The 144,179-nt window shown below is 37.8% G+C and overlaps 1 protein-coding gene across 1 annotated transcript; it reads left to right on the top strand.

The window, feature by feature from the left end:
- The first annotated feature begins 28,360 nt into the window (after positions 1 to 28,360).
- LOC125241680 (inhibitory POU protein) lies at positions 28,361 to 136,356 on the top strand. Its single transcript, XM_048150257.1, is given in 5 exon segments — positions 28,361 to 28,465; positions 99,176 to 99,232; positions 117,350 to 117,492; positions 117,494 to 117,527; positions 135,652 to 136,356. Coding segments are annotated over 5 exon segments (1,044 nt in total).
- The last annotated feature ends 7,823 nt before the right edge of the window (positions 136,357 to 144,179 follow it).

The following is a 144,179-nucleotide window of genomic DNA, read 5'->3' as shown; positions in this document are numbered from 1 at the left end:
TATGGGAAAAACATTATACTTTATATACCCACTTGGCCGGAAATCCTCATTTTCCCGGCCTCTGATGTAATGTAATATTTTGCAGTTTTCAAGTCATAATAAAATATAGTAATATTTTTTCTGGTAATTGGACAGTGAGTAATAATATAAGATAAACTTTAAAAAAGGGTCAAGCAGCCTATTGAAAGAAGTCATCACTAGCTCGCTACCTCCTTTGCCTTGTGCCACCAGGTAATCTAGCAAAATGCACTTAGGTGTACTTTTATAAGTGCAGGGAAGGAATCCTGACGCCGGAAACGGATATATTTCTATTTCACCCACTTTTACAAGCAGTCATGCAGTAGCTTCTGTACCGCGAGTTTGACTGACAACTCGCGGTAGCGTCACTTATTTTCTATTCGCTACACGATTGTACAGTCAACCCGTTAGAACCCTGGGCACTCTGGAACCTTGTCGTATTGGGGCACTTTCAAAAATTGGGACCCAATATGAGTAAAAGCTGTTAACAAAAATTAACCCTTAAATGCATGGTGATGTATATATGCATCACATATTTGATGGCCTGTGGCTCAATATGTAGCTATCCAAAATCACATTTATAGCTTAATTATTATTCAGTATTTATTATTATTTAATAAATAATTAAATAATATTATGATTTACTATTAATTATTTAAGGATAAAATTGAAATGGCGGAAAAGTGTGAAAAAACAGGTCGATGGCGATTTTTAGTATGTGATTTAGGCAGATTTTTTCGGAGTTAGTAATTAGTTTATGTTTAAACATTTTATCATAGGAGTTTCACAAATAGTGTATCTTTCTAATAGTAGTCAAACTTTACAAATAAAACTTACCAATAAATATACAGAGTGGGGCCTGTAACAAAGGCGAATAATTGAACTGTAGGCTATTCTCCTTATACTGATCAACATTTGTTCAGTGACTTTTAAAAATTATGAAGTCTTTAAATTTTTAATTTTTCATACAAAATAAATATTAGCTTCAATGTACGCCATTATGGTTGTCATTGACGTTGTCTGTCACACTTTAGACTTAACAGAATTCGCAATACATTACCTCTTAGAAAAAACTTTCAAGGGTGATAAAAATCAAAATACAAGTTATTTTTAAAAGTCGCCGAACAAATGTTGATCAGTATAAGGAGAATACCCTAGAGTTCAATTCTTCGCCTTTGTTACAGGCCCCACTCTGTATATTTATATAAATAAGTTTTGGCCTATTTAACTTCTAACACTGATTTAGTATTAAAGTCGGTATTAAATATTTTTTTTATTATTTTTCCCGGAGTCAGAAAACCATTGTCTATCACATATATTAATATCACGTTAAAAGAAAAATTCATGCATTTAAGGGTTAAACTCGATGTCAGTTTTGTGACGACAATTAAGCATGAAATTTCAATAAAAATATTGCTTTTGTATTAATTACGTAAATTATAAGAAATAATCTACATTTAGAACAGGAAAAAAGTTGGTTTTTAGACAAATTTTATTCTTAATTGTCGTCACAAATCTAAGTCCGTTTTCACATTATCCGATCCCATATCGGAAGTTGGTACACACACACACTTTATTTATCATATTATAATTAGGTACCTAGTTATAAAATGACGAAAAAATATCGGATAAGTGTCAAGTGTCATAAATAATAAATGGCACATAACAGGTGATTTCTCCCGATCCCTTTCTATCCGACTACTGCAAACAAAAATTAATTACTTCTGCAGATCAAAATATGACCCCAAGCCACTTAACTCAACTCGGGCGGCAACATATACTCGGTAGTCCCAGTAATCGACGCACGCCCTACAGTTTTGCAGCATCTGACAGCCCTTTTGACATCTCCTTACAACCTTGTAAAACACAACCTTATGGAGCTACAACTAAGTTTTAATATAGATTGTTGCGAGTATTGACTTAGACAAAGTTGTAAACACGCTGGTGAAAAATTCCCGCGCTCTTAAAGCGAATGTTCTATGAGTTAGTTTAGTATATTTTTGAGTTTTATAGTTCCTTTGTGTTCGGTTTGCTGGCTCATTTGTCGGGGTGCTTCGGCAATGTTTGTTTAATTTCATTGTGCTTGTGCGAGGGGTCGCTAATCATTATTTTGCCGGTCATTGTTACTTGATTATATCGCTTTTAATGCTTATTGTATTCCTCTTTTATTGTATTGTGTTTGCTTTGGAAGTTTTATTCGATTTTTTCCGGTTTTTGATAGCTGTAATGTTACAGATGATTTTTTATTGTTGCGTAGAAATCACCATCGACTATGAATGATTGTGAATTTTAAAGAAAGTGCATAATAGACTTTCACAGTAGGTAGCTAGTATTAGTTATTTAATTATGTGAGTAGTGCATAATGATGGATGTAAGTAGATAGTCTTTTTGAAATGCGACCATCACTTTTAAAAAACACTGTCCTTGATCATCAGATTCTAAAAGCACGTTAATTAATACGGTCACGTTCATGTAATGTAAGGTCAATAATTGGATCCTATCTAACATATTCAATTAAAAATATGGGTCATAACGTAATGACGCCTCAGTATTCGCACGACGGTAGTAAATGTAGGTACCTAACCTACTGACTTGATGTGTGACCACAACTTTATTTTGAGTTTAAATGCGTTTTCATTTCATATTATCCGTTCCGATATAGGATGTAGGAAGGATTTTCAAGGCGAAAATCAAAGATAGCTGCTTAAATAAAGGCATTGGTCCTACATTCGATATCGGATCGAATAATGTCAAAACGCACTAAGCGCTTTAAACATGTATTGGTGTTTCGACGGCTGACATGTTGGCCACACTGCAGTCTCAAGGTTCCAAAGCACTTAACGAGCTTTCCACCCAGTTTAGGCTTAAAACAGACGCACATACACGCATTAAGGCCCCCACCTGACAAAACAGACAGATCAAAGTCCATAAATCCTGCTAAGTACAGTATTATACCCGTGAAATGTCTACATCTGTTGGTTTTTTGCTATTTAGACGCAAATATGTATTGATGGGCACCCCTGGCGAGCACAGACGAACAACTACCATAGTAACTTTTAAATAAAATCCATTCTGCTTCGCTGCTATTCCAAATCTATCTCCAATCGAAATTAGACTTTACGCTTCATAATATTAAAGTTTAATTCTGATTGGGTGGACGTGTAAAGTTAGGGCTACCACCGGGTCAAATCTACCCTAATTCAATTTAGTCTTGTACGCGATCTGGTTAGGGTTGCCAGCGAGATCTTGTTACGCGCAAAGTGAGCAGGTTTTTAAGGGATAATGCTCTTTGGATTGAGTGCTGGTTATCATATGAATGGGCTTTATTGTACTTATTTTATTACGATTAGAGGTGACGATTAGATAATATCTGTGATTTTAGTTGATATTTAGTGCGTTTTCATCCGATATCGGATGTAGGACGAATTTCAAGGAAAAATCAAAGATGGCGGCGTAAATATAATGGGATATCGGTCCGACATCCGATATCGGTTCGGATAATGTGAAAACGCACTTAGGCTGTTTATTATTTTTTAACGAAATTGAACCTAATGACATGAATTAATATGATCAAAGTTTCGTTACTTATTACTCGTAACCGAAGTTCTTGAAAAAGGTCGTAACTAAGTATGCATTTTGAAACGTAATAAATACAAAAGTCTTGGCAAAGAATATCTTTTTGTACCCTTTGGCGTAGAAACTCTAGGTCCATGGGGTCCCAGCGCGAACAAGTTGTTCACAGAAATCGCGAAGCGTCTGGTTCCTCGCACAACGTATCAGCGTTGCGATACAGCGAGGAAATGTTGCCAGTATCCTTGGTACAATGCCTCAAGGGCCTATTTTAGACATTAGCTAGCTTTTAAGTTTAGTCTTAGTTTCTTATATAATTATGTAAATATGTTCATGTACAATTGTAAATAAAGAAATGTTTAAGTATGCATATATGTAATGTTAAGGCTATATGCATCGTTAAACCTACACTACCATTTGATATGATATTTATTGATGATGTGTACTAGCCCTTTCGAATTAGCCCTGTTTTAACGAGATTTGTTGTCAGTAACATCAGAGTCAAAGCGAAGTCGCGGGCAAAACCTAGTTCCTCAATAAAAACAGGATCTTAATTTCGTCTTTGCCATAAAAGTCGAAAAACTGGCCAAACAGCGCAATCAAGTAACAGCAACACCCTTAACTAACCATCGGTGGACTGTATGCCCCTGTAATAAGATTTACAAATGCACAGTTAACAGTGTTGCCGATGGTACGGAATACCAACCCGGGCCTTAAGGCGCGGTCCCCCGGCAACACGTCTAATCGGCATCCTATGGTCTTTAAAAATCACATTAGGGCCGCCCGCGCGCCCCGAGCGGGCGTGACAAGGATGTAGAACGCTGGATGAGACGCGACAACTACGCTCATAGGGTCGGAGGAAATATAGACTGGAGTAGCCTGCCTAATAATTCTGTCAAGATTCGCGGGAGGTGAGATTTCAAATCGTTTGCATTCGATCACATAAATCGATATTCGATGACGTATGACAAAAATATTATCATTTAGAATTTTAGATAATAAAAACAGTAATACAACAATATTAAAATTACTTACAAATGGAATATTATGCCATCTTTTTGCAAACTTGAGGTATTTGAGCGCTTATTACAAGTGTTCACAGCACACGCGGGCATTTTTAATTACCAGTGATATGTGTCGTGGCGATTCTGTGAATGAGCATGAATCGATTGTGAAATTGTATTTACGTGACTTTATGAACATTTGTTCAAGTTTTTTGGCAGAGGGGTAAGTAACTGAAAGGCTACTCCAGTCTATATTTCCTCCGAGCTCATAGGCTACCATGCATCAAGAACGATTTAATACTGAACTGACAAAGCCCGTACAAAAAAGCGTACCCCTGAATTGTATGGGTCTTTTAGGCTTAAAACTAGATGGCGCTGTTTCGCAGTTTGGAAGTGCCCAAAATCACATTTTCCCCAAATATTTTTGCGTGTTTTTATTTTTTATAAAAACAAATCACATATTTCTTTATTTTAAAATTATGATATCACGTCAATACATCATCATCCTCCTTGCGTTATCCCGGCATTTGCCACGGCTCATGGGCGCCTAGGGTGCGCTTTGACAACTAATCCCAAGATTTGGCGTAGGCACTAGTATTTACGAAAGCGATTGCCGTCTGACCTTCTAACCCGAAGGGTAACTAGGCCTTATTGGAATTAGTCCGGTTTCCTCACGATTTTTTCCTTCATCGAAAAGCGACTGGCAAATATCAAATGACATTTCGCACATAATTTCAGAAAATCTCATTGGTACAGTCAGCCAAGAAAGTGGTTTACCACTTTTCGACCTTATGTGTTTGAAATAAAGTCGAAAAGCGGTAAACCACTTTCTTGGCTGACTGTACGAGCCGGGTTCGAACCCACAACCTCCGGATCGAAAGTCGCACGCTCTTACCCCTAGGCCACCAGCGCTCCTTCATCATCAGTGAAGCAATTGCTGGTATACATCCCTGCCGAGTGGCCACATCCAGTAAGCCTACATCGCACTTGTTAGATTAAAAATGTAATTAATTTTTTATTGCTTCTCCACGGCCTGAGCAAATGTTGTTTTTATTTTTGGCTCAAACACACCCAGGGCGTTTTGCTGGATTACAAGGTTTGCTCTGGCAACACCGGCAGATTGCCACCGAGTTGCCAGGAGATACGCAGTAGCTTTTTTTAATTAAAGTTTTTTTACACACTTTTTTTATGCCCCGCGGTTAAGAATTTCACCACCCTGTTTCCTCCCGTGGGTGTCGTAGAAGTGGAGTGTGGGATATTGGTTCAATTGCGCGACTGTGGGTTCTTCTCGAAGCTAGATGGTAGTCAATGGGCCTCAAAACTGAAAGTTACAAGTTACAAGCGGAAGTCTCCAAATTGTCATATTAGACATTGACAACCACTTGGAAATTGTAACTTGTAGAGACTTCCGCTTGTAATTTGTAATTTTCAGTTTTGAGAAATGGGCCCCTGTACTCCAATGTCATAATTGGGCCATTTTTTTCAAAGTTATTCAGTGTTCACTTTTTTTTGTAACATGGGTTTTTTTTTACGCGATTCATACTCAGAATCGCGAGGTCTTTCGATCTTGATAGGAGAAAAAAAAATGTCCCAAGATTTCCATACATTTTTTACCGTCATACAAAATGTATGAAAAAATGGTAACGGAATGGTGAAAAAAGCTTGGGATACTTTTTTTCTCTTATTAGGATTGAAAGAACATAAAAATTTCCCAATAAAAAAAAAGTAGGGTGGACCACTTTTTGAACTCAAACAACCCAGGCTTAGGCTGCAAGCCAAGTATGGATTGGATAAAATTTGCCCAAAACATAAATCAGCAACATACAAAAATAGTGTCACGGCAATGGGTGTCAAAGTTTTTAATCATCTTCCTTATGATTTAAAGAAGTTACCACTGGAGGCTTTCAAGAAGAAAATGTGTGCTTGGCTAACAGATATGTGTTTCTATAGTCTTAACGAATATTTCACAAGTATTCATAATTAATTTAAGTTTGTATTTTGTCCTGCATGATAAGATGTGTACCTAACTATTGTATACCTTACACTGGTAGAAAATGGAGATACCTAACTATGTAATACGACCATCTGTATAACCTGTTTTCATACAATAAATAAATACATTTTACTTTACTTTACTTTACTTTAAAACCCCTTCAACCCCTTGACTGCTAAGAGTGGCAGAGCACCTGAAACTTGAGCAGTTTCACGTGCTCTGCTTTTTCCTTTTTGGAATACTTGCTTGAGTTTATGTATTATGTTTGTACGTCGATGGCGAACAATGTCTCGTCCGATCATCATCCTCCTTGCGTTATCGCGACATTTACCACGGCTCATGGGAGCCTGGGGTCCGCTTTGACAACTAATCCTAAGATTTGGCGTAGGCACTAGCTTTACGAACGCGACTGCCATCTGACCTTCCAACCCGAAGGGTAACTAGGCCTTATTAGAATTAGTCCGGTTTCCTCACGACGTTTTCCTTCACCGAAAAGCGACAGGCATATATCAAATGACATTTCGCACATGTTCCGAAAAACTCATTGGTACGTAGCCGGGGTTCGAACCCGCGACCTCCGGATCGAAAGTCGCACGCTCTTACCACTAGGCTACCAGCGCTTATGACAATATCTCATCCGATGATAGCCCGTGTATATTAAAATATGGTTTGACGTCTTCGAACCCCATTAAAAGCAAGTAGGATCCAATATCCTGAGTGTCTGGTGTCCGTGTGATTATCGTCGGAATCTGCCCTTGTTTAATCCGTGTGAAACTTCAACAATAATACTACAATTTCACTTTAGCACCCTCTTAAACAATTATACATTTTCCGCTTCACGCCCAATTGCCATTAAAAAGTACCAAAAACACTTATCTCACCCCCCAAAATTACACTACATATCTCAATAGAAATACTAGATAATCACCCTGAGCGTGATCGACCAAAACCACTTGGTACTTGCAAGAAATTAGCACCAACTTAACTTTTTCGTTCGAAAAATGTATTCGCTTTAACGCTTTTGCTGGAAATGTGAAACATAACAGCAAGTATAAGTTTGTAAACGCGTTCATATCTTATTCGAGTTATAACTTTCGAACGCTCTTATCTCAGCTGTATTCTTTATTTAAAAATGAACCTACGTGGAAAAGTAATGGGGTTGGAATTTCATTGATAAGTGTAGTCGATTTTTGAGGTTATGTGAGAATTGTAAAATATACAGGGTGGTTGTATGCAACGTGGATGTGACCGAAAGGTCGCGTGGCGCGCACGCTCCGCGCCCCACCAGCCAAAGTTTACATCACATTAATGTCAACCTTCTAATTGTTGACGACGGTACAATTTGGGGATCGAATTTTGGGTATTTGGTAATTGTGACGGTTTTTGGATTGACGTGACGTCACGACAAAGGTTTCAATGGGCTCCGTTGGAAAAATATTTTTGAATTTTGGAATTTGGAAAATATTACGGTGTCCATTATAAATATTTATAAATGTCAAGTCAAATCAATGGTCCTTATGACAGTTATGACAGACATAGATATATTATAAGATAAAAGTTTTAGATTAGGCATCGAATGATCGGGTGCAAGAGAAAGACATATATAGACGTCAAAATTTTAGAACCCACATACCTACTTATGAAAAAAAATGCTCGGTCGTTGAAATTAAATGTCAAAACATGGAGTATTTTATATTTCCTCGTATAGGAATTGCAATAAGGCTATCTAGTTTCAAAGTGTTTTTTACGACGATCTTGGAACTACGGGACCGATTGGAAGTTTTATTAGGTAGAAAGTTAGAAACTTAGTAATTTTAGAACAAAACGGGACTTAATCGCGTAAACACTTACATTTATATTAGGCCCGACGTTTCGAACATCACATTATGTTCGTGGTCACGGGTAGACTGGCGAGGAATTGCATCAACATCTTCTAGCCGCGCGAGTTTCTCGAACTACCCGCACTTGTTCTTGATTATTCACTTTTGCGCTAGGGTTGTCACTTTGCCTACACACAACACTCACGACATCAGCCGGTGTGTCCCTCGGTGTTTTTTCACGCTTACATTTGCTAATCACTGGATTCCACGAAGAAGAAATTCCCTGTCCCTCATTTTGGTTGAAATTTCGATGCTTCCTAATTTCAATCGCTTCACGTACTTTTCTGCTGTAGAACAGACGTTCCGTTGATAGAATTTTGGGACTATGGAGCTCGATCCAGTGGTTAGAAACTTAGTGTTGACAAAAAAAAAGTGACAATTTTACTAATATCATTTCATGTAAAGCATATTGGACTCAGAAATTCGTAGTTATAATCTTTCTGTGGGCTATTTCAGTGACATTTTACACATGACACTGATAATTTTGTGCCTATTTCTGGGTAAATAAGTAACATAGTTATTCAGCGTCAATATTTCCTTGTTAAACAAGCAATGAACGGTTAAGTGTCACTGTCAGGTGACAATTGTGTTGTGAAACAGGCCACTCGTTCCTCTTGATCTCTACACCCTGTTTTTATTGAATTCCGTTTACTTTAAGGGAAGGTTCTTTAGATCAAATACAATTAATTGCTCTAAGAAACTAGCGTCTAAACTCGTACGGTTATCGAGTTATTAAAAAAATAAAGATAATTACAGAACACGAGTGTGACAGCCTTTACCAATTCCTAATGTTATTTGTTTTGACATGTGCCGTCAATCACTTGACACTAACTTGAATGTTATTCTTAAGGGTCTCTCACACTAATAAATTCATTTAATATGTATGAAAATGTTGAAAAATTTTATTTGCGAATTTAACTAAAAACGATATGCAGGGTGGTTCCTGATAATGAAACTAGCTACGTGTCGAATTTAACGGAAAACAAAAAAAACACGGTGTATAGTCTTCTTAAGTTACTAATCACTATTAGACTACAAGGTTTAATTGAAAAACCCGGTCAAAGACTAACCCCCTTTTCATAAACGAGCTCTTCAAGTTATCAAGCCGCTAAAGTTCGTTTGTCCCTTTCCGACGTATTGGTGTGATAGAAAGAGACAAACGAACTTTATCGGCTTGATAATTTTAGAGTACGTTTATGCATAAGGGGGTATTACTTGTTAGTATCCAATAGCGATGTCACGAGTGTCACGGCTCGTGTTGAGCCCCACGGGACTAGGCGCGTGCTTTTACCGTCGCGAATAGATTAGTTCCTGGCAAATGCAGGGGATGCACTCAAAGTTTTGGGAATGGTATAACGTTAAGACTATACGAGAGGGGTCAATTCTCCATACAAACGCTCTCGACTATTTCCTCCCTGGTTTTTGAAGATAGAGCAATGATTTTTTCAACACAGATTGTTATTATTTTTATCTGTGTCAGACCGTTTTGTTTTTTTTTGATATTCTGCTTTTTAAAGACTCTAGAGCCAATCAAAAATTTCCAAAAACGGCCTTTTTCATTGAGGCGCAAAAAAAGGTGTGATACTCAAGATTGGTAACAATTAACCAAAAAAGCTAAACGGTCCGACATAGATTATTTCATTGTTATTCAGGTCCTCAAATTTCATTCCGATTGATAAAGTCTTGAAGGAGGAAAGAGTCGAGAGCGGAACCTCGATAATAAAGATTTTATTGAAATATCTTTTGACTCAGTTGTTCTTAATGGACAATTTTTTTTCGATAAATCTAGTTAATAACACTAGTATATTTAACTAAAATTCCCAAGTTGAAAGGGGGGTTCCTTTCCATTTTAGCATTTTCGCTACCGTATCCTCTTAAGTGAGAGGTTAGTCGAAAAAGGAGTCATCCTCCTTGCGTTATTCCGGCATTCGCCACGGCTCATGGGAGCCCGGCGGACTAGTTTTACGAAAACGATTGCCTCTGACCTTCCAACCCGAAGGGTAACTAGGCCGTATTGGAATTAGTCCGGTTTTCTCACGGTGTTTTCCTTCACTGAAAAGCGACTGGCAAATATCAAATGACATTTCGCACATAAGCTCCGAAAAAATCATTGGCACGAGCCGTGGTTCGAGTTCGAACCCGCAACCTCCAGATCGAAAGTCGCACGCTTTTACCGCTAGACCAGCGCTTTAGTCGAAAACGGAGTAAGTATGGAAAGTACTAAACTGATGATGTGTTAGGCCGTTTTCACATTATCCTATCCGATATCGGATGTCGGAAGGATTTCAATGAAAAAATCAAAGATGGCGCCTGTAATGTATGGGATATCGGCTCTACATCCGATATCCGTAAAAATTTTTTTGGATATAACTTTTGTCTTAATTACTTTAAAATTAAAATTTCTCTTGTATTTTTAGAAAAGTCAAAAGTAAATCCAAACTGCAGGGTGTCACATGAAATCGCCATGTTTGGATTTACTTTTGACTTTTCTAAAAATACAAGAGAAATTTTAATTTTAAAGTAATTAAGACAAAAGTTATATCCAAAAAAGTTTTTTACCCTAAAATTGTTCAACTTTGATGCCAAATATCACAGAAACAATGAGCTGTGAAGGAATTATGAGATACTATTTTGTTTAAAGACGATGCTCTTATGATAGGTTTTAGAAACTATCACAACATCAATGGATCCAAATCCAAGGACGTTGGCGCAGGGAACGCCCTTAACGGATTCACTGCCAACGTTTTCGTAGCGCTACGCCCGCAGCTCAGTTTTTCCGCTTTGCAGAGCTATAGCTACAGAATTCGGGGTCTGTTACTGTTCCGCTACCTCGTACCACACCTCGGACACTGGCGATTAAATATATGAAAGAGGCGCGTTCCTAAATAGCACACAGTCTAAGCTCGTGTAGGTGAACGCGTGGGCTTGTGTGAGTGAAATATGACAGGTCGACTGGTCACTTTTCTGACAGGCGGTAACTGTCAGGTAACCGAGACGGGGTGGGCGGGGATTTATTATACTGTGCTACCACAGAGTTCGGGGATACTGTTACCACAGTAACAGTGTGACGTACATTTGAGTGTGGCCACTCCCGCTTAGTATTAGCTTCACGGTTAGTATTCCAAAAATACGCACTAAGCGTTTCTCTTCAACATTTCTTTTGCGAACCGCCAAGGAGTGGAATGCCCTGAGTCTGTTTTTCCGCATGAGTACAATCCAGGTCTCTTTAAATAGGTATCTTATAGTTAAGCGTGCTCCGCCTTAGACCGCACCATCACTTACCATCAGGTGTGATCGTGGTCAAACTTCTACCGATTCTCTAAAAAAAATCGCATACAAGCATGGTACGCGTTCCCTTCACGAGCTTACTCGTAAACTGTGTGTGTCTCTTTCATATACAGAGTGGGGCCTGTAACAAAGGCGAAGAATTGAACTCTAGGCATCACTGATCAACATTTGTTGTGTATCGATTTTTATCACCCTTGAAAGTCAAACGAATTCTGTTAAGTCTAAAGTGTGACGACAACGTTGACAACAATAATCATTGAAGCTAATATTTATTTTGTATGAAAAATTAAAAAAAAATCATAATTTTTAAAAGTCATATCAAAGCAGCCTACAGTTCAATTCTTCGCGTTAGGCCCCCTCTGTATAAGTAGTATTTGATCGCCAATGTCCGAGTTACTTACTCGTCATTTTCCAAACTATCGAGTGTGTGTCAAATCTTTCATACATACACACTGTAGATTTTGTTAGTGGGCCTACCGTGGTAACATAAAGGCACAAAGAAATAATTAAGAAGGAATTGAACATTTTGTCCCCTCAAGGCTATTCTCCTTAGCTTACTCGTACTGATCAACATTTGTTCTGATCAACATTTGTTCGGCGATTTTTAAAAATAACTTGTATTCTGATTTTTATCACCCTTGAAAGTTTTTTCTAAGAGGTAATGTATTGCGAATTCTGTTAAGTCTAAAGTGTGACAGACAACGTCAATGACAACAATAATGGCGTACATTGAAGCTAATATTTATTATTTACAAATGTTGATCAGTATAAGGAGAATAGCCTACAGTTCAATTCTTCGCCTTTGTTACAGGCCCCACTCTGTATAAGTAGTATTTGATCGCCATTGTCCGACGTGCGTTGTTACATTACCCCATACAATGAATGTCATTTTCCATGACTTCTACGCTATCGAGTAGTTAATGTACTCTAAAACGTCAAATACTCTCAGTAAGAGTACAGTTCCAAAAACACACAGTAGATTTTGTTACTGTTCCCTGTTTGCACACGTACCGTGGTCGCAGAGACACAATACCTCATATTTAATTCCTGTACAAAGCACAAAGAAATAATTAAGCCCTAAGGTACTAATTTGAGAACCGCATTTTGTCCCCAGGGGAGACAAATTTCAAGGAAAGCTTCGCTGACGCTGAATGAAGAGCGAACAGTATTTAATACAGACGCGGACTAAGTGCCAGAAATACTTTTCCACGACCTTAAATTGTGGGCAATAAAGTCGTGTATACATATTTTTGGCACTCTGTCCGGATCTATACACGATGTAACATGAGGAAACCGAATAATTTTATAGAAGAAGAGTACAGATAAAATTCATCGGTATTTAGTAGTCCACAGTATTTAGTCCATCACTTTCACCCAATAGCAATAAATAATAATAAATAAATAAATATTATAGGACATTCTTACACAGATTGACTGAGGCCCACGGTATAAGCTCAAGAAGGCTTGTGTTGTGGGTACTCAGAAAACGATATACATAATATATAAATACTTATATACATAGAAAACATCCATCACTCAGGAACAAATATCTGTGCTCATCACACAAATAAATGCCCTTACCGGGATTCGAACCCGGGACCGCGGCGTAGCAGGCAGGGTCACTACCGACTGCGCCAGACCGGTCGTCAAAGCAATAGCCAAGTTCATTTTAGATTCCATCAACTCTCAAATAGTCCTTGCACCCTGGCGGGTGCTGCCTCCGCGTGCGTCCCATGATACGGGCAAGTCCTTGCACCCTGGCGGGTGCTGCCTCCGCGTGCGTCCCATGATACGGGCAAGTCCTTGCACCCTGGCGGGTGCTGCCTCCGCGTGCGTCCCATGATACGGGCAAGGGCAGCATCCGCTTATATTTCAGTAGGTAAAGCAAAAGGTGTGCTACGTGCTTTGTTCGGTTTCGTGCCTACCAAAGGTCCGGAATACCCAATAGTTTCTGTAATGGAAATGACATTAAGGTAAATGTCCCAATGAATGACACTGACCCAATGTATGACTATTTCACAGTTTATTTAAAAAAATAAGAAAACTGCTACAGTAGCTAATAATTACGGAATTCCCGTATCACACTGTCATACATTAGGACAGCCTGTTTTTTTTTTCGTAGTCATATATTGGGACATACGAGTTTTCGCGTGTTATCCATTGGTACAATTTCAGGTCTCAAGGGAAACTGAAATTATAAAGAAATGTTATTACTATTGTACATTGTAATGTTCCACTGACATAAAGGAAGGATTGGTTCATAAATCTGCATACATCAGTAGTCTGTACGGGTGACATATAAGTAGTTTTCAGAGAAAATGTCTTAAATCCCTCCTAATAGTGTCATTCATTGGGACGTTTACCTTAAGTGACTAAACTCGTCATCAATTCTGTTTTCAAACTGTAAATTTATTCACCAACTAATTCAACTTCCACCCTATTTACAAACAGGTATACATAAAACCTGTGTACAAAATCATAACCAGGTCGCCATAAAGGGGCGCCGGCCGTAAATGAGATTAGCGCTTTTCATTATAATTACGATTTTAATTGAGGCCGGGAAATATACGTTTTCGCGCTCGGTACGGTGTGCAAACAATATTGGATTTAGTTTCTATTTTAAGTTTCAGCACGTTTAAATAGTGAAAAGTTTGGGTGAGATAAGGCCTAAAAGGGACATACCACTCAAACTCGTAAGAACTACAATTATTTTATCTTTACATCTACAATTATATACTTATATCACAAGATATTATGAAGTCTATAACTATGTTCCCTGTAAGTTCGAAATAGAAAATATACACACTTTGCTTTAGCCGTAATGTTAATGGCCAGTGTAGACAGGTATAGTTCCTTGCCCCGTCTTCTAACTGTAAGTATTAATTAAACTTTTACTATGCTCGTATTAACACTGTATCTTTGAGTAACATTAAGTATCATATTGTTAGTGTATCTTAGTTTAGTGCCTATTAAGCTCTATCATTGTATATTAGATACTACCACTCAGATACTATTGGCTATAAATCTTAGTGGGAATTGTCTCAGGATGTAGGTTGTACCTATTATTGTGTATTTCAATATCTTCTTATCTGTAGTTATGACCTTCCTATGTCTGTTTTTTCCCCAATAAAGAAAATAAGAAAAATAAGATATCTACATAATTTATAAGGTGCTTAGGAGCGAGAAGCTAATTGATTGTATTAAGAAATCTGTATTTTAAGTTTTGTGTGGGCAACCGATCGATAGGTACTTTAATTACATTTAAAATTAGAACATCAAACACATCCACGTAGGGCATCTCTGGTGGAAAGGCACCCTTAAACTGTCTGCCAACGCTACTTGCGAGTCGGGTCGGGTCGGGTCGGGTTCTGTCGCTTCCGGCGGAAGTATACGTCTCACTCTGTGCCGAAAAAGCCAGAAATAAATATATATAACTAGAACATAATACATGTAAGATAAATACCTAAAGTTTAGGACCTTCAAGCCTTCCTATAAGATAAATAGTCTATGAAAAGCGGCAATTAGCTCTCCCCGGCTTATTGAACAAGAAAATGATGTTCAAGTTCCAATAATATGCCTATGGCTTTCGCGATCAACGGGCAACCTGTAACTTTCAGTTTTAATTAGTAACCATGTACCTAGAAAATACTTGTAGGTATAAATTCCATTATTTTTACCATGTTGCACCGTTATTACTAGAAAAGTAAAGATGTCTGTTTATTAAATTATAGACCATAGGACGAACAAACCATGGGGCCCATTTCTCGGAGCTACAAGTTACAATTTACAAGTGGTTGTCACTGTCTAATATGACAAGTTGGAAAGAGACTTCCGTTTGTAACTTGTAACTTTCAGTTTTCAGAAATGGGCATGCTTTGTATTACAAGTGCGCGAACTGTCAAATCGTATGGGTGGTCATGGAAACACACTTGTAATACAAGGCTTTCGAGAAACGGGCCACTGATCTCACGATTGTAAAATTAAAAGTACCTGCTTACTAAGACCACACCTCGGACACTGGCGATCAAATATATGAAAGAGGCGCGTTCCTTGCACACAGTCTAAGCTCGTGTAGGTGAACGCGTACTATGCTTGTATGAGTGAGATATGACAGGTCGACTGGTCGCGTGGTACAGGCGGTAACTGTGAGGTGAGCGAGAGGGCGTGGGCGGCACTTTCAGCGGGGAGCGGGAGTGGCCATACTACTGTACGATAGTACTCTTTGTAATACTGTGCTAAGACAATGCCATAACGCATACGCTTCGTGCCTCGTAGCTAGCTATCACTGTCGCTCTCCTGCTGTGTAACGACGGTCGTGAAAGAGATGGACTGCGATTTGATCGCCACATAATAGCGTCACGGATTGTCACTTCCAGCAGCTCTTAGACACTGTCGCTTTTGAATTCTACCTTACACTTAATATACCTGTGCAATTCCCGAAAAGTTTGTACATTTGGATCACGTCTCCGATTTTGATAAAAATTGGTAGGCTGATAGAGTCCATGATGCTGAGCAAGATTCACTAGGTTTCCCAAAATGTCCTATGTAGTTTGTAATATGAAACCTTCCTTTTTTGTTACCAGATTTCTATACATTTTCGGTAACAAAAAAGGAAAGTTTCATACAATTAACCTAGGACATTTAGGAAACCTAGTGGATCTTGCTCAGCATCATGGACTCTATCAGCCTACCAATTTTTATCCAAATCGGAGACGTGATCCAAATGTACGAACTTTTCGGGAATTGCACACCTAGTCAGTGGCCGTCTGGTGAATTGATCACGAGTCTCTTTAGTTTTAATAAAAATACAGCGAGAGTTCTGAATGATTCACGGTTATATTCATTAGACTTATATTGACCGGGATATAGATAGACCGTGATTACCTTTTTTTTTCGAGTGTGAATGCGACCAGTGGTACGCTGAATGTGGACGCAGCTGACGCGCGCGAAGGAGGGTAGATCGCACGCTGTCTACGCAACTTTGACATCCATCCGCCCTCGTCAGTTTTCCGTGATCATGATGCATGCAACTGCTTCGAAATATCGGGAGCTCGACAAAAATCAAAAAGGTTATCACGGTCTATATCCCGGTCAATATAAGTCTAATGAGAAATACAGTGAGACTAAACTAAGTTGGCAACGAATTACTTTGATAGACTTTGCACACGGGTTAAATAAACGTCTCATTATATCGAAGTTTGACATTTTAAATCTATATTATATTATACTAATATTATAAATGAGAGAGTGTGTGTCTGTTTGTTTGTCCGTCCTTCACGGCAAAACGAAGCGACGAGATGTCATGATTTTTCAAGTTGAGATAGTTATAACCTAACCACAAAATTAAAATTTTGAAAAAACCCGCGACCGCGACCTTGTGTACTGATTTTCATGAAACATGGCTAAGAACACTCCCGACTAACACAGCTTTCCATTAAAAAAAACTAAATCGAAATCGGTTACGATGCCACAGACAGACACTCACACAGACAGACAAACAGACAGACAGACAGACAGACAGACAGATAGACAGACGGACAGACGGACAGACAGACAGACACGTCAAACTTATAACACCCCGTCGTTTTTGCGTCGGGGGTTAAAAAGGATAGAGAGTGACATAGGCTACTTTTTGTCTCTTTCTAACGCGAGTGAAGCCGCGGGCAAAAGCTAGTAACATTATAAACCTACAAGACTGTCCAAACTAGTCAAAATCGCTGTCAAACTTAAATTGTTACGACTCTTAGTGACCCCTTTGAAAAAATCTTCAGTTCCCCGTCGTAATTATTTTGAAACGTTATGGAAATCAAAAATAAACGGAACCAAACGTGACCACAATTTGTTTCCGGTGGTTTTGTGAATCGGTATGCGAATTTATGGTAGCACAAATATAACCGAGCCAGTATTTTGACTACAGAAAGCCTGACCAGAAATATACCTATGACTAATGTCAAGAGGGCGCTGTTATTCTGATATTGTGCGGTGACAGTTACTATAGTATGAAGAAAATTGTTCTAATGAAATTCCGCAAATTGGCGCTTGGTTATTATTATATTTCTTGTGTCGTATATTCCGTACACCTTGTGACCTCGTATAGAATTCGTCATTTGTAAATATTTTTTTTACTGTTATTTAATACATACATATTAAATAACAATAAATAAGCGGTAAATAAGTGCAGTAGGCTCAGAGACCGGAGTTTTTGAAAAGTGGTTGCATTTTTACAATCAATGGAGCCTTTGTCCAGTAATTTCAGTGAGTCGAAAAATGGATATCTGACTTTTGTTTAATAGAAAGATAACCATGAAATTAAATAGACAATGCTTTCTAGACATAGATAGACTAGAAAGAACGTTCAAAATGTAATAAATCGTGCTTAAAAGATGAAACACAAAGAAAACTTTAAAAAACACACAATTTTTAGGGTTCCGTAGTCAACTAGGAACCCTTATAGTTTCGCCATGTCTGTCTGTCCGTCCGTCCGTCCGTTCGTCCGTCCGTCCGTCCGTCCGCGGATAATCTCAGTAACCATAAGCACTAGAAAGCTGAAATTTGGTACCAATATGTATATCAATCACGCCAACAAAGTGCCAAAATAAAAAATGGGAAAAAATGTTTTATTAGGGTACCTACATGCAAAGTGGTGGCTGATATTTTTTTCATTCCAACAACGTGTGATATATTGTTAGATAGGTATTTAAAAATGAATAAGGGTTTAACTTAAATAATTTTTTGATAATATTAATAGTTTCGAAATAATCGCTCTTAAAAAAAAAGTCGTCAATTCTCAACTTTTGAACCATATGTTTAAAAAATATGAAAAAAATCACCAAAGTAGAACTTTGTAAAGACTTTCTAGGAAAATTGTTTTGAACTTGATAGATTCAGTAGTTTTTGAGAAAAATACGAAAAACTACGTAACCCTACACTGAGCGTGGCCCGACACGCTCTTGGCCGGTTTTTTGTTCTTAAGGGAATTCCGCATTACTTTCTTTATTTTAAACACACAAGCAGTTGTATCAAAGTTTTGAAGGTCCTACCTTTAGCGTTTTGTATACATATTTAATGTGTTCTGGGAAACGTTGGAAAGATCGACCAAGTGTCTTTATTAGACTTATATGACCGGGATTTAACCGTGATTACCTTTTTATTTTTGTCGGGATATTTCGAAGTTGGCATCAAGATCGAAAACCAAGTAACCGTCTTCAAAACTGTCTTTATTATTAGTCCTACCTCAAGTTTAAACGCATAACATTTACGGTCCCGAGGACGCCAACTACCACTTGCTTTATACAGTATGTAAACTAACGAAAACCATTTACTGTAACCCGTAAATGTCCAGGTGATACTGAGAAACTTTTACTATGGGACCAACACCCAAAACGCGAAATAAAAATTTACTCTCCCATAGGAAATACTTACTATAAAATAAAACTACCTATGAAACTGTCAGAAGATATTTTCGTGATTTCGGGGTTGATCCCATAGTAAAAGTTTCTCAGTATCACCTGGACATTTACGGGTTACAGTAAATGGTTTTCGTTAGTTTACATACTGTATACCAAAACTTGCAATATACTGCTCTCAACTTTAACTGTGCCACTACCACAGTTTTCCTTATCAAATTAACAAAACAATTTGTAGAGTACATTCTGATGGCCCTATTCCACAAACCGGTTTAGCGGCACGTGCCGCCTCGTGGCGTTATGGAGTGGTGCCCTTTACCGTTGGATTGTATGAGTATAATAGGTTTAGGGAAAGTTCGTTTTTAATGTGAAACGTCATGTTAAGCTGAAGTGACAGAAATTAATCGAGTTTTTAGGACTTTTTTTATTTAAGAAAGAAACACAGGGCCTTTTACAAAAATATTAGTACATATACTCTGTCAAACAAGTCTGTCAGTAAATAAGAATAAAGAAAACTATATGAATGCTTTTCTTTATGGTGCTAGAGAAACAGATACCTATAGTTTTCTTTGTTCTTGTTTACTGACAGACTTAATTGTTTGACAGAGTATATATAGTATTTCTAAATTCAAACCCTGGAGTTTCATTTATGTTTTAAATATAATACAGTGCAAAACAGTGAGTAGTAAATCTATTACACTAAGATAATAATAACTATAGTGATGCTTATCAAATTCATTTACATAAAATAAATGAGCTTGAAGGAAAATCAGTGGATCATATCATATTAGTACTTAAATTACTCTAAATAACATCGTCTTTCCATCAGGCGGACCGTATGGTTGTTTGCCACCGACGAAATATAAAAAAAAGAAAAAAAATCCTTCTACATCTTCGCCCACATTACCTTTTTTGACGACCGGTCTGGCTCAGTCGGTAGTGACCCTGCCTGCTAAGCCGCGGTCCTGGGTTCGGATCCCAGTAAGGGCATTTATTTGTGTGATGAGCACAGATATTTGTTCCAGAGTCATGGATGTTTTCTATGAATATAAGTAGGTATGTATTTATCTATATAAGTATGTATATCGTCGCCTAGCACCCATAGTACAAGCTTTTCTTAGTTTGGGGCTTGGTTGATCTGTGTAAGGTGTCCCCAATATTTATATTTATATTTTATATTTAACTATGTGGAAGTGTATATTGCAGTATTTAGGTATATCCAGCTTACTTTACTACATACCTTTAGTGCACTCTAGCGACTGAACATTGCATTAACTCTCCATATTCATACACGCATATTATACGTATGTATACCATCAAGGGGATGCTGCCAGCTACGCACCCGTATAATTAGCGAGCGGGATTCGCCGCGAGACAATGTGAATTAACATCCGTTAAAGTATTATGAGGGGGGCTGTTATAGTTATGATTTGGCTGGTAACAGGGGATGTTATGGGTTCGATGCTCGGGTAGACAATTGGGTCATGTGAGCTGTTACAGTAAATAATCTAACCACAAAATTAACATTTTGAAAAAACTTCCTACCGCGACACAGTCCGAATAATTCAACTTTCAAACAAAAAAAAACTAAATCTAAATCGGGTCATCGGTTCGGGAGCTACGATGCCACAGACAGACACACACACTTACAGACAGACAGGCAGACAGACACGTCAAATTTATAACACCCCGTCGTTTTTGCGTCGGGGGTTAAAAAATAAACGAAATTGTTTTAAATATGAGGGTGCAAAGTTGTATTATAACGCCGAGTGTGGAATTGAAAAACGAGCAAGTGAACGGAATCTATAGCTGAACCACGAGCGAAGCGAGCGGTTCGAGAATAGAATCCTGGACTTGGCGAGTTTTTCAATACACGAGAAGTATAACCTAACCACAAAATTAAAATTTTGAAAAAACCCCCGACCGCGACATAGTAGACCGATTTTGATGAAACATGGCTAAGAACACTCCCGACTAACTCAGCTTTCAGACAAAAAAATCTAAATCGAAATCGGTTCATCCGTTCGGGAGCTACGATGCCACAGACAGATACAAACACAGACAGACAGACAAACAAACAGACAGACAGACAGACACCCCGTCTCGTTTTTGCGTCGGGGGTTAAAAATCAAGTCAGTCATTTGTTTCGTTTCAAATATCGAACGTTCTGAAAGTGAACTGACTAACAAACACTACCTAGTTGATCTACCTCTTACCTGAATCACAGAATACATATTAGTACAACCTGAATTTGAACTATATCTGTATTACATTGCAGAAAACTTACCTATTATATGGATGTACATAAAGTTCTGCTTGCAACTGTACATAATTAGGCACTAAAAACCGGCCAAGAGCGTGTCGGGCCACGCTCAGTGTAGGGTTCCGTAGTTTTCCTTATTTTTCTCAAAAACTACTAAACCTATCAAGTTCAAAACAATTTTCCTAGAAAGTCTTTATAGAGTTCTACTTTTGTGATTTTTTTTATAATTTTTAAATATATGGTTCAAAAGTTAGAGGGGGGGGACGCACTTTTTTTTCCTTTAGGAGCGATTATTTCCGAAACTATTAATATTATCAAAAAACGATTTTAGTAAACCCTTATTCATTTTTCAATACCTATCCAACAATATGTCACACGTTGGGGTTGGAATGAAAAAAAATATCAGCCCCCACTTTACATGTTGGGGGGGTACCCTAATAAAACATTTTTTTCCATTTTTTATTTTTGCACTTTGTTGGCGTGATTAATATACATATTGGTACCAAATTTCAGCTTTATAGTGCTAACGGTTACTGAGATTATCCGCGGACGGACGGACGGACGGACGGACGGACGGACGGACGGACGGACGGACGGACGGACGGACGGACGGACAGACAGACATGGCGAAACTATAAGGGTTCCTAGTTGACTACGGAACCCTAAAAACACTCGTCTTATAATATAGGCTTATGTAAGCGACTGCCATTTGACCTTCCAACCCGAAGGGCAAATTGGCCTTATTGGTGTTAGTCTGGTTTCCTTCACCGAAAAGCGACTGGCAAATATCAAAGCATTTCTTTTTTTTTACCATTTTTTTTTATTTTGAATTTTTTAGGGAATTTTAGGTCAATTGTACTCAGTATCACGAGTACTTTCATTCTCACTGGGAGACAAAAAGTGTCCCAGATTTCCATAAATTTTTGTTACTTTCCTCTTTTGTTACCCCACACAATATGTACGGAAAATGGTAACAAAATAAGAAAAATCGCATAGGACAATTTTTTTAACTACTAGGACTGAAAAAGCTAGTGATTCTGAGTAGAAATAGCATAATTTTTTTCAAAAATATCACATTTCATAAAAGTGGCCAAAAAAAAGAAACGCTCATCAAACGACATTTCGCACACAAGTTCCGAAAACCTCATTGGTACGAGCCGAGGTTCAAACCCGCGACCTCCGGATTGAAAGTCGTACGCTCTTACCGCTAGGCCACCAGCGCTTATTTACTACCTCCCTGTAATGTATAAAGCGGCCGGTTGCCCCTTTAGCACCCCTTTACGCCGTTTGGGCGCCGTCCGGCAGATGGCGCTGTTTTTAATTTTTCGATTTCGGCCGTCGTCCATTATGTATGAGGCTTTTATCGCTCGCGCGGCTCCTTCGGGAATGTGTGCGGGCGCCCTAAGGACAGGCGGCAGCGATTTATAGGAATACGAAGTATTGAGCGCAAATTTTCGTTCTGAAGAAATGAAACGCGAAATCTTCGGGAAATGAACATATATGTTGCATCATCATCATCCTCCTCGCGTTATCCCGGCATTTGCCACGGCTCATGGGAGCCTGGGGCCCGCTGTGACAACTAATCCCAAGATTGGCGTAGGCACTAGTTTTACGAAAGCGCCTGCCATCTGGCCTTCCAATCCAAAGGGTAACTATTAGGCCTTATAGGAATTAGTCCAATTGAAACGTTGCATCAAAGTATTTCTAGTTGTATGTTGACTATTGAATAATAAAAATTCCAATTTTAAGACATTCTTTATACATTTCAACGTATCATATCAGAAAATGACACTGTGGGATAAACGGACAGCGCCCTCAAAACTGTTACGATATGTACTAGCCAAAATTTAACATACATTTTGAAGCTACACTATTCGAAAAAGCCAAGAACTCATGTATTCTAGTAGTAAACCGAATAACTTTAGTAATAACCTAACCACAAAATTAAAATAAAAAAAAAACCCCCGACCGCGACATAGTAGACCGATTTTCATGAAACATGGCTAAGAACACTCCCGACTTACTCAGCTTTCAGAAAAAAAAAACTAAATCCAAATCGATCCATCCGTTCAGGAGCTACAATGCCACATACAGACACACACAGACAAACAGACAGACAGACAAACAGACAGAGACACACAGACAGACACGTCAAACTTATAACACCCCGTCGTTTTTGCGTCAGGGGTTAAAAACAATCTTGAATCGGTGAGCTCCATCTTAGACTCTGTCTTCACTTCCCATCAGGCCCCGTAGCCGAATGGCATTTCTCCGACGCCAAACGAAAGCGATACGCCGCTGGCTCTGTCGCGCCAATACGCAAGCGCGATAGAGATAGATATCTACTAGCGCTTCGTTTCGTGAGCGTTTCGTGAGCGATTGTGCCATTCGGCTAGCCACCCAGGTGTGACTAGGGTCAATCGCCGATCAGTCCATAAAAAAAAAATGCCCGCTCCGCTTATGGTACCGCTGACGACTCCGCTGCATCTCGTGCCGTGCACGCTTGCACGCTGCCCCTTTTAGCCCGTGCACGCCGTGCAGCCGCGTCAGTGACGCCGTGACGTCACGGCTACGTAACTCAGTTACCGCATTAGTAACTCTGACGTGAGATTTCGATGATTTAGAATATGTTTCTCGGTAGCGGAAATGTTATGGAAAATGATTTTAATTACTGTACATTGTTTATTCATTTTTAACCCCCGACGCAAATCGACTGGTCGGTCTGTCTAACTATCTGTCTGTGTGTGTATCTGTCTGTGGCATCGTAGCTCCCGAGCGGATGAACCGATTAAGATTTAGTTTTTTCTTGTTTAAAAGCTGTTATTCGGGAGAGTTCTTACGCCGTGGCTTTCGTGGGCGACGGTCGCTCACGCAAGCCACGGCGTTAGCCATGTTTCATGAAAATCGGTCCACTATGTCGCGGTCGGAGTTTTTTTCTCAAAAATGTTATATTATGGTTAGGTTATTTCCGACGGAGTTGTAGGCAAACAGGCTCAAGATTTGAAATATGAAAGTTATTTTATTTTATTTAACAATTTTTTATTTAGTTTAATCAAAAACGATTTAACCAACAAAGCCCAAACAAAAAAAGGTACCCCTGAAATGTATGGGCTTTTTAGGATTAAAACTAGATGGCGCTGTTTCGCAGCAAAGTGGCCATGATTTTCCCCAAATACTTTTGCGCGTTTTTATTTTATATAAGTACAAATGACAAATTTCTTTATTTTGTAATCATGACATCACGTCAATATAAAAAAGTTGATAGCGTTAGTAGTTCTCGAGATATTTAGGAATGTGACAGACGGACAGACAGACGGACAGAGTCGCACCATAAGGGTTCCAGGGTGGCTAGCCGAATGGCACAATCGCTCACGAAACGCTCACGTGCCCCGTAGCCGAATGGCATTTCTCCGACGCCAAACGAAAGCGATACGCCGCTGGCTCTGTCGCGCCAATACGCAAGCGCGATAGAGATAGATATCTACTAGCGCTTCGTTTCGTGAGCGTTTCGTGAGCGATTGTGCCATTCGGCTAGCCACCCAGTTGTACCGTTTTGGTTCGGAACCCTAAAAATGAATTTATTATGGTATTATTTAATTAGTTATATGGTAGTATTTAATAAAGTGGCGCTAAAAACGCAAGGTACCTACGATTCTTACGAAGTCTTGTTACGAAGTATGTAAATCCTATATAAATAATCCTTGGCTTAATTAAACATCAAACGAGAAGTGAAGAAAGGAAGGAGAGGCCTTTGCCCCACAGTGGGACACAATTTAGGCTAATAAAAAAAAACATCTGAAATAAGTAGAAACTGAAAAAATATAACTGGAACCATCCAAGTCTGTGCCATTTAGGTCATGTAGTTAGGTCCATTATAGGAAACAGAATAGCAAGGTTAGTTTTTTTGAATTCGTAACTTTTTTTCTGAAAAACATTATAAACATACACATGTGATAGATGTTACATAAATTGCTCTTCAGAAACGGGTTTTGCGTGTTCGATATGTAATTGACATGTAATAGGTTTGACACTTAGTGTGAGTTAATTGTAAAGTCAGTTTCTCAATCAGCAATCAAAGTAACATCTATAGCAGGTGTATGGTTTTTATTGAAAAAACAAAACTAATTTAAGAAAAGTAACTATGTCATTCTGTTTCCTATAATGGACCTAACTACATGCCATAGTTAACGGAATTGAATAAAAACACGGTGTATACGGTTGCGCAGCAATTTCGTAATGAAGTAAAATTATTATGAATCTACGAGAAATGGCAACACTTTCCCAGTTCTGAAATATCAGGTTTTGGTCTAGTCTGGTCATTATCAATTCTCTTTAGGGCTAGTATTGGACAAATTCGAGCTTCTAGTAAACACAGTATTAATTCAGACAGTAGGAACATTTGGTGGCAAGATACGTATTGGCAAAATAAGTATTATTTAGTTTAGAACTTATGATCCGTACCGCAGTATAGTAAAGAGTACTATCGTACAGTATGGCTCGCTCTCCGTTACCTCACAGCGAAGAGGATCGAGTATTATAGAGAGTTACTGTCAAAGTAAAATGTGTAATCACAGCGCATAGACTACCATCTCTCGACGCAGGCTTAAAACTTTTGAACCTCAGTTTTGACATTTTGGCCCATATTTTTAGTTTAATATGTGTTAAAATGTCAAATATTAATATTAGCGCCATCTAGCTGAGCGTACCCCAAAGGTGTAATGCCATCTAGCCCACCGTACCTTTTTCTGTATGGTACTGAGGTACGTTTTTTTCTTAGACTTTATCTGTCTATACGGAGTTATATATGTCTTTGCCTCACAGTTACTGCGTGTCAAAAACGCAAACAGTCGACCAGTAGGCCTAGCACATGATGGCCGCGGGAGTATGTCGCCGCGAGATAGATGCCACGTCTTCTTCTAACTGTATTAATGACATAAGGACGGGTAGTCTATCTCGCGGTGACATAGTCCCGCGGCCATCATGTGCTAGGCCTACTGTTGTTTCACTGATAACTACGCTAACAATAAGAGTTTTGAATGATTCATGGATATAGACCGTGATTACCTTTTTGATTTTTGTCGAGCTCCCGATATTTCGACGCAGTTGCATGCATCATGATCACGGAAAACTGACGAAGGCGGGTGGATGTTAAAGTTGTATAGACAGCGCGCGATCTACCCTCCTTCGCGCGCGTCGGCTGCGATCACTTTCAGCGTTACCACTGGTCGCGTTCACACTCGATGGTCTGTCCAAACACACTACACTCACAGTGTCACTACGTTTGTTCAATTCTGACTTCACCGGTTTTTTACACAAACAAATCACTGGATTCCATACATTAGATAGTTTCAAAATTTCAATCGTGAGGATGGCTTCAAACTATCTCGCGGCTATCATGTGCTAGGTCTACTGCAAGTTCACAGTAGCGCCGTGGCTTGCGTGGGCGACGGTCGCGCGATGGTCGCGCGACGGCGATGCGACGCATACGAAATCAAACCTTATCGATATGGAAGTATGAGACGCGACTGTCGCCCACGCAAGACACGGCGTAACACTAGTCGCACTCAGCAATCGGTATTGTCGGTTACTATTTTAATCATTTGACCATATTCGGCGGCCCTGAGCCCCTTAAGCCTATTTCGATATTTTTACGTCAGAAGCTCGTAGTCGAATGGCATTTCTACATTTTCTACGACGCGAATGGGCGGAACCACGATGTTTTGAATCCCTCTGATTTGCCAATTTCACGTTGGAATCAGGTTCAACACGATAACCTAACCACGAAATTAAAATTTTGAAAAAACCCCCGACCGCGACATACCTAGTAGACCGATTTTCATGAAACATGGCTCCCGACTTACTTACTAAATCCAAATCGGTTCATCCGTTCGGGAGCTACGATGCCACAGAAAGACACACACACAGACAGAAAGACAGACACACACACAGACAGACAAGTCAAACTTATAACACCCCGTCGTTTTTGCGTCGGGGGTTAGAAACGAAACGCCGCGAAAGGTACTCCGGGTATGTTGCGCCAATATGCAAGAGCGATAGAGATAGATATCTACGAGCGTTTCGTTTCGTCAGCGTTTGTGCATTCGGCTACGCACGCTGGGTACCTACTTAAGGGCCGGCAACATATTACGTCAAACAACATAAACGTCAAACAATCAAAGACGGCGCGGAAACTGGAAGTCCATCTAAATCTTTAAATTTCATTGTAATTTCAGTATGTAATTTTTTGTCAATATAGGCGTCAAATTTTATTTACATTTTACAACTCTGAATCAAATCTTGACTGCTAGTTAGGTTTGGCTCATTAAATATTCCTTGCAAATTGTAGCAATAGCATCATTAGCTTTTACACTTTATGTGTTCAAAATAACTTAGGAACTCTATATTTACGTTTATACTTAAAACGATAAACGATATTGAAACTAAAAGTTTACGCCACAAAAGTCAGATGGCACTATTATTGTTAAAACATAGGCAATTAGGCAGGTAATTAGATTTGTTTATTTCATGAGCAATTATCATGTCTAAATTGTGAGATTCATAGCAATTTTTGTAGTCCTTGTCAATTTATTTTATTTACTAAGATTAAATATTACATCGTGTCAATCATACGTGTTTATAATTCGTAAAACTAAGACAACGCATTAACATGAACGTATCGACCGTACGCGCGAAAGCATTCACGTGAGTGAATGAACGAATTAAATAATTCAGTCATTTCACTCATTTGTGGGGCCGCCGTAAACAAGCGCGGGGCGTGGCAGTCGGACCGAGCCCGGCGTCGCGAGCGGTCGCCGCGTTTCTCCCCGTGCGCACTCACAGCCGCCAAGATTTTCGACCGGCAGTACCACTCCCCCTCCAAGGTGTTGAAGCTGGAGGACGACCCTTGGGGGTCATGTGCCATGTACTCCCCGGACAAGATGAAGACGGGGGGCGGGCTCATGGCGCCCCCCGGATGCTTCCCGGGCCGGTACAGCCCGACCTACCGGAGCCCGGACCCGAGGCGGTGCGTGCCCAATCCCTCTGTGAGTACCTTTTACATGTTACACAAAAAAAGTAAAAAAAAAATTTTTTTCAGGTACAAAAAAATTTTTTCGTCTTACAAAAAAAAAGCCTTACAAAAAACGTTAAATAATAATAAAAAAAATACTAATCCTATTTTCTTTCAGGTTATATATTTTTATGTATATATGCTATGCGATTGTTATGCTGGCGGCAATGGCGAATAATGGAGCTCCATTTCTTTATGTTTTTTTTTTGTATTTGTGCGAATTTATAACACGGCCCGTAATACATACTTGTGAATGTAAGGAATGGTTTTTGTTTGTATTGTACTGGATCTCTACTTAACTTGATAGGTATATCAATTAAAAAACTACTTTAAAAGCTCCTTAAGTTTCTAAACAGCTATGTTTTTAAATTGACTAAACGGTTTTTACTTTACTAAGTTGTTTACAAACATAATTTAAAGTTATAAATAAATAATAATATATTTAATAGGTTTTACGATATTAAAATCAATCTAATAAACATGGCATAATTGTAAAAAGCTGCAGATTAAAAATATGTTTCGCTATTTCGACAATTAGAGTAGGTAAATCATACTTTACAGAGTGTAAACAAACGCTACCTATTTAAAACTGAATATCTACTTAAAGGTTATTAAAAATACTACTTCAATAAATAATAAAGTACCTACATTAAATCATATTGTGAACAACATATCGTTTATTTGAAGTAAACCGAGTAATAAACAACGTAAGTGTTATCTAATAAACAATTAAAACAAAAACAAATACAAACAGTACAATTAATAATCTATTAATATGTTAAAAAACGTTTTATTGTATGTACGAGTATTAACCTGTTCCTATATTAAATTTTTCAGCCGCAATATAAATAAAACAAAACAAATTGTAAATAAAACACTCACCGCACAAAACGGGCTCAAAATTACAAAACCGGATTACACATCATAAATTACAGAGCAGGAATTACAAGTTTCCCGGCGTAATCCGCGCTCATCGCAGTTGGATTGTTTCACGAGGTTTTTATTAGCGCCGCCATTTGTAACTTGAGATTGCCGGCGCTCTGGAGGGCCGGGAAACAAATTGTTTCCGAGTTGGATGCTAATTTTTATGAGAATTTGCTATTCATTATAAGGGTTGAGATAAGTAGATGATTTATTGTATTGGTGTAAGTAGGTACTAACAACTGCAGACGTGAAAATGGACGGGAACTCTTATTATAATAGCCAAAATAAATACAAGGTTATAATTAGATGATAAACATTAAAAGACCTCAGACCAAGAAAAAGTTACTGAATTGCGAGTTAGTTAAAAAGTTTTTGTCCTTTTTTTACAAATGTATACATAAGTCAACCTGACGGATAACGACAAACACACTGAGAGAAATTTGCATTGTGAATTTAACAAGTTCGACTTGTTGCGGTTTATCCGTTTGAAACGCCAAACGTATGTTTAAAACAATATGTGTCAGGTTGTTTTTATAAAATCGACTTGTTGATTCAAATATATTGCCGATTCAAATGACAAGTAGCTTGTTGTTTGAACCAAAGAGCACGTAGGCGCTATTTTAACCAAAAAACTAGTTAAACGAACATGAAAACTGGTTGTATTTTCTCTCAGTGCAGTTATTGGCTAATTCATATTTATAAAGCGTTTATGAATAACGTCACTACAGACGTAAAAATCTACAGGAATCCTTATTATAATTATCAAAATAAATACAATTAATTAATAAACATTAAAAGACATACTTACTTCTTTGCGTTATCCCGCCACGGCTCATAGGGGCTTGGTGTCTGCTTTTTGAAAAAAATAAAAAATAAAAAAAAACTTATAACAGAGTGAAGCAAAACGTTAATCTATACAAAAAAACATTTTACAAAAATGTGTGGCATTCTACAAAATGTAAATTGTATAAAATATATTTTACAAAATCCAAAACTATTTTGTAAAATTAAAATTTGACATACAAAAATAAAAAAAACACACGTTTCACCAAACAATTACGTAATCCACAAAATGTAAATTGTAAAAAATATATTTTACCAAAACCAAAGGTATTTTGTAGGATTAAATTTGTAAATAATTTAAATGCAAATGAAACATAGTTTCAGCTTTTACAGCTATTTAAAAATTAAAGGTTTTAGTGTATTTACTTATTAATAATAAATGATATATTCGTTTAAGCTACGGGCGCAGGGAAATAAAATTTTAGGTAATGTTTTTATATTTTTGGACGAAGGTAGAGCTTGCGAACGTGACCAGGTGGTAGAGCGTTTTATATTATTTTATTCGACGTACTACATTTTTGAGTAATTTTGTTAATAAATAAAGCTTTAATACAATGAAGCCCTGATGAAAAAGAATTTGAGATAATTCAACTATTTTTTTACGAATTATTTTATGAAAAACCTTCGCCGGTCTGATATAAATATACATTTAGATCTTTTGGTTTTACTATGTAAATGAAAAATTTACTACAATGAATAACATTTTAAATAATAACTTATTTCATCTATTTTGTAGAGTAAAGCATATGTAATATTCAAACCCACAGCCATGAAGAAAATATGATTTATTTATTAAAATATATTTTCACAAATCTATAAAACGGGATCTTTACATAATACATTAAATAATGTGTTTATAAATGCAATGACCTCTTAAAAAATATACGTTTTTGTTACGATCATTAATATAAACATATTTTTTAACGATTTTTTTAGGGTTGTGTATACAACCGGCAGTTTCAATTCACACGTTTTTTTTTGTTTTGATCATTAAATTTTAAATGAAATTGGATATAATCACATCATTAACCTTACGTTTTGCGATTTTTTTTTTCACGGATCCGTGTTATTCATTTAGGACAGGGATAAATTAATTTATTTCACCGGTTTCAATAAATCAAATGTAAAATAATAGCAGAGATTAAAAATCGTAGGAAAAACAAAAAATATAAGAAAACATAAATATAACAGAGTAGTAAATTAAGCGCACGCTTCTCGTAGAAGATAATAGTCGTAGAAATTGTAGCATATTCTATGTACGTATTTTTTTAATCGTAGCAAAATCTTTAAATAAAAATATATCACAGTATTAAAATCTACGCATCGTACAAGAAAATTGTCGTAGCAAATTCCTTCTACGTAATTTTAAAATCGTAGCAAAATCGTTAAAATAAAATTATAACACAGTATTCAAATCTAGGCATTTTAGACTGTCTGAAAACTGTCGTAGCAAGCGTAGCGTCTCGTAGGTATTCGGCCGACGGGGCGGCGCTACGCCGGGGCGTAGCTACCGACGGCTACGCTTCGGGTCCGCCGCTACAGCTGTAGATGTAATCGCTTTGTACTGTGTGAAGTAAGAGTTTTTTGGTATTTTAAAAGTAAGTAAAAATATAAAATATGTTTATTCTAGAACATTTTTACATACAATAAGAAATACATCAATCAAGACACTTATGTACTTATTTAAACTTAATCTGAATATATTCACTGGAGAAAGTTTTAGATGAATTTGCCGTTTATATTATATTTTATAAAAAGAAAAATAATTATAAATTAATTTAAATATACTCTTTAAATACTAATACTGCTTGCGGTACTTTAATAAATTGTTTTATATAATACTTTAAAATAACAAAAGATATCACTGAAAATAATATATTCTTGTTTCTATATTTACGTTTAATAAAATTATTACGTTTATTAATGATCTTTTATTTTGCCACAAATTAACTGAAATCGTAACCTTTAAATAAAAACAAATATTATTGTTTACTGAATGTCATTGAATGATCCAAGATGTGTCGTTTCAATGATATTTGGTGTTAAAATAAATAAATACAATCAAAGTGAATTTTTGTCACTGTAACTAATAATATTAAAATATAATTGGTCATGTATTTTTAAAATTGTAAAATTTTTTATAACAAAATAAAAACTAAATAGAGTAAAAACATTTGCGCTCATAACTAAAAACGAATTAAATAATTATTACCAATATACTTGTAATTATCTTATTAATATATTTTCTAGATTATATTTTCTATTTCATATCAGGTATGTATTATGGGCCGGAGTTATCTCTATACTTATCTATTTTTGTGATATATTATATATAATATACATTCTTACAGGGATCCAGTTAACCGACGGAGCGCCTGCTTAAAAGTGAAGTGATTCAATTGACGTAACATAAAACCTAATAAAAATATGAAAAGTATTAAAATTATATATAAAAAACTAACTCTCCTTCAAAAACTCAAAAAAAAATTAAATCTTAATTTATTAGCGTCGTCGATAACTTTTACAAATTTCTTTAAAACAAAAAATGGGCTTTCGGCCACAGACTAGCCGAGGCGAAGACGTGGCCTACGATGGAGCGAGCTCACCCAGAAGGCGCCTGTTCACCCTTCATTTGAAGGTTGCCGGGTTACACGAGCTGAGAAATATATTTAAACTATTATTTTGGATTACTCGAATTGGTTGAGGAAAAATAACACAAAAAAGTCTTTTTATAGGTACCTACTTAGATTTTGTACAATAATAAACAGGTATAAGCGCAATTGCACAAATAAAATTCCGATTAGCTACGCAAAACTACGTTTTCGTGTGTAACTAACTTTTTAGTTTAATAAGGGTATTTCCGGACCGTTACGACCTTCAAACCTTCAAGAAAAGAGCGTGGACCAATCTTAAAGGCCGGCAACGCACCTCCAACACTTCGGGTGTTTCGGGTGTCCATGGGCGGTAGTGATCGCTTACCATCCCATAAAAAAATACTAAGGTATCGTCCGGTTTCGGACAGAACGGAATGTTTCATAAAATTTAGCAGGTTTTAAAAGGTTCCCGTTTTACATACCTTCTAAATATTATAAAATGTTGAATGAGGAGGCACACTGACATTTTATCCCGCCAGGCGGCGCCTGTGCAAGTGTCTAATAGGCATGTCACTGTCATTCATATGTGAAAGTGAGAAAAAACATACCTTCTCGCTCTCACGTATAAAATCCTTTATCTGTGCAATGGACTAATAAGGTGGCGCCATCTGTCATAATCTTTGAGTGTGCCTCCTCATTGGCAACATATCTAAAACAAAATTGACATCGGTTTATTTATTCGCACGTAAGGCACTGGTCCCACCGCGAGCTAGTAAGCTATGCTATAAGCTATCGGCTATAAAAACGAACAAAAGATAATCACTCCCGTGTAAATAAAAGAGACACGGCGATGTTTATAGTTACTCGCCCAGCGGTGAGCTATCAAAATCGTCGTCTCTTTTATTTACACGGGAGTGCTTATCTTTTGTTCGTTTTTATAGCCGATAGCTCATAGCTAACTAGCTCGCGATGGGACCAGTGCCTAATGCTCAATAATCCATATTATATTATGACTTTATTTTTATATAAATAATAATCCGTACATTTCTGATTTGCAAATGGACATGAATAACAAAGCCTTATTTAAGCCGAATAATTAAATTATTATTTTCGATAAAATTAGTTAAAACCTATTAGGATATGAATTAATTTAGTTAAAAGAAAATACATTATTATTATAGTACATTACGAATATTACGATACAAGTGCGTGAAAAAGGAAGCACGAAACGAGTTAAATTAAAACACGACCGAAGGGAGTGTTTTAAATCGATCGAGTTACGAATTTCCTTTTCGCACGTGTATCGTACGACGTTTTTCAGTAAAGATGAGCCTCCGAAGTTTCGACCTGGCATATAATGAACCACTTAATTCTCGCACTAGTTCGTAAAAAAACACCATCTGTACTGAAAATTTATTAAAAATCGGTAGACAAAATATTTAATTAAAAATCACTTAAAATATTAAGCAGGTAGATACGCCTGTAAATGATAAAAATAGTTCGAAAAATAGATAAAAAGATCGCCAGTGCCAATCTTGTTCGGAATAACCTTTTTGCAAACACCTTAAGCATCAATAAACTAAAATAACTCGGGGTTCGATTCCCGGCTTCGCCACCAACTTTTTATTTAGTGTAGGTATGGTATCTATTTCAGTTCATTAATAAATTACTTCATGAAAACACCTGAATTTATCAATTTTTTTTTTAAAGAAATAATTTAATATTCCACAAAAACTTAAAAATAACTATACCAAACTAAAATATAACTAATTGAACTAACTTAAAAAACTTATAATAAATAAAAATATATACTAAAAGTTAAATAATAGGTACTAAAAAAAGAGAAAAAAAATCACAAAAAAAACCCCGTCTAGTGAGTCTTCACGCGGCATCGACCCCAGGACGATTTATTATGTGATAATTTCTACATACTTTTCACTATCTCTATATTTGACATTTAACAATATTAAAGAAATGAGTTTAGAGTAAGTAGTCTAAGTTTAATTGAGATAAAAAATGTATAAATACTTTTATTAATAAACTATTTAATCTATAAACATTTACGCAACATACAAAACACTACACGTAGAAGCTACTTAAGTAGGTATAGTTATGTAGGTACCTAATTTTTTATATATAATCAAGAAACCCTGAATAGTTTAGGTTCTTAATCAAATATTATTTATTATTACAGAAATAAATATCTACTTTCCCTAATGCCAAAGAAATCCCCAGACGTATTTTTTGTACCTTTTAGTACAGAAAAAAATGTTAGATAGATTTAAAGTGTTGATTCAAAAAATCAATGTCTACTATATTTCCCCCTCATGGGGCCGTTTTTTGAATCTCGGCCTTTCGATTTCGTGAAATTCGTTCAATAATATCTCCACTACTAGCGATTTAAATTCTACTAGCAGAATCGAAAACGAGTGGTAATTACCACTAGTTTTAAAATTACTAGTCGTCCTTTTTCAAAAATAGCATTACGTCGTTTTCTACAGACTTTCAAACGGCGAATTCGTGCGTTCGGAATTCAAAAATCGATCCCCTGTTCTTTTAATTCCCACAGACAACATTCTCCCAACTCAGAACTACTATTTACATACATCCCAAAACTCTGCAATAAATGCATTTTATTATCAACATAATATTTCCGTCGCTATATATACTTAACTAGAACAATCGTACACCCCAACCGTTTTGTTTCGAGCCGGTCTTGAGAGCGCGCATCTTATTCTTTCGCACCTACCCGTGTTCGCGTGTAGCTATCTCGTTCGACGCTCGCGTCCCATGAATAATAAACGATGGCCGCTAGCTAGCCGTCTCGCTTATACCCCCTCGGGTTGTGTTGAGTGGGAGCGGGAGAGGTATATACGTACGTACGCCTATATTTTCGTGTTGATGTTGGTAGTTTTATTTGAGCCAGTACCCACGTGATAATTTCCTTTTAATTTTGGGTAATGACGTTGCTTATTTCATTTGGTGGTGAAAAAGTGGAACGCGGATTTTAAGCTTTCCCGTTTTGGATTAAATTCGTTTTTGAAAGTGTAAGGTTTTAGGTAATAAGTTATAATCTGATGCACTGGTCATAAATGCTTTTACTCCGCTCGAGATTTTAAGGATAAATTGTTAAATATGGAAACTATACTACAATATTTCTATATATTTGAGATCATTATGCAAGTTTCCGTCCACTTACTTCAGTTTTCGTCCGCATATAATGTTAGGTAGTCGACATAGATTATACTGCAACATAAGTACCTACTAAAATGTACATTTTTCATTATAAGACAGAGTTTAAAAAAAACTGTAGCGTTAGTTTGGGTCTCTATTGGTTCCCATAATTTTTTTAGTCCGATTTTTACAATCCATAACGTTGTTAGTCATAATTTTTAATAGTCATATTATCATTAGTCATAAAGTTGAATGTCAGAAATTGGAGGTCAGATTTTTGCAACTCATCATTATTGTTAGTCATAAACATTGTTTGGCATAATAATCAAATTGCATTTTGTATTATGGACATAATGTTGAAAGCAATAAACATGTTTGTCATAATTGTCGTAAAGTATATTTTCGCAAGTAATAATGATTACTGTCCACATTAACTTTAATCATAACATTCAATGGGATCTATATTATTTTTCATTAAGTTTGAAGTCATAATGTTTGTTCGTGTTCACTATCGTTAGTCATAATTTAGTTTTTCACAGAAGATACTTTTTTCGTCTTTTACATGTTAATGTGTTTAATTTTTTCATGTCGCTTTTAAGAATATTAGGCCCCGCCAGCGATTCGACGGAGCCCCGCTATGCGGGGCTCCTATTTCTGCTCTGAATGACACAAGGTAACTAACGAACCTACCCGAGAAATGAAAATTTTCTCGTTGGGCTCACTGATTTTCCCGCCATTTCGTCTTTTACATGTTATGTGTTTAATTTTTTCATGTTGCTTTTAAGAATATTAGGCCCGGCCAGTGATTCGACGGAGCCCCGTTATGCGGGGCTCCTATTTCTGCTCTGAATGACACAAGGTAACTAACGAACCTACCCGAGAAATGAAAATTTTCTCGTTGGGCTCACTGATTTTCCCGCCATTTCGTCTTTTACATGTTATGTGTTTTATTTTTTCATGTTGCTTTTAAAAGTATTAGGGCCCGCCAGCGATTCGACGGAGCCTCGCTATGCGGGGCTCCTATTTTTGCTCTGAATGACACAAGGTAACTAGCGAACCTAGCTGAGAAATGAGGATTAAAATACTCAATGAGCTCACTGAGTTTCCCGCCATTTCTTCCTTTGCATGCTGATTTTTGTAGTATTCGGCTTCGTCAACGAGTAGAAGGGGGGCAGGGGTCCTATTTCCGTTCTAATGGACGCGAGGTAAATGCGGACTACCAATAAAGTATAATGTATCGATTGTCCACATTTTCGTTAGTCATAATTTGGTTTTTCTCAAAAACGCGTAACTTTTCAGGATTGCCATAAAACAAACCTAACCTAACCTATCTATAGGTGACCCAAATGAAACCGTTTCAGAATTATGACTAATGATAATCTGGCTAACAAAGGGATCCGTTTTAAATGTTATATTCATCAACTTTCTTGATTCTAAGATTATAGTATTCTATAATATGGGTTGTTAACGTTAGAACTATTAAACGTTATTCGTAACAAAGATTATGACTTATGAGGTTTATGCCTTAAAACTGTATGCAGAACAATCAGTAGGGCTTCAAAAAATATGCCTAGTAATATTTCTGGATAATTATTGTTATGCCTTTCAATTTTATACTCATCAACTTTATGACTTTTAAGGTTATGGCATCCAATATTATGGGTTGTTAATGTTAGTACCATTAAGCATTATTCGTAACAAAAATTATGACTAGTGATGTTTATGACCACAAAATATATGAATAACAACTTATGACTAACGAAATTCTGACCAAAAAGTTTATGGGAAAGAAAGGGGTCCCCGTTAGTTTATATGACAACTAGCTTTTGCCCGCGGCTTCGCTCGCGTTAGAAAGAGACAAAAAGTAGCCTATGTCACTCTCCATCCCTCCAACTATCCACTTAGAAAGTCACGTCAATTCGTCGCTCGACAAACAAACAGACACACATACTTTCCCATTTATAATATTAGTATGGTAACAGTCAATCACTAGTTGATAATACCTCTTACTTGAATTTAGGCTCTATTTGTACGTGTACATATTGTACAAAACTTATACAGGATGATTTAAAAAGGCCCATCAAACTTTGCATAGTAACATTTGAGGTCATAATGAACAACTTTTATTAAGACACTGACAACACCCAATGACCTTGATGCTAGCGTACACTGCCTATTCGCATGGGAGCAAGTGAGAGCGCGATGTCACTAAAACAGAGCGGCTAGGTACGAAAAGTACGGAAAAATATTAAAATAAAATAGAAAGATGCATTATTTGTGCAATATGTTTCGTCAGAGTTTTAGATATGTATATTTTTGTTATTGTAATTTTAATTAAAAACAACTAAGTGAATAATTGAACGACATAGAACCGTTAAATGACGAACTCGAGACCAGTCTTTGCAATTTTTTCTATCGAGCCGATTTCGTTAAGTCGTATATCGAGTACGGCTATGTTCGTTGAAATGTAACGAATAATAACATATAATTTACTTGCCTTACCAAAACTAATAGTCTGTCTTAAAAAACTGCGCAAGTAACTAACATCAATTTTGCGCAGTTGGGTGTTGTCAGCCCCTTAAGGGACCAATGCTGAAATCGCGGAAAAATTTGGCTGTATATTGATTTAGACTAACACGATTTGCACTCATAATTTTAGAACGGAACGTCTGTTCTACAGCAGAAAAGTACGTGAAGCGATTGAAATTAGGAAGCATCGAAATTTCAACCAAAATGAGGGACAGGGAATTTCTTCTTCGTGGAATCCAGTGATTAGCAAATGTAAGCGTGAAAAAACACCTAGGGACACACCGGCTGATGTCGTGAGTGTTGTGTGTAGGCAAAGTGACAACCCTAGCGCAAAAGTGAATAATCAAGAACAAGTGCGGGTAGTTCGAGAAACTCGCGCGGCTAGAAGATGTTGATGCAATTCCTCGCCAGTCTACCCGTGACCACGAACATAATGTGATGGTCGAAACGTCGGGCCTAATATAAATGTAAGTGTTTACGCGATTAAGTCCCGTTTTGTTCTAAAATTATAAATTTGGCTGTTTTATAAAATAGCGGCATCATGACAGTCCAAATCTATGAAACACCCAATTTTTTTCGATTTCAGCATTGGTCCCTTAATAAAAGTTGTCTCAAAAGTTACTATGCAAAGTTTGATGGGCCTTTTTAAACCACCGTGTATGGATGTGGATAAATGATGTATGCAACTGTACATAATTAAGCATTAAAACACTCGTGTCTTAATGCCCCTCAAAATGACACATAAATAACTATTTGGGAATCATGTGTTATTCCAAGAAAAAAATAATGTGCATTATGACACATACTACAATTTGACATTGCATTTTAATCCTAAGATTTTTGGTAAATAGGTGAAATTTAATTAAGATTCAATAAAACCAAACAATATTTTTGTGAAATATTAATAGGCTATATTCCTTTTAGTCAAATTAGCTTATAAACTGTCAAAATGAGTTTGATTTGCTACTTAATATGGAATTAATTATTTCAGATGGAGTGACGACACGGTCAACTCTTAAATTTCTATCCGGCTTATTAAATAAAAATTGAATTTTTAAATACCTACTAAGTATCCATGTATTTCTAGTAATTAATAAGCAACTTGTCTGTAATTAAAATAAAATATTTTATTCCATGCACGAAAAAAACATTAGATACCTAATTATAAAAAAACATGGACAGAAGTTATTTTAAAACCCAATTTCAGTTTTATAAGTCGGATAGAAAGATATAAAATAAATCAGTTGACCGTGACGTCACTCGGCACAATTTCATATTCATTCCATATTAGCAAATCGTTAAAATTCGTTTTGACAGTTCTTAAAAAGAAGCTGATTTGACTAGGAGGCAAGTAGCCTATTATGTGATGTTTTTTTTATTATTATTATAAATGGGCTTACTCTTGGCCTAGTTGGCCTACGCTGGAGTGAGCTCGCCCAGAAGATGCCTGTTCACCCTTGATTTGAAGGTTGCCGGGATATATGAGCTCGGAAATATAGCCGCCATATTTCGGGTATTATATAAATTTTCAGTAATTAGCCTAATTACATATAAAATATTGTCAGGACGAAACTTCCAAGGGACATACCTAATCATCATCCTCCTTGCGTTATCCCGGCATTTGCCACGGCTCATGGGAGCCTGGGGTCCGCTTTGACAACTAATCCCAAGATTTGGCGTAGGCACTAGTTTTACGAAAGCGACTGCCATCTGACCTTCCAACCCGGAGGGTAACTAGGCCTTATTGGGATTAGTCCGGTTTCCTCACGATGTTTTCCTTCACCGAAAAGCGACTGGCAAATATCAAATGACGTTTCGCACATAAGTTCCGAAAAACTCATTGGTACGAGCCGGGGTTCGAACCCGCGACCTCCGGATCGAAAGTCGCACGCTCTTACCGCTAGGCCACCAGCGCTTCAAGGGACATACCTAATATGTGCTGAAAAACGTCGTACTATACTCGTTGGGAGGGGAACGCATTTCCTCTTATCCGCATAATGTACTATCCATGGTGCTAATTATACCATGCTTAAAAATAAAGGCAAGTTCTCTATCACATAACTAGATTTACGCCGTGTCTTGCGTGGGGGACGGTCGCACGACCGTCGCGCGACCGTCGCCGTCGCGTCTCATTCTTCCATATCGATAAGATTTGATTTCGTATGCGTCGCATCGCCGTCGCCCATGCAAGCCACGGCGTTAGATAGAAGAAACAACTTCATATATTTGTATGGAGGTCGAGCGTGTCAGATTTTGTACTGAAGTTGTTACTTGCCTGTGATTTTAATATGTCTCAGGCCCTTGAGTGTTCATAATTTTTGTGTTGTTGTAATTAAATATCACGTAACGAGGCATTGTTAATATTTTACTTGACTTCATCTTACAAAAATTGACGCCCGAAAGCTGCAAGCTGCGATTAAAGACGGACAACTCAGTGGATTTTACTGAGCTCACTTGACACGCTAAGTAAATACTAGGGTTTGCAAAAACCGGTTAACTTAAAAAAAAAAACCGGTTAATAACCGAAACTTTTCCTTCAAAACCGGTTAACCGGTTTTGAGGATTTTTAGTAAATGGCCTACTACGCAAGAATTACCATTACCTTTAAGAATTCTGATGTTGATGATATCGTAGCTTAGCAGGTATTACTTGCACGATGAAGATCATTTTTATCCAGTTTTTGGAAATTTTGTAAAAAGAGGAAATTGCAAAAAAAGGCTTGTGTAAATACGTTTGCTTGATCTATGTGATTATAACGTAACGTGATTATAACGTAATCCATGGTACGTTATTATACCATGCTTAAAAATATAAGCAAGTACTCTATTGTCATAGCTGGGCACAGTTAATCAAATAGTTAACTTCGTTAATCGCTAATCCGTTACTAAAAAAGTTAACTTCGTTAATCGTTAAAGCGATACATTTCCACAAATTTAACGTAAGTTAAAGTTAATCGTTAATCCGTTAACACGTGAAAAAAAATGAACTTTTCTTTAAATATTTAGTTGCATCAGTATCCACTATAACGTATTATATTTCTGTAAAAGGCCGAAGTACAGCTAGCCTATCGAACTCTAGGCTGCACGTGGAAGGCAGTGATCGCCTGAGCTACTGCCAAGAGATGTGTCAGGAGAGATGCTAGCGGTGACGGGACTGTTGTGGCACTTTGGGCGGCCTAGGCAAGCGAATGTGGTCGTAAATAGGGCTCGAATTTGCTGCCCTATCACTACAACAGTCGCCATGGTAAAGCTTATGATTCACCGAATCAAAGTTAGTAAAAGCAAATCCACGTGAAGAATACTTTTTTAGGTAATATTTCGGACTTTTAGCAATCGACATCGGTAAAACCTAGGATTTACCGGCAAATCATAGGATTTGCCGTACTTCGGGCTTTTATAGTAGCGTTCAGAACGTGTTTTTCGCAGCGCAGATGGCGCCTGTGCCCTACTAGATTAACGATTAACGGACTCGGAGAAATTTAACGGAAGTTAACGAGTCCGTTAACATTTTTTCAAGTTAACTTAAAAGTTAATCCGTTAATCGAAATGTTAACTTCGTTAATTAACGATTAACGGATTAACGAGTTAATGCCCAGCTATGTCTATTGTGGACTCTTAACTCTCTTAAGACTGTAATATGGGTCTTTTTGTGGAAAACTACAATCAAAGACATATGTAACTCCGTATAGACGGATAAAGTCTAAGAGCAAAAGTATCTCAAAACTATAATAAAAAAGGTACGGTGGCCAAGATGGCGTTACACCTTTGGGGAACGCTCGGCTAGATGGCGCTAGTAAAAATATTTGACATTTTAACACATATCAAGCTAAGAATATGGGCCAAACTGTCAAAACTGAGGTCCAAAAGTTTGAAGCCTGTGGCGTGAGATGGCAGTCTATGCACTGTGATTACACATTTTACTTTGACAGTAACTCTCTATAATACTCAATCCTCTTTGCTACAATGCAGTAATCTACAATGGAACTTTAAAATTTCGGCCGGACTGAAGATATGACATCTGACAGAAAATCCACTCCGATTTGACTTCTTAAACTTTCAGTTGTGGTCTGGCAAACAAGTTTTGTCCGTAACGGTTTAAGATTACTGTTAAGGTAATTTATGGATATAGGTAGGTATTTACCGGTGTAACATGAGGAAACCGTAACGCCGTGACTTGCGTGGGCGACGGTCGCGCGATGGTCGCGTGACGGCGATGCGACGCATACGAAATCAAACCTTATCGATATGGAAGTATGAGACGCGACGGCGACGGGCGACAGTCGCGCGACTGTCGCCCACGCAAGACATGGCGTAAGATTTTAACAGTGCATTTCTGAGGGTAAAATAAAGATAAAATATTATATGACGTCAAGCAAATTTCGTAAAAAAAAATATTGTGTAATTCTTTTTGGATGTTTTTTCACATAAAAAGTAAATGTTATTCGTAAAATAAAAATTGTCATTTAAAAAAAAATACTTTTACGAGTCACTATAGTTACTTTTTGATATCTATCAACGAGTATAGTTAGATTATGTCCGACAACGGCGCCATCGCTTCTGATAATAAGTAATTGTATTTTTTTTAATGCATGTAACTCTGAAAGTAGGCGAAATCCAAAAAAGTTTATATGACATTTTTTCTTCTAAAATGAAGAGGAATACGCTGTTAAAATTATTCGGTTTCCTCATGTAACACCGTGCATATTACTAACAAAAATGTTTATGGTAAGTTTTCCTTAAATGATAGACATATATAAGTACCATCACGGACTTTTTTGTAGGTTAATGAAAAAGAGACAATCTCGGTAAACAGTGTGTTGTTAAGTTGTTATATGTCATATTGTCTTCGGTTACCGCGATAGTTACTCATGAAATAAAACTATGGAAACGGATTAAATCGCGTATAATGAATTTAAAATACATCCCGACGTTTCGAACTCTTTACAGCGTTCGTGGTCAACGGGTGACTGAAGAAAAATTAAAATGTGCAAAAGCTACCCACTTACAAGAAATATTAACGAACCATGACCACAAATAATATAGATTTCTAAGGCAGGTTCACACACTATTAATAAAGCCAGTTATACAATATTCAAAAAATTTTACCATTACTCTGTTAAAAAATAATTAACCAATTAATCTACACAAAATTGACAAAGAAACAAACTGCAAATGTCCAACACCATACAACACAAATGCCTCACAGCCTTCGTCGTGCTTGTTCCATTATCAGATGTACTACTGGATCCCAAGCCGGTGGTAAAGTAAAGCCATCCTCTCTATTAAAGTTTGGATATTTCTTGATCTCAATGGCCTCTCGCAACATTCTGGGTATATATCGCTTCTTCTTCTTGTTATATGTCTCAAAGAAGTCGGGCAACGTTTTTAACCCCCGACGCAAAAACGACGGGGTGAGGATAAGTTTGACGTGTCTGTCTGTGTGTGATGAACCGATTTAGATTTAGTTTTTTTTGTCTGAAAGCTGAGTAAGTCGGGAGTGTTCTTAGCCATGTTTCATGAAAATCGGTCTACTATGTCGCTGTCGGGGGTTTTTTCAAAATTTTAATTTTGTTGTTAGGTTATTTCCAACGTGCTTAGTAAATATTCAATATTGTAAACGGGACTTAATCGCGTATAGGTACGTTTTTAACAAACGTCCGACGTTTTAACGCCGAGTCTGCTCCGAGACCACGGGGACAACGTCATCCTTAAAACGTCGGAGGTTGTCCCGTTTACAATATTAAATACATATGTACAAAGAGGATGATGATGTTCAATGTAAACATAGTGAAAGTTCAAATCAATGTTTTTCCTAGCAAATACCGCAAAATTTACATAATACATAAAATAAAACTGTTGCTAATACTGTCTTGCAGACTTCAGAAATGCGTGGCTAAAATTATTCGGTTTACTCACGTTACACAGTGTATAGGGTGCATTGGAGTAATTATGAAAGTCGTCTAATTTCGAAAGTCACACTATAAAACTCACCATTATTTCCATCACATCAATATTCCCCTTTCGAAATTACCCCAATGCACCCTACTAAATTCACTGCTAAATGTAATACATTAATTACATTGCACATAGTGTTAATAAAATAAAGGCACCTAAAAATAATTTGAACATATTACTTAATAGGATTAATTAGAATCATTACATATTAACTGGAAAGCAATTAATTTGTTAATCTATTAATCCATTAATGTACAGCCAGCGTCGAATGTACTGCGAAAGTCCAAACGCCAAATAATCGTAACACGCCTTTGTTACCATAAACCAAAGAGGATCAAGAAATATAGGGACTTAGTGCCTTTTCACATTATCCGATACGATTCGGACCGATATCCCTTTAGTTTTTACTATTGAAATCCTTCCGACATCCGATATCCGATCAGATAATGTGAAAGCGATATCATGATGTCGGACCGATATCACCTTTAGATTTTTACTATTGAAATCCTTCCGACATCCGATATCCGATCAGATAATGTCTATATGACAAATGTCTGGCATAATGTGTTTAGATATATTTTTATTTTACTATTATGATCGAGTATTAAAGAAAGTAAAATGTATAAACATAGTGCATAGACAGCCATCTCTCGACACAAGCTTAAAACTTTTGAACCTCTGTTTTGACAATTTGGCCCATATTCTTAGCTTGATACTCGTACTCGTATGTTTGAAAATGTCTGTCTAAAGATAATAATACTTTCAGATTCTAGAGGTTCACCATATTCATAAATATTCCAAATTTCAAGTCGTAGCATAAATAAGTAGTTCTCGAGATTTTTAGAAATGTGACAGACGGACAGACGGACAGAGCGTCGCCATAAGGTTCCTTTTGTACCTTTTTGGTATGGAACCCTAAAAATGACAGATACCACCAGTGGCGAAGGTCGGATTCGAACGCGTCTTTGGCCCGGATTGCTAAAGACTCCGGTTCGAATCCGCCTTAGCCACTGGTGGTATCCGTCATTTTTTTTTCTTTAATATATGGCATCTTATTTTATGAAGCGCTGGCAGCCTAGCGGTAAGTGCGTTAACTGCGTTAGACTTTCGTTCCGGAGGTCGCGGGTTCGAACCCCGGCTCGCACCAATGAGTTTTTCGGAACTTAAGTGCTGAATGTCATTTGATAGGTATTTGCTTTTCGATGAAGGAAAACATCGTGAGGAAACCGGACTAATTCCAATCAGATCTAGTTACCCTTCGGGTTGGAAAGTCAGATGGCAGTCACTTTTGTAAATCTAGTGCCAAATCTTGGGATTAGTGGTCAAAGCGGACCCCAGACTCCCATGAGCCGTGGCAAATGCTGGGATAACGCAAGGAGGATGATGATGATATGCCATCTTATTTCGATGTTTAATTATCTTTATAGTTCAATTTATGCAGCTCTCATTCCACACTACTATATAGAGCCTTAGAAAAACACAGCCTTATCGGGCACCGACGCAAGAATCAATTCCACACCCGGCCAAACAAAAAACGCACCTCACACCAACGCCGTAAGGTCACAAATCCATTATCCGACCACCCCAGACCGTCCTTAACCTACACACTAAAATAACCCGTATAACATAAGGAATACAAGTTAAATTTACTACACACTTTCAAACAAAAGAGGCTTGTAGTGTACACTATTGTGACCCTTAAGGACTAGTTTTGCATGAACTGTTACCACTACAGGGAGTAACTAAACACGAACGCATGCACGCGATTCTGACTTTTAACAGCCAAAGAGGGGGAATAATAAAAATATTTGTATGAAAGGACGTGTCTTATAAATAATTCATGAATTCTTAGTTTGCTAAGAGAAAATTCGACTTAGAAGCTTGCCTGGATATATAAGTACGTAATAACTTGTTTTTATCCCCCGACGCAAAGACGACGGGTGTTACAAGTTTGACGTGTCTGTCTGTCGGTTTGTGTGTGTCTGTCTGTGGCATCGTAGCTCCCGAACGGATGAACCGATGTAGATTTAGTTTTTTTTTTGTTTGAAAACTGAATTGGTCTTAGCTATGTTGAATTTCATGAAAATCGGTCTATTATGTCAGGGTTTTTTTGAAAATTTTAATTTTGTGGTTAGGTTATTGAAGTACAGTCAAGATAGTACAAGATATAGATGCGTACAAATTGCCATAAATATGTATACACGACTGTATTGCGTATTCTTTTTTTTTCATAGTCATAGTTATTTATTCACGAACGAATAAATGTATGAAATTATTAAAAAATAATTATAATAACATTATATTGGGTGGGAGTGGAACAAAGGGGAGGCGTTTGCCCAGCAGTGAGACACAATTTTATTATAGGATAGAAAAAAAAACATTCTCTTGTCTAATACGTACACAAGCTTTTAAAAGGCTGTGGATCTCAGACGAAGGATACTATAGACTTGACGCAAGGGTACACCCGTAAGGGACAGATATAGAATAATGGAGCGAATTTAAGAATCACTTTAAAAATGGCTGACAGTTTACCATACACAACCTACGTAATTTGGGCGGATAATAAGCTTGACAAGTCACGTCCTTATACAAACGAGTTTGTGGCAGCGGCGGAAAAGTGAAACTATGACAAAGACAAAAAATAACATTTTGCTCTCTGTCACTCTTATTATAATTTGTATGTGACCATCTCGTTCGGTAGTGGTATTATTATTTGGCTGTCTAGTCTATAGTATCCTTTGTTTAAGCTGTGGATACATTGGCACTTTGTCCGTATATATATTTATTACTTTGGCTCGGAAATGCTTCCAAATTCGAATTTCGCTCCAATTCTGACGTGACAGGGGTACTTGCCCTAAAGGTCAGACCAACCACTTAGAAATTTGAATTTATCTAACAATTTGACGTGGCGGGAAAGTACATTGTCTTGAAGGTCACGATCTTTTGAATGTCGACCTTTCGATTTCGTGAATTTAGTTCAATAATATCTCCATTTAATTCACTCTTTAAGTTAGCTGATTAACCGCGGGTTCAATTAAGTACTGTAAGAGAGACGGCCTATCGGTGAAGGGCATCCATTAAAACACTTCAAATGGGATTATCCATACTAAATAATATTATAAATGGGAAAGTATGTGTGTCTGTTTGTTTGTCCGTCTTTCAAGGCAAAACGGAGCTACGAATTGACGTGATTTTTTAAGTGAAAATAGTTGAAGGGATGGAGAGTAGTACTACTTTTTGTCTTTTTCTAACGCGAGCGAAGCTGCAGGCAAAAGCTAGTTAAATTATTTTTTTTATTCCATAGTAGCTAAATTATAATCAACTACTCTCAATCGCTGCTTCTATTCGATATTGCCCCATGCATATATGTATATACAGAGTGGGGCCTGTAACAAAGGCGAAGAATTGAACTCTAGGCTATTCTCCTTATACTGATCAACATTTGTTCGGCGACTTTTAAAAATAACTTGTATTTTGATTTTTATCACCCTTGAAAGTTTTTTCTAAGAGGTAATGTATTGCGGATTTTGTTAAGTCTAAAGTGTGATAGACAACGTCAATGACAACAACAATGGCGTACATTGATGCTAATATTTATTTTGTATGAAAAATTAAAAATTTAAAGACTTCATAATTTTTAAAAGTCACTGAACAAATGTTGATCAGTATAAGGAGAATAGCCTACAGTTCAATTCTTCGCCTTTGTTACAGGCCCCACTCTGTATACAATACTTATATTAACCTTATCTATTTTATTATCAAAATCAGTTTTTTATTCTCAAATTTCCTTGTTCCTCCGTCCCCATTTCACCATAGGACCACTAGACAATCGGCAATGCGGCATCGCTTCATGGTCAGTATTCCAAAAATACGCACAGCGTTTTGCTTCAACATTTCTTTTGCGAACCGCCAAGGAGTGCAGGAATGCCCTGCCTGAGTCTGTGTTTCCGCATGAGTACAATCCAGGTCTCTTTAAAGCAAGAGTAAATAGGTATCTCATAGGTAAGCGTGCTCCACATTATAATATGTTATTATTTATTGCCGCGGCACTGAATCTTGAGTAGTTTCAAGTGCTCTGCCTACCCCATTTAGGAAATATAGGCTTAAATTTATGTGTATATAATATGAATGTTTTATACAAATGTCACATGTTTGAAAATAAATGGTCAATAATAATAAAACGAACCATATTTTAATAGTTTACGTAATTTCTTGCATGATTATTCAAGATTTTAGAAATAATTATTAGGGGCCTATAATAACCGTTTGGCTATTTATAGATAAAAGGATTGTTGATGTTTCTTTTTAACTCAAGCACTAACAACTTGACGTTCGTGCCAGAAAAATATCTAGGTATAGTGATATCCAAAGGGGTGTGTTACATTTTGGTTCCTCGACTAGGATTTAGCCACTAGGTCTCGCAAGCTAGGTCTTAAGCTATAACCAAGATTACACAGGCATAACATAATCTGAGTACAATGGACCATTCAACCGAGTTTCCCCAGGGTCCCAACTTAATTCTAAGTTTGCGAACCCACTCATTTATTTAAGCGTCGCGGGGAAGGTTGTGCAAGTTGCTCTGTTTCCTCGTCGGCCATGAATTTTAAGATGGAACGTTGCAGGCTCTGGGGATTGGTATTCAAAGTCATTGTAGAAAATTTTGGTGCAATTACAGGTTTTTTTAATTGACGATTTTTGCTATACAGCGTGTCAACGTAAGGTGTGCGATAAATGAAACCAGGCGTATAATTCATTACTGTTATCATTAATTGAGAGGTGTTTTTGAGTTACTCTAAAATTTTACACCATAATGAATTTTTCAAAAAAATCCCAGCAGCTATGTACTGTAAACGTGGTTGCGATATCAGTCAATGACAACTATCAATGAGCGTTTAACGCTAAATGCAAACAGCATTTCATTGCGGACCGAATTATTTTATATGGATCTAAATTTTGTTTCAGTTTAAGTAAAAGTTATCTAATTAAATACATTTCTTATGGCCTATACTCACCGTTAAGAGATTCGCCCGTATTGGCTTTACACCCTGTATAAGTATTTTCCCCTCACTAGATCGGAAACACGTGTTTTGTCCTTTAATACAAGCGGGTAAAAACGCATTTTATCCACTAGTGGGTACCTACAGTAATTTGACCTTGAATAAAGTCAAATCAACTGCTATAAAATTGATAAAAGTAGGTGAATCTAGTAATAAAGATGATTTACCACCTGTGGAACTACTGGAAGCAGTGACAAACGCATTTTTTGCCTTGTAGTTTCCTCGCTGTAGTGAGGGGAAAAGTTTTGTTTTACACACGGGTGCAAATGTATTTTACTTCTCGTGTGTTATGAAACTCGCAAGTTCAGGATTCTATTCTCGAACCACTCGCTTCGCTCGTGGTTCAACTATAGAATCCTTTCACTTGCTCGTTTTTCAATTCCACACTCGGCGTTAAAATACAACTTTGCCCCCTTGTATAACAAATAACTATTTTATATTATGAATATCCTTGTCTGAGTGAGTACACACTACACAAGCCGCCTTGAGCTTACCGTGGGACAGTCAATCTGTGTATGAATGTCCTATAATATTTATTAACCCCCGACGCAAATACGACGGGGTGTTATAAGTTTGACGTGTCTGTCTGTCTGTCCGTCTGTCTTTCTGTCTGTGTGTGTGTCTGTCTGTGGCATCGTAGCTCACGAACGGATGAACCGATTTCAATTTAGTTTTTTTGTTTGAAAGCTGAGTTAGTCGGGAGTGTTTTTAGCCATGTTTCATGAAAATCAGTCCACTATGTCGCGGACGGGGTTTTTTTTTTCAAAATTCTAATTTTGTGGTTAGGTTATTTTATTTTTATGTCTTATTCAGCAGGCCTCTATGATGCTTGCAATTTTATCATTTATCAATGTGAGAGTGACAGATGTCTTATCTCCGTTGATAACTGATAAAATTGCAAGCATAATAGCCAACCAAATATAATGTATAACCACCACCTGCACTGAGAGAAAATACAACCAGTTTTCATGTTCGTTCAACAAGTTTTTTGGTTAAAATAGCGCCTACGTGCTCTTTGGTTCAAACAACAAGCTACTTGTCATTTGAATCGGCAATATATTTGAATCAACAAGTCGATTTTATAAAAACAACCTGACACATATTGTTTTAAACATACGTTTGGCTGATTCAAACGGATAAACCGCAACAAGTCGAACTTGTTAAATTCACAATGCAAATTTCTCTCAGTGTGTATAACCTATGAAAACAATACTGATTTAGGCCTACGTCCGTTTTCGATATCGGATGTCGATATCAATGGAAAAAATCCAAGATGGCACCTGTAATGTAGGGGTATCGGTCTTACATCCGATATCGGATCGGATAATGTGAAAACGCACTACAGGTTCCTGAGGATGAAAAGTGATAAAATCCCAAGATACATACATAGATCTTTTGAACGGCAACTTTCCAAGTAAAAATTACCATGAAAAATTCCAGAAACTTCAAATTTATTCAACTTGTGCTAGTTCTGATCAATCACAAAATCAACCTTTACGATTTCGTAAAAAAGTCCAAGCTCGTCACAGAACATTTTCAGGCAGAGCATGCACTCTATGCTAATTGGCTTGCATTAGCCATTCCATTTGTTGGGCCAAATGCACTGACGAACGCTCTGTCACTCTGTTAAAGCATGTCAGTGATGGTATAACTACATGTTAGGAGCTGTCGAAATCGGCTTTTTAGGGGTTTCTGACCGGTCTGGCCTGGCGCGTAGTGAACTTGCCTGCGGTCCTAGGTTCGAATTCCGGTAAGGGTATTTATTTGTGTAATGAACACAGATATACATATACATATGTTCCTGAGTCATGGATGTTTTAAATACATGTATTTTCCCCACACTAGCTCGGAAACACGTGTTTTGTCCTTTAATACCAGCAGGTAAAAACGCATTTTATCCACTAGTGGGTAAAGTAATTTGACCTTGAATAAAGTCAAATTAACTGCTTTAAAATTGATAAAAGTAGGTGAATCTAGTAAAAGAGATGATTTACTACCTGTGGAACTACTGGAAGCAGTGATAAACGCATTTTTTGCGTTGTAGTTTCCTCGCTATAATGAGGGGAAAAGTTTTGTGTTACACTCGGGTGCAAATGTATTTACTTCTCGTGTGTTAAAAAACTCGCAAGTTCAGGCTTCTATTCTCGAACCACTCGCTTCGCTCGTGGTTCAACTATAGAATCCTTTCACTTGCTCGTTTTTAAATTCCACACTCGGCGTTAAAATACAACTTTGCCCCTTTGTATAACAAATAACTATTATTTATTGAAGTTCATGAAATTGTATGTATATCGTCGCCTACCACCCATAACAACCTTTGCTTAGTTTGGGGCTGGGTTGATATGTGTAAGGTGTCCCATAATATTTATTTATTTTTGTATGTTTTTGGATTAAGGAGAAAATAACCATTGTAGGATCACTTTTGAGATTCAGTTGATCTCTGTTTAACTTTCATAATTAATTGTAAAGGAATACTGAAAGGATAACGATCTTCTTCTTCCTCCTCGTTCCCTCAATGCTGAGGATCGCGACCACAAGTAGCGTGTCTCCATTGAACGCGGTCAAGCCACGTGGACTGCACGATATAGGCTGCTGCCAGTCGACTTCCTCACACAGTTTGACCATCTCTTACGAGCCCCACCCCAAGCGCGATAACATAACGATGACGAAAACGATGTTACATACAGGGTCTTGAAAATGTCCTGTGAAGATGAAACAGAGGGCATAAATTAAAACACCATCCCGAGCGGTTTTGAGCTTCGCGAGTTACTTCGCTCGCAGGTATCCCTATCGACGTTTTGCAGTGATCGTCCTCCGCCAGGACTGTCTTATAATGAACTTCGCTTTCGCCTTAGGGATTCCAAACACCATCTGTACTGAAAACGATGGTACATACAGGATGCCCGGTAATTAATGGACAACCTTTTAACCACCAAGAGGGCACCTTATACTGGTCCAGAAAATCGACTTTAAGGTTTAGTAAAAGTCACCTGGTTTTCGAGATTTTCTCACTTTTTAAAAACTTGTCTAAACGGATAGGGCCTGTTGAGATTGCATTTTTTTTTTTTTTTTGTATTTTCTGGATAAGTAAGGAGACAATTCTGTCTATCTGTCACTTCCTTAAATTTGTTGAACATGATATTCTGTTGCTTCTTTATATGTATATAGATTAGATTATTTCATTTCATTTATTTAACATTAAAGTCATGTGCATTACAGAAGGTGTTAGTTTGAGGTAGTCAGTACATGACACCCGGGTAGGGCGCATAATGTTAGTACTTATGAGGTACTTACTTATATACTAGTCTACATATTACCTACTTATACAATTTCTAATTCATGCGTTTTGATGTAATATTAATAACATGTCAGAGGGAGTACAAAATTAATAATTATATAAGTATACATATTCAATAATGACTTAAATAATGATTTGCTTACAAAAATTTCGTTCCGTATCTATAATACACATATTCCTTCTGTATAAAAAATAATTCCCTGTGGAAAATAAAAATCATAATTGCCAATATGAAAATATTATACAAAATTAATGTTGGCTAATTTATTAATCTCAGTCACAATTTAAATGAATTATAATTATTATGATTTTATGTTATTAAGATTTACATTTCCATTATAATATAAGATATTACCTACTTATCTCATAAACGCTGTTATTAGATTAGATTGTATGTATATCTAATAGAGATATTATCTATACAGGGTGTAACAAAAATGGTGGTGATCCGTTTAAGGGCCTATTCAGTATCGTATTCTCATCAGGAAAAAGTAGGATAAAAATTTTTTTTCGCAAAAAATTTTTTTATCTTTGTATGGAGATTCGACCGATTCGCGCGGCCCGTTTCATACAAAAGTGAAAATTTTTTTAGCGAAAAAAAAAATTTTTCATCTACTTTTTCCTGATAAGAATACGATACTGAGTACGCCCTTAAACGGATCACCACCATTTTTGTTACACTCTGTATAACTTATATATTTATTTAGTATGCATATTTCTACGTAGTTACTTGTGCTGGTTTTTTCTCTCTCTTCACTTATTTTTTGTTACACTTATATTTCACCGTTACATGATCTCTACTATACCCGAAGGTTATCTGGCAGATATCGCTTTTTAGCGATAAATCGCCTGTTGTTGCTTAATTTCTTATTTGATCTTGTATTTAATTACTTAATGTGCAAAGTAAAGAATATTATCTTATAAAATTAAACACTGTAGGATCACTTTTGAAATTTAGTTGACGTGTGTCTTACTCATGATTAAATTTTACTGAAGGGTTAAGCCTTAGCCTAACTTTGAATAGTAACTTTTGAGGTCATAAAGAACTACTTTTATTATGGGACTGCTAAAACTAAGAAAAAAATTTGGCTATTTCATACAATAGGCTACTTGACCCTTTTTTAAAGTCGGTCTTATATGATTAAGTACTGTCCAATTAACCGAAATAAAATATTACCATATTTTATTATAACAAAAACAGCAGAAAATATTTTCAAAATATACTTTTACGTAATCAGGCGAAAACAACACAGTCACGGTAATCTATAGATTATCTGTGCATCAGGGGCCCGTTTCTCGAAAGGTACAAGCCTTGTGTTACAAGTGCGCGAACTGTCAAATCGTATGGGTTGTCATGGAAACACACTTGTAATACAAGGCTTGTACCTTTCGAGAAACGGGCCCCTGCCTGCTCATTTGCCTGGTCATTCTATTCGATAACAACATTGTCCGACTTTTTAAGTATGAAGGCATAAAGTTCAATATGTTAGTGATTGTTTTGACATGCAGTAAGGTTTGAATTCGATGACGTCACTACATCGCTGACAGCGTTTTCGGTGGCCAAAATAAATAAAAGATTACACATATTTTTAATCGAAAATACTTCAGTCATTATACACTTTTAATACCCAAAAGCTATAAATATTGTTGTTTTATGTCAAATACTACAGAAGACAATCATTTATCGTGCCCAATTCGATATGAGTCTAGTAGCCTATTGAACTAACGTGATGTCGCTCATTTCTATGGAATAGACAACATTTTTTTTCGCGATTTCAGCATTAGACCTAATAATTATTAAGAAGACACACTACTATTACATAGATTTAATTTTAAACTATGAACTCTAAAATGTAATCTTTAATGTTTCTTTTTGACCCAGTGGTTGTCTGTTTGAGAATGCCTTAAGGCATTAAGTCCTCCATGTGCACTTATTTTTTATATGCAATAAAGTATTAAATGAAATCTTTAAACTAAATAATCTTTTATCAATCTTACGCAGTCGAAACCACGATTTTATTTACCAATCTCTCAATAACATTTATTCACAAAATCTGATACCGCGAACGGTTGCGTATCACCATACATTTTATGCCCATACACCACATAACTTTAAAATGACGTATGCGCCCTACACCGGCTTGGAGATACGACCTTCGGGCATTGGAAAGGAATATGAGATCTTTATGACTGGGGAGGTGGGTATGTAGTCAGTTCGTTGGTGTAAGTTTATATGGTAATATGTTTTTATAGGGTTACCCTTTTCGAATTTGAATCGGGAATAGATATAACAGATATTGCGATACCGGTATAGCGCGTAGTGTCCCTGCCTGTCCTGGGTTCGAATCCCGGTTATAGATTAAAACCTAGCTTGCACTGAGACCTAGGATGCGGTTAAATCCTGGTCGCGGCACCAAAATGTAACGCACCTTTTGAGTGTCACAAATAGTGGTTTGGAATGTTTTTCTTTAATGTATAAGAATAAACGTATGTATAAGATAATTTATTTTATTTTATTGATGTAGTTAATAAACTGTATTGTTTTTTTAAACCATGGTCCTGGGCTCGAATCCCGGTATGGGCATATTTGCGCGATGAGCACAGTATTTATTCCGCAGTCATGGATGATTTGTATGTATATATTATGTATATCGTTGTCTTAAGTACACACAACACAAGCCATCATGAGCTTACCGTGAGACTCCAGACAATCTCTGTAAGAATATCTAACTAATTCGTATAATTGTAATATTTGTAATTCTTAAGTTGTAATTTTTAATATTTTGTGTGGCTTGTCAAAAGTGCTTACGTAATTTAGCCTACTTGAATAAATATATTATGAATTTGAATATATTTATTACCTATTTTATTAGAAACCAAGGAACTAGAATAACTATAAAAATATATAAATAAATAAATAAATATTATAGGACATTATTACACAGATTGACTGAGTCCCACGGTAAGCCCAAGAAGGCTTGTGTTGTGGATACTCAGACAACGATATACATAATATACAATACATAGAAAACATCCATGACTCAGGAACGAATATCTGTGCTCGTCACACAAATAAATGCCCTCACCAACTATGACTATTGAAGTATAATAAGTTAAATAACAGACAGCGGTCTGTCCTATTAGGGAGTAGCCCTAGCACGGGTCTGGATCGACGAGGAAAAATGTCCTTACCCGGGATTCGAACCCAGGACTAGGCAGGTCAAAAACAAAAGTGTAAAACAGCAGTGCACCTAAGGGGGTAGCGCAAGCACGGTTCTGGATCGATGCGAAATGCCTGTTATTCGGGTCACGCGCACCTGCCTGCTCCCACGGCCCGACACGCTATAGTAAATAGAATTATCGTAAATGGAACAAAGGACTACTTTGATTTCAAGAGCCACCACTACCACAGTATAAACCAGTAACAACTCTTCCAACAAACGTACGCCGCGCGGTGCACACAAGCGCGTCGTGTACGTGCGCAACACTTGCAAGCGGATTTGGATAAACGTGGATAAGAATAATATGCATATTATGCATAATGATATATTTTTTTGTGTTTTTCGACTAATATAATGTGCCGCGTCTCGGCAGCGTAGTGGACGGCGCCTCAGGCAAGGTGGAGCGACGATTTGCGCAGGATGGTTGGCAGCAGCTGAATGCGAGCAGCCGAAGATCGGAAACGGTGGCGTGAAATTGGGGAGGCCTATGTCCAGCAGTGGACTGCGATAGGCTGATGATGATGATAATGTGCTATTATTATAGTAATACTTGTATGTAGCATTCCGCAATTTTCTAATTTGACGCGAGCGAAGCCGCGGCAAAAGCTAGTATATACGTAAACCAAAGGCATAAGTACTTCGCAAAAAATAAGTAATTAAGATAATAACATTAATAAGACAAATGTACGCAATAATTTCATGTGTGTTTTCCGTATAGCACTAATTTAACGAGTCGCTTTCCTTGTTTTGATCCATTTCCTTCTTAAGCGAATTTAGAAATAAAATTAGACGCAAGCAAGGTACAGCTTGTCACAAAAAATTGGCAACGTAAGTCTATGAACTTAAATATGTAGTGTCTCTTTCAAAAGTTTCAAATCCATAAATAATAAGAACACTCCCAAAATTAACTCAGCTTTCAGACAAAAAAAACTAAATCTAAATCGGTTCATCCGTTCGGGAGCTACGATGCCACAGACAGACTCACACACAGACGGACAGACAAACAGACAGACACACACACAGATAGACACGTCAAACTTATAACACCCAGTGGTTTTTGCGTCGGGGGTTAAAAAACTTATTAGATTTATTTTATACAAAAAAAATATATAAGTAGTCGTCAGGCCGTAAGTAATGTCAAATTATGTTAACATAAAAAAAGCTATTTTAGATTTGCCATACTTAAAAATAGCTTAAAGTTACCAACCCAAATATACGGCGCACAGCTTAAATTTTTAAATTGGCCAGTACCGCACCTGAGCAGGGGTGCACAACATTTTCTGACAATAATTAGAAGCACGTGCGGTGGTCAGCGCGAGGACAGCACTTCCGACACGCAATGCCCAGGGGTACAAGAACGTTGGTCTTTTTATTATTTGTAGTTTAATGTGTGTGGGTTTAAAGTTTAAGTGGCAAGATAAAAGGTGGTGTTCGTTTTTGAATTTACGTACTTATATTTTTTTGGGATAACCCTTTTTATCCATACTATGTAGCTATACTTGTATTGACCGGGGTATATAGACCGTGATTACCTTTTTAATTTTGAGAAGTATAAATAATTTGAAAATAACCGTGACTTATTCAAAACTCTTTTGTAGAAATAAATTTATTATTAATTTGCACCCTTAATCAGCTAAATTTGAGTACGTTACCAACCTACACTTAACACTAAAATGTTTTAAATTGATCCAGTAGAAACCCGTGACAAACGACTTAATACTAGCCCTCGGCAAATTAATGACCAACGTGTCAATAAAGCTCAATTACCTGCCGTTGTTCCACAAAAATATACAGTGGTCTCATTCCGACTAAATATAAATGTATATATGACACCTTACGCAGATCAACCTAGCCTCTAGCTAGGCGACGATATACTTATATAGATAAATACATATTGATATACATAAAAAACATCCATGACTCAGGAACAAGTATCTGTGTTCATCACACAAATAAATTCCGTTACCGGGATTCAAATCCAGGACCTCAGCTTAGCAGGTAGGGTCACTACCGACTACTCCGAAAGAATCGTCAAATAATCTTAAGATGCGCAAAACATTCAACAAACTCAATTTATCTGAAAAAGTTGAGAAGTGATCAACGTCAAAATCACTATTGCGAACCCGAGCGAAGTTCACGGCGCCAAACGGTTTATCCAAATCCACTCAACCCAAAGAAATCTTGACCAGATCGATGAGACAGTTATAAAAAGGCTCGGCTCAAAACACAATCCGGCTAAGCCTCCCCTAGAAAAATATTTTCTTACACCAAGTAAGTTTTCCTTAGCCGCCACTTTAACATTTACCATCAATTTACCGACCTTAACACTTTAAGTCGTCCACATAAGACACATTGTAGTGTAGATCGCGTTTTTACAGCTCACATACGTGAAGGTAGCTTCTAGACAAAACAACTTAATATTTGCTGCTCGAAAATGCTAGCGCGCTCCTATTCCGTATACATACGAGCGTTTATCAGACGGTTTCTGATAGATCAGTTTATATTGGCGTGTAGGGAACGTTAGGGTTGTCACCAGCTATCAATATCCCCTGTAAACTGACGTGCGGCCTTAAATCGATAAAGTGTGTTCGAGATACTTAGCAGTCGGGATGACTTTATTGGTAGCTTGACATGTCTGAAGTTGGGACTGAATAAAACAATTGTTTGTTGGGTTCGCTGAATTAGGCTGATTAATGGGATAAAGTCTCTGGTAGTTGAGGGAGGGATTAGAGGAAAAAACGGGGGCGATGGACGGATAGACATTAATGTGGCGTTGCTTATAGTATGGTAAGCTTGTCGGTTTAGTTATAGGCAGATATAATACTTTCCGTAGTTCTAAATATTGATAATTCACAACTTTCCAGAAATTAAAATTTCCATAATCGGTTTTCAATATTTTCAAGTCATCAGTAAATAAGTTTTGATCTACATTTTATCTGTCATATAATATCATAGGACACTGGTCTCAAAAAAGACCACACAATTATCTTTTAGTTTTTTTTTTCACTGAATTTTTAAGACTGACCGAGGGATGAGGCTTGGCTTGATTTACGATTTTTTAAATCTAGCAGGATGTTAAAGGGTTAAAACATTTTACAAACACGTGGCTCGAAAATTTAAATTAGCTAACCCTTCAAAACCTCCGTAAGTACCCACGCAAAACAACGAGCGTAACACGCAGCAAAATCCTCACTAACACATTAATACACCGGACAACCGACGCTCCAAAATTACAGTATCCTTTATAAAATATTAATAATCTAAAACGCGCGTATTACGCCGCCTAAAGCCGCATTTCCATCAGAATGCGAAAACCCATATCCGGGAGGTTGTCAATCCCTGCCCGGAAGCGTGTAGTTAGGCAAGATGGCGGATCCACCCAAACATCCGGTCGGGACATCAAGTGCATAGGGTTTTATAATTGCGACCAGGTTATGTGTACCCCTGGCGGTGGCGCTGGCGTCGCGAGTTGTACACGTTCCATACTAATCAGTATGGGGTGTGTTTAGTTCGGTTTTTGTCCGCGTTTTGGTGCCTACCCTCATTTTATTGGCTTGCCATCTGTTATGATTGGGGGTTTATAAGCGGGTGACATTATGAGTGCGTCGAGTACCGGTCGTTTTGCGGTCGTGATTCATGTGCTGATAGTTCTGCGGGGGAGTTGGGCAATTCCCTTTTTGTAGGACTTAATTACATGTAACTGTTTTAGAACTAACTTCCGACGTTTCGAGGGCTATATTGTCTCCTATTTTGGACAAGTATGCCCACAGCTGTTAATACAAAGTGCCAAAAGTATGTATACAGAATTTTATTGCCTGTATACAAAACCAATATGTATATACACCTTAATATATTAAGGTGAATATACATATTGGCACTGTCTTTATTCACAGCTGTGTTGTTGACTGTATTCTAATAGCAATAATCCAGACCGAACTGCAGGAAGTCGTAACATCATTTAATAGGTTATAAAGCGATACCCCTGAATTATTTCCAACTAGGATTACTGCGAGCCTAGAAGTGTTTGAGAATTATTTGCTTCCGACGAACAGTAACAGCTCGATTTGAACTCAAACGTTAAATATTAGTTACAGTAAACAGCGATAAAGAATAAGGTACAGCGGGGCAAATCTCGACTGGGGGGCAAATGTAACTGGTACATTTTTGCCATGTTTTACAATGTTTGCATTATTAAATAGAGTGCCCACCGGTTATATATGGTAGGCGTGTTCAGTGGATACATGTAGAACCCAACGTCATAGTGTAATAATGGAAAAAATGGATTAAGTATTTACAATTGCCCCCCAGTCGAGATTTGCCCCGCTTTACCTTACACATCGGTCTTTGGAAAAAGAGACAATATTTAACGTCACATAAGCAAGAAAAAGACAACGCTTTGCGAAAACGAAAAACCAATGTGCAATCCATGAACCTACAATTCTATGGACGGATAACTCCGAAGAAAAACCTGTGATTCCATCATCCACATTGATAGCTTTGTCTATGACCTCATCCACTAATCTCCCGTCAGTCGGATCGAGGCGCCCGTGGCGAAAACATCTCCAGAAAAATAAGAAAATATGCCTACATGCGTTGTCAAATTGTATAAAAATGACAACAATCGAAAGAAAAAAAAAATACGGAGCAACTTTTCATGCGTAAATTAATACTTTATCACGTTATTATGCGTAAAATCACAATATTAATTAATGTTCATAATCGTAAACCAACAAACTGCAAAACAAGAGTGTGACCAGTATTTTTTTTAAATAGGGTTTGCACACGGCGCACTGAGTCATTATTATTTGTTAAAAACAAGATATTTCTAAGTTTCAAGTAAAATAATTAATTTTTGATAAATTAAGTGAAGAATTGATTTTCTTTTGACCTGAATTATAATTATTTTGATTTTAAATCGTGTTTGCACATCGCAAACCGTCTGCCATTGCTGGCTTGAAAGGTCGCCACCAAGCCATAAAATAAAATTTAAAAAAAAACGTCCGCCATTGTTGGGTCACAGCCGGTCTTCAGTGAGACTCACTCTGTTCTATTACTACTCTGTGGTGCAATCATTACTACAACGACCGGTCTGGCTCTGTCGGTAGTGACCCTGCCTGCTAAGCCGCGGTCCTGGGTTCGAATCCTGCTAAGGGCATTTATTTGTGTGATGAGCACAGATATTTGTTCCTGTTTTCTATGTATATAAGTATGTATACTATGTATTTATCTATTTAAGTATGTATATCGCCGTTTAGCACCCATATTTAGTACAAGTTTTGTTTAGTTTGGGGCTGTTGATCTGTGTAAGGTGTCCCCAATATTTATTTATTTATTACTAGCTTCTGCCCGCGGCTTCGCTCGCGTTAAATCTAAAAATTCGGCATGATCCATACAAAATTCCACCTCTATTTTAGGGAAGTGGGGTGTTAGGAAAAGACAAAAAGTAGCCTATGTCGCTCTCCATCCCTTCAACTATCTTCACTTAAAAAACCGGCCAAGAGCGTGTCGGGCCACGCTCAGTGTAGGGTTCCGTAGTTTTCCGTATTTTTATCAAAAACTACTGAACTTATCAAGATCAAAACAATTTTCCTAGAAAGTATTTATAAAGTTCTACTTTTTTATTTTTTTTTTCATATTTTTTAAACATATGGTTAAAAGTTAGAGGGGGGGGGGACGCATACTTTTTTTCCTTTAAGAGCTGATATCTCGAAAATATTAATATTATCAAAAAACGATCTTAGTAAACCCTTATTCATTTTTAAATACCTTTCAACAATATATCACATGTTGGGTTGGAAAAAAAAATATCATCCCCACTTTACATGTATGGGGGGTACCATAATAAAACATTTTTTTCCTTTTTATTTTTGCACTTTGTTGGCGTGATTGATGTACAAATTGGTATCAAATTTCAGCTTTGTAGTGCTTAACGGTTACTGAGATTATCCGCGGACGGACGGACGGACGGACGGACGGACAGACAGACATGGCGAAACTATAAGGGTTCCTAGTTGACTACGGAACCCTAAAAATCACGACAATTCGTCGCTCCGTTTTGCCGTGAAAGACGGAAAACAAACAGACACATACACTTTCCCACTTATAGTATTAGTATGGATTTACTAACCACTCGCGCCGGGTATATTGCTGCTAAGCCGCGGTCGTCGGTTAGAATCTCGATAAGGGCATATATTTGTGTGATGAGCACAGATATTTGTTCCGGAGTCATGGATGTTTTCTATGTATATAAGTATTTGTATATTATATATATCGTTGTCTGAGTACCTGCAACACAAGCCTTCTTGAGCTTACCGTGGGGCGCAGTCAATCTGTGTCAATTTGTTATGTTTGCACTGTGATAACATATTTTACTTCGACAGTAACTCTCTATAATACTCGATCTTCTTTCGTGTCAATACAAGATGTACTGACATTCACTGAACTAGCATGACAAATACGAACGTTCCGAAGGAGACCCTTTACGCACTGCATCTGTACATACTCTTATGGGTGAGATGCTCAAAACACATACTTATAAAATATCCGAGACTGAATCAATATGTCATTCGGACTTAAATTTAGTGCGCAACTAACATTTCGATAAACCCTGAATAACACCAAACAGTTTGACCCGGCATTTTGCGGTCAATTAAACAAAATGAAATCAGCGCTACAATAAAAACCCAAAACTCGAGCTAGACGTCTGTCGGTCCATCGGTGTCAATCAATTTATTACATGCTTACAAACGGCTCTATAAGCGACTGTAGCTTCTGAACATAGAGTCGACAATGTAGAGCGAGTCTTGTGCAGAGTCCGTACGCAGCCTCAAATCTGTGGCCCCGCCTTTTTATCGATCAGGCCCGCCCCCTGGCGAGAAATTCGGTGTGCCATCGCACTGGAGTTGGCGTGTTGGTTCAAATGGTTGGCCGATGCCAATTCTTTGAAGTGCATGTCAGAACTTGATGGGGTTTTAGAAAATGATTCGAATAGGGACGATGGATTTTACAAACGTTGTATTTTCCTCTAGATAATATTAATATTAGGGATAATATCCATACTTAATATTATAAATGGGAAAGTGTGTATGTCTGTTTGTTTGTCCGTCTTTTACGGCAAAACGGAGCGACGAATTTTTAAGTGGAGGTAGTTGAAGAGATGGAGAGTGACATAGTTTACTTTTTGTCTCTTTCTAAAGCGAAGCCGCGGGCAAAAGCTGATTGTTACATAATTTGATGTAATTATGTTAATTATAACTAAGTCGAGTGACGTTGCGTTTATTTTCGAAAAATGTCAATACCTAAGATTCGAGAGTTATTTAAATGAGAGCCTTTAGAAATTGCATAATAAGTTTTTTATCTACTCATTTCTATAATGATCTAAATTATAGGGACATTATATAGGTTATGAAATATTTAGTTACAAATTAGCTAGATAAAAATTGAGACGAGTGAAATATGTGTTAGGGACTGTGATTAAAGGGTTCTGAATAATAAATTGAATGTTGTAAATAAAAGTGTATACTCGTATGTTACTCCTTAAGAAATAAAATAAAAAAATAGTGATTTTGGGCTATTTTTTACTAGGAACTAAGTGACGTACGACGTACCTATTTAACTATTTAGATATAAGAAATAAATATTAAATAAATAAATATTGGGGACACCTTACACAGATCAACTTAGCCCCAAACTAAGCAAAGCTTGTACTATGGGTGCTAAGCGACGATATACATACTTAAATAGATAAATACATACTTACATAATACATAGAAAACATCCATGACTCAGGAACAAATATCTGTGCTCATCACACAAATAAATGCCCTTAGACCGCGGATTAGCCAGACAGGGTCACTACCGACTGAGCCAGACCGGTCGTCAAATAAGTTAAACAATTTGGTTAGAGACCAAATATGTCACATTTTGTACCTAATACTGATATCAAATACATCACTTTATTAATAATGTATGATTCAAATTCATCGCTTACAAATCAATTTTTTATCAGCCAGCTTGTAGCCGGCTAGTCAGCGGAGAAATAAAACAAAGGTTCTATAAGTAAATAACAATATAATGAAAAATATATACAATAAATTAAGAGATGTCTGTCAGTACGCGAGTAGGTAGTAAAAGATCGTCACTGGCCTCAACGTTCCTTCTGCTGGTCCTCGTCTAGCCGTATACGTGGTCTGTCCGCAGGTGCCACTGCGCGAGTCGTACAGAAACCAGGCTGAAGATGTTCCAGCGCTGAGTAGTATAAGCAGCGACGTTCAGCAAAGTTCTTCTTAAATTTTAAAGTAGAAGAAAGGGCTGCAACAATCGTGCGTGCTTAGGTCTGCAGTCGGAACCTAGCCCAGGCCTTATTCGCTTTCGCGAAACAGTGACGTACAATAAGACTTGGATTAGGTTTCAACATTAAACGAATGAACTTAACTATTTACACATATTATACAATTATAAGTACCTGCATAAGAGGCAGCCCAACACAAACACACTGTTTTTACAATAGAAGTATTTCACAAGTTTTAAATGCAATGAAATAATTAGCACTTGAAATGTATATGATATGAGCCTTTCCCGGCAGAGAAAATTTTGTGCAAAAAAACAAAAGACGCGTGATATGGCCGTACTTTTTCTTCTTAGCGGCCAGTGCGCGCGGCGACTGCAACATGCAGGTTTGCCATGTTACAAGCTTTGGGTATCAATTTCAAATTTTTAAGTATGAAGATACTTTGCACTCTTGTGGATAAAATGCAACTTTCTCATTCGTTTTGGAAGAATCAAGATAACCTTTACCAAATAAGGAGGCACATTGACATTTTATCCCTCCAGGTGGCGCCTGTGCAAGTGCCTAGTCATGTCACTGTCATCAAACAGGATAGAGTATTATAGAGAGTTACTGTCAAAGTAAAATGTGTAATCACAGTGCATAGACTGCCATCTCTCGACACAAGCTTAGAACTTTTGAACCTCAGTTTTGACAATTTGGCCCATATTTTTAGCTTGATATGTATTAAAATGTCAAATAATAATATTAGCGCCATCTAGCCGAGCGTTCCCCAAAGGTGTGACGCCATCTAAGCCACCGTGCCTTGCCGTGTCTCTATAGCTTTGAGGAGTTTGAGGTACGTTTTTTTCTTAGACTTATCCACGGAGTTACTTGTCTTTGGTTAGGTATACTGTGCAAGTGTGCATACAGAGCGCCCTTGAAGCAGTATTGTAGTTTTGAATATTAAAGGAATACAACTACACACAATCAACACAGACATTAATCTTGACTTGCGGTCAACGACCTGTAGCTTTACCTCAAGTTTTCTGTGACATATTTGGACTTGTAAACTTACCTCAAGCACATCTCGGCCACTGGCGATCAAATATATGAAAGAGACGCGGTCCTAGCACACAGTCTAAGCTCGTGTAAGTGAACGCGTACCATGCTTGTATGAGTGAGATATGACAGGTCGACTGTTCGCGTTTGTGACAGGCGGTAACTGTGAGGTAGTCGAGAGGTGGTGGGCGGCACTTTCAGCCGGGAGCGGGAGTGGCCATACTGTACGATAGTACGCTTTATTATACTGTGCCACAAGCATGCAATGACACAATCGGTAGCGTCTGCTTAGCATACTCTGTTTACATCTCGCTCAGACTTCTAAGACGGAACGATTTGAGTGCCTACTCTTTACAATCGACCTGTGGTAAAGTAATTCTGAAGTATCAATACTACTTCATTTTCTATAGGTAAGTACTATTTAAATTCCTTATTCTACTCTAAAAAGTAACTGACGTATTTTTATTGAGTTCCGTTAACTTTAAGGAAAGGTTCTTTAGGTCAAATACAATAAATTTCTCTAAGATACTGGCGTCCTAACTTTTAGGCCACTTTCACATTATCCGATCCGATATCGGATGTCGGAAGGATTTCAATAGAAAAAATCTAAGATGGCGCCTGTAATGTATGGGATATCGGTCCGATATAGAATTGTTCTCACGGTTCTCACTTACAGTTATTAAAAAATAAATTTAATGACTGAACACGTGTGTAGCATCCCTTACCACTTCCTTATGTTATTTGTTTTGATGCCGTCAGACACTTGACACTGACTTTAATGTTATGATTAAGGTCCTCTCACACATTAATTTATTATGTATGGAAACGAAAAAAAAAATTTCGAGTTGAATGAAAAGCGATATACATGATAAACCTAACTGCGAGTCGAATTTAACGGAAAACAAAAAAAACACGGTGTACATAGTAATTAAAACTGGCAGTGTCTAATTCACGAAGGCTACACATTTCGTCCTACCTACTATTATATATATATATAGCCGAGTTATATTTATAGTAAGGGGCGTTCGCTATAACAATTACTCGCTAACGATTACGGTTATAAGCTCTAATGGTTGCCCGCTAAGAGGCAATCTCGACTCGTTATGGCAGCTGGGTACCCGTAGTCACTACTAGAGATGGGCCGAATATTCGGTATTCGGCATATTCGGCAAGTTTTTCAATGTTCGTATTCGGCCGAATAATTCGGTTGGATTGCCGATTTTTTTTTTTTAAAACTACGTCGGTGGCAAACAAGCATACGGCCCGCCTGATGTAAAGTGGTCACCGTAACCTATAGACGCCTGCAACTCCAACAGTGTCACATGCGCGTTGCCACCCCATATTTACCGAATAGACAATGGTTATTTGTTATACAAGGGGGCAAAGTTGTATTTTAACGCCGAGTGTGGAATTGAAAAACGAGCAAGTGAAAGGATTCTATAGTTGAACCACGAGCGAAGCGAGTGGTTCGAGAATAGAATCCTGAACTTGCGAGTTTTTAAACACACAGAAGTAAAATACATCGGTTGTCACCCGAGTGTAACAGCGCGCAAAACTTTTCCCCTCAATATAGCGAGGAAACTACAACGCAAAAAATGCGTTCATCACTGCTTCCAGTAGTTCCACAGGTGGTAAATCATCTTTATTACTAGATTCGCCTACTTTTATCAATTTTAAAGCAGTTAATTTGACTTTATTCAAGGTCAAATTACTTTACCCACTAGTGGATAAAATGCGTTTTTACCCGCTGGTATTAAAGGACAAAACACGTGTTTCCGAGCTAGTGAGGGGAAAAGTAAATAACTAATGAAGATAATTCTATTGGATAACAAGCTCCTATTTCAGTAGCTTTCTAAGGAACTACTAAAAATAAATAATTACCTTTGCGTCAAAACATAAATACAATTGTTTTTTAATAAAATTGAAAAACCCATAGTTTAAGAGTTGAGAAGAGTTCTGTTGTTTTAACTAAGTTTTAGTTATCCACTAAATCATAAGAGCAAATGTAGTTCCAGTAACATAATGTTACCATTATCAATCATTTAATAGGCTTTCTAAATATGGCGTAACCGAATATTCGGCAGAATGTTCGGTTCGGTAAGAGCTGAACCGAATGTTCGGCCGAATATTCGTATTCGGCAAAGTCCATATTCGGCCCATCTCTAAATGTGACATTAGCTAGGTGCTAGGTTACCCAAAATTTTAATTCTAGAATTATCATCATATCAGCCCTTAATCGCCCACTGCTGAGCATAGGCCTGTCTTCTAGTACGCCACTTCTCCTGGTCCTGAGCTAGTCTCATCCAGTTGTGACCCGCAGTTTTTCGGATGTCGTCGACCCAACGAGTCAACCGATGCCAGGCACTTCTTACATTTGTTAGCGGCCACCATTCCGTTAACATTTTGGTCCACCTGCCATCACTCTGCCTAGCAACATGTCCCGCCCAACTCCATTTAGGTTTAGTACTTAATAACGAAACCTACGTCTTGCACCTTAATGCGACGACGGATTTCGCGTAAACTGACATTTACCCATCTACCCGTGACCACGAACATAATGTGATGTTCGAAACGTCGGGCCAAATATAAATGTAAGTGTTTATACGATTAAGGGTCGGTTGCACCGAACCGTCTGCCACCGTTAAAGCGTTCGTTAAATTTTATTGTATGGGAAGTTCCATAGACGTCTGCTGCGTGACGATGATGTGTCTGTCAAATGTGGTTCATGCAACTGGCCCTAAGTCCCGTTTAGTTCTAAAATTATGAGTGTAAATCGTGTTAGTTTAACTCAATAATCCATACTAATATTATAAATGGGAAAGTATGTGTGTCTGTTTGTTTGTCCGTCTTTCACGGCAAAACGGAGCAACCAATTGACGTTATTTTTTAAATAGAGATAGTTGAAGGGATGGAGAGTGACATGGGCTACTTTTTGTCTCTTTCTAACTCGCCACTTCCCTAAAATGGGGGGTGAAAGTTTATATGGAGCATTCTGCAATTTTCGAATTTAACGCGAGCGAAGCCGCGGGCAAAAGATAGTTCAATATGTAGGTTACCCAAGCCTTGCTCGCGTCCATAGGCTAACTCACTTTTTGCCACTTTTGCACCCCTATAACCACCCTAAAGTAGCGACATTAAAAAAAATTACAAAGCACTCAGTCTACAATTATACGAACATAATCACCCTTAAGGAGCTCCCTAATCCCCCCTAAGACTCAGCCCTTTTGGAGGGGGCTTACGGGGATATATAAAAATGGCCTATGAGGGGAGCGACGGAATACATAATTAGGAAAGGCTTTTAATTCGAGTTTAGTAGACAGGGCCGACAGGGGCGGCTCACTCTGCTATTCTATCACCGCGCTGCAATGTACATGTCGGCGGCCGCGAGGTCGCGGCTCATTCAGTGGTGACGACCTTCGCGCGGCGTAATAGAATTCAATGTCGGCTGCTCGCGTGCGGTCCGTTTGTTAATGTAGGTCAGAATTTAGAATGGCGGCATTTTGTGAACATCAAAGGAGTGTAGTCTTCCGTACTTGTAGGTACTATTCTATATTCTGTGGTTTAGATGCGTTTTGAATTGTGAAAACTAGAATTTGTACTAAGAGTCTGCAAAAAACTTAATAGCTTAGGTACAGCGGGGCAAATCTCGACTGGGGGCCAATTGTAACTGATCCATTTTTTCCATTATTACACTATGCTGTTGAGTTCTACATGTATCCACTGAACACGCCTACCATAAATAACCGGTGAAAACTCTATTTAATAATGCAAACATTGTAAAACATGGAAAAAATGGACCAGTTACATTGTCCCCCAGTCGAGATTTGCCCCGCTGTACCTTATGTATATTTGAAAGTATCCATTTTGTATTACTTTCTGTCAATTTCTGAAATTCTCTGAAAAAGTAAGGAATTTTTATAGACAGTTTTATGGAAATGTTGAGATAAAAATATGCATTTAAAACTGAGAAAAGTACAGTTTTTTTTACTGAACGTCTAATTGTTCAATTTAATATATACAGCGTGTGTATTCCATACCGGCGAATATCTTAATAATGATTAGTATCGGACCTAAAGAGCCTAACTACATGTTTCTTTTTTAAATAGATGAGAATTTTCTTTTCATACATAATAATTCAGCACGCAATGTATTACGTCCACAGTCCACACCAATTAGCGTACCTCCTAAACGTCATTACGACATGACGTTTATGTCATGTAAAATTAAGTTGGACGGCGTACATTGCTGCTTGGTCAGACTAAAGAAATTAGTTACTCTTAATTAATAACACTTTTTAACAAAATTATTATCCTATACGATTCGTATAATCAGATACTATAACATGATACATTATTCGCCCGTATGGAATCCACACGCTGTATATACCTACATAGTTAAGGCGCAACGGGAGGGGTCAATTTTCCATACAAACGCTCTCGACTATTTCCTCCCTGGTTTTTGAAGCTATAGAGCAATGATTGGAGACTCCAATGTGTGGAGTGTCTTCTCCGAGATCACGGGGACAACACCGTCCCTGAAACGTTGGAGGTCAGTTTAATATAGAGTCGTAAATACGCGATTAAGTCCCTATTTAAAAATAATTATGTGTAACTCATATTATTATCAATTACCTATTATTATTTGCACTTAAAAAAGATAATAACTACATATTATTTACTTTACTTTCAATTCCCTTTATTCTGTTTGCTAATTTTCAAGCCATTTAAGTAGATTGTAGTACAAAATGTATAAGTCAACATAATTATTGCACCCTATATCTCTATCTCCCTCTACCACATTATGTAAGAAAGAGAGGCACTGTGTGTTTTCTTCGACCGCTTTTGTTTTCTATATTTAGTTCTTAAGCTCTCCATTTTAGAAAAGCTTAAGTAGCGATAATGTTTAAGTAAAAATGAGGTTTATTTGTATACAATAAGGGGGATTTTAGAGTGAATATTGGTTAATTGCAAGTTTTTAATTGACATGTATTAAAAGAAGGTGTTTGCGACAATGGCAATTATGATATCCTGTTTTTTTAGGGTTCCGTAGTCAACTAGGAACCCTTATAGTTTCGCCATGTCTGTCTGTCCGTCCGTCCGTCCGTCCGTCCGCGGATAATCTCAGTAACCGTTAGCACTAGAAAGCTGAAATTTGGTACCAATATGTATTTCAATCACGCCGACAAAGTGCAAAAATAAAAACTGGAAAAAAATGTTTTATTAGGGTACCCCCCCTACATGTAAAGTGGGGGCTGCTATTTTTTTTCATTCCAACCCCAACGTGTGATATATTGTTGGATAGGTATTTAAAAATTAATAAGGGTTTACTAAGATGGTTTTTTGATAATATTAGTATTTTCGGAAATAATCGCTCCTAAAGGAAAAAAAAGTGCGTCCCCCCCCCTCTAACTTTTGAACCGTATGTTTAAAAAATATGAAAAAAATCACAAAAGTAGAACTTTATAAAGACTTTCTAGGAAAATTGTTTTGAACTTGATAAGTTCAGTAGTTTTTGAGAAAAATACGGAAAACTACGGAACCCTACACTGAGCGTGGCCCGACACGCTCTTGGCCGGTTTTTATGTTTATAAATGGTGGAAATTAATTTTACATATTAAATAGTTCAACCCTTTCTTGAAAATGAAGAGTTCATTCAAAAGTAGAAATAACTTTTTTTAAATTATGTTTTTTAACCCCCGACGCAAAAACGACGGTGTATTATAAGTTTGACGTGTCTGTCTGTCTGTTTGTCTGTCTGTCTGTCTGTGTGTGTGTCTGTCTCTGGCATCGTAGCTGGATTTAGATTTAGTTTTTTTTGTCTGAAAGCTGAGTCAGTCGGGAGTGTTCTTAGCCATGTTTCATGAAAATCGGTCTACTAACTACGAGTATGTCGCGGCCGGGGGTTTTTTCAAAATTTTAATTTTGTGGTTAGGTTAATTTAGTTATTATACGTTTTACGCTATTGAGTAAATAATCCATACTAATACTATAAATGGGAAAGTGTGTGTGTCTGTTTGTTTGTCCGTCTTTCACGACAAAACGGAGCGACGAATCGACGTGATTTTTTAGGTGGAGATACTGGAATGGAGGAGTGACATAGGCTACTTTTTGTCTCCTTCCAACGCGAGCGAAGCCACAGCCAAAAGATAGAATTATATATTTGTGTATGTTTATTTACTATGTATTAGGTATTTATTGGTAGCATATGTTATGCCCTAAAAGTACCTAAGTGTTTTCATTTGTCATGTTTTTGCACCGCCTCCACTTTTCTGCTTTGCCTAATGGTAAGCTGGTAGAGAACGCCTTTTATGGCATAAAGATAAAAAAAAACGTTAAAACTCATGGTTTAAGTTCTGGTAAAATACTTATTTGTAAAATATACTGTGTTGTTACCTACCACACAACAAGATGACTACAGTGCACAGAACTAGATTTAGATAGAAAAAAACAAGTTCATCTATTTGTATAGCGGCCGAGCGTGTTAGATTTTGTACTGAAGTTGTTACTTGAATGTGATTTTAAATATGTCTTAAATATGTATGCGCTTGAGTGTTCATAATTTTTGTGTTATTGCAATATCACGTAATATCACGTAGGCATTTTTAATGTTTTTGTTGACTTCAACTTACAAAAATTGACGCCCGAAAGCTGCAATGCAAGCTGCGATTAACTCAGTGGATTTTACTGAGTTCATTTTGCTTGATCACGTTTCGTCGTTCACGTTTGCTTGATCTATGGTATATGACTGTGCTATATTGCTTAACCTATCTGAAAATATACACGCCCAAAAACTAAACCCTCTGAAAATTGCGTCCATTTCCATTTTCCACCCCGTATACGTATAGCTGCGAACCCCCGCAGACTGACTGTGACAACTCAGGGCTGCATAAATAATTAACAGAGCCCTTTGCAGGGCCTAAATGGCGAGACTAAACACGGCTAGGGGTGGGCCGTGCCAGAAATATACTCGAGAACAGAGAAATCTAGCGGAAACTAAGCGTATCGCTTCATTTCTTTTGCGAACCGCCAAAGAGTGGAATGCCCTGCCTGAGTCTGTGTTTCCGCATGAGTACAATCCAGGTCTCTTTAAAGTAATAGTAAATTGGTATCTCATAGGTAAGCGTGCTCCGCTTTAGACCGCATTATCACTTACCATCAGGTGTGATCGTGGTCAAACGTCTACCTATTCAAACTTAAAAAAAAACCGGGATAGCAGTTCCGGTACTGTTTTGAAGAGCCTCGGTATTTTCGATACTTCAGTCCCGAGAGTGGTCTAACTAAAGTCGCTGTTTTATATGAAATATTTTAATATCCATACTAATATTATAAATGAGAAAGTGTGTGTGTCTGCTTGTTTGTCCGTCTTTCACGGCAAAACGGAGCGACGAATTGACGTAATTATTTTAGCCGAGAGAGTTGAAGATATGGGAGACATAGGCTACTTTTTGTCTCTTTCTAACGCGAGCGAAGCCGCGGGTAAAAGCTAATAGTTACCTGTATACGACCGGTCTGGCTCAATCGGTAGTGACCCTGCCTGCTAAGCCGCGGTCCTGGGTTCGATCCCGGTAGATATTTGTTTGAGTCATGGATGTTTTCTATGTTTATAAGTATGTATTTATCCATTTAAGTATGGATATCGTCGCTTAGCACTCATAGTACAAGATTTGCTTTTTTAGTTCTAGTCTAGTTGATCTGTGTAAGGTGTCCCCAATATTTACTTATTTATTATTTACAGCGACGATATTTAGTATGTCGCCGCGAGATAGACTACCTGTCCTTATGTCATTAATACAATTAGACAAAGACGTGGCATCTATCTCGCGGCGACATACTCCCGCGGCCATCATGTGCTAGGCCTGCTGCTCCGGCTTCGCACTGGTGTAATATTTTATCTGATGTATTTTATTAGTATGAATAGGGGAAACATGCAAAAAATCGTGAGAATACCGGTGCAAAGCATTGCACCGATTTCGCGATTTGTCTAAAGGAGTTAAAATTTCAGTAAATTTACACATACATACATTACAGAATATTCCACAAAAACTTAAAAATAAGTAACTATAAAAAACTAAAATATAACTAATTGAACTAACTAACTTTAAAAAAAACTTATAATAAATAAAAATAAAATTTTGCAAATTTCTTGATAGTGCACTAATTTTTGCTATTTGGTCAAATATAATGTTCGATGAAGATCAAAATTGTCTGTTTCGAAATTTCTCAGAAATGACAACATCCTCATCGGCACATCACTACACGGCCCACCCTTTCCCTTCCACCCTTACGGTCCCGGAATAAGGCCCAAAGTACCCGAGCGGGGAGTAACGGAGGGGAGGGGGGGATTTTAATACTTCCCAACTTTGCGTAGTTTAATCAAAATGTGCTTTTTAGGAGGATTGGCGTTGTTTGCGACGGTGTCTTAAAAAGGTTTTCAATTTTACGAGGAGTTTTGATATTATGGCTATTAGATTAATGTTGTATTTACAAAGTAATAGTGACTATACTTAAATATTCGCATGTAACAAATGAGTGACCAAATAAACATTTTTTCGTAAAAAGTATGTCCCCCCCTCTATTTTTATAACTACGGGGTATAAAATTCTAAAAAAAATAGAGGTGATGCATGCTAATTAACTCTTTCAACGATTTTTGGTTTGATCAAAGTATCTCTTATAGTTTTTGAGATAGGTTGATTTAACTGTAATTTTGGTTAAGTTATTGGTTTATTATATTTGCTGCTACGGAACCCTTTGTGCGCGAGCCCGACTCGCACTTGGCCGGTTTTTTAGTGTACTCACTCATTGTCACAAATTCGCGTTATGAGTATTTCAAAATATTAACGCTGAATGCCTTTTGGCATTAATTCCACAATATTTTTTTTTATGGGATAGGAGGCAAACGAGCAGACAGGTCGCCTGATGGTAAGCGATCACCGCCGCCCATGGACACCCGAAACACCAGAGGTGTTGGAAGTGCGTTGCCGGCCTTTATTTGTACTATTTATATCGTCACTACTTTGAAGAAAACTTGTACCTATCTTCTTCTGTCAATGACAAGAAAATTGTAGTACTTAAGTATATATAATTGCACATAGACTGACTGCGTTTTAACTTTGAGGAGCAGTGTGAGATACGAGCTTTTTTCAAAGTAGTGACGATATTTATGTGCAATAAAGTATAAATAATATAAAATATAAAAAGCCCACAATATGAGGGCAGCAAAGTCGTATACATAGCGACTAACTGCGCACTGTCATATCATATAAATATAGAATAAATATTATAGGACATTCTTACACAGATTTACTGAGCCCCACTGTAAGCTCAAGAAGGCTTGTATTGTTGGTACTCGAAGAGTAAGTAAGGATATATATAAATATACAAATACTCATATACATAGAAAACGTCCATAACTCAGGAACAAATATCTGTGCTGATCGCAGAAATAAATGCCCTTACTGGGATTCGAACCCAGGACCGCGGCTCAGCGAGCAGGGTCACTAATGTCACTATACCGACTGAGCCAGACCGGTCGTCAAATAAACATTGTTTGACACGTTACCTTCATCCTTGAAATGTTACCTACACAAAAATTGGAAGTTCGCGAACGAAAATAACTAAAAACAGGCTGTAGAACCCTCCATTATGTGTGGTCAGACACACACTTGGCTGTAATACTTTTAGTAGGTACCTACTAACGCAAAGTTTAGTAAGGTAATAGTAATTTAATAATTGAATGTGCATTTTTTCGATAAATGTTTGTTCAATATTATTCTATCGAGCGAAAGCAAAATTCCTTAACTGTTAATTCTATTTTTGTTAATATTTAAAAAAAACCGGCCAAGTGCTTTTTGTAGGCAGACTTGTCTCATTCTTGCGAATAATCGATATTTTGAACAATTTAAAAAAAAAGGTACAGAAATAAATTTATATGTAATTTTCAAACGCGCTGACACAATTAATTTGATAACTCCTTGCGGCAGCAGTGAGTGAAAACACAATATAATAAAATAACGGGTGATAACAAAAAAAATTTCAAGAAAACTCTTCAGATTAAAGATTGTTATATATGTTGAATATATACATACAAGAATAAGTATACAAAAATGTAATGGAGATTGGCATAGGGTCCGTGGTAAACTGTTTTTGTTATCACCCGTTAGTCGCCCAGGTACTGTCTAGTAAAGGTAGAAAATGCTTATTGTAATGTCACTAGCTGTCACTGCCCCAGTCGAATTAGCCTCAACCCAAGATGGCCGCCTTGTTTTCCTCATTCAAGTACCTATTTTTAACTGTCAAGATTCTAACTATTAGGTTACTTAGCTAACTTTCAAAACTAAACTTTGCGTGTACAGATTAAAGTGGGTTTTTGACGTGTATTTTGCGACAGGTAGGTAATTATATCGATTTTATATTGAAAGGGAAATGATGGTGTTCTATGGAGGGTTTAAACGTAGGAAAGCCCGTCTTTTAAGTCTGTTTATGGAGTTTGCAGGTATTTTTATTCATATATAGCGGGTTCTGTCGAGGCACAGTATAAATAAACCAGTAATAACTCTTTTAACAAACGTACGCCGCGCGGTGCACACAAGCGCGTCGTGTACGTACGCAACACATGCAAGCGGATTTGGATAAACGTGGATAAGAATAATATGCATAATGATATTTTTTGTGTTTTCTGACTGATATAATGTGGTATTATTATACTAATACTTATAGTTAATCTTATAGTTAAATAACAACATCTTACTTTGGACGATGTCGAGTAACATTTATAGTAATTTTGTTCAACCACGTGCTTTCCGAACGCAGTAGTAGGTACCTTTCCCGTCGCCGCTGCCGGAGAGTAACTACTGAGTCGTCCTTATACTGTGGTCGAGGTGTCCACAAAATTATTAGATTAGATTACATTTTTTAGGAAATTGATATTTTAACATGATATTTGATTTAACAATAACAAAATTCACATTTTGCGTTCTAGACTGTCTGAGGTCAACCATTAATTATATGGTTCCAGCTATTAAGACGCTACAGGAGCGAAAAGGCTAAAATGGGTAGGAGCCCCTCTTTCAATTTTGGAATTTTATAGTTTAACATACTAGTGTTATTAACTAGATTTATCGAAAAAAAATTGTCCATTTAAAACAACTCGGTTAAAAGATATTGCGAAAAAATATTTAAAATCGAGGTTTAGCTCTCGACTGTTTCCTCCTTCAAAACTTAATCAATCTGAACAAAATTTAGGAATCTGAATAACAATGATATATTCTGTGTCGGACCGTTTTTAGGGTTCCGTACCTCAAAGAGGAAAAACGGAACCCTTATAGGATCACTCGCGTGTCTGTCTGTCCCTCTGTCACAGCCGATTTCTCCGAAACTACTGGACCGATTTACTTGAAATTTGGCACACGTATGTAAACCTGTGGCCCAAAGACGGACATGTAATTTAATTAAATGAAATTTAATCACAGGGGTCACTTTTGGGGGGTAAAATTGAAAATTAAAAATCAAAGTTATTAAAACTATATTGTGTTACATATCAAATGAAAGAGCATTTTATCAGCATCTGAAATATATTTTTTTTATATTTTTTGTTTTGGTAATTTAGAAGTAATTTAAGAAAATAAGCAAAAAATGACCATTCCCCCCCTTATCTCCGAAACTACTTAGCGTAAAATTTTCAAAAAAATACACGAGATAGCCCTCTCCATGTAGATTACAGGAAAACCTATTAGAAATCTACAGTCAAGCGTAAGTCGGACTTAAGAGAAAAAAACTCAGATTACGAATTTCACTCACTGCCGCTGCAAGTAGTTACTAAACGTCTTAAAATTGTGTAATCGAGTTGGACAGGTATAAAGAAATTCATTTCTGTCTTTTTCTTTTTAGAACTTGTTCAATTTTTTTTTCATTTGTACAAAATGACTTAAGTTCCTACTAAAAAGGAGGCGCTTAAGACCGTTTATAAATTGACTGAGCAAAATTTTATTCAAATCGGTCCAAAAAAGGTGTCTGTTGACGAAAACATAGAATTTGTGCCACCGAAAGCCCAAATCTGAAGTCCATTTTGCTCTATCTCTTATCGTTTCCGAGATATATACGTAAAGTCTTGAAAGTTCGAAACGTTAACTTTGCCATCATAGTCGTTCAGGCGCTCATGAGTTCTTTGTATGGAAAAGTCGAAAACCGACTCGCACTTGACCAATGTTCATAGAACGTTGTGGTTTTTTTTTTATTAGCAAAAATGACTTAAGCGCCTTCAGAAGTGTAGGTGCTTAAGACCGTTTGTAAGTTAAAGTTAGCTGTGATGGCTCAACGAAGAAAGATGATTTCAGTATCCTACTTATCAGGGCGAGCGGTAGCGAAGCCCTCCTATAGTCGACAAAGTTCCGAACCTTGTGGTACATTTTTTGAAAAAACTATCACGCCTATGAAGTTGTGCTTAAACATAGTAATTTATATTCATATCTAGATTTCATATCTGTAAAAAAATATTATTTTATTGTCATTTAAAAAAAATCAAATCTCAGTTTTGTGTTCAATATTGTACTACTAACGCCATCTGTTAGGACTCTAAGGAGTAAGAAAACATCGTTTACTATTTTGTATAACTAACGCCATCTGTTAGAAAACTAAAGAGGTAACGTTGTATTTTTGACGTCTGTCAACTATGACGATCAATCGAAACTTGGCACTGGAAATGGCGCGTAATTCAATTTTTCTATGGGAATCAAAACTTAGCCCCTACATTTTTAATATTATGTTATGGCTCGTCAAAGTTTAGGAAGCCAGCCAGAAGCCAAGGGAAGAAAGGGAGGGAGAGAGAGGTTACCAACACGGTGTTTTCAGTCAAAAGAAAAAGTAAATTTTATTTATTTATTTATTGTTGAGAAACCCAATGTACTTAGGATATGTTTAGGAAACTCAACGATAGAGTTGTTCGCTGTCGTTCGCTAGATGTCACTGTTACCCCCGCAAACTGGGCAATGACTTGTTTTCGTAAAATGTATAAGTATTTTTTGATGTCCACATTTTTCGTTAGATGTCGCTGTACCACCTGCAAACTAGCGAACGGCATTCTATGGTTCAATATGGTCTTGATGTTTGTCAGAAAAAACTTGCCTATGTTCAAGCGTGTTGAAGTTATGGGCAAACAAATCAGATCGACGGGAAGACTGCGGACAGTGCCGCGTCGCATGGCACTTTCATGTAAGAATCCCCGTGTAATAGGCCCAACTTATTATGAACGCCTACCCGCCGAAATACGAACTGAAATATCTGACGAAGCATTTGAACGTCAATTGAGGAACTTTTTATTGAATAATCCGTTATATCATAGACTAAACTAAATAAAGGAAGACATGTAACTCAGTACATCGCTACACGGCCTACTTAACGCGAGTTATCGTCGCTGGTACCTCTTAGTTTTCGAGTTATTTACAGATGGCGCTATTTTCAATGTTTAAAAGTGCCGTCTAGTGAGATAATAATTAATTACATTGCCGAGTAACCATATCTGAATATGATTCAATATTTTGAGCCGGGCGGCTCCTTGTTTTTTGGCTTAGGGGTTAGTGTATTTGACTTGCACGTCTATGATCCCGAGTTCGAGACCCAGGTCCGGATTTTTTTTAATATGTTTGAAAAACAGTTATATTGTTGTTTTTTACTTTTTTTATATATATAATTGAATATTAGAAAAATAAGTATGATTTGAAGTTGAATCATAGAAAATTAAGTATTGTTCGCGCCTACTTGTTGTCTGTTTATAAAAACCATAGGTATAGGTCCTATACCTACTCGACTCTCTAATCACTTGCCGCCGAAGTCAAGAGGACGGAATAAAATAATAGGTCATATGAATTATTTAAATCATGAGTTGTATAGTAGGAACATTAAATTGTAGGTATGTAACCTCAACAAATGTACTAGTAAACCCTCAGTACCAAAAAGTACGGAAGAACCGGGATTTACCGGTTCTTTCCCAGTACCGGAAATCTCAGTCACGGTTCTGGGACTGGTACCGGTTCTGCATTCCCTAGTAGTGAGGTGTTTTATGAAAATGAAAAAAATTCTATCTTTTTATTGTATCGTCCGATTTTGACAAAACGTATCTCAAATGAAAGGTATTGCTTTATGTAATTGAAAAAAAAAATTTATAAAAAAAGTAAATTTACGTCTCGCACTGAATAATTTCAAAGAATGACAGACAAAATGTACAATGTCGATATATGAGTTTTTTTATATCAAAAACAGATAAATTCATAGTTGAAAACTAAAGACCGCATCGAAATCGGATTAGCATTTTTTAAGATACAAGTTGCCAAAGTTGGGAAAATTTGCTTTATATGGCCACTTTGAAATCCCTTTGCCAGAAAGTCAGAAATAATATATTTTTCTTACACAAAAAAGTACATAGTGACAGTACAACTCAAAATAAAATTAAAAATTCCGAGGATAAGGTAAAATACCCCATAATGGATGGTGCTGCCATTATGGACAAAAAAACACAAATCCTTAAAAATAAGTATCTAAAATAAGTTTCTAAAACCTGACGGCTATGTACCATAAACTAGAGTTGTAGAGCTGTTTCATTCTGAAGTTTCAATTAATTCGGTTATTTCTGAAGGATTTGGAGACAAGATAAAATTCGCCAGTTTACTGAAAAAAATATCAAGACAAATTCTTAGTAATGTTGCTAAGAGAGATGAGTTCATGTATAAAATAATAAAAAAATAACGCACGGTGTAATCTTGAATACGTTTTACTTACTGCATTAAGCATGAGATAAGGTAGAAAACATACTAGTTTGTTGCTCCAAAGATATAATGAAATGACGTTATTTTGCGAGTGTCCATTACTGGACCCGAAAAACTGCCTACCTCCTATGATGGACAAGGAACAATTTACAAAACCAAAATTTACAAGAAACAATCCTATGTTAAAATAATCCAAACTAATTGTATTTATGGCGTATAAAATCGACTAATTGCGTATCAGTTGGCTTTAAAAGTAAAATTTTAAACTTATTTCACTGTCCATAATGGGGGATCCATTACTGGAGAACTGCCGTCCATAATTGGAGAAAAAACACCTAGTTTTAATTTGTTAACTATGAAGAAACCAATAGGAGTATCTATGTATTCTCCAATACGCTTGAAATGTAGAAGAAGGATAGGACATTCAAGATTTAACACGCTTCGCGGTAGAATTTTTACATTTATCAGTGAAATATCAAAAACAGGCGAATTTTTTTCTTAAACTGTCCATGATTGGGTCTGTCACATTATCATAATTTCATCTCTTAGGACGACGAGCGTAGCGAAGTCTGTTAAGAAAACCGAAAAACAAAATTTGTACGTCGTCCGATTTTGACAAAACATATTTCAATTGAAAGGTATTGCTTTATGTAACTCAAAAAAAAATATTGAAAAAAATTGGAAAAATGTAAGATTAAAAAAAACTTAAATTTTCGTATCACAAAAAACGGTAGACACGATGTATAATATCGATATATGTTTTTTTTTAATTAAAGAAAAATAGATTCATGATTATAATCAGCACTAAAAATCGAATCGAAATCGGATCAGTAGTTTTTAAGATACGAGTTGTCAAAGTTGGCTTAGTTTGTTTATATGGTCGCTTATAAATTCCTTAGCTAGAAAGTCAGAAACATTATATTTTTCTTACAGTTATAACCCATACAACCATTTCAGTCGCAAAATCTTCAAATCAGTAACTGTCAAATGTGACATAACGCGTGGTAACGTCGTGCAAACAATGCGACCGTATTGTTACAATAACAAAATGTAGTCGTCGTGTGCACTCGTTACGGTAACAAAATGTGTACGAATTTGTGGCTGTCAATGTCACTGTCAGAATGACTTTTAACGACACTTTATTAGTCGACGTTTGCACACATAACGGTAACAACATGTGGACGAATTTGTGGCTGTCATTGTCACTGTCAGAACGGTTTCTGACAGTGACATTGACAGAATTTGTACACACATGTGTAGGTCTGATTACCGAACTGCTCCTAAACCACTGTAACCGCAAATGACAATCTGAAATACGAAGGTTTCTCAAACTTTCTTGTGAAGTTGTGGACTGGTTGCTTTGAATCATTTAAATATGAGCGAATTAAATAATAATAAACGACGACGACCATTTAAGCACTCTTCGACATTTTATAGAAATGTGGGAAAGTTAAGAAAAGTGCAGAATGATAATACAAATAGATAAGCACTTTATAGTTACTTAATGTATTAAATATATAATTTTTAATTCTTATTGATAAAAATGAAGTGCAGTGTTGCTTTACACAATAAAAGTAGGAATCAAATGAAATAGAGTATTTACTGTGATATTAATAGAATTTCTGTTGCGCAATGATAGTTTTTTTCAGTACAGATGCTGCTTTTTACACGCAGTAGTGCGAGCAAATCAAGCAATGATTCATTTCTTGTCTGGCCGAAACTCTTAGCTCAGATTTAGGTAGTGAAAATCGTCATACGATACACGTGCGAAAAGGACATTCACAACTCGTGTCGATTTAAAACACTCCCTTCGTTCGTGTATTAATTTATCGCTACTCGTATCGATTTTCCTCTTTTCCGCACTCGTATCTACAAGTATTTTGTTTGGGTTACAAAAAAAAACACATTATTTACTCTACTACGTTTTTTTTTTTTTTTTTTTTGAATAACTATTTAAACTTTAGTTTTAAATATATTTAACGAAACAAAATGAAATATAAAAACAAAAAACAAATTGAAATATATACACTAAAGAAAATACATTAACTAAACTAAACTATGTACAAACTTAAAATTAACTTATAAATAAAAAATGCTCCCCAAGTCGTCACTATATGTTGTGGTGCCCAGAAGGCTGGCAGCGTTACCTCTTTGGATGGCCAGACTTAATCTCTGGCCGAAGTAGCTGCCAGCTCTCTGGTCACCTGAGGCATCCACGAGGCGCTGGGATATCTCTTTAAAAAGAGATTTCGCGCTGGGCCCCCACGGTCCTAGAGTTTCGACGCCGAACGGCGCAAATATATAGCCCTCGCCGAGGACAGCATATTTGCGCCGCTTATTTTGTTCTGCCGTTGTGGCCGCAGCTCCCGCCTTGACGGAGGTCGCCTGTAGGTGGGACGGCGCGAGCGTGTCAACACAGGTGGCGTCCCACACAAGCGTCCTCCCTTGCATCCACGGAATGAGTGTCATCCCATCGGGGCGCTTGCCATCGTCGCGTGCGATACCGTTCGGCTCAAGGATAGCCGGCACGCTAACGGAGGCGAGCGCCCTCTTGATGACATCATTCAAGGACGCATGGCGGGAGATGCGACCTGCGCTTCTTGGACAGGATAAACCGTGGTGGCCCAGTTCGGTCACCATAGCACCGCAGCGGCATCGATGGGGCTCATTTGTTTTGGTGCCCAGACGCAAAGAGGTAGCCAGGGTTAGGGTGGTTTTGTCCAGCAGGGTTCCGATTTTGGCTGATGGTAATGCGCGGAGCCAATAACCCGCTTCCGGTTCTGCGACGGCCAACAAACGAGCGCGCTCTGCTGAACTCTGGGCAGATTCAATAAGTTGAGTTATCGTTGCCTTGCAGAGCGGCTCGTCCCATTGCCTTTGCGACTTAAGGGAAATCGGAAGCGGGCTACCCGGGCACGTTTTATTTATGTCTCTTTAACATTACAAATTTGTAGACACTTATCTATACAAAAATCTTGACAAAAGAAGTACAGATCGCTGAAATTAATGTTGATAGTAATATTATTGACGACTACTTCAACAAGTGTCAATTGTGAAATGCCGCAAAATACTAGTTGCTCTATAGAAGACCATAATAATATGATCCCCGATCCTTTACAACCCAGCAGCTCGGTACGCACGTTACATTTTTTTTTATCTTCTTTAGTGAGGGCAACTGAGTACGACGGCATATTTAATTGTTTATAAAGTTTGAGGATACCTGGAAAAAATTAATGCAAGAATTAAGCCATTTTGAAAATAGCTTTCGGTCACGCGTGTACGCTGCGACCATTTTGCGACCGTTTGTCGACCGTTTGGTGACCGTTTGGCGACTGTTTTTTACATGGAATATTACCGTCTTAATCCATATTTTAACAACTTTATTGGTTTTCTAGGCATTATTTTTAATATTTCAGTATAGTATATGCACCGGAGCACTAAAACTTCACCAATCAATATACATAACACGCAAACACCGAGTAGTCAATAATATTATTACTGGTTAAACTGAGGTAAATTGATGGCGCGTTGATAAATTTAGACTTATTTTATGAAATCACTCGAGCAATTTAATTGGCCATGGTAATTAGCCCACATTATATTACAAATGCAAACATTATTTATCTTTAACAAATTCTTACGCCATTACATTTTAATGTCAAATGGTTTTATTTCTTTTTTACTTTGACGTCTCTGACAGTCGCCATTTGAAAAGAATGAAATGAACGAATGATTTTGGGAAAGTAGTCGCCAAACGGTAACAATGTGTGCACGCGTAGTGCACACGTACTGTCACTTCTGTGACCATTTGTGCCTGTTACCAATCGTCCCCATTTGGGTCGCCGCGACTAAACGTCGACCGTACTGCGACTAAACATTGAGACCCGAAGACCTGTGTGTACACAAAATAGGAGGATTTGCGTAGGAACGGCGACCGATTATGGTTATATGGGAAGTATGCATTTGTAATAGACATCATACACACATATACAGTTACATAAAACAATACCTTTCAATTGAAATATGTTTTGTCAAAATCGGACGACGTACAAAAAAATAAGATTTTTTTTCGCTACGCTCGTCGTCCTAACCTAAGGCATGAAATTATGATATCCTCGGAATTTTTTATTTAATTTTGAGTTGTACTGTCACTATGTACTTTTCGGTGTAAGAAAAATATACTATTTCTGACTTTCTGGCAAAGGAATTTCAAAGTGGCCATATAAAGCAAATTTTCCCAACTTTGGCAACTTGTATCTTAAAAAACGCTAATCCGATTTCTATGCGGTCTTTAGTTTTCAACTATGAATTTATCTGTCTTTGATATAAAAAAAACTCATATATCGACATTGTACATTTTGTCTGTCATTCTTTGAAGCTATTCAGTGTGAGCTGTGTGAGACGTAAATTTACTTTTTAAAGTTTTTTCTTACTTTTTTTTATAATATTTTTTTTTTAATTACATAAAGCAATACCTTTCATTTGAGATACGTTTTGTCAAAATCGGACGATACAATAAAAAGATAGAATTTTTTCATTTTCATAAAACACCTCGCTACGCTCGGTTTCCTAAGGAATGAAATTTCAATATTTTCGGAAAAAATCGTTTACTATGATGTCTAATATCACCATGCAAAGCGGCTTGCTTCCATCCAAAAGTGCAGCTTTTGGCCAGAAATTCTCCATAACAAGTATGACTATAAAAAAGCTCGTGTTATTATTTTGAAGTTTATTAATAAACGTTACGAAAATTTATGTTTAAGTAAATAAATAATTTTATTTTTAGCAAAGTGCCTTTCTTTTTCTGTATACCTCATGTTCATTTAAGCAAAGATTTCTTTATTATAAATATTATAATAAAAATTTGTTACTTTTCTTAATTATAAATATTATAATAAAAAAAAATATCAGAGTAAAACAAGAAAAAATACAAAAAGATATGTCATTCTTGGAATTGGAACCGGGGACCTCACGTTTGCGAATCAGACGGAGTAGCCGCTACACTAACTATCCTCTTACCGATGCTGACGAAAAAATGTAACGCTTACACATGTCATTTCCTAGGGGAGGTCCTTTACTCTGATGCGAACTGTATGAAAAATCCCGATTGGTAAAAAAGTACTTAATTGTTTTTGTAAATTTCGGTGTTATATAATGATAATGTTGTATGATCAAGTTCCAAATTTTTAAATATTACGACTTGGGTCATTTAAATGAAATTATTTCGTGAATTGAACAATACCATTTGTCGCGAGAGTATAGTAATGCCATCTATTGTTTTACGAGTCAAACATATAAAGCGATGTACTGAGTTACATGTCTTCCTTTATTTAGTTTAGTCTATGGTTATATTCAGTGAATGATTACATGAATTTATAATTAAAACTGTATTAACTGACAGTACTACCTATGTTATGTCTAATTTATATTATTCGACATTGTGATTTTCTTAATTAATGCTCTTAGTTTTAATATGACGATCATTATTATGAGATATCTATACCCACCTATTAGATTTGTTCATTTGAAATGTATTCCATTATGTATTAATTTTTTTTAGTTTGAATTCGATTTTATGTTAACTCCTTTTGTTTTGATTATTATTATTGATATTATACAATTGAATGAATGCATGTGAAATAATTATATTGACGATCATAATGTAAATTCGTATAGGTTAACATAGCATAATTTATAATGTAATTTATCATTATGAAATAAATAAAACTAAACTAAACTAAACTAATAACATATATTTAAATTGTATTAATTTCATCTTTTTTAGGGTTCTGTAGTCAACTAGGAACCCTTATAGTTTCGCCATGTCTGTCTGTCTGTCCGTCCGTCCGTCCGTCCGCGGATAATCTCAGTAACCGTTAGCACTAGAATGCTGAAATTTGGTACCAATATGTATATCAATCACGCCAACAAAGTGCAAAAATAAAAAATGAAAAAAATGTTTTATTAGGGTACCCCCCCTACATGTAAAGTGGGGGCTGATATTTTTTTTCATTCCAACCCCAACATGTGATATATTGTTGGATAGGTATTTAAAAATGAATAAGGGTTTACTATGATCGTTTTTTGATAATATTAATATTTTCGGAAATAATCGCTCCTAAAGGTAAAAAAGTGCGTCCCCCCCCTCTAACTTTTGAACCAAATGTTTAAAAAATATGAAAAAAATCACAAAAGTAGAACTTTATAAAGACTTTCTAGGAAAATTGTTTTGAACTTGATAGGTTCAGTAGTTTTTGAGAAATATACGAAAAACTACGGAACCCTACACTGAGCGTGGCCCGACACGCTCTTGGCCGGTTTTTTTGGCTAATTGTTACCAATCTTGAGTATCACACTTTTTTTTGCGCCATAATGAAAAAGTCCGTTTATGGAATTTTTTGATTGGCTCTAGCGTCTTTAAAAATAAAAATATCAAAAACATCAAAACGGTCCGACACAGATAAAAATAATAATAATCTTCAAAAACCAGGGAGGAAATAGTCGAGAGCGTTTGTATGGGAGAACTTGCCCCTCCTGTATCGTCTTAATAACAAAATTCTGTGCCATAAGTCACCCGTCTTTAACGCTCCTGCCTCGCGGCCTATAATTCAATATGGCGGTACTATGCCGTAATAGCCGTGTTAATCATAGCTTCAATAAACGTCTAAACACTCTTTTATTTGCTGTAAAACGAGGCGATTAGGAAACGTGTCATTTTATAGCCGTTGCATAAAGAACTTCGATGAAGCTTATATGAAATTTTAAAGAATTATGGACAATTTAGAATGCCAAGTAGTCTCATACATTATCATAGAGGTATTGACGATTTAGAATACGTTAATGCACATCTATCATCATCCTCCTTGCGTTATCCCGGCATTTGCCACGGCTCATGGGAGCCTGGGGTCCGCTTTGACAACTAATCCCAAGATTTGGCGTAGGCACTAGTTTTACGAAAGCGACTGCCATCTGACCTTCCAACCCGAAGGGTATTAACTAGGCCTTATTGGGATTAGTCCGGTTTCCTCACGATGTTTTCCTTCACCGAAAAGCGACTGGTAAATATCAAATGACATTTCGCACATAAGTCCCGAAAAACTCATTGGTACGAGCCGGGGATCGAACCTGCGACTCCGGATTGAAAGTCGCACGCTCTTACCGCTAGGCCACCAGCGCTTCATGTACATCTGTACAGTGTGAAAATGTAATACGGGCGAATCTCAAGTATATAAGAAATTTAGGTAATCAAATAACTTTTACTTCGTGCGCGGGTCCAGGGGGCCTCGGGGTCATAGGGGTCATGAAATATTTTATATAAAATAGTTTATTTCCATATTAGCAAGACGTTGAAATTCGTTTTGACAGTTCTTAAATAGAAGCCAGTAGCCTAAATCTCTTTCGTAGCTATCTATATCTATCGCTCTTGCGTATTGTCGCGACAGAGCCCGTCTAAATCAAAACGTCGTCACTGTCATAAATTGGGAATACCAGTCAATTTTCAAAGTTACTACCAAATCTACTAATACCCAATTGAAAGTATTTTCAATTATACAAATCATTGATTTATTGGCATTAAGCGGATACGGTAGCGAAAATGCTAAAATGGAAAGGAGCCCCTCTTTCAACTTGGGAATTTTAGTTAAATATACAAGTGTTATTAACTAGATTTATCGAAAAAAAATTGTCCATTAAGAACAACTCAGTCAAAAGATATTTCAAAAAAATCTTTAAAATCGAGGTTCCGCTCTCGACTCTTTCCTCCTTCAAAACTTAATCAATCGGAACGAAATTTGAGAATCTGAATAAAATTAAATTATCTATGTCGGACCGATTAGCTTTTTTGGATAATTGTTACCAATCTTGAGTATCACACCTTTTTTGCGCCACAATGAAAAAGGGCGTTTTTGGAATTTTTTGATTGGCTCTAGAGTCTTTAGAAAGCAGAATATCAAAAAAATCAAAACGGTCCAACACAGGTAAAAATAATAACAATCTGTGTTGAAAAAATCATTGCTCTTTCTTCAAAAACCAGGGAGGAAATAGTCGAGAGCGTTTGTATGGAGAATTGACCCCTACCGTATCGTCTTAAAATAATTACATTATAATTATTTGCCAATTCTTTAAAATATATCGAAACCCTGGTTTGAATATAACACTAAAATAATAATATAACAAGTTATAAAGTCAGATACAGATAAAAATACTACTTACTACCTACTATCAACTATACTATGTGATTGCGATGTCCCCTGTAAAGGTCTTTGCGTTCGCGTCACAGCAATGCCAATCGTTCACACCACGCAAAGTAATATCCCTCTATCGTTTTTCCGCTACAACTGAGAGACATAATAACTACGATTCGCCACGGAGTGAACGATGGGCAACTTGTCTACGCGCTCAGCTCCACCAACGCTGGCCTCGAGTAGAAATTTGTGAATAAATAACTCGAACAGAGAACAAATATGGCGTGTTCAAGAAATTTCCCGTAATCTATCGCACGGTAATTTTTATTCGATTAACAGAGCGAAAGGAATATTATCGATACGACTACTACTAGTCCACTACAGATGTAGTGCGAAAAGCTTTTTTTCGTATTGTTATCGGAAACGTACGAACGTGTCATGCTATTTCAGTCAGTCTCAGTACAAGATGTACTGACACATTGTCTGAACTAGCATGACCAATACGAACGTTTCCAGAAAAATACGAAGGAAAACTTTTCGCACTACATCGTACGTAGAAAATTAGTAATTTCTCAAAATATAGGTAACCTGAAACATTGGGTTGGTTTGGGGGGCAATTGTAACTGATCCATTTTTTCCATATCACACTATGATGTTGAGTTCTACATGTATCCAGTGAACAGGCCTATCATATATAATCGGTGGACACTATATTTAATAATGTAAACATTGTAAAACGTGGAAAAAGTGGACTAGTTACATTTGCCCCCAGTCGAGATTTGTCCCGCTGTACCTTAGGTACAAAATGTCGTCACTACTTTTAAAAAACTTGTATCTTCGTCTGTCAATGAAAAGAAAATTGTAGTAAGTATGTATGGAATGCATATAGACTTACTGCGTTTTAACTTTGAGGAACAGCGTGAGATACGAGATTTTTTAAAAGTAGTGACGATATGTCAAATCAATAAATGACACATTTAATCGTGACGTCACACGTACATTAAGTAGATTCAGTTTATTTCGTCACACTAACTGTAATTTCTGTCTTTTGACGGTGGTAGGAATACTGGGAATCTACTAGCTTCAGGCGATTCCGGCTTCGACCCGCTCGCATTGCTACATAGCAATTATTGACGCAACCTGACGTCCCTTTGTGTGCGTCACAGATAAAATAATTACTTGATTACAGACAACCCTTTCTAGTACTATGGATTAGAAAGAATACAAAAGATCTAAGGACAGACCAGAAATATATGACTACGCACCATCTTGCGGAATTTCGTTGGAACTTTTTGACGACCGGTCTGGGCTAGCGCGTAGTGATCCTGCCTGCTACGCCGCGGTCCCGGGTTCGAATCCTGGTAAGGGCATTTATTTGTGTGATGAACGCAGATATTTGTTCCTGAGTCATGGATGTTTTATATATACAATATGGGCAACCGAAGTATCCTTGACATTGTCGCCATCTAGTTCAAAAATGAATATACCTACATCGAGCGAAAGAATTCTCAGCCTTAACAACACAACTACTCCACACGAGATGGCGCGCATTTCGCCACAAAAACTCAAATACTGTATTTTTCTATTCGTTTTTCGCCATCTAGTGTTTGCAATAAATAGTACTTACATCGACCGAAAGAATTCTGTCTTAACAGTACAACTACTGCACACGAGATGGCGCGCGAAGTAAAACGCATGAAAACTCGAAAATTCGCGTTTCCGGGACCTAAGGATAAGTTAGACCGATTTTTCACCCCAAAAACCCCCACATAACAAATTTCTGCGAAATCGTTACAGCGGTTTCCGAGATCGTCAGTGTAAATAAATATATATATAAATAAATAAATAAATAAATAAATAAATCAATTGCTCGTTTAAAAGTATAAGATATAAGTATTTGTATATTATATATATCGTTGTCTGAGTACCTGCAACACAATTTACCGTGGGACTCAGTCAATCTGTGTAAGAATGTCCTATAATACCTATTTATTTATTTATTCTTAATAAACTGAACTGTCATCGCATACATCAGAATAACAACGCTCTCTTGACAATAGGCGAGACGAATAAGAAAAACTAATTAGTCCGTCAGTTAGATTATCAAAGAATTTTAGACACGTATTTTTTTTTCTCGTAAACGAAAAATTACGACGGTACAGTGCATTGAAGTTTCGCGTGACGTCACGCCTAGGCACAATTTTTACTTAGAAGTGACGTCACAAGCCCCACTCCGGAACTTAGACGCTCTATAATTTTGTATTTTTTCATTAATTAGAAAAAGCGAAAAATATGTGTTCAGTATTTTTGGACGATCTAACTGACGGTACTAAACAAAATGCCCTTTTTAGGGTTCCGTAGTCAACTAGGAACCTTTATAGTTTCGCCATGTCTGTCTGTCCGTCCGTCCGTCCGCGGATAATCTCAGTAACCGTTAGCACTAGAAAGCTGAAATTTGGTACCAATATGTATATCAATTACGCTAACAAAGTGCAAAAATAATGAATGGAAAAAAATGTTTTATTAGGGTACCCCCCTACATGTAAAGTGAGGACTGATATTTTTTTTCATTCCAACCCCAACGTGTGATATATTGTTGGATAGGTATTTAATAAACTTTTTAACAAAAAATAAAACCGCCTTCAAAAATAAGCGCGTTACAAAACACGGAGAAACTAAAAAGCCAAAAATAATAAACCTTTCAATTCAGATTTCTTATCGTATTGCAATAAGCTAAACATCCAAATTATAAACAAATCAATTATTTTTGTAGTCGGTACCAGACCTGTTCGTCGCCTTGCTATTGCCTGTTTGCCTGCCCCACCCAACCATACACAGGCTGGTACCGACTCCAAAAATAATTGATTTGTTTATAATTTGGATGTTTAGCTTATTGCAATACGATAAGAAATCTGAATTGAAAGGTTTATTATTTTTGGCTTTTTAGTTTCTCCGTGTTTTGTAACGCGCTTATTTTTGAAGGCGGTTTTATTTTTTGTTAAAAAGTTTATTTATTTGTTGATTTTTAGTGGTTCCTAGTGATATTATATGTATCAGTCCGAATACATGTACAGTAGTGAAAGAATTATCCTTTAACTCCTAACCATTGAGGAGTTGACCTTCCATCATCAGCTCAGTTGATTTTTAGTGGTTCCTAGTGATATTATATGTATCAGTCCGAATACATGTACAGTAGTGAAAGAATTATCCTTAAACTCCTAACCATTGAGGAGTTGACCTTCCATCATCAGCTCAGCCACATAAAATTATTACCATCAGACGTAAATACTGGTGTACCTTTGAAAAATAGACTAAAAACATTACATGTGCCTATAACATTTGAAGAGTTCCCTCGATTTCTCCAGGATCCCATCATCAAACCCTGACTTGGTGCCAATGGGACCATCTCGGGGTTATACCGGTTCGATCAAAAAAAAAATTTTGAAAATCGGTCCACGATTCTTAAAAATAAGGGTTTACTAAGATCGTTTTTTGATAATATTAATATTTTTGATAATATTAAAAAGTGCGTCCCCCCCCCCCCCCCCTCTAACTTTTGAACCACATGTTTAAAAAATATGAAAAAAATCACAAAAGTAGAACTTTATAAAGACTTTCTAGGAAAATTATTTTGAACTTGATAGGTTCAGTAGTTTTTGAGAAAAATACGGAAAACTACGGAACCCTACACTGAGCGTGGCCCGACACGCTCTTGGCCGGTTTTTTTTAACGTTGTTGTCATCCCTATAGCCATACATTTCTGGTCTGGCTTTACACAGAAAGAGACTAACCCTACGCTAGACGCCGATCCAAACGCAGTCTGTCTCTGTCGCTCCAGTACAGAAGAGCGATAGATAACAACGATATTATCGTAAGCGTTTATCCATTTACATTACGGTATTTTAGTAACAAAATCCCGTATGCGAGATTCAAAAGTCGCGTACCAAATAGTGTACCTACCTACATACCTTTACTTTTAGAAATAGATTGAGCGCAACGCCAACAAACTGCTCCGCAGTTTGGCGAAACATTATTATAAGGTACACAGTAAATTGTAATTTTTGATAAAACAATAAAAAAAAAGAGCTAGGAATATCGAAAAAAAAAAGCCTTACCCTGAGTTTGTCCCTGAACCGTTGTCAACCTTCAGTTTTGTACATTTTATTTCCTTACGTGTTCCAACTATTACTTATTCCACGCCGACTATTAATTGAATCATTGGTCTATAACCGTTGTTTGTTCAGCCATTAATGGTTTTCGTTGTGAAAAATTCACCCGTCGTCAAGCGGTCGGGTAATAGGGTAGTTGCGTAATCAAATCAATGAAACGGCAAAATTACGCTAATGATTCGTAAAGCCTGGCGTCCGCTTCGAATCGAATCGAATCGAGTCCTCCAATGAGGAGGTACATGGACATTTTATCCCGCCAGGCGGCGCCTGTGCAAGTGCCTAGGCATGTCACTGAGAGAGAGAGAGAGAGAGAGAAATATGTTCTCGCTCTCACGTATGAAATAATTTAATGGACTAATAAGGTGGCGCCATCAGACATAACCTTTGAGTATGCCTCCTCATTCCTCTATACATTTCTATGAACGGTGAATAGGGAACTTGACTGTTCTTAAAATAAAATATTTTTCCCCTCACTAGCTCGGAAACCCGTGTTTTGTCCTTCAATACCAGCGGGTAAAAACGCATTTTATCCACTAGTGGGTAAAGTAATTTGACCTTGAATAAAGTCACATTAAGGCGTTAAAATACAACTTTGCCCCCTTGTATAACAAATAACTATTATACCATGCACGAAATAAAGCATCACAAAATTATAAGAAAAACAGGGATGTTTTTCTTATAATTTTCTTAGAAGTTATTTTTGACTCCAATATATATTTTATAAATCAGTTAGAAATATATAAAGTAAATCAGTTGACCGTGACGTCACTCAATTCGATTTCATATTAATTCCATATTATATTAGCAAGCCGTTCAAATTCGTTTTGACAGTTCTTAAAAAGAAGCTGATTTGACTAGGAAGCTTTATTTCGTGCATGGTATAAAATATTTTATTTTAAGTACAGTCAAGTTCCCAATTTACCTGCATCACTGTATGTGACTTTGAATATGTGTACAAAGCGCGAGAACTTAAAGTGTTATAATTACTAGAACCTAAAATAACATTTCATCAACAGTACATTTTCTAAAGCGTCAAAAATTAATAAGTATAGGCTCATCTGTTTTTACTATAACTTTTTTTGCTTATTCGCTACGTGCACGACAGGTATTGCCCTCAATTTGTGGGCTTTTACATCAAGCTTGTGTCGTTCACGAACTATGAACTGTTAGGAATAAAATCCCATCAATGACCGAAATGAACTGAATCTTACCGTGGTCTGAGAATCGGTCTTTGCTCATTTAGTTCAGTATAGGATCGGCGAGCGCGAGCGGTTGGGATCGAGAACGAATGTGTGACTGCGCCGACCGAGAGCGAGAGCTACTTAGCAGAGCAACAAAAAAAGTCAAGTTTTCATATTAAACTTCGGTTACTTACAACCTTTCGGCCCGGAATATTACTATTTGTGGACTATTCGTATCATTTTGACATTCGGTCCCATTCGTTCTGATCTTTCCGACCGCCGTGGTCGCTGGTCTGGCTGAACTAAATGAGCAAAAGACCTAAAAGAGCGAACTAGTTCGTGGGATCGATTGAACGAGATCGGAGCGCTCCGATCAACGAACGAAACGGCACAAGCCTATTTTACATGTTCCATTGTATGGTGTCGAATTAGTTCCTACGGCCGCCGCTAGCATTATTGTTGGACATGCCCATAAGATGACGTGTATGACAATCAGCGCCACTCTGTCACACATTGCCAATACGAATTCTATAAAGATTAAAAGTGCTACTGTTGCCATGGATACGTATATAAATAATCCTTGGTTTTTTAATATATACTTTTGCCAACAGATATTTTTTTAACATAAACATTCTATTAAGTTTGGAACCCCCAAGATTTCGTTTGACGTTGACGCATCTGTCAGAATCTACCAACTCAAAAGTTTTAACTGAAAATGTATGATATAGAAGAAAAGGTTCACGCAAAAGCAAAGTTTGACAGAGTAGATGTTCAGGGTCGGATAACTTTGTCAAAAATCAAGTGATTATCTTATCGGAGATTTCAATTTGTGCTTGTAAGTACTAAAAGTCGCTTTTCAAGCTTTTTTGATTTTAATTTTCTGTGAAAATAATTCAAGTAAAATTGTTGTTTTGTACTTATTGACTTAAATAAATCTATAAATCCATACTAATATTATAAATGGGAAAGTGTGTGTGTTTGTTTGTGTGTCCGTCTTTCACAGATAAGCGGAACGACGAATTGACGTGATATAAAGTGGAGATAGTTGAAGGGATTACGAGTGACATAGACTTCTTATTGTCTTTTTCGAACGCGAGCGAAGCCGCGGGAAAAAGCTAGTAAACTATAAATATCAATTAGACAGCCTTAGAAATACAAAAAATATTGTATAAGGCACATTTGAACTTAGGACTATATAGGATTTCTCCAAATTTATTGACGTGGAATCGGCTCAAGTGGATCACAAAGCGCAAGCTCGTTAGTATGAAGCCGCCTTCGCGTCGCGTCGCCGGCATGTTCTTGGGATTAGTTGTCAAAGCGGACCCTAGGCTCCCATGAGCCGTAGCAAATGCCGAGATAACACAAGGATGATGTCGCTGGCATGTTCACACTGTAGTAAGTTGAGCATTTCTTTTTTTTTTCGCCACTTTTATGAAATGTGATATTTTTGAAAAAAAAAATGCTATTTCTGCTTAGAATCACTAGCTTTTCAATCCTAGTAGTTAAAAAAATTGTCCCATACGATTTTTTCTTATTTTGTTACCATTTTCCGTACATATTGTGTGGGGTAACAAAAGAGGAAAGTAACAAAAAGGTATGGAAATTCTGGGACACTTTTTGTCTCAGAGTGAAATTGAAAGTACCTATACTCGTGATTCTGAGTACAATTGACCTAAACTTCCCTAAAAAAATCAAAATAAAAAAAAACCGGCCAAGAGCGTGTCGGGCCACGCCCAGTGTAGGGTTCCGTAGTTTTCCGTATTTTTCTCAAAAACTACTGAACCTATCAAGTTTAAAATAATTTTCCTAGAAAGTCTTTAATATAAAGTTCTTTTGTGATTTGGGGAGACCCTTACGGTCCTCTAAAACGTCGAAAAGTCATGTAGATACTTCACAAATAGTAGAAATCACACAAGCATGCCCTTTGCGTGTATTTTAACGTAGCCACGCTATGTCCCATAGTTGAATAATAAATTATTTGAAGGTATCATTATACTAAACTGTAGGTTTCGTACTGCCGTCTTTAAATTGCCAGGGAGTAGAAGTCATGAAGAACGTTAAAAGGATACGGTAGCTAAAATGCTTAAATGGAAAGGAGCCCCCCTTTCAACTTGGGAATTTTAGTTAAATATACAAGTGTTATTAACTAGATTTATCGAAAAAAAATTGTCTATTAAGAACAACTCAGTCAAAAGATATTTCAAAAAAATCTTTAAAATCGAGGTTCCGCTCTTTCCTCCTTCAAAACTTATCAATCGGTACGAAATTTGAGAATCTGAATAACAATGAAATAATCTATGTCGGACCGTTTAGCTTTTTTGGTTAATTGTTACCAATCTTGAGTATCACACCTTTTTTTGCGCCACAATGAAAAAGGCCGTTTTTGGAAATTTTTGATTGACTCTAGAGTCTTTAAAAAGCAGAATATCATAAAAATCAAAACGTCGGACAGATAATAGTACATTACGATACAAGTGCTTAAAAAAGGAAGTTCGAAACGAGTGGCGATAAATTAAAACACGACCGAAGGGAATGTTTTAAATCGACACGAGTTACGCCTCTTCGCACGTGTATCATACGACGTTTTTCAGTACAGATGGCCCTCCGAAGTTTCGACCTGCCCTACCGTATTGTCTTAAGTTCATAAGACGCGGAATTCTTCGTTGTACAGTCAAAATATTAAAATACGATATGGACAAAGTGCCAAAAATATGTAAGCTATGAGCTATCGGCTATAAAAACGAACAAAAGATAATCACTCCCGTGCAAATAAAAGAGACACGGCGCGAGTACCTAACTATAAACATCGCCGTGTCTCTTTTATTTACATGGGAGTGATTATCTTTTATTTGTACTGTAATTTGATATTTGCCAGTCGCTTTTCGGTGAAGGAAAACATCGTGAGGAAACCGGACTAATTCCAATAAGGCCTAGTTACTCTTCGGGTTGGAAGGTCAGATGAAATGAAATGAAAGTGTTCAAAAGAAAATTATAGATAAATCGATCCAACAGGTAGCTCCAAGTCTTCCACAGGATATAAAACGAAACATTATTTTATAAGAAAACAACGATTTTCAAGCTAATTTTCAGCTTTTATGAAAAGAAAATAACATTTTTGGCAAAAATATGTGTCAATTTAGTGACAAAAATCGCCACTTTGCCGCTTGTCACAGTGCTATGATAACTTAACTAAGCACATAAAGTTTTTAGCTGAAATACAAGCAAATCCATCCTCATTGTAAGCGAACATATCGGATGGATTTTAAAAACAGCTGCAGCTTTGAAATTTTCTGTTCTCGGACACTTCTGTACCTTGATTCGTAGTAAACTCGGTATAATACATCACAGGCATCATAGTGCTATGTACTAAGGACTATTTATATGTATAGGATTTGTACATAATTCATACTAAGAATCGTACCTCGATTTTTTAGCGCCACCTATTAAATACTATCATAACTACACTGATGATGTCTAAAATTTGTTTTTAAATGTGTATTGACGTGATATTATGACTTTAAAATAAAGAAATATGTCATTTGTTCTTACAAAAAATAAAAACACGCAAAAATATTTGGGGAAGATATGATTTTGGCCACTTTCACCATCTAGTTTTAAGCCTAAAAGGCCCATCCATACATTACAGAGAGTACGCTTTTTTGTATGGGCTTTGTGAGTCCGGTATTAAATCGATCTTGTATATACGATACAAAGAGAAGAGGATAGAGAGAGTTACTGTCAAAGTAAAATGAAGACCGCAGCCAAATAACACTTAGACCCTACTCATAGTGTTGTGTTCCTGCCGGTGAGTAAGGCTGCCAGAGCTCAACGAGGGTGCGGTGTGCTGATGACGGGTAAGGCGTAGCGCCATCTAGTCGATAGTGAATAATATTCTTAAATATTAGTTATTCCAAGGTACATTATTTTCATAGATTTTAAACATCTGTTTATACGGAAATATACAGGTTGCCCGGTAATTAATACCACCTAAAATTTTAAAAAGTGTGAAAATCTCGAAAACCAGGCGACTTTTACTAAACCTTAATGTCGATTTTCTGGACCAGTATAAGGTGCCTTCTTGGTGGTTAAAAGGTTATAAGTCCCACCCGGTATAAGTCTTGCGTTGAATAGAGGTTGTCAGTCTGATATTTTTTAGTCTCCGTTGTATTATTCAATTGATTATACAAAATTAGGGTAAATTAGTGAAATTACTTTAGCAGTGAAGTTAAAGTCCAATTCGGTCATACATTAATTAATTTCTATTTTTAAAATATCTTCATCGAAAGCTTTTAATTTTGTTAGCCAATCAAGAAATTTAATAAAAGGGAATGAAAATAGGCCGACTATTTAAATTGTCAAAAACTACTACAGAATCTCTGAAGCCAAGAAAAACTTATTGTTTAAAAATAACATTTGTCCATACTAATTACTAATAATTACTAATATTACTATTACTAATTACTAATCCATACTAATATTATAAATGGGAAAGTGTGTGTGTGTCTGTTTGTTTGTCCGTCTTTCACGACGAAACGGAGCTGAGCATTTTCAGAATTTGGAACCCCCCAATTAGCGTAAGTTGTTAACAAAAATTAACTCGCTGTCAGTTTCGTGCCGATAATTACGATACTTATTATAAATGGGAAAGTGTGTGTCTGTTTGTTTGGCCGTCTTTCACGGCCAAACGGAGCGACGAATTGGCGTGATTTTTTAAGTGGAGGTAGTTGAATGGATGGAAAGTGACATAGGCTACATTTTGTCTCTATCTAACGCGAGCGAAGCTAATAACTCTCTTAGGCTTACCATCAGTCAACCGTTGTGTGAAACAAAAATCCAAAAAGGCGTGTAGTTAGTACTTACTTACGTCCAAAATTTAACTATTTTGCTTAAACACGATTCATGTCCATTTCATTTCATTTCTTAAATACCTACTTAATTTAAAGCATCAAAAAGTCCACTAAACCAAATTAAATAGTAAATAGCAAGAGTAAATAGGTATCTCATAGGTAAGCGTGATCCGCCGTAGACCGCATCATCACTTACCATCAGGTGTGATCGTGGTCAAACGTCTGCCTATTCATACTAAAAAAAAAATATGCTTTTCTAAAAAGTTATAGTAACACTTTTGCCATAAAATAGCTTTTGATATAACTATTTAAGATAGCGCCTGATAAAAAATAAAAGCAATCATTCAAATTGAGCAAAATGTTTATATCAAATACCAGGCTATGTCTAAATATTCTCAATTTCAGTAAGAAAAAAAAATCCACTTAAAGGAAGACTTCCAGAATAAAATCTGCGTGTATCAAACTACATCAAAAGAAAGTACAGAACCTACCGTGCCTTAAAAGATTCAGTTAAGGGTAATTTGGTTCAACGCAAAATTTAGACAGGCAGACAGAAACTTTTATGCAATTTTAATATTAAGTATAGAACCATAAATATCTGAACAAACTGTGGTTTCTATTGCAGAGCCGGATACTGGAGGATGCCTCACTGATGTGTAACTCCTGGTCGCCGAGGCACAATGTAAGTCCATTTTTTAATTTATTTTTTCTACTCACGAACTGTTTGTTATTCGTCATATACAGGGTCGTGCATAGATCTTTAAATTAAAACCCTACATAATTCTATTCCCCAAAGCCAGCCCCCGCCGTCTTCTCGCGCACGCGCGCAGTAACGAAAAAATAGGCTACTTGCCTCCTAGTCAAATCAGCTTCTTTTTAAGAACTGTCAAAACGAATTTGAACGACTTGCTAATATGGAATTTATATGAAATCGAATTGAGTGACGTCACGGTCAACTCAGTTACTTTATATATTTTTACCGGACTTATTAAATAGAAATTGGATTTAAAAATAACTTCGGACTATGTTTTTCTAATAATTATCTGATGCTTTATTTCGTGCATGGTATAAAATATTTTATTTTAACTACAGTCAAGTTCCCTATTGAAAAGGCATAGTTTGGCTCTGTAACCATGGCAACGCATTATTATGAAGCCGGCGAGGGATGGCTTTGGGCAGCTGGCTCGAGCGCTGGCAGTGCAAACCTTTGCGTCAAAATATACAGGAAACAGTGTGAATTTCACGAAAGTTATTCTAGAAAACTTTTTTAATGAAACTATTTGTATCATGAGTGACTGTACGTACGTCAATCTTCTCAAAATCACTTATTTTCTGATCGAAAAACTCGATCGAAATCAAAATCGCAAAGAAACAGTGTCCTTATCCGTACTAGTCATAAAATTCAAAATCCAACAACACAAATACGAGATACGACTTTTGAAAAAGATTCTGTTCGAATTTCAAATTTAACCGTCAAATTAATATCGTCATTGTGTCTGACATCGGTAAATGAGACTGCGAAATAGCTTGTTGCAATACCAACCTTAATACAATTGGAATAAAGTTTAAATTAGTACCAATTATTGGTGACATCTAGATGAATATTTGTATAATTTTCATGTCTCATAATGTAAATCGTATTATGACGTCAAAGGATTCATTTTGAACTTTATTCTGCGAGACGTAGAGTTTACAATGGTTAGTTAAATTTAAGGTTTAACCCGTTGTATTGGGTATTGGGTAAGGTATTAATTATGATGAAATGTTGAGGGTTAAAATAGTTTAAGCGTATTTAATTTGATAGATGGACTATCAGTAAATACTTTTAGTGATCCTTTAATAAAATATCCGATTCTTATTAACATACATACATAGGAACACATTTTTTTGACGACCGGTCTGGCGCAGTCGATAGTGACCCTGCCTGCTACGCAGCGGTCCCGGGTTCGAATCCCGGTAAGGGCATTTATTTGTGTGATGAGCACAGTTATTTGTTCCTGAGTCATGGATGTTTTCTATGTACGTAAGTATTTATATATTATATATATCGTTTTCTGAGTACCCACAACACAAGCCTTCTTGAGCTTACCGTGGGCCTCAGTCAATCTGTGTAAGACATGTCCTAGATAATATTTATTTATTTATTACATAGGAACATGCAATAGTTATTTGTTTTATAAGGGGCAAAGTAGTTGTTTCACCGCACGTGCCAATATTGATACCCGAGCAAGCGAAATATTACAATATTGAACCGCGAGCGTAGCGAGTGGTTCAAAAAGTGGAATCTTGAGCGTTGCGAGGGTATCAAGGCACGAAGGTTAAACAAACTTTGCCACCGAGTGAAACACAACAGTTTTCGCCACAACAACACGAACAAAATACTGACTATAAAACATCAAACTTAATCAAATCCATCGATTTATTCAAAATCATCATTTATTGGTAAATTCTATCACCTAGCTTAAGGCATCAAGTTAAAATTTGTATGAAATTACTTTGCACTCTTGTGGATAAAATGCAATTTTGCTATCTGTTTTCGAATGGCAAAGTAAGCCTTTACCCGTTAGTGTGGTGAAAACATACCTACAATAAATTAACGCTTGGCAGTTAAGCATGCACCGATATCATGGTCGCGCGATAAACGATAAAACATCAGGCCCCGTAGCCGAATGGCATTTCTGCGACGCGAAACGAAAACGAAACGCTGCGAAAGGTAGTCTGGCTCTGTCGCGCCAATACCACACCTCGGACACTGGCGATCAAATATATGAAAGAAGCGTGTTCCTAGCACACATTCTAAGCTCGTGTAGGTGAAAGCGTACCATGCTTGTATGAGTGAGATATGACAGGTCGACTGGTCGCGTTTTTGACAGGCGGTAACTGTGAGGTAACCGAGAAGGGGTGGGCGGCACTTTCAGCGGGGAGCGGGAGTGGCCATACTGTACGATAGTACTCTTTATTATACTGTGCCAATACGCAAGAGCGATAGAGATATATATCGTTTGCGTGAGCGTTTATGCATTCGGATACGCACGCAGGCCGTCCCTATCGCACTTACAAATAGTGCGAAAGGGACGGCCTGATGGTTTATCATTTATCGCGCGACCATGCTTATACGCCTGTATTCACAGAAGTCGTAGGCACAGCACCTGAAAGTGCTTTAGTTTCAGTGCAACGATTAGGGGTTGAAAAGAAAATGAAATTGTGACATTGCAGTGACAGGTTCACTATTTATTGAATAAAACATTTTTTTCCACTTTTTATTTTTGCACTTTGTCGGCGTGATTGATATACATATTGGTCCCAAATTTCAGCTTTCCAGTCCTAATGGTCACTGAGACTATCCGCGGACGGACAGACAGACATGGCGAAACTATACGGGTTCCTAGTTGACTACGGAACCCTAAAAATGGCCCAAGTACGGCGCCATCTTTGACATTCTGTCTACATCCGATACCGGATCGGATAATGTAAAATCGCACTTGCATTGCGTGTCCACATATTTGTGGCTACCTCCGCCGCTCGGATACATTTGATTGTACACAGGGATTGACATATCACGATACGGCTGCTTTCAATTAACTCCGCGTTTTTATATGAAATGTCAGTGGTTTGTTTCTACACAGGGCTTTTTTTTATACAATTTTTTTTTTTTTTTTATTCAACTTGCCTTGTTAGTAAGGTATATACAGCGGGGCACATCTCGACTGGGTTGCAATCCCCCGCTGAGCAACGTTCGAATGTTGGCGTAAATTTAATTTTTTGTACTATTTTAAATTTAGTTACATTACCGGATCCGGCGAATTTCACCGGATCCGGTAGCATGAAAAAAGCACCGGATCCGGCCGGATTACCAGATCCGCCGGACCGGATTGCAATCCCTAACTGGGGGGCAAATATAACTGGTCCATTTCGTCACTACTTTTAAAAAATCTCGTATCTCACGCTGTTCCTCAAAGTTAAAACGCAGTAAGTCTATATGCATTCCATACATACTTACAACAATTTTCTTTTCATTGACATACGAAGATACAAGTTTTTTTAAAAGTAGTGACGATTTTTTCCAATGCTCCGCACGTGTATCATACGACGTTTTACAGTAGATACATATCATCACAGGCATTGTTGCTTCGACGACACATATAGTCATTTAATTTTTTTTTAAACTACGTCGGTGGAAAATAAGCATACGGTCCGCTTGATAGAAAGCGGTCACCGTGACCTATGGACGCCTGCAACTCAAGGAGTATCACGTGCGCGTTGCCAACCCATTAGAAACTTGCAATTTTTGACATATTTGCGTAATGAGCTCATTACTCAGCTAGTGCAGTAATATAGCTTAACGTAAATAACAGTTTTACTAATGTCCTCTATATAGTACATAAACCTTTGAAGCTAAACTTAGGATTATCGCAGTAATGTGCCGGTAACAGCGCATCATGCTAATCCTGCCGTACAGTCGCGCACACAAGCGCTACTGATTATACAGGGTGGATTATGAGACGTGAGCAGCCAGGCAAGCCAACCGTGGCAGTCGCGCGATAAATGATATAACGACAGTACGGAATGCAATAAGCCACCGAATTTCATAACCGGTTTTACGGTTCTGCTCGATAAATAACCGATAACCGGTTAATCATTGGTTACGGTTATTTTAGACAAAAAGTGGTAAATTTTCAATCATATAATTGAAAAATACAAAGGTACAGGTAAATCATTAGGGAATGTAAGTGTAAATCTGTGTTTCTTTAATACATACATACATACAATCACGCCTGTATCCCATAAAGGGGTAGGCAGAGCACATGAAACTACTAAAGCTTCAGTGCCACTCTTGGCAAATAAGGGGTTGAAAGAAAACGAAAACTGTGACATTGCAGTGACAGGTTGCCAGCCATCCCACAGTCGCCTTCTACGACACCCACGGGAAGAAAGGGGGCGGTGAAATTCTTAACCCGTCACCACACAGGGTTAACAAAACCCGCAAATTAGTGAAAGTGACAATAAGGTCTTGAAGTGCGACAGGCCGTCCTTTTCGCACCATTTTGTAAGTGCGACAGGGACGCAACGATGTGATAAAGTTTATCAAACTATTGTGCTACGACCGCAGAATGTACATGCAGAAAGTTTCACGTTTTTAAATGCGGTAAACGTTAGAGCGTTTTCAGATTAGTAGGAATATGTAGGAATGATGTCAAAAAAAATATCAGCCCCCACTTTACATGAAGGGGGGTACCCTAATAAAACATTTTTTTCCATTTTTTATTTTTGCACTTTGTTGGCGTGATTGATATACATATTGGTACCAAATTTCAGCTTTCTAGTGCTAACGGTTACTGAGATTATCCGTGGACGGATGGACGGACGGACGGACAGACAGACAGACATGGCGAAACTATAAGGGTTCCTAGTTGACTACAGAACCCTAATGATGCCTTTATTATATATTACCGGTCCCACATCCGATATCGGATCGTATAATGTGAAAACGCACTAAAGAACATGAAATATCACATTTGAAATTATTGTGTTTATGGCACAATATTTTCATACACAATATTTTCATACGCGTAGTATAAAAAAAGTTTTTTCACTGTAAAAATAAATTAACGCTAATCTCATGAATATCTGGTACGATACAATTACATATAACTTCCTCAATACGTAAGCTTAATTCAGCTCGTCTCTTAAGCCACCCTGTATTATAACTACCTGTATAAGGTGGGATTTCCGCCGTACAGTCTCGCACGCAAGCGTTACGGATTATATTATAGTATAACATCCTCTATAACTGCACGAGGTGGATAAGCCTAGATTTAGTGCTATTTATAAATTAGGTGAGCGTTTTTAGCTTTAATTACGTGGTCTATTTTGCTCTTTAGCGATACTTAAGACCGCGTCTTTTTTTATTTCTTAACTTGTTGTTTATACTTACTATGCTGTTTCCTGTATTGAGGTGTGCAATAAAGAGTATTTGTATTATAAATTGATTATAAATTGAATTAGATATTATACACGAAAGAAAAAACCACAAGTATATCGCGTATGATATTTATTTCACTTGAAAAAGAACAAATAAAAAAAATCATTACATGTGGGCGCCTAAATGATGTTAATTATTCTATGGCTACATAGATAGCGCTAGTGCTGAAGCACTCTGATATCAGGGTCCGTAGCCGAATGGCAAAAACGCTCACGAAACGAAACGCTCGTAGATATCTTCTCTATCGCTCTTGCTTATTGGCGCGACAGAGCCAGACTACCTTTCGCGGCGTTTCGTTTTTGTTTCGCGTCGCAGAAATGCCATTCGGCTACAGCACCGTTATATTGAACTAGGATCGAGTCGAGTTTAGTAGATTGCTATCTCTCGACACAGGATTAGAACTTCAAACCTCCGTCTTGACAATTTGGCCCATATTCTTAACTTGATGTGTTAAAATTGCAATAGGCCTGACTTTAATTTGTGATACTATTTTTTTTATGTTAATACAATTAACTTTATAAATACCCACTATGTGTTGTCAACGCAGATTTTACTATGGCTATCAAATAATACAGTCTACTAACAGTAAAAACAAGATTGTATGATTAATGATACCTAAATACATGAGTTTGTAACCCAAGAGTCTCTTTGGATCGCAGAGCCATATTAGTATTTAAGTTAAATGCATGAGTACTACGTAAGACTGTTTTGACATTGTCTGATCCGATTTCGGAAGGATTTCAATGGAAAAAATCCAAGATGGCGCCTGTAATGTATGGGATATCGGTCCGACATCGAATATCGGATAACTCTAAATATTGAACAGTTTCGGTTTTATTCAATATCAGTTTCAAGCCTCATGTGCAGCTAAGTATTTACCATTACTTTCCTTCACCAACGGTTGACCCACATATCTTCCAAAAAGTGCCAGAAACACGGAAACTAGCAGAAATAAAATTTATTAATACAAGCCATAACCGTCGGCTAGTTTACGAGAGCCATAATAAAAATGGCCGCCGTTGGGACCAATGAAATAGTTCCGTCATTTCATAAGTGGAGTTTTACAGGGTAGGGGGTCCGGAATTAATGTGGTTGGTTATTCCGTAAAATATGTTTCATGTAAGTAAAGACGTTATACTCTGTCAAACAAGTCTGTCAGTAAATAAGAACAAAGACGCATCCTATAGTTTTCTTAGTTCTTATTTACTGACAGACTTGTTTGACAGAGTATAAGTTGTTGTCATTTGGTACTTGCAAAGAGGATCACATAGTTGAAGAAAAATATGGACAGTGGTTATGTTTTAACATAATTTATATTTAATAAGTCATAGAGAAAGATATAAAGTAAATGAATTGGTCGTGACGTCACTCCTCAGTATTTCATAAGAATTTCTTATTAGCAAATCGTTTTGACAGTTCTTAAGAAGAAGAAGCTGATTTGACTAGTAGGAAACTAGCCTATTACTGTCATAGTAAAATTTGTAGTCACTGTGCATATATGTATACTGCCATCTCTCGACACAGGATTAAAAACGTTACTTTTCAGTTTTGACTGTTTGGTCCATATTCTTAACTTGATGTGTTAAAACTTTACGCTTACGCTTAAATATACTTAGGCTTTTATTCAACTTGCCTTGTTAGTATTGTGCGTCAAAACGTATAAGCTAAATTTGACCCACTTCTCGGTTTCCGATTGAGATGAAATTTTGCACACATAGGTATGTAAATCACGTGGCAATGCAATATTATGGTATCATGGAGCTGATCTGATGATGGAGCAGAAAGGTGGTCATAGGAACTCTGTTATGAACCGTCGTATCCCCATCGAGTAAAGGGTTTTTAGAAACGTCGCGGAGAGTAGTAATGACTAAAGAGTTTTGAATGATTCACGGTTATTTTCATTAAACTTATATTGACCGGGATTATAGACCGTGATTACCTTTTTGATTTTTGTCGAGCTGCCGATATTTCAAAGCAGTTGCATGCACCATGATATTCATGATCACGGAAAACTGACGAAGGCGTGTGGATGTCAAAGTACATAATATGACTGACAGTAGATGACTGTTGAAAGAAAGGTACAGTCGACGATAAAAGCTTGTGCCAAAAATGACATTTTTGGCAAAAAAACTTATTTTCAATATAAAATGAAATAAAAAACCGTTCAAAGTTTCCATAATGACTTTTGGGGTCATAATGAACAACTTTTATTATGGGAAAAAAATTGGCTGTCTCATACATTTCCACTGTCATGGTGCAGCTCATTTCTATGGAACAGCCCAATTTTTTTCGCTATTTCAGCATTGGTCTCATAATAAAAGTTGTTCATTATTACTTCGCTGCTGGTCGGTAGTGACCCTGCCTGCTACGCCGCGGTCCCGGGTTCGAATCCCGGTGAGGGCATTTATTAGTGTGATGAGCACAGATATTTGTTCCTGAGTCGTGGATGTTTTCTATGTATATAAGTACCCACAACACAAGCCTTCTTGAGCTTACCGTGGGCCTCAGTCAATCTGTGTAAGAATGTCCTATAATATTTATTTATTTATATTTATTTATTACTTCAAAAGTCGCTACGCAAATCTTGAACAGTCGCTTCTATTTCATCCTGTATATTGAAAACTAAATTTTAAAATTGAGAAAACAAATTATCCATACCGATATTATAAATAGGAAAGTGTGTATTATGTCTGTTTGTTTGTCTGTCTTTCACGTCAAAACGGAGCGACGAATTGACGTGATTTTTTACGTGGAGATAGTTGAAGGGACGGAGAGTGACATAGGCTACTTTGTGTCTCTTTCTAGCGCGTGCGAAGCCGCGGGCAAAAGCTAGTATGATTATAAATGGGAAAGTGTGTGTCTGTTTGTTTGTCCGTCTTTCACGGTAAAACGGAGCGACGAATTGATGTGATTTTTTACGTGGAGATAGTTGAAGGGACGGAGAGTGACATAGGCTACTTGTTGTCTCTTTCTGCGAGCGAAGCCGCGGGCAAAAGCTAGTAAACATATAAAACCTACATCGTCTACGACAAAGGCAGAGGCTAATTTCATTTCATAAGTTCATAACGTGGTAGAGATTCCCTATAATATTTATTTAATCATTGTTTATCGTGAGATCTACAGTTCACACAGCCACTATTATTAGGGGCTACTCAAATATCACAAGGACTCCCCAATAAATTATCCACCCTGTATATTAAACAATCCCAAAACACCGTGTCGACCTTCCAAATTCAATTGCTGATTGCATCCTAACCCATCCAACATATATTACAATAATCATAATTTATTTTGCGGCACCCCTAGGCTAGCCAAATGACAATCTAAACGCACGGCTCTGTCGCGCCACTCCTGCGTGCGTAGCCGAATCTACAAACGCTGACGAAACGAAACGCTCGTAGATATCTATCTCTATCGCTCGTGCGTATTGGTGTGACAGAGCCAGACTACATTACAGGCGCCATATTGGATTTTTTCCATTGAAATCCTTCCGGCATCCGATATCGGATCGGATTATGTGAAAACGGACTTGCGCGTCGTAGAAATGCCATTTGGCTACGGGGCCAGGTGCGTAGCCGAATGGCACAAACGCTCACGAAATGCTCGTAGATATCTATCTCTATCGCTCGTGCGTATTGGCGCGACAGAGCCAGACTACCTTTCGCGGCGTTTTGTTTCCGTTTCGCGTCGCAAAAATGCCATTCGGCTACGGCACCTGGCTCCGTCACGCCAAGAGCGATAGAGATAGATAGATACGAACCAGATTTTATCGTGTTTGTGCATTCGGATACGTAGGGGAGACTGGGGCTAGTTGACTATGGGGGTAGGTTGACTAACTATTAAAAAAATTGAGTCAAAAAATCAAACTTGAGCCAACCAGTGAGGTACGAAAGTCCGTCACCTCCCCCCGCTCAGTCACCGGTGAGCCTCTCGTACCTCATATCGTATCACAGGTTGGTTCAAGTTTGATTTTTGGCTCAATTTTTTAATAGTTAGTCAACCTACCCCTATAGTCAACTAGCCCCGGTCTCCCCTACCCAGATGAGAATAGGGATTAGTGAATTCAATATAGTCAAGTGTCTTTTTAAGCACAATAGGGTTGTCACCCTGTAATTGTCAGTCGATTATGCGTTCACAGACGATTAAAGCGAGAAAGGGGTAACATGATAGCTGACGGCGTGTCAGCCTTGATAATCTCTAACTAATGTAATTGTAACTGTTTTAAACTATGATTTACGTATTACATTTCTATGCAATTAACAAATTGATACTTTTGTTAAAAAATAATTTAAGGGGCTCCACACGGTTTTCATCAAGTTTGGTTTAGTTTTGAGTTGAAACTCCTAAATTTGCACTACGATAGAATTAGGTACAAGACCAACGGCCATTGGTTCTTCAATCTTTTATTTCTATTCGTAAGCCATATTTTGAAAAAAAAAGAATACTTCTTTTTCCCCTCACTAGCTCGGAAACACGTGTTTTATCCTTTAATACCAGCGGGTAAAAACGCATTTTATCCACTAGTGGGTAAAGTAATTTGACCTTGAATAAAGTCAAATTAACTGCTTTAAAATTAATAAAAGTAGGTGAATCTAGTAATAAAGATCATTTACCACCTGTGGAACTACTGGAAGCAGTGATAAACGCATTTTTTGCGTTGTAGTTTCCTCGCTATAGTGAGAGGAAAAGTTTTGTGTTACACTCGGGTGCAAATGTATTTTACTTCTCGTGTGTTAAAAAACTCGCAACTTCAGGATTCTATTCTCGAACCACTCGCTTCGCTCGTGGTTCAACTATAGAATCCTTTCACTTGCTCGTTTTTCAATTCCACACTCGGCGTTAAAATACTACTTTGCCCCCTTGTATAACAAATACCTATTTTATGATTTTTTTAAGTTGGCCGTAAAAAATACTTTTACCAAATTGTATTTTAGCTAAGGTAGCTGTTATATACATGAAATGGCGCCTGTAATGTATGGGGTATCGGTCCTACATCCGATATCGGATCTGATAATGTGGAAAAGGCACTAAGGTTACTGTCAAAGTAAAATGTGTCACCTAGTCACAGGGGCCATTTTTTTCAAAGTTGTCCACCCCACTTCTTTTTGGATTTGGAAATTTTTATGTGGTTTCCACTCAGAATCGTGAGCTCTTTCAATTCTAATAGGAGAAAAAAAATGTCTCAAGGCTTTTTCCCATTCCGTTACCATTTTTTCATACATTTTGTATGGCGGTAACGGAATGGAAGGTTCGAAGAAATGTATGGAAATCTTGGGACATTTTTTTTCTCCTATTAGGATCGAAAGAGCTCGCGATTCTGAGTATTAATCGCGTAAAAAATACCCATGTTACAAAAAAAGTGGGGTCGACAACTTTGAAAAAAATGGCCCACAGACGTCACAGTGCATCGACTGTCATATCTCTTTTTTTTTTTTTTTAATTTTAAATGGGCTTACTCTTGACCACAGACTAGCCAAAGGCAAAGACGTGGCCTACGATGGAGTGAGCTCGCCCAGAAGATGCCTGTTCACTCTTGATTTGAAGGTTGCCGGGTTATATGAGCTCGGAAATATAGCCGCCGGCAAGGAATTCCACTCCTTGGCAGTGCGCATAAGAAAAGAAGAAGCAAAGCGCTTCGTGCGGATTCGTGGAATATCCACCAAGTAAGGATGGAGACCTGCCGCGCGTCTAAGAGTCCGATGGTAGAATGGGGACGGTGGAATAAGCTCGTGTAGCTCTTGAGCACACTCCCCGAAGTGCAACCTGTAAAACACCGACAGACTAGCGACTTTCCGCCGATGGGCCAAAGACTGTAGCTTGGCCGTTAGCTTCTTGTCGCCAATCATCCTCCTGCCTCTGCGCTCCACTGAGTCCAAAGCAGCGAGTTGGTATTTGGCTGAGCCGTCCCACAGGTGGCTGCAATACTCCATACAGGATCGGACTTGAGCTTTATAGAGCTGAGAAGCTGTCCAGGTGTGAAGTATCGCTTCACCTTATTTAGGATGCCCAGCTTTCTGGCCGCAGTTTGTGCTTTAGACTCAATGAAGGTGCCAAAGTTGAGGACTGAACTCAACTCCACACCGAGGAGTTCTAGGCTGTCGGTAATAGGTACAGATGCACCCCGGAAAGTAGGAGTCAGATCGAACGGACTCCGTTTTGCCGAAAACAGACACGCCTGCGTTTTGGTGGCATTGAACTTGACCAGATTGTCGTCCCCCCACTGGGAAACGCGACTAAGGGTCAAGTTCGCTCGCTCAACCATGGCCTCTCTCTGTGAATGTATGTCGTCCCTGCTGTCCCCTGCACTAGCTAAATATCTCTCAACAACCGTACTGTCGTCTGCATAGCCGACAATGCTGGGTTGCAGCATGTCGTTTATGTGAAGCAGGAAAAGGGTTGCGGAGAGAACAGACCCCTGAGGAACACTGGCGTCAATGGCCATGAGGTCCGAAGAGCAGCCATCAATGACTACTCTGATCGACCGTTCACTCAGGAAGTCAGATAGCCAACTGCAAAGGTCAGCAGGGATGCCGTATGCAGGAAGCTTGCTAAGGAGACTTGCGTGCCAAACCCTGTCAAAGGCCTTCGAGATGTCCAGTGAAACAGCAAGCGCTTCACCGTTCCTCTCGATGGCTTCGCCACAGCGGTGCGTGACATACGCTAGGAGATCTCCAGTAGACCGACCCCGGCGAAAGCCATATTGACGGTCACTGAGCAGATCGTTTGTCTCGAGGTAAGTCAGCAACTTGCCGTTAAGTACCCTTTCCATGACTTTACAGAGCATGGAGGTAATGGCGATTGGTCGGTAATTGCAGGGATCAGCACGACTACCCTTCTTGGGTACTGGCTGCACGTTTGCAAGATTCCAGGATTTCGGAACCACTCTTGACTCGCTAAAAATCAGCTAAAAGTCGTAGCTCCCGAACGGATGAACCGATTTTGATTTTTTTTGTCTGAAAGCTGAGTTAGTCGGTAGTGTTCTTAGCCATGTTTCATGAAAATCGGACCACTATGTCGGAGGTTCTTTAAAAATTTTAATTTTATGGTTATAAGAGTGCTTTTTTTTTTAACTATATCATTACTTTTGAATATGTAGCGTATTCACATCTAATATTATTTTAATGGCATTACAAACATTCAACCTCCTTTTCACGTTAAATTAAAAAAAACATTATCTGTTAATAACTACTGGTATCTAATTTAGAACAATAAGTATCCATGCTAATATTATAAATGGGAAAGTGTGTGTGTCTGTTTGTTTGTCCGTCTTTCACGGCAAAACGGAGCGACGAATTGACGTGATTGTTTAAGTGGAGATAGTTGAAGGGATGGAGAGTGATATAGGCTACTTTTTGTCTCTTTCTAACGCGTGCGAAGCCGCGGGCAAAAGCTAGTAATAAATAAATCTGTTTAACCTTTGGGTCGCCTGCTGTCGAATTAAATTATTTTCATAGAAAATATTGGTGACCTGTCGGCGTATCGTGCTGCCAATTTTATCACTTATCCACGTGGATAAAGCATCCGTCACGCTTTAGCAAGTATGTCAGTGTGAGAGTGACAGATGTCTTATCCACGTGGATAAGTGATAAAAATGGCAGCATGATACGCCGGCTGGGTGGCTAGCCGAATGGCAAAATCGCTCACGAAACGCTCACGAAACGAAGCGCTAGTAGATATCTATCTCTATCGCGCTTGCGTATTGGCGCGACAGAGCCAGCGGCGTATCGCTTTCGTTTGGCGTCGGAGAAATGCCATTCGGCTACGGGGCCTGTGCTTTATCTTTCGGTTTCCTCATGTTACACCGTTTCGATATACTCGATCCTTTTTGCTACCTATTATCCTCAGTAAGAATGAGAGAAAACCAGAAATTTCTACGTCATCACTTAAGCAGTGCAATGTTTGAAATATAAGCATCATATTGTAGTTCCCACGTTTGAAAAGTGCGATTAGTTGAAGTGGCCAGGGGTCGTGAGGACTCTTGAATGTAAATCGTTTCTCTGTTCCACAGATCGACGACTGTCAATATTGACAAAATAAAGATTTTACATGTGTTGATGACCTTTGACAGGGGTTGTAAACATTTGAAATAATAGTACATTACATCAGAGGCCGGGAAAATGAGGATTTCCGGCCAAGTGGGTATATACAGCCGAGCGAGCGTGCGAGCGAGGCCGGATAGGGATACGAGGCCGGGAATCCGTTTTCACGCCGAGGCATGTATAGTGCTTTTCTCAAACATACAATGAAATAAACAAAAAATGCTCACAATATTTTATAAAAAAAAGTTACTTTGCAGGCCTAGGCCTAAAAAATAATATGAAATCCCTTTACAGTCCTCTCGAGTTGTTGCGCCCAAAAAGCGATACTTCCCAGCCCATTTTAAGGAACGTAAAGACAATATTTCATTGCATGTTTGAGAAAAACTTTTTTAACCCCCGACGCAAAAATCGGTGTTGTAAGTTTGACATGTCTGTCTGTGTGTGTCTGTCTGTATGTCTGTCTGTGTGTGTGTCTGTCTGTGGCATCGTAACTCCCGAACGGATGAACCGATTTCGTTTTTTTTGCTTGAAAGCTGAGTTAGTCGGAAGTGTTCTTAGCCATGTTTTATGAAAATCGGTCCACTATGTCGCGGTCGGGGGTTTTTCAAAATTTTATGAGATATACAGGGTATACACCTCGGACACTGGCGATCAAATATATTTTTTCGTTTCCACACATAATAAATGAATTAATTAGTGTGAGAGAACCTTAATCATAACATTAAAATCATTGCCAAGTGTTTGACGGCACATGTCAAAACAAATAACATTAGGAAGTTGTAGGGAATGCCACACACTCATGTTCAGTAATTATATATATTTTTTAATAATTCGATAACCGTAAGAGTTAAGAGGCTAGTTTCTTAGAGAAATTGATTGTATTTGAACTTAAGTAGTTAAGTACCTTCCCTTAAAGTTAACGGAATTCAATAAAAACAGGGTGTATAAACAACGGTACACGTACATATACACATCCTAGCGAAAACTTTAGTGTCATGCTCGTGGTAGACCTACATATGGCCGTCACTATTTTGAAGTAACTCAAAATATCATATGCGCTTAAACATATTACGTCTGCCCTGCCCTGAATGGCATTAAGCGATACGCCGCTTCGTCGCGCCAATACGCAAGCGCGATAGAGATAGATATCTACTAGCGCTTCGTTTCGTGAGCGTTTCGTGAGCGATTGTGCCATTCGGCTAGCCACCCTGAATTAAATATTCGTTTGACATGTAGCGTGGCAAAGGGTCGCGCAAATTCATAAATAATTCACAACACTTTTAAATATTTCGCACTTCAAAACATTCTCTTCTGAGATACAGTCAGATATATCAGAGCGTCTAATGTGTGCATAAATATGTGACCATTATTTCAATGTCTTTATTTAAGTACATGAAGATCTGCAAGACAGTTTGGCGAGAAACATAAATGAAAATCTTTACATAATTATATAAGAAAATAGCTTTTGCCCGCGGATTCGCTCGCGTTAGAAAGAGACAAAAAGTAGCCTATGTCACTCTCCATTCTTCAACTATCTCCACTAAAAAATCACGATAATCCGTCGCTCCGTTTTGCCGTGAATGACGAACAAACAAACAGACACACATACTTTCCCATTTATAATATTAGTATGGACTATTTAACCCACGACGCAAAAACGACGGATATAAGTTTGACGAGCCTGTCCGTAATGTATTTGTCTGTCTGTGGCATCGTAGCTATCGAACGGATGAACAGATTTAGGTTTAGTTTTTTTTGTTTGAAAGCTGAATTTTAGTCGGGAGTGTTCTTAGTCATGTTAGATGGAAAATCAGGGTGAACAGGCATCTTCTGGGCGAGCTCACTCCGTCGTTAGCCACGTCTTTGCCTTTGGCTTGTCTGTGGCCAAAGGTAAGGCCATTTATAATTAAAAAAATAAAACTGTCCACTATATCGAAGGTTTTTTCAAGACTTAAATATTGTACCTATCGTGGTTACAGTCATTAGGAAAACCCAATTCGACGTTTAAAACTCGTAAACCGCCGAAATTTGAAAGGGTCGTTCCAAATTTAAACTCAAGACCCACAATTCAAATGCAGGCCGCACCTCGGCGAAATCGAAAAGAAAACTACTCGTTTTAAAAGTGGTGTTGGCTATAAAACCGTGTTTGGGAGTCAGGAGCCGCTCTCGCCAGGGCTGCTCATAAATAATTTAGAGTAATACTCGACCGAAGGTTGAGCGCTCATGACTTCTTGATAGAACGGGTGTGACTTTTTAAATTTGAGGCCTTTTTTTAAAATTTGTGCCAATTGTTTGTGATGACTGGGTGATGCGGCTTTTTTTATGAATTATTTATTTGATGAGTCTTACCAAAGTCTTACTCAATTTGTCTCTTTAGTTAAAAAGAATATCATCTCATTTTTCTTTAATTTCATTCGAGTGCCTAATGCTGCATGTGCTTACAAGCAATCGATCGTTGCGTAGGTAGGTAGATATATAATCGTCGGGTGACAAGCAAAAGTCACTAAGTACCAAATTGACACAAGGGAGATAATCAATGTTTCGATATTTTTCGACTTAATAAATCCGTATATTACTTAAATCAAGTGTAATGCATTTATTTCAGTATTAAAAAATGTGGCAAATATATGATAATGCAAATATTAATAATATCATCTGTAATTTAATAGTTATTATGCATAATGAGTTTTTGCTGCCGCAGTTTTGAAAAATCAGTGTATATAGTGAAACATTTGTATGAACAGCGGTAACCTTTATTAAAACTACACCAACTCGGTAATATGAATAAACTAGTTTATCTTGGCAATTAAAAGTACTTAAATATCAGTTTCGGCTTCGGAATCACTTCCTTCTGATTCGTCGTAATTTGGCTCCGGCAAGCGATTTCGGAGCGATTTCAGCGTTTTAAGATTCTTATACCACGGAGCCAATTCTTCTGGTATCTGCTTAACTTTAACTACCTTGATGAGATCTGCCTTTTTCTGTTCTGAAATAGGTTGCAAGTTTTTGTAAGCTGCTTTTAGTGCTACCGGTAATGTCCGTTGACGACCTTTACCCCTGATATTTAGCTTTTTGTAGTCGGAGGTATGGTCATAACACTCATAACGGTAAAATATTATCGCGGAGAGTTGATTTTTAAATTTGAGGCATTTTATTTTAAGCCATGATACTACAGCTCCAGTTTCGTCTTTATTCCTGTTTCTTATTTTTTTTTGCCAGGTCATGTAAATCGTAAAAATCTTTAAAATTTAGAAGATGTGTTAGAGGTATATAGGGCCCGTTAGATTTTCTTTCTTTCTGTGTTCGGGCAGATTTGAATATGTCCACCCAATCATGCACAGTATAAGCAAATCTGTACTTTTTTGCAGACAATGGCGGACCGAGTCTAAGAACTTGAGTTCTATAGTTTTTAAATGAGATTTATTTTGCACTGCTTGAAGTTACAATGCCGCAACGTGCTGATTTCTGTTTTGGCCGCCGCATGTGTCGCAAAACAACGAAATATCTGTTAGGGTTGTGGGCAGGGACTTAAGAAATTGATACAATATTGAACCAATTTCACTGCTTCCTCTTTTAAGAGTACCGAAATATCATTAACTGCGAGCAACTTGCAAACTTTAGGCAGGACAAACTCATTAAATGAAACAGTGAGTTTTTGCTGCCGAGTGTTATTATAGCGTTAGTATTTAATGATTTTTTGTAAATCGTAAGATAGTTTTAAATTGTTTTTATGGCATTAATGTGTTTGTCATTAGCAAATAGACGAAAAAATATTACATTGTACCCAAAAAAAATGACTTTTTTAAAAAGTGTACTTAGTGACTTTTGCTTGTCACCCGACGATATTACCTAAATATTCCTACGTACTTATACTTGCATTATCTACTGAATTTTATTTCATAAAAATTAAAATTTTGAAAAAACCCCCGACCGCGACATAATTGACCGATTTTCATGAAACATGGCTAAGAACACTCCCGAGCCCGACTAACTCAGTTTCAGATAAAAAAACTAAATCTAAATCGGTTCATCCGTTCGGGAGCTACGATGCCACAGACAGACACACACACACACAGACAAACAGACAGACAGACGGACAGACGGACAGACGGACAGACAGACAGACAGACCCGTCGTTTTTGCGTCGGGGGTTAAAAATGTAATTAATCGACGATACGGTAGATTGTATTCTTTAAAACTATTTGAACCTTTTAGGTGGTTTGCATGACACGTTCAATCATTTAATTATTTATATTAAGTTGTGCTTAAAATTTAAGAGAAATAAGCAATTTTGGGATAAGATAATTAGAAGGCTAATAAGGCCGTAAGACTCCTCCTGAAACCTTTTCGAGCCAGTGACATACCTACAATCTGAAAAATGTATAAAATAAAAATAATGGACATCTTACACAGATCAACTTAACCCTAAACTAAGCATAGCTTAAAAAATGGCATTCTGTTTAGTCCGTCAGTTAGATCGTCCAAAAATACTAAACACATATTTTTCACTTTTTCTAATTAATGAAAAAATACAAAGATATAGAGCATCAAAGTTCCGGAGTGGGGGCTTGTGACGTTACTTCTAAGTAAAAATTGTCGTACCTAGGCGTGACGTCACGCGAAACTTCAACGTACGCTGTACCGTCGTCATTTTTCGTTTACGAGAAAAAAGAAAAAATACGTGTCTAAAATTCTTTGATAATCTAACTGACGGACCAATTAGTATTTTTTAGTCTTCTCGCCTAATACAACTAAAAAAACCTTTTTCTTTCTCCAGGGAGACCTCTTCGGCGGCCTAAACGACGGGCTCCTAAGCCGCGCGGAGGCTCTCGCGGCGGTCGACATCAGCAAGCACCAGAGCGGGCCCCAGCCGGGGCCCCTTCCCCAGCTCAAACACGACATGGTCTACCACCACGGGGTGGGGGCCCCCACCGCACAACGCTAGGCCACATCAGGTATTATTGCTTTTAGACTACTACTATTTTTAAGAGGTTCCTGGGTAGTCCCATCGTGTTCCGTGGGGGTCCCCCAACCGCACAACGCTAGGCCACATTAGGTATTATTGCTTTTAGACTACTACTATTTTTAAGAGGTTCCTGGGTAGTCCCATCATGTTCCATATTGAGGACAATGGGCATCACATAGTCATCAGTAAGCACTAGAGCGGGGGGCACCATGTATTATTGCTTTTAGACTGCTAGATACCATTTTTAACCCCCGGCCCCGACGCAAAAACGACGGGGTGCTACAAGTTTGACGTGTCTGTTCGTCTGTTTGACTATCTGCCTGTCTGTGTGTCTGTCTTTCTGTCTGTGTGTGTGTCTGTCTGTGGCACCGGGATGGATGAACCGATTTAGATTTAGTTTCTTTTTGGTTGAAAGTTAGTCGGGAGTGTTCTTAGCCATGTTTTACCGGTCCACTATGTCGGCGGTTGTTTCAAAATTTTAATTTTGTGGTTAGGTTATTAAGAGATAAATTCTGAGCTGCTGGGGTAGTCCCATCGTGGTCGATTGTGGGGACGGTGGGCCTCTAATCAGTAAGCACCAGAGCAACGCTGAGCCACATCAGGTATTACCAATTGCTTTTAAACTATTTATAAGAGGGAGAAACGTAGATGTATAGTTCAAGAAGATATAATTGCGTAGGTCTAGTCTAAGTACAGTACAAGTAGTACAACCACGCTGTCCTCCGAGCATACAAAGCTAGTGTTAGGTGTTATTGTTTTAAACTATTTTATAAGAGGTCAGAAAGTTCTAGAGTAGATTTTTGCGTTTCCAAATAAGTATATCATTAGGTGTATAGCAAGCTTATAAAAGTTATAAAACTTGGCCACAACAGTTATTATTGTTTCCAAACTGCTTTGGTATTAAGGGATCCAAAAGTTCTAGACGAGTTGCGTAGTTACAATAATAGTTATTTGTTATACAAGGGGGCAAAGTTGTATTTTAACGCCGAGTGTGGAATTGAAAAACGAGTAAGTGAAAGGATTCTATAGTTGAACCACGAGCGAAGCGAGTGGTTCGAGAATAGAATCCTGAACTTGCGAGTTTTTTAACACACGAGAAGTAAAATACATTTGCACCCGAGTGTAACACAAAACTTTTCCCCTCATTTTAGCAAGGAAACTACAACACAAAAAATGCGTTTATCACTGCTTCCAGTAGTTCCACAGGTGGTAAATCATCTTTATTACTAGGTTCACCTACTTTTATCAATTTTAAAACAGTTAATTTGACTTTATTCAAGGTCAAATTACTTTACCCACTAGTGGATAAAATGCGTTTTTACCTGCTGGTATTAAAGGACAAAACACGTGTTTCCGAGCTAGTGAGGGGAAAAAAAACTTGTATCTTCGTCTGTCAATGAAAAGAAAATTGTAGTAAGTATGTATGGAATGCATATAGACTTACTGCGTTTTAACTTTGAGGAGCAGCGTGAGATTTTTTCAAAGTAGTGACGTTATGTCTTTAAGCTTGAAAGAGGCCATGGTGTACATTTTTTCAAAGTAGTACATCGGGGTTTGAGGGGTTCGATGACCAGTTTTTGTTTTTAAATAAGTAGTTTCTAAATACAAAATTAAAATTTTGAAAAAACCCCCGACCGCGACATAGTGGACCAAATTTTATGAAACATGGCTAAGAACACTCAACTCAGCTTTCAAACAAAAACAAACTAATCGAGATCGGTTCATCCGTGGAAGCTACGATGCCACAGACAGACACACATTCAGACAGACAGACAAACAGACAGGCAGACACGTCAAACTTATAACACCCCGTCGTTTTTGAAATAAGTTAAACTAATCTAATCAAGACTTTGATGTATGCTTACTCGTATAAAAGTTATAAGTTATAAAGCTACTAAGATTTAAGAGTAGTATTGTGAATTTAAGCTTCGAGGCGTAAACTACAAAACTGGAGTCGCGACTTCTGAGTCTTGAAGCCTCGAACCTTAAACCCTCGAGCATACGCCTCAACTTAATAAGTTTGCGTTGCTGCGTATGAACACAGAAACCTCGAGTGTTTAGGCCTCAAGCTTTGAAGGTTTAAGTCTATAAGGTTTAGGAGCTCAAACCTTTAACGCTTGAGTCTTCAAAACTTGAACCTTCAAGGTTTGCAAATCTTTAAGGTTTAAAAGTCTTCAAGACTAGTCTTTTAATAACACTAACTCAGACTGCATTGGGTGTTATTTGTTACTTACTGTCGACCATATACTTAGGTAGTTCTTGGTCATAGTACTGGACTATTCACGAGTACTTTCACCTAACCCCAGTTAATCCAAAAATCGATCCTGGAACCGAAACGACCACCCATCACCCGAGTAATCTTCAAAAAGAAAAAAACACTTAACTGGCGAAAATATTTCTCTCAAACATTAGCCGTCCAGATGCAAGACCCTGGGCATATGTAGGGGCGAGGTCCCTAAGGACCTACATGAAGGGAGGGATACAGTACAGTAAAAATTAGATAATTTTATGCACTACAATATTGTGTTCCGCCCTTGCGATTTCGTTTTTTATTCAGATGATTTTTGCTCTTTGGTAATGCGATGTTTGGTGTACTTAATGCATTAGGTTCATGATTTGTAAACAAAATGAATTTATAAATGTGTTGGTTTATTTTGTTAAGATGTTATAGATGTTTTGTGTACAATCAAAACTTTCATAAGGCTTTTGAAATTCTTTAAATTGTATATAAGAGGTAAATCTAATTTATACTAATAACCTAACCACAAAATTAAAATTTTGAAAAAACCCCCGACCGCGACCTAGTGGACCGATTTTCATTAAACATGGCTAAGAAGACTCCCGACTAACTCAGCTTTCAGACAAAAAAAACTAAATTAAAATCGGTTCATCCGTTTGAGAGCTACGATGCCACAGACAGACACACACACAGACAGACAGACAGACAGACAGACCTACACACAGACAGACACGTCAAACTTATAACACCCCTTCGTTTTTGCGTCGGGGGTTAAAAAGAAAAATTTATGAAACTCGATTTCAGCTCATTCCATAACTCCTTATTTACTCGTTGTTTAATGCCTTTCATTTTGTACCAGTCACACATTCTAGTAGGTATATTCAAGTAGGTAGCTAAAACTGCTGAAACAACAAGAGGACTCCCAGTAAAATATAAAAATCATATACTTCAAAAGCATGCAAGAACTAAAAACAAAATTCAAAAGTCCCCAAACTATCAGCACAAGTTTATCACACCGCTGTAAAGCACAAAAAACCAATTCTAATAAGATCTAAATTCAATTTGTTCAAATTTTAGTGCTAGTCGGCACCGGAGTCCCGCAAGGAGCAATTCTGGGTCCGCTCCCCGCACCATATTTACAAATTAGGGTTCCGAAATTGCTACTGTTGGACCCCGGGGCGATAAAGCACAGGTTACGGGTTCCATGCGAGGGGGCTATATTGACTGTGTAGTTATAATTGGTAGTGATACAATGATAGTGTGATGGGATTGCCATACGCGGTTTGGAGTTGTTATTGATTAAGCAGAGGCGTTTGACAGGGTGTGTCGCGCAGATTAATGTTAATTTAATTTGCTTTTAAGGAATTTGGTGAGTCTTTTAGAGTGATGGGGTCTTCGTGTTTAATTGAGATAGGGTCGCAAGATCAAAGTGGAATATAAGCTCTATTAAAAGTATAGAATTTCCAACGAATAGGTAACTATACATACTTTATACCTGTGTTTTGTTTTAAAGTTAAAAGACTAAGTTTTGTTTTTACTTCAAAATAAGTTTACCTTAACAACTCTGTTTGCATATGTATAACTAAAATTCCATATATTTCTAATCTTTAAATCGGCAATCATACCCTATGTATATCGCCACTAAAAAAATCATACGAGAAACAACATTCGCATTCAATATGAGATGAAAAAGTCACCAAATGTTTCCAAGAACGCATATTCCTTTTCATACATACAAATGTCTTATCTTATAGTAGAATCTATGGCCTTATGCTTTTTTCAAAACGGATGCCATAGACACAGACAGACTGCGTTTTACTTTATGATTATTTACTGCGAGGGGCACCATCGACAATTTTATGGGTACCCTTATTTTTATAGTTGCGCCATCGATATGATTGGTATGTTTTGGGGTGTCGTATTTGATTTTTATTACTTTAAAATTATATTTGAAGGGTCGTCGGATAAGTATAAATAAACTTATGCGTTTCTGATTTGGTGGAAAGTGATGTTTGTGGGAATCTAAAGAATAAATAAAGTTTATTTATTTTCCGATTTAAAAAGCGAAAACATTTAACTTTGGAATTTAAAAGAAACTTCAAAGGTATAATTATACAAATATACCTACTTAGATACACTTTTGTTCCTCAGTAGTGTAGGTTTAAAAGTCAGTCCTCAGATCGTGAACTGAAAACAAAGTGCTTTCAGTTACTGTAAGTCTTAAACATTTTTTTTCTGTCTACCGGCCGGAAAACATCAAGTTTCAGGATGCTGGGCTTAACGAAGTTACCGCCTTACCGCTTCCCGTCGAACGGAAAAATAGTGTACATACCTTGGTCAGTAAATTAGAAAACCTGAGATTAGTGATCGAACGGACAAATAGTGTACATACCTTGGTCAGTAAATTAGAAAACCTGAGATTAGTGATGTGCAAGTTGCGGACACCTTCCAAAAAATCTTAGATTTCTTGAAACATTCATAAAAATAAAGGGAATTTTAATTTATGAAATGGAAAGTTTCCATCCATACAATTGTCCAAAGTTTCCGAAGTTTCCTATGTAAAAAAAATTCAGAATTTTGGAAACTTTCCGTCGTCACATCAGTACCTGAGATAAATGTTCGCCTCGGTCGGCAATTAACTGAGCTGAGATACTTCTTACTTTACTGGCCTGGGTATGTAATTTACTAATAATTTGGAAATGATAATGTGTAAAGTGTAAAGGGCGAATCTACCTATGTCATCACATGAATCGCATCGCATTTTCGCATCGTACTCTGTTTTGGTGCTTACGAACAAATGATTTACACTCTATCACATTTCGGAAATCGCATACCACCTTAGTAACATAACCCTTATCCAAATTTTGATAGGCATGTCAAAACACGCCTCCATAAACCATACGAAAGTGTACACACTTGTCCTGTATGCTTTTAACGGTCGACTAGCTCGCGACCGGCACAATGCGTGACAACTGACCCATTCGGACAGAAAACGCACATGTGCAATATATTCGTGTGCATATAAGACTTTTTAGCTTAGCACAAAGGCCCTTATGCTCGGAGTGCAAACACACAAAGGGTGGGCGCCCTAGGGACGAAAAAACGTGACAATTTGTGCTACTGGGGACATTTTTAGGGACGATAAAAGTGGGTTGTGATCTGAGTTATAAGGTTTAGGCTTTTTAGATTTAGACCTTTTTCCTGAGTTGACTGAGAAATAGTTGGTGGCCTAGCGATAAGAGCGTGCGATGCCAGTTCAATCCGAATGCGGCCTATCCCCGCGGCTCGCACAAATTAACTTTTCGGATTTATTTGCCAGCTTCTCAGTGAAGGAAAACATCGTGAGGGAAATAGACCTAAACACAATAAGGTTATTTTGAATCATAGAGGAATAAGTAAGGTAATAGTTGTAACTTGCCTGTGTGGTGACGGGTTAAGAATTTCACCACCCCCTTTCTTCCCGTGAGTGTCGTAGAAGGCGACTATGGGATATGGGTTAAATTGTGGCGTAGGCGAGAGGCTGGCAACCTGTCACTGCAATGTCACAGTTTCGTTTTCTTTCAACCCCTTATTTGCCAAGAGTGGCACTGAAGCTGTAGTAGTTTCATGTGTTCTGCCTACCCCTTTATGGGATACAGGCGTGATTGTATGTATGTATGATTGTATGAATAGTTGTAACTCCATACATCAGTAAATGATGGTAAATGCGAGTTATTTGTATAGGCATAGTTATAGTGACATCTAGCGACAATCAAGTGTCAATCACGCGTTAAATAGCTGAAATTATCAGTACCACTTTTATTCGATACTAGGTGTCAATAGTGTCTCGTTTGACATTTGCTGATTGCTCGTTGCATTATATTGAACTTATGATATGGATGTAAATAATAGTTATTTGTTATACAAGGGGGCAAAGTTATATTTTAACGCCGAGTGTGGAATTGAATTTTTTTAACATACGAGAAGTAAAATTTGCACCCGAGTGCAACACAAAACTTTTCCCCTCACTATAGCGAGGAAACTATAGGTACAACGCAAAAAATGCGTTTTCACCACACCAACTGTTAAAGGCTTACTTTGCTATTCGAAAACAGATAGCAAAATTGCATTTTATCCACAAGAGTGCAAAGTAATTTCATACAAATTTTAACTTGATGTCTTAAGCTGGCTGGAATAATTTACCTATGAATGATGATTTTGAATCATAAATATTGAATAAATTGATAGATTTGATTTAATTTGATGTTTTATACTTAATATTTACGACTATACGAATCGTTTGATCAGTTGCCGTAGCCGAATGGCATTTCCGCGACGCTAAACGTAAACGAAACGCCGCGAAAGGTAGCCCTCTGTCGCGCCAATACGCAAGAGCGTAAGAGATAGATATCTACGAGCGTTTCGTGAGCGTTTGTGCCATTCGGCTGCGTACCCTGATACTATAACTGGGTGGCTAGCCGAATGGCACAATCGCTCACGAAACGCTCACGAAACGAAGCGCTAGTAGATATCTATCTCTATCGCGCTTGCGTATTGGCGCGACAGAGCCAGCGGCGTATCGCTTTCGTTTGGCGTCGGAGAAATGCCATTCGGCTACGGGGCCGGGACACATTATTTGCCCGTATGGAATCCACACGCTGTATAATATCGGTCCTACATCGGATAATGTAAACGCACTCATTCGACGCATGTACGTACAAGCGTCATTACGCGAAAGCCCGCGACCCCGCCATAAGGGATCGCATGCGTTCCACGCGCACTAATCATAACGCACTCATCATTTTTGTCAACCCTGGGGGACGGGGGGCCACGGAACTAGCGGGTGCATAAGCGGTTTCAAGGGCGATTTTATTATTATAAATTATTACAATAAATACTCACTATAAGTCCATATTAATATTATAAATGGGAAAGTGTGTGTGTCTGTTTGTTTGTCTGTCTTTCACGGCAAAACGAAGGGACAAATTGACGTGATTTTATAAATGGAGATAGTTGAAGGGATGGAAAGTGACACAAGCTACTTTTTGTCTTTTTCTAACGCGAGCGAAGCCGCGGGCAAAAGCTAGTAATAACTATTTCAATTTCATTTCCGATATGAACCATTAATTCATTTTTAGATAATTAGATAAGTTTAGTTTTACTACCTCTCTCTAAATTTTATAAGTATTTCATAATTTTATGAAAATAATTCGTATTTATATGATAAAAATATTTACAACCCTTTATAGTATTTTATGCAACTGGTGGTTAAAAGAGGTCAAAAAAGGTGAGTGGCGTGGGTAACAATTTGAGGCGAAGCCGAAAATTGTTAATAAAGACGCCACGAGCATTTTTTGACTCAGTTAAACACCGTTGCATACAATACTTTTTCTACGACCAAACACTTATTTTGAAAGAAAATTATAAATTCAACAAATACCTACTTTCAGTCATCGTAGTTATCTAGTGGACCGCCTACCATTTTGAATATGCAGTTTGAGTGCAAACATGAAAATAAAACTGTCTATGGTATGGGTCTTTTACTAAATGTTTTCAGGGTATAGACTAGATAGACTTGTCCTGACATCTTTTATGTAGGGTTTTAAAGTTCTATGCACGACCTTGTAAGTCACGAATAACAGTACGGGAGTAGAAAAAATTAATAGTGTAATATCAATTGTCTGAATCAGTCGTTCAAATTTGCGCAGTACCAAAGAGGATCGAGTATTATAGAGAGTTACTGCTATCTCTCGACACAGGCTTAAAACTTTTGAACGTCAGATTTGACAATTTGGCCCATATTCTTAGCCTGATATCATGGAGAATAGAGGTAAGGAGGACAATCTGTTGAAGTAGAACAGTCGCCAAAATGACCAGCTGAGGCCTATTAATTGCAGTTACAAATTTCTCCGGTAGGAGCGCATGTCTCGCTCAATACTCAGAGACGTGACATGACATTAGACGTTCTTTACTCTAGACTGATTTCGTCGGACTGAGCAAGTCAAGACGTAGTCCCGTGGTAGTGCGCTGGCTTCGTATGCGGATGTTCTCAGGTTCGATCCTGACAGCGATTTTTTTGTTTTTTGATTTCTTTTTAGTATTTTAATTTTCTCAATACTAAACAAAATATTTTTGGATATTAAAAAAATAAAACAATTGAGGAAAAATATCTGTAGAAACAAATAAAAAAGCTCTCATCAGGATTTGAACCCGGGACCTCTTGCTCCGTAGGCGGGATCACTACCGAGAAGGCTAAGAGATTGTCAAACCGTTATGCACCTGCGATTGCAGCGCCACCTATCTTTTCTTTAATACTTATGTGCACTTCTGATACATAAAGAGGTTGCTCCTTTATCTCTATTCTTCATGCTTGATATGTTTTAAAATGTCAAATATTAATATTAGCACCATCTAGCTGAGCGTACCCCAAAGGTGTAATGCCATCTAGACCACCGTACCTTTTTCTGTATGGTACTGAGGTACGTTTTTTTTTTTTTAGACTTTATCTGTCTATACGGAGTTATATATGTCTTCGGCAGTACTTATTTTAAAATGTTACAGGTACTCGTATTTGTAGTAGTAGAGTAGTAGTAAACACTTTATTGCACAGAACAAATTACAAGTACAGTAAATAATTATAATGGTTATGTACAAAGGCGAGCTTATCCCTTTAAGGGATCTCTTCCAGCTAACCTTAGAATAACTAAGAGAGGAAAATAGAAAATGGTAGACAAACACATCAGCAGGCCTAGCACATGATGGCCGCGGGAGTATGTCGCCGCGAGATAGACTACCTGTCCTTATGTCATTAATACAATTAGACAAAGACGTGTCATCTATCTCGCGGCAACATACTCCCGCGGCCATCATGTGCTAGGCCTACTGCTAATTTGATATATGGTAATTTTAATAATAATTTTTCTTATATGGATATCACAAAAAATTAAAAAAATCCCTATTTTCTCCTACGAGCAACAGCAATAATGTTCATGCATTCAAGAGTTGTTACAATAAGTAATCCATTAAAAAATATATACATATACGCTGTAAATGCAATAGATTACAACAATTTGTTGGTTTCGTGGCCCGACCCTCTGTAAATTCGGCCACTTGTCCAAATCATAACGTTGTGATACAAATCACTATTAACGGAATATAATTTATTTAATATCTACTTGCGATCAGGTGTAGGGAATGGACAGATGTCGATAATTTGTGTCGATAGATGCCGGTTTGTTCAAAGTTAGTTTTACATGGATTGTAAATTTGTAATAGAACATAGTAAGGCTATCGTTATTGACGTCATATTTTCATAGAAATTTGACGTTGATATTGATTTTACCATATTTGTCGTTGCAAAGTAAACTTAATGCGACTACACGTTTCGAATATCGAAAGAATACGACTCGTTACCTAATTTAAAATTATTCCGTTCTCCTTGCGTGATTTTAATGTTATATCTTTGTGGGAAATCTATAGTATGTAATTTTATTTTTTAAAATACATTTTTGCACAACTACGATAGCGTTAGTAAACTACCCATTCCTAATACAGCAATGATCCCAATTAAAACAAAGTGTACTCTAAACCGTAAGGCAAACGAAATAAAATTCAATAAAAATAAGCTCGTTTATCTCACTTACATTTTTTTTTCTAGCCTATATTGTTTCCCACTGCTGGGCAAAGGCCTCCCCTGTTTTCCGCCACTCGTCATGGCTCTTTGCATGCTCCCGCCAATCGCCACAAAATGAGTCCAGGTCTTTCCGCCATCTCATTTTTGGCCTACCTCGGCCTCGGGTAATTTGTGGTGCCCATTCGGTCGCTATTTTGGCTGCCTTTACACCCACATCTGCGATACCTTTTATCTCACTTACATACAAAAATAAAACTACTAAGTATATGTACATATAATACATAGCTAATAACATAGTTATCGTAAAACGAATTTCACAGTAGAGAACTGCTTTTCGTGAAAATAAAATATTTTATACCAAGCACGAAATAAAACATCAGATAATATTATAAAATTAGTTAGATATTTTAAATCAAAAATTGCCATTTAACAACTCGGATAAATACATATAATCACTCCTGTATCCCATAAAGGGGTAGCCAGAGCACATCTACTGTTTCAGTGCGGATAGAAATAAATGAAGTTAATAACATAACCGCGACGTCACTACACTTGATTGACTTGATTTCATATTAGTAAATCGTTCAAATTCGTTTGACACGTCCCCAAAACGAAGCCGTAGAAGGAAAGTGTGTAGCTTACCTTCAAACTCGGGTAAATCCATTCTGCTTTAAGGTTGATTATGTATAAATAAATAAATAATTACTATAAGGACATTCTGACACAGATTGACTGAGTCCCACGGTAAGCTGAAGATGGCATTTGTGTTGTGGGTACTCAGGCAAAGATATCAGTTGCTTTTGGTAGCTCTAGTTATCCGCTGTCACCTTTATTGTACTTGACAATAGAGTATAGTATATAATCTGATAATATTAAAATGTAATAAAATAATATAGTATATAATAAAAATATAGTATATAATCTGAAAAATAGTATATAGCTGATAGGGTATCCTAGTTTGAAGTTAAGCGACACAATTAGCCTATTATATCAATTTCGTCGTATCGTATCGATATCGACATGTCCCCTCCCTCGGCCCAGGGGAGCGTGGGGAACGGAACGGGCGACACACGCACCCCGTAGGGGAGGCCGGGCGAGGATTCACCTGCCCGCAAGTGCCGTTTAAATTGTACTTTTATTACGGGGGGTTGTATGTACTTCTGTAGGATGATAACAGGGTGGATTGTGAAAATCTGGTCATTGACCATAAAATTACTAGGCATAATATTATATACATTATGAGCCTTTTGTGTCCCACTGCTGGGCAAAGGCCTCCCCCTCTTTTTCCATTCCTGACCAGACTCTCAAAAAGGAGTCTAAGTTATCCCGCCATCGCCGACGAGGTCTGTCGGATCCTCTGTTTGACTCGAGGGGCTCCCACTGCGTGGTAGTCTTGGCCCATAAGTCATTCGGCATGCGACAGACGTGGCCAGCCCAGTCCCACTTTAACTTGGCCGCTTTCCGAGCTACATCAATTATCTGAGTTTTTGAGCGCAGCGTATTAGTGTTCCGGATTCGGTCCCTTAGTCTCACACCTAGTATGCTGCGCACCACAACTCTCTGTCAAACCCTGAGTTTGGACTTCTGAGCTTCGTCAAAGACCAAGTCTGAGCACCGCATAAATTTGGCATTAAATATTTTTAAATTCTCTAGAAAAGCTTAACGTATTTGTTACCTATCCATGACACTAAATTATATTATCATAATAATTTAATTTCTTTCCAAAATCAAATACAGAAGTGAAGATAGACAAATAACTTTTTACAAAAGAAAATTCAACGGGGTAATGTGGCTCTAACTGATACAAGTGCGGAAAGGAGACAGGGCGTTTTAAATCTACACGATTTACGAATTTCCTCTGCGCACGTATCTTTTACGTGGGTCTTCATTACATAATCTATATCCCTTGGAAGTTTCGACATAGACACATAAAATATTTCTCACACTAGCGCGATAAAACTTTGTACAACTTTCACTGCGCAAAAACATTAAATTAATCAATAAATATTTAAAACTAACCCTACCACCCGTAAAAGCATAACCCACCTCCATCAAAACCGCCCCCAACTATATGATATGAATAATTATTACAAAAACCGGATCATACCAGATCAAAGCAGATTACCGTGGCAGAATAAATGCATTATTTTTCGTCCTATTACTCTCCCTAACGCAAACACTTATGTACTTTTCTCGGGGGCGCATTGTAATGTTCGCTGAATACATTGTTCTGTTTTCAAGTGTTTGTGCCCATATGTTGGACAATCGGGTCGAGAGGAGGCCATTAATTCTGATTTTGTGAAGCCTATCATGCGCGTGCATAGTTGAGAGACGAGTACGGCATTGTTTTATGGGGCATCGTTGTTGACAATAAACTGTGTTTTGTTGACGGTTTAATTGAAATAGCGGTTACATTTTTAGGATACCTTGGGAGACATAGTAAACATCATGAATGAATGAATAAATAAAATGAATGAAATCGTTTCTTCACAATGAACATATGGTTACAAAAGATCTTGGATTACAATAGTGTGTCCCTTACTATAATCAGTCTAGGTAGACGTGGCAAATAATATTCATTGTATGAAGAAATGTCACTACCTCCATACAATTAAAGTTTCTTTCAGTACATATGGTGCTAATTTTTCGCACTAGTGAGAGAAGTGATTATGTCGAAACTTTAAATGAACATTCTACTGAAAAAACGTCGTTCAATATTCTTACGTGCAAATAGCAAATAGCATAGCCAATGATACTTAGAACGTTTTCAGATTATCCGATATCGAAATAGGACCGATATCCCATATGTATCTTATGGGCACCATCTTTGACATCCTTCCTACATCGGATCGGATAATATAAATACACACTTATGTAGGCTTACAAAACATTAATGGCGTTATAAATGTTATCATAAACGCTTTATAAACTAGCTTGCGTTGTTTGTTATTATCTGTCATGTTGACTTATGTATTTTTACAAGCTTTTATTCAACTTGCCTTGTTAGTATGTTAGTGTGCGTCAAAACGTAGAAGCTAAATTTGACCCACTTCCCGGTTTCCGATTGAGCTGAAATTTTGCACACGTATATAAATCATGTGACAATGCAATATCATGGTATCATGGATCTGATGATAGAGCAGAAAGGTGGCCATAGGAACTCTGTCATGAAACGTCGTATCCCCATCGAGTAAGGGGTTTTTAGAAACGTCTCGGGGAGTAGTAGACGACTGTTGAAAGAAAGGTACAGTCGGCGATAAAAGCTTGTGCCAAAAATGATTTTTTTGCAAAAAACTTATTACTAATCAGTTCAGTAATAACTTTTATGTGAATAAGAGGGTTAGTATTTTAATATTGACAAGTGTACTAATTTAATTGCAAAGCCGAGTTACCTCGGTCTTAAGTTTATTCGCTAAATATAAGAAGACAGATCGGCTACCGATGCCCCCTCAGAGCTAACTCAGACACACAGCGCCCGAGGGACGGGGACGGAAACACGGACTTACGGCCCGCAGTCGCGAGGTGACTAATGGTGGGGCACAATTGTTTTCTTGCGGTAAAAATGGATAATAAGAGTGTACAATTTCTTACTTAACTACCAATTTAATTAAATAATAAATAAATAAATATTATAAGGACATTCTTAAACAGATTGATGACTGTGGCCCACGGTAAGCTCAAGAAGGCTTGTGTTATGGGTACTCAGACAACGATATACATAATATATAAATACTTATATACATAGAAAACATCCATGACTCAGGAACAAATATCTGTGCTCATCACACAAATAAATGCCCTTACCGGGACTTGAACCCGGGACCGCGGCGTAGCAGGCAGGGTCACCTGTACTGATAATTTACGCTAGTTGGCGCGTGATTGACGAGTGAATGACGATAGATGTCACTACAAATAACTCGCATTTACTGATGTATGGAGTTACAACTCTTCCCTTACTTATTCCTCTATGATAGAGAGTTACTGTCGAAGTAAAATGTGTAATCACGGTGCGTAGACTGCCATCTCTCGACACAGGCTTAAAACTTTTGAACCTCAGTTTTGACAATTCGGCCCATATCCTTAGCTTGATATGTATATTAATATTAGCGCCATCTAGCTGAGCGTATCCCAAAGGTGTAATGTCATGTAGGCCACCGTGGCCTAGATGGCATTACACCAGGTCACCGTACCTTTTTCTGTATGGTACTGAGGTACGTTTTTTTCTTAGACTTTATCTGTCTATACGGAGTTATATATGTCTTTAATAATAATAGTAAAATCACATACAATTGTAAAATTAAAATAAAAAACTAGTTTTTTAAAGGTGCGCGGGGCCCGAGGGCCCCGCGGTCTTTCTTGTTGCTTTTTGTTTTTTTGCTTTGCTTGTTTGTTTTTTTGCTTTGCTTATTTGTTTTATTGCTTTGCTTGTTTGCTTTAGCCTTTGCGTGCCTGGGAGCACTCTCTGCCCGCAGCTCGGCCTACGGCCTCGCGTGATTGGGAGCCTGTCAGACACGCTCCGGGCCTTCGGCCCTACGCGTAGTTACTGTGGGGGTTGTAGGGAAGTTGGTGCTTAAACACGACCCAATAGTAAAAGTGTCTTGAGAAGCTCACGACGGGCCTGCGGCCTGCGGCCTCCAGCCCGTCGTTTCGCTTCTCTAAGACACTTTTACTATTGGGTCGTGTTTAAACTCAAACTTCCAGGACCGCCGGCGAGTCGATCAGGGACGCTCCGGGCCTTCGGCCCTACGCGGAGCTCGGCCTTCGGCCTTCGCTGGGTTTCGAAGCTCCGCGTCGGGCCTTCGGCCCGCCGCTACGCTTATTATGACACTTTTAATTATTGTTCTGCTTGGGAGCACAGTCTGTACGCAGCTCGGCCTACGGCCTTCGCGTGCTTGGGAGCACTCTGCCCGCAGCTCGGCCTGCGGCCTTCGCGTGCTTGGGAGCCTCTCAGACACGCTCCGGGCCTTCGGCCCTACGCGGAGCTCGGCCTTCGGCCTTCGCTGGGTTTCGAAGCTCCGCGTCGGGCCTTCGGCCCGCCGCTACGCTTATTATGACACTTTTAATTATTGTTCTGCTTGGGAGCACAGTCTGTACGCAGCTCGGCCTGCGGCCTTCGCGTGCTTGGGAGCACTCTGCCCGCAGCTCGGCCTGCGGCCTTCGCGTGCTTGGGAGTCTCTCAGACACGCTCCGGGCCTTCGGCCCTCCGCGTAGTTACTGGGGGTTGTAGGGAAGTTGGCGCCCTGCGGCCTCCGGCCCATCGTTTCGCTTCTCTAAGACACTTTTACTATTGGGTCGTGTTTAAGCTCCAACTTCCCGGACCGCTGGCGAGCCGATCAGGGACGCTCCGGGCCTTCGGCCCTACGCGGAGCTCGGCCTTCGGCCTTCGCTGGGTTTCGAAGCTCCGCGTCGGGCCTTCGGCCCGCCGCTACGCTTATTATGACACTTTTAATTATTGTTCTGCTTGGGAGCACAGTCTGTACGCAGCTCGGCCTGCGGCCTTCGCGTGCTTGGGAGCACTCTGCCCGCAGCTCGGCCTGCGGCCTTCGCGTGCTTGGGAGTCTCTCAGACACGCTCCGGGCCTGCGGCCCTCCGCGTAGTTACTGGGGGTTGTAGGGAAGTTGGCGCCCCATCCAGGGACGCTCCGGGCCTTCGACCCTACGCGGAGCTCGGCCTTCGGCCTTCGCTTGGTTTCGAAGCTCCTTCGCTTTTTAGACACTTTCATTATTGTTCTGCTTGGGAGCATTCTCTGCCCGCAGCTCGGCCTGCGGCCTTCGCGTGCTTGATGGGAGCCTCTCAGACACGCTCCGGGCCTTCGGCCCTCCGCATAGTTACTGTGGGGGTTGTAGGGAAGTTGGCGCCCCTCTCAGGGACGCTCCGGGCCTTCGGCCCTACGCGGAGCTCGGCCTTCGGCCTTCGCTTGGTTTCGAAGCTCCGCGTCGGGCCTCCGCGGCACTTTACTTATATTTTTGACACTTTTACTTATATTTTCTTGCTTGGGAGCACTGTCTGTACGCAGCTCGGAACTTGGACCGGAGCAATGACCGTCGGGCTGTAGAACGCTCCCTCAGGCTGGTAGGGAAATTTGACTTTGTCTCCTCTCGCCGCCGTTTTTGACTTTTCCAAAAAAATTTTTTTCTCATTTCTATTTTTGGCCCCCGCTCTTACCACGTGCCAAATTTGAACACGCTCGGACCGAAAATAAAAAAAAAAATTTCAAAGTCGGCCATTTTGAAATTTTTTAAATGCTATTCGATGGACCTCAGATAACTGTACAACATTAGTTTAAGCATTATTAACCTTTTTCCTACCGTTACGGAGCTATGGGAATTTAAAAAAAAACCTCCATACAAACTGGTAGGGAAATTTGACTTTGTCCCCTCTCGCCACCGTTTTTGACTTTTCCAAAATTTTTTTTTCTCATTTCTATTTTTGGCCCCCGTTCTTACCACGTGCCAAATTTGAACGCGCTCGGACCGAAAATAAAAAAAAAAATTTTCAAAGTCGGCCATTTTGAAATTTTGTAAATGCCATTCGATGGAACTCAAATAACTGTACAACATTAGTTCAAGCACTTTTAACCTTTTCCCTACCGTTACGGAGCTATGGGGATTAAAAAAAAAGACCTCCATACAAATTTCAATTGGCCTGCAAAGGGCGCCATTTTGAATTTTTTAAAATTTTCTTTTTGTATACTAATCTTAGGGTGGCTGTCCACCCGTGTGCAAAATTTCAGCGCGCTCGGACCATTTTGAAATTTTTCAAAAAAAAAAGTCGGCCATTTTGATTTTTTTTTAATGCCATTCGATGGACCTCGGGTGACTGTATAACATTTGTTTGAGCACTTTTCACTTCCTTGTACCGTTACGGAGCCATGGCGATTAAAAAAAAAACCTCCATGCAAATTTCAATTGGCCCTCAAAGGCCGCCATTTTGAATTTTTCAAAATTTTCTTTTTGAATATAAATCTTGGGGCCACCTTCCACCCGTGTGCCAAATCTCAGCGCGCTAGGACCATTTTGAAATTTTTCAAAAAAAAAAGTCGGCCATTTTGATTTTTTTTTAATGCAACTTTTTTCTACTCGGACACCTGTATGACATTTGGTCGAGCACCCCCCGGCTATCTCTTACGGTTTAAAAGTTGCCATACAAAATAAAAGTGGCCAGTTTTCCCACATTTGTAGCACTTTTCAATTTTTTTCTATTTCATTCGAATCAAGGCCACTTGGAGATTCTATGACCAAAATTTGAGCTCTCTACGACAAACTTGAAAAATCGTCAAAAAAAAAAGTCGGCCATTTTGAAAAAAAAATGGCGGCGTCAAAAACTGCCCAGGGTCCTCTATGACATTTGGTCGAACACTCCCCGGCTAACTCCAGCCGTTTGGCCAGGCCGTCCAACATTTTTTTACCCGGAACCGGTAGACCGACGGTCTGATCTATCCGGGGTCGCAGGACCAACCTCTATACGACCACACCAAACACTGCCACCTGCGAAAACCCCTTCTGCCTATTTTTTGAAAAATGTCAGTCGGGTTGTAGCTTTATATTATATAGATACTATGTACATATATAAAAACCGGTCAAGAGCGTGTCGGGCCACGCTCAGTGTAGGGTTCCGTAGTTTTCCGTATTTTTCTCAAAAACTACTGAACCTATCAAGTTCAAAACAATTTTCCTGGAAAGTCTTTATAAAGTTCTACTTTTGTGATTTTTTTCATATTTTTTAAACATATGGTTCAAAAGTTAGAGGTGGGGGGACGCACTTTTTTTTCCTTTAGGAGTGATTATTTCCGAAAATATTAATATTATCAAAAAACGATCTTAGTAAACCCTTATTCATTTTTAAATACCTATCCAACAATATATCACATGTCGGGGTTGGAATGAAAAAAAATATCAGCCCCCACTTTACATGTAGGGGGGGTACCCTAATAAAAAAATATTTTTCCATTTTTTATTTTTGCACTTTGTTGGCGTGATTGATATACATATTGGTACCAAATTTCAGCTTTCTAGTGCTAACGGTTACTGAGATTATCCGCGGACGGACGGACGGACGGACAGACAGAAAAAGTAGTACTAGTATACCGAAAGGAACCCGTTCTGTGCTATGCCGCGTCCAAAGGTCCCCAATCCCTATCACGCTAGCAGCGTTACCCCGCTGTATGGCGATTGAGGTCCCTAACTAAGTAATCATCCAAACCAATGCCGTAGCTGTTGACAGTACGATAAAACGAATTACAAAAAGCATTTCTTCTCACAGATGGGGCACCACGGCATGGAGAGCCTCGACATGCTGGACCCGCTCAGCTCCTCCTCCATGACCACGCTGGCACCCATGGGCGAGGTGGCCCCGCCCCACCACCAGCTCCACGGCTACGGCATGAACCACGTCATGAATCACCACCACCACGCAGGCTCGCTAGGACACGCGCCACCAGCCCACCTCGCCCACCCCTCAGCCGCTCTCCACCCCGACACGGACACAGACCCTCGAGAACTCGAAGCGTTCGCAGAGAGATTCAAACAGAGAAGGATCAAACTAGGAGTCACCCAAGCGGACGTCGGCAAAGCGCTCGCGAACCTCAAGCTCCCCGGCGTCGGCGCCCTCTCCCAGAGCACCATATGCCGCTTCGAGAGCCTCACACTAAGTCACAACAACATGATCGCCCTCAAACCTATCCTACAAGCCTGGCTCGAAGAAGCGGAAGCACAAGCGAAGAACAAAAGACGGGACCCCGACGCGCCCAGCGTGCTCCCCGCCGGCGAGAAGAAACGTAAACGCACATCCATAGCCGCGCCCGAGAAGCGAAGCCTGGAAGCGTACTTCGCGGTGCAGCCGCGGCCGTCGGGCGAGAAGATAGCGGCGATCGCGGAGAAGCTCGACCTGAAGAAGAATGTGGTTCGCGTGTGGTTCTGCAACCAGCGGCAGAAACAGAAGCGGATGAAGTTCGCGGCGCAGCACTGACCGGGGGGCGGCGGCGCGGCGCTGCTGTACCCCGGCACCGGGTACGGGTACTAGCCGCCCGCGACAGCCTAACCCGGTCAACCCCCGGGACGATAAGCAATAAACATTTCCATCTCATTCCTTTAACACATCTCGATTCGTAGCGTAGCTCCTTTTGTAATCTCATATTATATTTTTCGAGACACAGGGTATATATTCGATTATATACATATCATTACAGTAACTAGAGGTCGCTTCATCGTATCGTTTCTGCCGTTTTGATGTTTTACTAACATCTTGTACATGAAAATTGAAATTCAGGATTTTAAAGAGAATGTGCCTTGCAAATATCAATATTCTGTGTTTAATGTTAAAGTAACTTGAGCGCCGTGTGGCGTCGGTGGCATCCGCCACGAGCGGCAGCGGGAGCGATCCGCCTCCGCTCGAGCCGCGTGTCGATTGGACAAGTAAAATGAAATCAAGTATAAAATGTAACTACTTATACATAAACAAAAATTTACAAAATCACAACACAGTAAGAACTAAAGTTTCCTTTACTTTCTTTAATAAACAAAACATTGCGAATAGTATTATTAATGTGTATATTCAAGTCTTCATATTACTTGTCTAATTCGATAAAATTCGAACAATTCGTTAGTTCTGTTCTGATACTATAAAACTGTACAAAGATTAATTAAGGTTATACTTTCAAGTTTAGTTGTAGATAGTATCCAGTAGTTCATGATTTAACGATCATTTTAATATAAAAAGCATTCACGAAAGGCACAATTAAAATTAGCTTAAGAAGTTACTAGTGACATTTAGCCAAAATAGTTTTAAAATTTCATTTGTAAATAACACATTTCGATCTAATAGACATTTAGAATAGTTATATAATTCAAGTGAATTAGTACAATGCAGGATTCGTGCTGTTGATTTCAAGCATGCCAAAAATAATGTATGATAGTTTTGAGGCCAAATCTCCGGAGAGTTAATGGAAATTTTCTTACTTGACAGTATTATTACAACATTACAGTATTATTGTGGCAGTATTAAGCGTGTAAAATGATATAAACTACCAAGGCACCAGCTGGTCCATACAAGCCGATTCCCACCGGCTTGCCTAAAATTGATTAGTAGTAAAGTACCTAATGTTAAGGTAGGTTTCTTTTTGCTCAGTGTTGCCTTGCAGAAATTTTCACCAGCCGCCACTGCAAGGCACATCAAGTTTCGGAACTCAGTGATCCAAATGATCCTTGTTTGGAAATGTTGTTGTTTTAACATCCATTCAGTTCGTCTATAAAGGAGAAAAATGTGATGCAGTTAATATTAATAAATATTGAATTAGGCTTTTCGATTACACTTTTCATGGTTTTACTTTTAACAGCAAAATTTTGTTGAACTAGTGAAAGTAATGAACTATGTATCTTTAATTAATAATATTTATGATTTTGCTAAGTAGGTAATAGTTGCGGTTGTTAAAAAAGAGTGAATCGAGGAAGTAATTAACGAACTAAGTACAGTGTGATGTTTTTAGGGTTCCGTACCAAAAAGGTCCAACAGGAACCCTTATGGTGCGACTCTGTCCGTCTGTCTGTCCGTCTGTCACATTCCTAAATATCTCGAGAACTACTAATGCTATCAACTTGAAATTTGGAATAGTTGTGAACATTGTGAACCTCTACAAATAGAAGGTATAATTTTTTTAAATTTATTAATTTTAATTGTAGAGAATGGCCAAAATGAAAGGGGGGCAAACTGTAAATTTCAAGTTACTAGGTCAAGTGGGGTATCGTTAGAAAGAGCTCAAATTGAACGTAAATAAACTATTTTTATAATTTTTTTGTTGTGGAAAAAAAAAGAATTTTGAAGGAAAATGTAAAAAAAATACCGTTCCCCCCCCCCTTATCTCCGAAGTTTACCAACGAAAAATTATGAAAATTTTAGGAAACATTGGTTTTATGCTAAATATTACAGGAAAAATATAATCGTGTTTGTATCTTGAAAACTTTTTTTTTTATTCACAAAAAACTTTTCAGATTTTTACTTTTAATTTACCCACCTTTGCGGATGTATATAGTACTTCAAATTAATACGAGATGTTACTTAAATCATCTTCTTTCCAATAAAGTAAAAATTGTTTAAATCGGTTAACATTACAAAGAATACTCCCTGAAAAACCAACATACTATTATATATACTCGCGGAAATTAGTTAGCGAATTCACCGAGAGATGGCGCTATACACAATAATGCTCATTAGTACCTATACTTTTGTCTTCTAGTCAAGTCGTTAGAGTTATGTGAAAACATGAGATTATTTTAACTGGGGAGTTTGAAAGTTTGTACGGAACCCTCGGTGGGCGAGTCCGACTCGCACTTGACCGGTTTTTTTTATGTTCTTAACATTTTCGCACTGAGAAGTGCAGTTGTTTTATACGCTGATATTTTAATTTATTAAAAAAAATCGAATTGTGGTAATAATGAAGGCAGAAAATTTCCATCAATTTTCTTTAAAGATTATAAGCATGAATCCAGTTTGAGACAGCTTAAGAAATTAAAAAAAAAGTAAAAAAGTTTGCGATTTATAAATAGTATTTTTAAAAGATATTTTGTAAATATAGAATCTAAATAAGTAATCGACACGTGCAATTTAGAAATCGGTAATTATTGTAACTGATAGTAATATATTGTCTTACTGAAACTACCAAATAATGTTAAATTCGGACAGTTGTAAGCGAGACTGTGCAAGGGCTGAGTGCACGCTTACATTGGACGTTCAGCGCGGGGCGTGTGACGTGCATTGCATGTCAAATAATGGTGCTCATACAAGTGTCCTGAGTCGACACTGCATAGGATGACGCCCGCTCGCCCGCCGCGCTGCACGCTCCGCCGAACGCTCCGCTCTGAGCTTCCACTCAGGCCATACACTAAAACAAAAGCGACTTATTTCGCGTTGAAATATTTTGAATAAATAGACGAAAAATCGAAAGAAATGTGTTCCTACTATGAAAGGTAAAAATTTCAAGTTATTCGTTTATTGCTTGAGGAAAACTTATTATTTTATGAATTATTTGTGAAAATTGTCTTCAAACGAACCAAAAATGTCTCGTGAACAACTGTGCTGTAAAACGCTTTATTCTGAAACAAGTCTAGTCCTTTTTTGTAGTTTTTTGACGCTTTAAGAAACTGAGTGTGATATTATTTTAACTGTTTATTATTTATTATCCAATAATTTTGATATATCGAAACGAGTTATTTGACAAACAAAATTTAATGAAATTTCCTTTGTTTAGTTGTAAAAATAAATTAAAATGTTACTTAAATTTTAAAAATATTTCGGGAGCTTTCAAATTGAATGTTTTCAATATATTTTGGAATTTTAATGTAACATACATTTCAATTTTTTTTTTAAGAATTTTGAATACCTAAATATAATATCCCATACCTACAATATGTATGAAGTGCCAGAAAATAATCCATATGGAATTAGTATTTTGCAGTTCTGGGTACTGCCTCTCGCCATATCATTAAAGTTTTGCAACAAATAGACAAATGCGAAAAGGGAAGTAGCATTACATATTATTTTTACACTGTAATATTTTCGTCGACACTGTAGCGTAGGAAATAGTACATTTCGATACAAGTGCGAAAAAGAGGAAGTTCGAAACGAGTGGCGATAAATTAAAACACGACCGAAGGGAGTGTTTTAAATCGACACGAGTTACGAATTCCCTTTTCGCACGTGTATTGAACGACGTTTTTCAGTACAGATGGACCTCCGAAGTTTCGACCTGCCATATAATGAACCACTTCTCGCACTAGTGCGTAAAAAAAACACCATCTGGCCCCGTAGCCGAATGGCATTTCTCCGACGCCAAACGAAAGCGATACGCCGCTGGCTCTGTCGCGCCAATACGCAAGCGCGATAGAGATAGATATCTACTAGCGCTTCGTTTCGTGAGCGTTTCGTGAGCGATTGTGCCATTCGGCTAGCCATCCTGTACTGAAAAAAAAGTTTCTTCTTTTTTAATCTGTCTGACATTGTCTATAAAAAAAAATTGAAAGTATGTAATGGACCACTTGTATCCTATTTGTGTACTGCATAATTAATCTGGTCATATCCCTAAACATTAATTTGTTTATCACAATTATGATTACCTATTAATAACCTTCAAACAACAATGTGTCAAATAACTCGTATCGATCAAGTATAATTTTGTTTTTAAGACATTAAGACTTATTTAAATGCATTTATAGGTATTGTTTTTGTATATTGTAAGAGAGGGATAACTTGTCAGTCATTTCACAAGCAATTATGTATTAAATAAATAAAAAAACATTGGGAACAACTACTTTTGAATAGTTATCAAGTTAAGCAAAGAGGCGTTGAGACCGTTGCGCTAAAAGAAGTTACCGGCCCGGCTACGTCGAAGCCTCACATCACATCACATGTTTGTTGACATCGGCTTTGCTTCGGCCGATAATTACTAATTTCTTGCTTTACTGGCCTAGTTGTAGGGTCTAGTGATATTTGGCTGCGGTCTTCTGTAAGGTGGAGGTACTTCCCGTTGGGCTCTGCTCTAGATTCGAGCGAGATGATATCCGCTGTACGTGTCCTACCCTACCACACAAAGCGGAATTTTTCGCTATGCCCTACCTCCTACCTATTATTAATGAAAATACATAATATGCCTATGATCAAAAGATACTTCATTATCCCTCTCTATCATATTAAGTATGATTAAAAAATGGCAAAAAAATCCATTAATAGAAAAGCCCAATTTATTTTACTGGATTTGAAAATAAGTTTTATTTAGGAAAACGTAAAATGCCATAATACAGATACACATAATAGTTTTTATTTTTAAGTATTTTTATGTCAAAATTGTGACAGTAACGAACAAAGTAGCACGTCCTTTAGTGCGTTTTCACATTATCCGATCCGATATCGGATGTAGGACCGATCCGATATCCCATATATTACAGGCGCCATCTTGTATTTTTTCCATAGAAATCCTTCCGACATCCGATATCGGATCGGATAATGTGAAAACATTTTCTCGATTTTCATATTAATCAAAAAATTGTACCCCACATTATAGAAGTCAATTTTTATTAAAATATTTTTCTTCCTTTCCAATTTTGTAATCGTTGAATAAACCCATTAAAAATACATACTTACGAATTAATATAGCTTGTTTTCAAAATATGTATTGTTTACTGTATACAAGCACGTGGATTTGTTGTTTTACATTATTTTATAAAGTAAATATCTACTAATGGATTTTTATATCATATAGAATTTGACTGATTTTTTCTCCTTTTTTGTATTTTTTTTTAATTATGGCCTGTCTGCGAGTCGTTTCCAGTTTATTAATTTAAATTATTGTCATTTCTATGAGTGATAAGTTAAAGTAGGGCCTAGATTCTCTTGCAATCATTATTACTTAATTGTTATTGATAATAAAAAGAAACAATCTTATTTCGGAAACCAATAAAAATTGAAAATAGAAATATTAGTATACCTTGGTTTTATTCTACCCGTAGTTTTACCACTAGTTGGAAAATGTTCGAAAAGAGTGGTGAAATAAATGTATATAGCATAGGTCTATTGCAGGATTAGGTAGATCCTATACACTGAGAGAAATTTGCATTGTGGATTTAACAAGTTCGACTTGTTACGGGTTTATCCGTTTGAAACAAAAGTATTTTAGTAAACGGAATAAATCACAATATTGATGATACAAGTCGAATTTGTACGAACAACAAGATCAAACTTGTTAAAAGATATTTGATTAAATCAGCCAGACATATGTTTAAAACAATATGTGTCATGTTGCGTTTATAAAATGGGCTTGTTGATTCAAATGACAAGTAACTTGTAGAATAGAATGTACTAGTTACACTTAACAAGATCTAACTTGTTGTTTAAACCAAAGAACGACGACCGGTTTTTGACGACCGGTCTGGCGCAGTCGGTAGTGACCCTGCCTGCTGCGCCGCGGTCCCGGGTTCGAATCCCGGTAAGGGCATTTATTTGTGTGATGAGCAGATGAGTTCCTGAGTCATGGATGTTTTCTATGTATCTATATAAGTATTTATCTATTATATATATCGTTGTCTGAGTACCCACAACACAAGCCTTCTTGAGCTTACCGTGGGCCTCAGTCAATCTGTGTAAGAATGTCCTATAATATAAAAAAAAAAAAAAAAAAAAAAAAAAAAAAAAAAAAAAAGAACACGTGCGCTATTTTAACCCAAAAAGTTGTTGAACGAACATGAAAACTAGTTATTTTTTCTCTCACGTGTACCTACAGTTCATGACTCTTCTCATTTTGCACAGGCTATACTTGTCTGTGACATAGTAAGTAAGTATACCAGTGAGGGCCAAGCCTTTTCCACTAGGGGCCAAAATTTTAAAGAATTTTAGAGGAGGGGGCCACATTTCACCAAAAATGCATTCTTAGGTACTACAGAGCTGACCCATTGGTCACATCACACACTACTTAAAAAAAATAGACCTGTAGAGGGCCGGATATCATCCTTTCGCCGGCCGGATTCGGCCCGCGGGCCGTACTTTTCCTACCACTGATATATACGATATACGGTCAACCAAATCTTGGTACTAGAAAAATCGGCAAATTTGAAAAATGTAGTACTCACTGTAAGTAGGTTTTCATAAAGCCCAGCCTTCCACCTAGACGTTGGCGGAATCATCGACGAGCTATATATACATACATATAATCACGCCTGTATCCCATAAAGGGGTAAGCAGAGCACATGAAACTACTAAAGCTTCAGTGCGACAAGCTATAACACTTCCAAATTGAGTGAAAACTTAGTAGAGAAGGTTTAATTTCCATAGAAAATTTGAATTTCGCGCCATTTTTTAGTGCCCAACATTTGGTTGACCATCTATAAATATTCCAATGGTAAGTAAGTATAGCAGATATCGGTACCATGTCGGTATGTTAAAGTCATGGTGTACTGTAGATACTCGTTAATCCTCAAGAATTTCACCGTTTAAGATTTCTTCGGGTAAAGTATGACATCGAAACGAAGCAACATAACAATGGTTTTAGTAAGTAAACTTTGGAACAATAATTATTTTAAAATGAGGTGAAGGGTGACAACTGCCCCAGCACGCTGTCTAATACAAACCTATTTTTATAAATTTACGAGTAGTCCTTGATTTTTTTTAACGAAATAGGCAACAAACGAGCAGACGCGCCGCCTGATGGACATAAGCAACATCAGAGGAGTCACTTATGTGTTGGCGACCTTTAAGAACCCTGAATACCTGCTAGATATCTCCATATTTTTACACGATTTGATTTCTTTTCGCCATAGACTTGAGTCCAACGCTGGACACACTACTGTCACAGTATAATAAAGAGTACTATCGTACAGTATGGCCACTTCCGCTCCCCGCTGAAAGTCCCGCCCACCCCCTCTCGGTTACCTCACAGTTACCGCCTGTCAAAAACGCGAACAGTCGACCTGTCATATTTCACTCATACAAGCATGGTACGCGTTCACACGAGCTTAGAATGTGTGCTTGGAACGGCGCTCATTCATATGTATATTTGATCGCCAGGGTCCGAGATGTGCTACTGTCTACTATAAACTTATGAACCGAAATAAAAATCATAAACAAAGAAAAAAACCAAAACTCTCAAGTATTGTTGTCACTACATTACATTGGCAGGATGCGCAATAACTATGTCATAGTTATTTGTAATACTAGGGTGCAAAGTTGTATTTCAACGCTGAATGTGGAATTGAAAACGAGCAAGTGAAATGATTCTATGAGTATAGTAGTTGAACCGGGACTACCTCTAC

The sequence above is a fragment of the Leguminivora glycinivorella genome, chromosome Z (genome assembly GCF_023078275.1).
Source record: "Leguminivora glycinivorella isolate SPB_JAAS2020 chromosome Z, LegGlyc_1.1, whole genome shotgun sequence".
Classification (NCBI taxonomy): Eukaryota; Metazoa; Arthropoda; class Insecta; order Lepidoptera; family Tortricidae; genus Leguminivora; species Leguminivora glycinivorella.
This window is presented reverse-complemented; position numbering and strand designations above follow the sequence as displayed.